This window comes from Neltuma alba, unplaced genomic scaffold (genome assembly GCF_004799145.2).
Source record: "Neltuma alba isolate B1F8T4 unplaced genomic scaffold, ASM479914v2 tig00012255_pilon, whole genome shotgun sequence".
NCBI classification, from domain to species: Eukaryota; Viridiplantae; Streptophyta; class Magnoliopsida; order Fabales; family Fabaceae; genus Neltuma; species Neltuma alba.
In genome coordinates this window covers 1-102,679 of record NW_021636781.1, presented here as the reverse complement: position 1 = coordinate 102,679, position 102,679 = coordinate 1, and the positions used below count along the sequence as shown (strand labels likewise).

At 33.6% G+C, this 102,679-nt stretch overlaps 12 protein-coding genes, 1 non-coding gene and 4 pseudogenes across 13 annotated transcripts; 10 read left to right on the top strand and 7 right to left on the bottom strand.

Moving 5' to 3' along the window:
• Positions 1-11,534: 11,534 nt before the first annotated feature.
• On the top strand, positions 11,535-17,531 carry LOC114725522 (probable LRR receptor-like serine/threonine-protein kinase At2g16250). Its single transcript, XM_028912043.1, is given in 7 exon segments — positions 11,535-12,133; positions 12,233-13,352; positions 13,355-13,472; positions 13,474-14,280; positions 15,094-15,222; positions 16,310-16,332; positions 16,751-17,531. Coding segments are annotated over 6 exon segments (2,697 nt in total). The 5' UTR covers positions 11,535-12,133; positions 12,233-12,340; the 3' UTR covers positions 17,359-17,531.
• A 536-nt stretch (positions 17,532-18,067) lies between these two features.
• On the bottom strand, positions 18,068-18,139 carry TRNAQ-CUG (transfer RNA glutamine (anticodon CUG)). Its single transcript has one exon. It is a non-coding gene; the product is annotated as a tRNA-Gln (tRNA).
• Positions 18,140-18,282: 143 nt separating this feature from the next.
• Positions 18,283-20,104, top strand: LOC114725565 (uncharacterized; annotated as a pseudogene).
• Positions 20,105-21,094: 990 nt separating this feature from the next.
• LOC114725563 (BTB/POZ domain-containing protein At3g05675-like) lies at positions 21,095-25,046 on the bottom strand (annotated as a pseudogene).
• A 1,957-nt stretch (positions 25,047-27,003) lies between these two features.
• LOC114725564 (probable receptor-like serine/threonine-protein kinase At4g34500) lies at positions 27,004-30,218 on the top strand. The gene is made up of 7 exons (XM_028912090.1): positions 27,004-27,705; positions 28,459-28,563; positions 28,699-28,821; positions 28,935-29,105; positions 29,189-29,318; positions 29,401-29,610; positions 29,807-30,218. Exons 1-7 carry the CDS (start codon positions 27,155-27,157, stop codon positions 29,921-29,923), a joined length of 1,407 nt encoding a protein of 468 aa, XP_028767923.1. The 5' UTR covers positions 27,004-27,154; the 3' UTR covers positions 29,924-30,218.
• Positions 30,219-31,308: 1,090 nt separating this feature from the next.
• Positions 31,309-35,974, top strand: LOC114725576 (cyclase-associated protein 1-like; annotated as a pseudogene).
• Positions 35,975-36,876: 902 nt separating this feature from the next.
• LOC114725585 (glucan endo-1,3-beta-D-glucosidase) lies at positions 36,877-40,735 on the top strand. Its single transcript, XM_028912112.1, has 6 exons — positions 36,877-36,948; positions 37,050-37,155; positions 37,813-38,480; positions 39,560-39,886; positions 39,985-40,270; positions 40,386-40,735. Exons 1-6 carry the CDS (start codon positions 36,910-36,912, stop codon positions 40,421-40,423), a joined length of 1,464 nt encoding a protein of 487 aa, XP_028767945.1. The 5' UTR covers positions 36,877-36,909; the 3' UTR covers positions 40,424-40,735.
• A 1,799-nt stretch (positions 40,736-42,534) lies between these two features.
• LOC114725543 (coatomer subunit gamma) lies at positions 42,535-50,357 on the bottom strand. Its single transcript, XM_028912066.1, has 18 exons — positions 50,147-50,357; positions 49,524-49,621; positions 49,377-49,427; positions 49,117-49,230; positions 48,812-49,012; positions 48,627-48,728; positions 47,712-47,819; positions 47,399-47,632; positions 45,919-46,169; positions 45,643-45,814; positions 45,405-45,560; positions 45,248-45,298; positions 44,775-44,927; positions 44,507-44,704; positions 44,288-44,419; positions 44,032-44,205; positions 43,595-43,834; positions 42,535-43,073 (listed from the first exon to the last, which is right to left on the bottom strand). The coding sequence occupies exons 1-18, from the start codon at positions 50,190-50,192 to the stop codon at positions 42,879-42,881; spliced, it is 2,676 nt and encodes an 891-aa protein (XP_028767899.1). The 5' UTR covers positions 50,193-50,357; the 3' UTR covers positions 42,535-42,878.
• A 3,135-nt stretch (positions 50,358-53,492) lies between these two features.
• On the top strand, positions 53,493-57,414 carry LOC114725520 (ras-related protein RABG3f). The gene is made up of 7 exons (XM_028912042.1): positions 53,493-53,691; positions 54,347-54,373; positions 54,522-54,621; positions 55,851-55,997; positions 56,103-56,183; positions 56,349-56,494; positions 57,092-57,414. The coding sequence occupies exons 1-7, from the start codon at positions 53,639-53,641 to the stop codon at positions 57,156-57,158; spliced, it is 621 nt and encodes a 206-aa protein (XP_028767875.1). The 5' UTR covers positions 53,493-53,638; the 3' UTR covers positions 57,159-57,414.
• A 2,782-nt stretch (positions 57,415-60,196) lies between these two features.
• LOC114725574 (organ-specific protein S2-like) lies at positions 60,197-62,196 on the bottom strand. The gene is made up of 2 exons (XM_028912104.1): positions 62,117-62,196; positions 60,197-61,040 (listed from the first exon to the last, which is right to left on the bottom strand). Exons 1-2 carry the CDS (start codon positions 62,159-62,161, stop codon positions 60,351-60,353), a joined length of 735 nt encoding a protein of 244 aa, XP_028767937.1. The 5' UTR covers positions 62,162-62,196; the 3' UTR covers positions 60,197-60,350.
• Positions 62,197-66,197: 4,001 nt separating this feature from the next.
• Positions 66,198-67,518, top strand: LOC114725573 (BURP domain-containing protein BNM2A-like). Its single transcript, XM_028912103.1, has 3 exons — positions 66,198-66,348; positions 66,455-66,847; positions 66,943-67,518. Exons 1-3 carry the CDS (start codon positions 66,295-66,297, stop codon positions 67,312-67,314), a joined length of 819 nt encoding a protein of 272 aa, XP_028767936.1. The 5' UTR covers positions 66,198-66,294; the 3' UTR covers positions 67,315-67,518.
• Positions 67,519-74,890: 7,372 nt separating this feature from the next.
• LOC114725575 (uncharacterized) lies at positions 74,891-76,704 on the top strand (annotated as a pseudogene).
• Positions 76,705-78,029: 1,325 nt separating this feature from the next.
• Positions 78,030-78,840, bottom strand: LOC114725550 (organ-specific protein P4-like). Its single transcript, XM_028912078.1, has 4 exons — positions 78,790-78,840; positions 78,545-78,633; positions 78,324-78,509; positions 78,030-78,277 (listed from the first exon to the last, which is right to left on the bottom strand). The coding sequence occupies exons 1-3, from the start codon at positions 78,838-78,840 to the stop codon at positions 78,368-78,370; spliced, it is 282 nt and encodes a 93-aa protein (XP_028767911.1). The 3' UTR covers positions 78,030-78,277; positions 78,324-78,367.
• A 3,234-nt stretch (positions 78,841-82,074) lies between these two features.
• Positions 82,075-82,807, bottom strand: LOC114725584 (organ-specific protein P4-like). The gene is made up of 2 exons (XM_028912110.1): positions 82,687-82,807; positions 82,075-82,531 (listed from the first exon to the last, which is right to left on the bottom strand). The coding sequence occupies exons 1-2, from the start codon at positions 82,735-82,737 to the stop codon at positions 82,265-82,267; spliced, it is 318 nt and encodes a 105-aa protein (XP_028767943.1). The 5' UTR covers positions 82,738-82,807; the 3' UTR covers positions 82,075-82,264.
• Positions 82,808-92,112: 9,305 nt separating this feature from the next.
• LOC114725549 (shematrin-like protein 1) lies at positions 92,113-93,912 on the top strand. Its single transcript, XM_028912077.1, has 3 exons — positions 92,113-92,193; positions 92,555-93,766; positions 93,892-93,912. Exons 1-3 carry the CDS (start codon positions 92,128-92,130, stop codon positions 93,910-93,912), a joined length of 1,299 nt encoding a protein of 432 aa, XP_028767910.1. The 5' UTR covers positions 92,113-92,127.
• LOC114725529 (BURP domain-containing protein BNM2C-like) lies at positions 93,544-94,811 on the top strand. The gene has a single exon (XM_028912050.1). It carries the CDS (start codon positions 93,971-93,973, stop codon positions 94,625-94,627), a length of 657 nt encoding a protein of 218 aa, XP_028767883.1. The 5' UTR covers positions 93,544-93,970; the 3' UTR covers positions 94,628-94,811.
• A 331-nt stretch (positions 94,812-95,142) lies between these two features.
• Positions 95,143-97,212, bottom strand: LOC114725571 (mediator of RNA polymerase II transcription subunit 32-like). The gene is made up of 2 exons (XM_028912100.1): positions 97,085-97,212; positions 95,143-96,111 (listed from the first exon to the last, which is right to left on the bottom strand). Exon 2 carries the CDS (start codon positions 96,072-96,074, stop codon positions 95,634-95,636), a length of 441 nt encoding a protein of 146 aa, XP_028767933.1. The 5' UTR covers positions 96,075-96,111; positions 97,085-97,212; the 3' UTR covers positions 95,143-95,633.
• Between the last annotated feature and the right edge of the window lie 5,467 nt (positions 97,213-102,679).

The window sequence follows — 102,679 nt, the reverse complement described above, 5'->3', positions numbered from 1 at the left end:
CCTTCAGTTTTTACTGTTTACTTCCGTCTCCTTTCACTTCCTAATTCCTTTCTTTTTCAATAGCAGAGGGAGGGAAATATAAAATAATTGTGTTCAGTTGAAGACAAAACAGCATTCTATCTTATTCATCAACTATTTGCCACTTTATATGCTACTTTTCGTGATTAATATAAAAGTTAATTAATAAGAAAGTTTGTTAAGTTAGTTGTTTATAATAAATAAGTACTCCTCCAGTCCTTAATATAAAACCCATTTAACTAATTTGATTAGATTAAGGAAGTTAGGTAAGTTAGTTAATTATAAAAAAAGTGTCACATTTTTCCTAAAACACCATAATCATTTTTCTTAATATCCCATCTCCCTCTTTTACTTGATTATGGTTGAGGGAATATCTATAGGGATAATTTAGAGAAAATTGATAAATATGAAAAATGGGTCTTATATTCAGGACCAAAACTAACTCAACAATTGGGTCATATATTAAAGATCGGAGGAGTATTATTTTTTTAAAAATATCCTTGTTAATCATATGTATTAATTAGGATTATCATTTGATTGAATTTTTAACATATGTAACTACTATAATAATTATTTTGGAAAAAAATAGATAAATGTAAGAAACAAAATATATTACAGTCTTATATTTAAAACAAAAATATCAAATCAGTTCTTATATTAAGTACAGAAGGTAATATTATATTTGATATTTTACGTTATATTTGGTGATTGCTGAGCTCAGAATTCACCTTAACTTTTTTAATGGATCAATGTGATTATGCCATTGCCATTTACTATAAAATAATAATAATAATAATAATAATATAATTATAATAATAATCATCTCGCTTTGTGTAATAGTAGTATTCCATAGCTGAACACTATAGGTTGGTCATTTTTCAAACACTTCTTTTTCAATTACCTAAGCAGTTTTATCATTATTTTGAACCCAAGAAAAAAAAAAACAGAAGAAAAAAGAAATTCCCGCACTTACCCCAATGAGTAAATGCCACTTTATGATTGATGAAATGATTAGGAAGGACTACCAAAGAATCATTTTTGAAACACGAATTTGATTTCACCCCACTTCTTTCTCATTTACCCGAATAGCTTTATTGTTAATCCATGACGTAAAAAGTTATAAATCTGCCAAAAAATATAGTTAAAAACATGAATTTGTCATAAAATTTAAATTATTTTTAAAAATAACTTTAATTAATCACAATAAATTTTACGATCATATCACCCTTTTTATTAAATATTGTATATATGACAAAATATTTAGTGTTTATTGAAACTATCAAAATGTTTCAGTCCCAAAAAAAAAACTATCAAAATGTCTTGTAAAATGGATCAAGGTATATTTTGGAAGGCTTCTTATAATATGGATCAAGAGTACGGTTAAAACTTAAAAGCCATTTTTCTTTTATAATTACATTACGTTGGAAAAATAAAATCTTTTATCCTGCTTAAGATTCCGATACTTCCAATAGAAACTTCCTAGCCTTGCTGTCTATCTCTTTTGTTTATATATGTTATTTTTACTAAACATTGGTATTTGAAGTCATATTTTTAATTTTAAGTAATTATATTTGAGTTCAGCCAAGCTCTAGACGAAGATATTAAGACATGGTTTAAAAAAGAGAGAGAGAGAGAGAGAGACAAAGATATTAAGATAACTCTCCTAAAAATATCTTTTATACTCATATCAATTATCAATCAATCATCAATCATCAATCATCAAATTTCAATATGAAATCTTGTAATTCTAATATAAATGTGAGTCATTAAAATATAATTCACAAATAAAGTTTTTATGTCTGTTTTCTCAATTTAGGTGACTACTAAAAGGAACATTTGTCTGATAGGATTGTTTATCTTTTATAATTTTTATTCTTTTTTTATTTTGTGACAGGATTCCCCTCTGTTTTATAGAAAATGAGTTATGCTGGTGGTGAAAAGAAAAGAAAGGATTTCTATACGGGGGCCAAAATTATGGGGTGGACTTTTTGTACATCTTAATTTATGAATATGAACAACACACATTGATTTAAACGATTTAAATTACTTATTGACATTTAGAAGTTTATTCAGTTTTTATTTTAATATTTTTTTCATTTGAAATATAGTATTATAATAAACGATCTAATCTGCATTTACAAATTAAGGAAATTAAAATCAATTATTTACATTTTTTTTTAGACTCAGACGAATTAAACACGGATATTGATTCCTTTCCCCAACATTACTCCCTCCAGTCTATTTATAAAATTCCAAAATTCGAATTTGTTTGATCATTTTCATAAGATTCTACTAAGGATTGTCTAAACATTAAAAGCTCTTTTACTAATTTTATCCCTAATTAATTTTTATTCTTTTTTATCCCTCATATTATAACCATATTTCTTTTTCTCTCTTATTTGTTTCTTCATTAAATAATGATATACTTGAAAAAAAAGAAATTGAAATTTTATAGATTTATTATTTTTAAATAATTTTAACTGTTTTCTAAACCGTGTAATTTAATTAATATGATCTTATACAGAGAACTCACTAATCATATTTATCTCATCCAATCAAACCTGTCCGGCGGTCTCTATTTACTATGTTAGAAATATGCTTTATCGTCACAAAATAATTACGGGCTTAGGGGGAAAAAACACGCAACCATTTTTATTTTTCGTGGGCCCATCTCAAATTAACTAGTGGGGCTTTATAACTCAAGTAACACCAAACATCTTTCTTAAAAAAAATTTAAAACGTGAAGGTATGAGTTTGAATTTTTCTCATTAAAGCGTAGTATAATGGCATGAGCTGTAATGAGAAAAATCTCAAATCAATTAATTAAAGAGTGAAATAAAATCTGATGTGATGAAATTCATGGTGAATAAGATAAATTAAACAAGATAAGAACTCAATTTTTTTTTTTTTTGGAGAATAGAACAGTGTGAGTCTTACGTCCATAGTTATTAGAGCGCTTGGGGAAGCTGGGCAAAGATACGGTTTTGTGACGATTACTTTTACTTTCACCGGTACTGACTATTCTTTGGGAGCTTCGCCACTTGGTGATGTATCAGTCAGTTGATCAAAGAGGTGTTTGGATAACCAGAGAAATATTTTTTCGCAAATCGAAATAAACTCCTCTACATATTTATCTCGTAGACCGTAAAATCACTTCTAAAATTATGATTTGATTTCCATCCAAACATCTCCTAAGTCTTTGTTTTCCTTCCTGAAAGAATTATAATCGTAAAAAAAAAAAAATCATGAGAACAATTTAAACCGTTTATAATAATAAGTTTTAGAATAAAAAATAACAATTTTTAAAATTTATTTTGTAATGATTTTTTTGGAACCTTATTATAATTTTTTTTCTTTTCATTAATTCATAACTTGTGGAATACTAAAGTTATCTCAAAATTCATACTTTTTTAAATTTTTTTAAAATATTTATCCGCGCAATGCTTTAGGAGTGGGAAGGATTAAAATTATCACAATCTGAAAAAGATGCTTTATTTAAATTACACCCCGTTCAATCTTAAATAACCACGTGTGTGCGTGAGGGAGAGAGAGTACAAAATAATGGCTACAACGATAAAACCCACAAAATAATGGTCCACCATAAGCAACAGTACATTAGTTTAAGTTAGCGACACCAAAGCAAATTACAACCAACAAAGCCTACAATAGCAACTATCATAAATATGCTGCTTAACTATCCCCTGTCTCTATGTTTGCTGCTGCTTGCTACGTTGCCCTTGGAATCCTTCTTCATTCCTCATCCCCCCCCCCCCAAAAAAAAAGCCAACCACCATAGTACGATTTACTCATCACTTCTTTATTTTTAAATGCTTCGTGCACTAATGACATGTAACTATGCGTTATTTTCTGTCCTTAATATAAGATATACCAAACAAATTATTCAAAGTATTATATTTATTATTTTTCTCAAAACTAATTTGCTTGATTTGTAACAAAGAGATATATAATTTAACAATTTACTTAAGTATTTTAAAGAGATCATGTAATATACGATAATTAAATAATTTATTTAATTCTATTAATCTTTTAAAATTAGTAAGGTGTTCTTAAAAATTTGAAACATATGAGGAAGATGATGATACATATACATTTGGTATTGTTTGAATTTTGGGATTTGGTCAAAGCTTCCAGGAATTCACTTCAGAGTTCAGAGTTCGGTTTTTTGTTCTCTTCTCCCTTCAGCTAATGTTCCGATGCACTGACAAGCGAGTCACATCAGGAAGCCGCCCAAGTGCACATTAATTAATATATCATAAAATTACAACAGATTAACAATATCATTCATAAATAAGTAACAGTGTGATTTATTTTGGACTCCACATAACGTATCATTTGCAAGTCCTGTATAATATATTATATATTCAATATATATTCCTCAAAAAGAGAAAAGTTTTTGTCATGCTTGTAGATTATATCGTTAAATTTTTAATATAAAGATACTATTTTATATTTATTTATAATTGTGGAGACCTTTTTTAAATAAAAAAATTAACAGGGGGTATTCATTATATATTAGTAATGTGATACTCCATTCAGTTTAATTTATAAGATTTTTAGAATAAATTGCACATACCAATAAGTCTTAATAAATACAATTAAAAGACATTTTTTTTTTAAAGTTCAAACTTTCAAGAGCTCCTTCATTTTAATGCCAGCTCTCATTAACGAAAGGTATTTTTATTTCCTAGAATAAGGTTATTGATAAATTACTATTTTCTTCAAAATATAGTTTTTATTAGAAATGAAACAACTATAAAGAAAATGTTTCATAAATCGAAACGGATGGATGGACTAGATCCATATCATCTCAATTTTATAGTATTATATACTTTTGTCATGCCGGGAATATATATTAATAATTTATTTAATAATTTTTTATTAAATATAAGTATCCTCCTATTAGAGGCAATCCTATTTGAGACACTGTTAGACATTAAATGTGAGCACTTATTTCAGTGGAGACTCAAACCTTGATTCGTCATCTGCTAGACCAACACTTGTTGGTCGATTTATTTAATTATTATTTAAAGCACTTTAGTTAATAAACTTCAGAGCATTTGCCCAAATAAAAAAAAATCAGAGCTTTTGTTTTCGGTTCTGGGCAAGCCGTTGAACATGGCGGCCACGGGTTCAGAAAATGACTTGGCAGCCGACATTCATAGAACTTATTAAAAATATGTCAACATTTAAAAAAAAATTCTTTTTTTTGTTTGGTGAACAATAAAAGTTCTAAATTTATATCAAACACTGAGGGGGTGTTTGACAAAACCAAAACCTAGGTTTCAGAAGTACTTTTCCGCAAAACGAGGATTACCCTCCCCCATATATTTACTTCGTAATCCGTAAAAAGCACTTCTGAAACCATGGTTTGGTTTCTATCCAAACACCCCTGAATGAAGAAGGGTAGGGAAGACAAACGCAGTGGTTTGACTGACCCGGTAATAATTGCTAGGTAATCATTTCGCTCCCCCTTTTTTTTTTATTTTTTTATTTCTTCTGTCTTTTTTAAAATTAAAACTACTCACTTGCATTTTCGGCTGGTTATAAACCAGGTGGGCATGGCCATAGAACACGTGTAAGATGTAATTGTTTGAAAGTACCGTCCTTGCCATAAATTATTGTTTTCTAATTTTATTACTATTTAATTTTTATTAGAAAGAGAGAAATAAGAAAAAAATGGTTAATATAATTTTTGACTATTCTAATTTGCTTTTTTTGATTTTAGTTTTTCAAATTTTAAATCATAAGTTTGATCTTTCAAATTTATTTTCATTTATAATATTGGTCCCTGTAAATCAATAAAAGCATGAACCATTTTTCTTTTAGGATCAAAACTTATAGTTTGAAATTTAAAAGACTAAAATAAAAATGAAGACAAATCTAACGGGTAAAAAATTATATTAGCCCAAAAAATATGAGAATGATATTTTTTAAATAAAGATGAAATGAAAAATCTTATCCATTAAACTATTTTTGGTGAAGTAGACAATTCTTAGACCTTAGCCATAGTTAATATGAAGAGTTTGACATGCGTGGCATAAAAATCTAAAGAAAAAAAAAGGGATGAAAAAAAGAATAAAAAACAAGAAAAAATTTGCAGCAAGTAAAATTATAATTATTCAATTAATCACTCCAATAAGCTGTTCAATAACGTGTGTATCAGGAAAAAAAACAAAAAAAGCTGTTCAACAACTTGAGAGGAAGAAATTGGTTGGTAGTTGCAAATTGCAGCATTCTTCTTGTGGCTGAAAAGTAAGAAAGCTTCTCTTTTTTATTATTATTAAGAAAAAACAAAGCTATCCAAAAGATTGATACTTGCAAAATTGCGTTAAGTTTGAAAGGGAAATAATTAGTCTCTATTAGCCCAGTCGCAGCTCTTTTATAGTTGCTTTTATAAATTCATTTTTTGGAGATAACTGTCAAATGTTCAATGGTTTGACCCAATACTGTTTTAATAATGAAAGCAACAACAAATATATGTTTGATGGCAAAAAAAAAAACAACAATATATATATTTATGCTGGCACAAAAAAACAAAAATAAAATTTGTCATAAAATTTTTTACTGAGGAGCGCTTGGTATCCAAAAATTATTTTAAAAAAAAATTTAATTTATAAGCTTAAAATCATAGCCGTAGCCATACTGTCCCATATCATTAATTTTAAAATCATATTAAAATCAACGGACCAATATAACTATGATTTTAAATTTTTAAGGCAAATTTGTTTTAAAAAAATTCTGAATACCCAGTGCTACTAAGTAAAAACTTTCAGAACAAATTTATATCTTAACTCAAAAAAAAAAACAGCAAACACATTTATAATTGCGGATCCCATTTGCTTTACAAAATTCGCATCGTTCCTGGATTATTAATTTTACGACTTTCTACAAATTTTAATAAAAGATATATGTTTTAAAAGGGGCAAGTGAAAACTATCAATAAATTGACATATTATTGATATTTATGATTATGATTGTGTGTGTATATTGTGGGACATTTAAATATTCGATGATTGCTTCAAAAGTAATAAATGGTCTTCATTATAGTTTAATTAAATTAATATTGTAACCACTAAATATTTTTGTTGCCGGACACTAAATTATTATTATTATTAATTTATTATTAAACATGCACATATTTTTTTTTAACAAAATAACAACATCCGTTTGCTACTTGGCATTTTAAAAAAAATAAAATTATGTAAAAATAAGGGGAAAACGACATAAAAATGAGAGGGTTCGTGAAATTCCTTTGTCTTCTTCAATGGTTAATTTTAGGAAAAATAATAGAAAAATGATAAATGAACTTCATAATGTCAAAAATATCTGTTGAATTTGAAAAATTCTAATTTAGTCTCAAGAGACTAATTTGACATTTATAAATTTGCAGAAATGACCACATTGCTCTTCTTTTTATTTTTATTTTTTTAAATATTAAAGCCTTTATAGGGCTGTTGGTTGCCGGAACTCTGGTAGTGGCAGTCATCGGAGTTTTGATGGCCAATTGTCATTTAGTTTATGTAATCAATTTATAAATATAATTAGCCAAATTTAAAAATTAAAAATCAACATCCTTCCAAGTTTGGTCAACCAAAAAAAACTGTGAACATATTTAGCTTTTCTAAGACCAAGTCGCAAGCTCCTCGGGAAAGGAAGGGAAATCCGTGCACGAATAGTGTTTTTTTTAAAGAAAATTATTTTTTCAGTTTTTTTAATGATTGGTCAGCCGAACAAATTGGGTTTTGACTGCTAAACTTGGGTTGACTCTCAAGTTGTTATTGGTTTGATAATTTAAAAATTAATAATCAGTAATTAATAATTTTCTATATTTTGCTTTGTCAATGATTGTGCCCTCACTTGAAAAAGAAAATTATCTTGAAAGACCATAGCACTGAAATCATTAAAATTTATCATACTGAAATCATCAGTATAAAATATGATTACTACTCGCAATTCTGCTATTTATATAAATTATAAATAATGTGATTTATTTTTAAATATGTACGACACATGAGAATCATGTTAGTACTGTTATGAATGGATTAGGATTTCTATATATTAAACATTTTAAAATTTGATGATCATATGACTTTCACTATGATTTTAAGAAGATTTTTGAAATTTTTTTTAATGCTATAGCTGTCTTAATTGTTTTATAACTTGAGCAAATTCATGCTCTGGAAAAAAAATTATGCTATATATTATAAATTTTAAGTTGTAATTTAGATCTCAGAAACATCATTTACTAACTAAATTTGTTTCATAAACAAAAGTCAAATAGCGATACCCTCAAACCAATTGATATTATATGCAATGATTTTTTTAAAAGATTGTTAAGTATTATTATAAGGCATATGAAGCCTAATAAAATAAATTTTTATTATACAAATATTCTTATTTTTAATTTATTTTTTCAAGGTAAGAAAATAAGGATATTTTTACAACAATAGTTTGAGATATTTTTCGTCCAATTATAACAAAATTCAGAGGAATCGAATCTTTTTAATAATCTAGATTTTAAAATGAAGGCCCTCCTTTTTTAATTTTGTAAAGGTATTTAAACATGTTTTTCCCCGTCATCTTATAATGAATAAGAAAACACAAATATATCGGGAATAAATTTTTGATTAAGATGATAAACAGTTTCATCTTTTTAAGAAAGAAAACACAAACCTAAATCTCCAAAGACATACTTGCTACTCCTCCGGTCATTATTATAAGACCCAATTTGACTTTTTATTTGGTCCTAATTATAAGACCCAATCCATTTTGTCTCTTATATTTATGCATTTTTTTCCAAGATAATCCTTCTAATAATGATAGTTTTAGCCAATATACTCCTCCGGTCCTAATTATAAGACCCAATTGACTTATTTGAGGAGATTAAGGAAGTAAGTTAAGTTGGTTATTTATAATAAATAAGTGTTGTTATTCTTAAAATATCCTTGCTAATTAAGTATATTGGCTAAAACTATCATTATTAGAAGGATTATCTTGGAAAAAAATGCATAAATATAAGAGAGAAAATGGATTGGGTCTTATAATTAGGACCAAATAAAAAGTCAAATTGGGTCTTATAATAAGGACCGGAGGAGTACTTAATTAGTAAGGATATTTTAGGAATGACAACACTTATTTATTATAAATAACCAACTTAACTTACTTCCTTAATCTCCTCAAATAAGTCAATTGGGTCTTATAATTAGGACCGGAGGAGTATAATATTAAATTCAAAATGACCTGAAGAGCCTCTACCTGCACACACACACACAAAAGAAAGCATAGACATATCAAAATCTCAGTTATTGTTTTGGATACGAAAAGCATGTCATTATTTGACCAGAAACTTCGATGTTCGCACGTCTTGTTTGATTATGAAATTAATGAAACCTAAAGTTAGCTTTCATCAACCCTTTGATCGCACAAAAGCAACTTGAACGAAAAATAAATCAAAAGTCAACAAAAGCAAGATAAAAGATTGCGATATTTTACATATACTGGATCACATGTGGCCCCCCAAAAAAATGCAAATTGAATTATATCTCACGTAATTTTACAGTTATTATTTATAGACGACAACAAAAGAGAGTTACGTCTTGAAACTTTCTAGCTTATTAACATTTTTGCCTTTTGGACAAACCATTGATCATGTTGTACTAGTTCTGATTCTTAATATAAGATCTTGTTTGGTTTTTATTTTGGTTCTAAATATAAAATTCTAATCTACTTTATCTTTTATATTTATACATTTTCTTTTAAAGTAGTCATTTTAATAATGATAGTTATAGTCAATACACTTGATTAATAAGGATATTTTAGAAAAGACAATATCTATCTATTACAAATAACTAACTTAACTTATTTTCTTAATCTCCTCAAATTAGTTAACTAGCTCTTATAATTAGAACCGGAGGTAGTATCTAACAAATAAGATCATGATTAAAATTGTACATTCACCCATTATTATAACCGCCACTGTCATATTCTAAGTGGAACTTTAATTATTTGAAGCAAAATAAGATGATGACCACTGTTTTCTGTTTTGGTGGATCGAAGCTCTTTTTGTTTACTTATTATATTTTGTTTCATGTCCTTAGAGCCATAATTTGTATTATTCTGTTTTGAAATTAATAAACAAGCTTTTCTTAGCCAACTAAAATTAACACGCCACATATTAAAATAAAAAGAATACTCGCGTCAACTGTATCTTTTTTTGTCTTTAATACTACCTCCGGTCATAATTATAAGAGCCAGTTGACTAATCTGAGGAGATTAAGAAAGTAAGTTGAGTTAGTTATTTGTCCTAAATAAGTGTTGTCTTTCCTAAAATATCCTTACTAATCAAGTGTATTAACTAGAACTATAATTATTAGAAGGATTATCTTGGAAAAAATTGAGTAAATATGATAGACAAAGTGGATTGGGGTCTTATATTTAGGACCAAAATAAAAGTCAAACAGGATCTTATATTAAGGACCGGAGGTAGTATAATACTCCTTCGGTCCTTATTATAAGACCCAATTTGACTTTTTATTTGGTCCTAATTATAAGACCCCAATCCATTTTGTCTCTTATATTTATGCATTTTTTTCCAAGATAATCCTTCTAATAATGATAGTTTTAGCCAATATACTTAATTAGCAAGGATATTTTAGGAATGACAACACTTATTTATTATAAATAACCAACTTAACTTACTTCCTTAATCTTCTCAAATAAGTCAATTGGGTCTTATAATTAGGACCGGAGGAGTAGTTAATTAGAAAGTTGTTGTTGGTCCTATATATAAACCCTAATTCATATGTTTATCAATTGTTTTTTAGATTAACCCTGTTAATATTTTTTTAATAATAATTAAGTAGGAGAGGGAGGGAGGCAGAGAGAATTAAAGAAGATACTTACAGTATTATTTTAAAGAAAAAAATATCATAAACTAATTTAACTAACATTTCTAATCTACCCAAACAATTGCACCCATATCTTTACATTCATGAATTGCAATTTTGTTTGGCTGGTTTTTATTATAAAAACTTTTAGAAGGAACTGATAATTTTTATTATAAATTACTAAACGAGTCATTAATTATTTTTTTAAAAACCAGTCCTCACAAAGTTTAATAGAAGTTTTTTGTTCATTTCATTACTTTCCTCTAATCCCAATTTTTTTATATGATTTTAAATATGAGTAAAATGGTTCTTTTTTTTTTAAAATGAAATTATGCCTTATGCTCAATCTTTTCATGTTTCTAACCCAACAATTTTTAGAATATATATTTTGTGCCGAACCTTCATGAAATTGAAATCTGCTGGGGCCGTACCTATAATGTAACCTAGCGAACTCGTGCGCCCACAGCCCCACACAATACCCAGCAATCAGCACAGCAACAAAATAGCAGAGAGAAAAGTTTGTGTGCGTATAACTTATGGAAACTGGACAGAGAAAAAAGGGGGGGGGGGTTTTAATGTTTTAATTTAATGGTTGAGAGTACATGGGTAAATATAGAGAGAGAAAGGAAGAGAAAATTAAAAAAAGAAGTGAGAGGGTAGGATCAATAGTAGGAGTGTTGCGGGCTTAGCTGGACTGGGCGGGATAACCGGAGGTCAAACCCACCTTAGGACCCAACCGGAGCCGGATTCACTGTTACACTCTGCTGCTCTCCCATTTCTGCTTCTTCCTCGTTGATCGCTCTCCCATCTTCAATTTTTATTATGATTTACAGATTATGGTATAGGATTTTCAACTTTTCACCACTTCAAGTTTCTTCCTTTTTTTTTGGCCTTTTGTTTTTCCCCCTCTGGGTTGGTGAGTCTTCTGGGCGCGGGTGGTTGTTGGAGGGGTTTGAGAAGAAGTAGAAGCAAGCTGCCTGCGAGTGATAGTTCGCAGATAATCCATTGTTTTCACATTTCACTTTTCTCCCTCAAATTGTAATTTTCATTGCTACTATAGTATTGTCTCAGTTTTCTCAAAATTTGAAATTTCCCTTTCCCTCTGTCTTCCGTCCACTGAAGAAAGAGAAAAGAGACGAGGCCCAGAAAGCGATACCCATTTGTTTTTTCTTTATCAGAGATTTGAAGAATCAAAGCTTCTGATTGAGGTAAGAGTTGTTTATTTTTTTTAATGGGTTATTTTTCTCATTAGAATAAAATGTTAAAGCAAGTATTTTTAAGAGGGAGATAAACGTGTTCTTTTGCAGTGGGTGTCTCTAATTGTGATTATTACAGAAATATATATGCATTAACACACGCATATTTGAGAGGAAGATGGGAATGCTTGGATCTTCGGGTCAGCCCTCATAAGAGACATGGTGGATCGGCGAAGCCTAGTGTCTGTTGGGTTCTTATTCTCGTTGCTGTTTCAGTTCACATTTGAACAGATTGTGCCATTGAGTTCAAACATAGAGCAAGCTGCACTCTTTGACCTTAGATCGTCTCTGGGCTTGAGGAGCAAGGAATGGCCGAGAAAAGTCGACCCTTGCTCTCTCTGGAAGGGCATCACGTGCGAGAATGGTCGAGTCATTGGGATCAATATTTCTGGCTTTAGAAGAACCCGTCTTGGGAAGCTAAACCCGCAATTTTCAGTCCAAGCCTTAGCCAATTTCACTCTCTTGCAGTCTTTCAATGCCTCCAATTTTCTGCTTCCTGGTTCTATTCCTGACTGGTTTGGCCTACAGCTCTCATCTCTGAAAGTGCTTGATCTTCGGTCTTGCTCTGTTAATGGTGCTATTCCTTCCAGTCTAGGGAATTTAACGAACCTCACTAGTCTGTATTTATCTGATAATAGTATTACTGGGATAATCCCTGATAGTCTGGGTCAACTACTAAGCCTTTCAGTTCTTAACTTTTCGAGAAATCGTATTTCTGGAACCATTCCAGCATCGTTTGTCTCTCTTGGGAATCTTTCCTCTATTGACATTTCCACCAATTCTTTGTCTGGTTCAATTCCTCCTGGCATTGGGGCCCTCACAAGGTTACAGTACTTGAATCTTTCCGGTAACAGTTTAATGGCTTCGATACCCTCTCAGCTGGGAAATTTAAGTAGCCTGGTTGACCTTGATCTTAGTTTTAATTATTTGACCGGTGGGGTGCCTCCAGAATTAAGAGGGCTGAGGAGCTTGCAGAGAATGATACTAAGCAACAACACGCTTGATGGACCTTTGTCAGAGAACTTGTTTCCTACTTTGTCACAGTTGCAGGTTGTTGTGCTGAGACAAAACAATTTCACTGGTGATCTGCCTGCTGCACTGTGGTCTCTGCCGAGATTGAGCTATCTCGATCTGTCTGGTAACAATTTCACTGGTATGCTTCCAAATTCTAGTTCAATCAGAACACGACTGCTGCTATGCTTAACATTTCCAATAATATGTTTTATGGAAGCCTTAATCCTAATATCAGAAGGTTCAGAGTCATTGACCTGTCAAGCAATTATTTTGAGGGAAGATTCTAGATTTCATGCTAATGTATCTCTAAACACCAACTGCCTCCAAAACGTTTCAAATCAGAGGACGGCTGGAGAATGTGCGTTGTTTTATGCTAAGAGGGGCCTCACTTTTGACAATTTTGGACGCCCAAATTCAACTGGACCTCCTGCAACAGAAAGCTCTCGGAAGAGCAATAGATATAAGATTATATTGGCTGGAGTCTTGGGTGGATTTGGTTTGCTTGTTATTTTGTTGTTGCTATTGTTCTTGTTCCTTCTTTGTACTCGTAAGAGGCGTAATTCAAATCAAAGAGGAAATGGTGTGGGCCCTGCTCCTCCTGGGAGCAGTCCTCCAGCTCCTGGCATGTCAATCAATTTCATAAATGTGGGAGATTCATTTACAATACAGCAGCTGCTTCAGGCTACAGGTGATTTCAATGATGCAAATCTTATCAAACATGGCCACTCTGGGGATCTCTTCAATGGTGTTTTGGAAAGTGGCATACCTGTAGTCATTAAAAGGGTTGATGCGCGTGCAACTAAAAAAGATACTTTCCTAGTGGAATTGGACTTTTTCAGTAAGATTTCTCATACTAGATTTGTTCCTCTGCTGGGTCATTGCTTAGAAAATGAGAATGAGAAGTTCCTTGTTTATAAACATATGCCAAATGGGGACTTGTCAAATAGTCTCTATTACAAGAAATCTACATCTGAAGATGGTACTTTGCAGTCATTGGACTGGATAACAAGGTTGAAAATTGCTATTGGAGCTGCGGAGGCCCTATCTTATCTTCATCATGAGTGTAATCCACCCTTTGTTCATAGGTATTTCTGACCTGCCTCTTGCTTGATTCTGAAAACATTTCTTCTTTACAACTTCTTTTTCAACATGATTGTTTTTCCCCCCTTCTATTTACTGTTTGCTGTGACGGCATAATTTGTGTCATGACTCTGGAACTGGCAACTCTCAAAAGCTGCAGTTATTAGGAGTAGGCCTTAAATTGTTTCAGTCTCTGACACACTCTTTTATGTGAACACCCTTTGAACTTGGAGCGTGGGCAAAATATTCAACCACCATATTTAATACTCCAATTTAATTGTGAATAATGGAGGCAGCTGGGATTGAATCTTGACATTTTTGTCATAGGGCTTTGATAATTTGTTATAAATTAATTTATCTGAAAAGGTTTAGTTGTTAGGTACTTAGGTGTAATTCCTGGAATGGATTTTACATCCAACAGAAGTCCTTGTTGGGATCATATTGAAGAATAACAACAATGAAGTTACTGATAGGTAGGGAGTTTTTGGTCATATCACAAATTGGCAAAAAATTGGTTTTTTGGTTTCCAATGATGCTATCGCGCATCTGATTAATTATTACTAAATATGCTATGTTCTGTAGTGAAAATGTTGCCTTGTAAATGGATTGCACCACTAAAATTATGTGTCCTTCAACTTTAAATGATTGGACCAAATGAGAGGGAAATCGGAAACAAGTTCACAGTGGGTACATTCTTTGCAACTTGTTTATTTTCAACCATCAAGACCCTGCTTGTCATGACTTTTTCATGCCTTTACATGTTAAAATAAGCTGAATGGTGTGCTGGCAGTAACAGTTCTATCCTTTTGTTATTGCAGAGATATTCAAGCAAGCAGTATACTTCTAGATGATAAATATGAAGTTCGGTTGGGTAGTCTAAGTGAAGTCTGCACCCAAGAAGGGGATAGTCATCAAAGCAAAATTACGAGGTTGCTAAGGTTGCCCCAGTAAGTACTCCTCGTTCTATTCAATGAATCTCATGAACATTATGTCTGACTAGTATCAATTTAAAATATGTATGCACTGTATTTCCTTTGTTTTATATTTTCGCCTTTTTGGCTTTTTACGTGGAAATATTGATGCATCTGATTGAAGTTATTATCCACTTTTGATCTTATTTAGAAATGTCATTGTGTCTTTTGAATTTTCTGATAATGGATGTTGCTAAATTTTGGTTGGGAGTGATGGATTTATTACAATTTTCTGAACTACTTTTTTACTGTATGCTATGAATTACTTATTGATTCTGTTATGTAATTATAATTATAAATAAGAAATACTTAAATATGATATAAATAGGGTTTAAATAAATATTATTAGGATTTAGATAGTATTTAATTATATTAGTAGGATTTGGATAGATTAGGATATCTAGATAATATTTAGATAATATTAGGATATTTTATCTATTAGGGCTTTTGCTTATAAATAAGTATTTGCCATTCTTTGTATCTCAGTTTTGCGCTGTGATTAGAAAATTATTCAGTTTCTCTTGATCCTCTACTCTTCTCTAATTCTTCTCTTTTTCTATTACTCCTTTTCCTTTCTCTTTCCTCTTTCTCTCTCCTATTTCTTTACTTTTCATAACAGATTCCAATAGTTAGATTTATACCTGGTCATCGTAACTCCCTTAGTGACATGGTTTCCTTGACATTTTGGGTTTAAACTTTGAACCATCTGTATGAGGTGAAGTTCCTTGTTTTGGGACATGAGAAGGTGAATCCTTCAAAACCTCCAAGATCTATGCTAACTGCTGTCAGTTAACCCTAAAACTTGTGCAAAGTGCTATTTGTGTTCTGTCTTGCCCTGGAATATAATTGGAAAGACGTTTTCCTGCCAAATAGTACTTAACCCTTGCTGAGTTTATATCTTTTGTCTTCTTTCTCATTTTCCACATGTAATTTATTTTTTCCTGGTGCTGTTGCACACGAGTTTTTAACAAGTTTCGTTACAATACTTGCTGGTGCTTTCCAGTTTTGTTTTTTCTTGGTAAATTCATTTATCTCATTTGTGATTTGTCATTTTAATTTGCAGGTCCTCTGATCCAGGCACATCTGGTAAGTAGAAATTCACAAGTTTATTTGGTGATGTAGATTCGTAGCCAATTCTTTGCCTTGATCGGATGCCTGATTATTTACCTGATTAGAACTTATATTAATTCACTTTGCTTTGTTTTATTTGTCCAGTTTCTCATTTTACTTCTGACTTAAGTAAAAACAGCTATATTGTTGTGCTTAACTGTCCCATATTTAATTCACACTGTCCTGCTTTAAAGACATCAGGTTGTGCTTTTGAAGTCAGCAACGAAACAAACAAACAATTTGACGTAGCAGATGAAACATTCGTTTAAGAATTACTTGAGAGCTATAAATTTATCATTTTATACCATTTGAAATTTGTTTCTGTTGCTTCTCCACTGACAGAAATTTTCCAATCTGTCTTTTGTTACAAAAGTCTTGTTTACTTTGTAAACAGGTTCATCTACATCAAATTGTGCCTATGATGTTTATTGCTTTGGTAAAATATTGCTTGAGTTGGTGACTGGGAAGATGGGAATCAGTGCGTCCAGTGATGCTGAATTTAAGGAATGGTTGGATCAGATGCTGCCGTACATTAGTATTTATGACAAGGAGCTTGTCGCAAAAATCGTGGATCCTTCTCTGGTTGTAGATGAGGATTTCTTAGAGGAAGTGTGGGCTATTGCTATTGTTGCAAGGTCTTGCCTAAATCCTAAACCTTCAAGACGACCCCCCATGCGATATGTTCTCAAGGCTTTAGAAAACCCCTTTAAAGTTGTGAGGGAAGAAGGTGCCGGTTCTTCACGGCTTAGAACAACCTCTTCTAGAGGCTCTTGGAATGCTGCTTTGTTTGGTAGTTGGCGTCAGAGTTCATCTGATGTAACGGCAATCCCAGCAGCTTCTGGTACCAAAGTGGAAGGAGGGAGTAGTTTGAAGCATTCTGGAACTACCGGCTCACAGGGTAGTGGCCACAATGGCGGTGGTTCATCATCCCGGAGGCGACATTCAAACGAAATATTCCCAGAGCCATCTAACATACAGGACATAGAGAGGCCAGATCAGTAATAGCTGAAGGGTCAAAGACTCATGACTCAGCAGGGTTTCTGGTCTGGTTTGCTGGTCCAAGGATGCCTGTCTGCCATCTCATTCTTTTTTGTTGGAATCGGCACATGTTGTAAATTTCTGCGGATAAAGTGAGGTTTAAATTACTTTAACATGATGTCTTTTGAGGCGGGGGGGTTGTCTTGTTTTCTTTCAGTGGGTCAGGTGCAAAAGTAGGGAGAGCAAGAAGGCCAAGTGCAGTTGGATTCTCTTTAACTGCTTATTCTGGGTAGAGGAGTTCACAACCCCCCCCCCCCCCGGGGGGTAATTGATTCTTTCTTTTTCTTAGTTTTTTCTTATTTTTTCCCCAAAGCTTCTTACTTTGTGCCCCAGTTCTCTCATGGAGTGTAAATTTGAATGATCAGATTTCTTCATTCAGATCAGATTTGTCATTGTGGGAGGCAAAGAAAAGGAAAGCATGATGAGAAATGAGAAAGAAAATAATTTATACTGATTGTTTTGGCCCTGGATCCATTAGTTGGCTAAATGTTATTAAGAGCAATGACTATTTACTTATTTCTGAATTCTGACATCTCAAAGCGTTTAACTGGTCTTTAACGTTTCAACTGCCATTTAGTGGGAGAACACGTAGACTAATGAATCGTGGTGGTAACGGAGGGAAAAAAAACTATTCTGGCAGTTTGGCAGTTAAAAAACAAAAGGCATACACAGAAGGTCCCACCGAGATTTGAACTCGGGTTACTGGATTCAGAGTCCAATGTCCTAACCACTAGACCATGGGACCATTACTGGGAGGTGCGGCGTTATTTAAAATAATTAACAATATTCACTAACCAGAAACTATGTTTTCCCTTGGCGAACGACGTCGTATGTGTTCAGTGGAAGTTTATGGTAGGGTTTAAGCCGCGCTTTCGATCCCTCACTGACGACGGACCAGACCTTTCCCGAAGCAGCAATGGCTTCTTTGTGTAGATCAGCATCGAGGCTGACCTCAAGGTCCATCATAAGTCGTTCCAAAATCCTCACCCAGAACCCCTCTCTCCTTTGTCTCATTCGTCTCTCTTCTCTTCGTCTTTAACATCGGCCGTTCCCCGCGCTTCTAGGTACACCCACCTCAAATTGAACCTCAAACTTGAGCTTGCTTCTGCATTCCACTTTATCTGCTCCTCTCTATTATTAGTTTTCGAAGAGAACGGTGCATAGTGTGTTTGTGTGAGCGTGTGTGTGTGTCTATATATATATATCTTCCATTTTGAAATTAACGAGTGCAAAACGATAGCAACACTGTAACAGTGCGATGTATTCACGCTGCACGTAGATTTTCATTTTTGCGGCAACAATTTTCGTTTCTTCTTTTGAATTTGGAATAATGGATTTTGAAGGATTTTGTCCGTAATGGGAAGCGTCGAGTCGATGATGCCTCTTCACAGTGCCATTGCAAATGCTAGACTTACTTCCAGCATCGCCGTCGATTCCAGCTGCTGGAGTTGGCTTTCTCGAGGTACTTCTTTCTTTCCTATGTGTTTTCTTGTTCTTTCTCCTGATTTTAATGTAATTTGACTCAATGCATGATTTCTCTTTCCATGATTTCTTATGCATTTATAAACACAATCTGTTCCTTTCATTCCATACATTTCATCCAAGCACACCTTAACCAGCCTTTTTTTTCCTTTTTTGAAAGCGGGTTGGTCCACACTAGTACTTTTTAGTTATCCATATACTAATCGACATGGGGCTATAACATTTTGATATGAGGACTTGGGAATCCAATTAAACAAATTTGCCATTACTTGTTTCCTGGTGAAATTGCCACCATCATCCTGCCTGCCGGTGTTATGCAGAGACCCATGCTTCTTTGCTGGTTTACATGAATCTCTCGTGGTGCATGGTACTTTCTAGGTGTAATATCATAACATCTGCGTATTCACCAGAGTCTAACCCTTCATATGTAGGAGTGAGCTACTTTGCTTACTTGTTCCCTGAACTAAAATAGGTATGCTTTGAGTGTTTTGATTGGATGTCTGGGTTATCAAGATTTTAAATTCAAGGATGCTTCTGTGTTGTGTTTTGAAGACTTTGTTTTGGCCCTGGAGACATCATCGAATCTGATCATCCGCTGCTCCATGATAATTACCCTTCTGATTTTTCTGTTTAGTCAAAACTCCCTTCTGCTTGTCTTCAATTTTGCTTCGGAAAGCGCTTCTTTAAAGCTTAGCACCTTAATCTTTTATCTTTACTTCTTCTGGTGATTGTAATGCATTTGTTCTATTGATTTATCTAGACTTTGCAGTTCCTCGGTGACAAAGATTAAAGGATTCGGTAATTTCAATCGTTTAGTTGGGTTGCATCTGAGTTTATGTTGGCTTACACGTTCACCTTCGCCCTCTTATCCAAAAGGCTCACATAATTGGGGTTCCCCACATGGCCTGGAGCATCACATCAGATTCAAATGTTTTGTTTTTCCTCCCATTCTGTGAACCTCTTATTGACCATCAAGGCATTATGATATAAAGTTAGGATCGCTGGCAGAACATATGTCCTGCAAAACAATGAGGAACTCCTTTTTTTCTATACGAGTTCATCTTTCAATGCATGACCCGTAAAGCTCTTCGAATTCTCTATTATGTGAATCGGTGGGCCAAGATATTAAGAAACGCCTCCATTTATTCAATTATTCATAGGTGTGTGATTTATTTTTCTTGGACGATATCATATAATGTGAATCAGTTGGTTTTGCTCGTATTTGATATATCACTGACAACTTTGCTGGGAAGTTGATATGGCTACTGAGAGTTGTCTGTTTGCTTTGGCAATTACATGTATGATGACGGCAGGCCGGGACGGTCAATTTTTGTGTGCAAAAACTTGGTGATAAAGTTTAACTCCGTAAAGAAAAATAAATCCGGTGAAGTATGCGACTCATGATTCGGAAGCAGAAATGGGAAAGGGTAGTATTGATACGGGGATGATCCTCTCTTTGCTTAAGCATTTCTTGCACTTGGTAATAATAATAAGACTAAAGTATATATTTGGTCCTTTAATTTTGTACAAATTTTAATTTAGTCTTTTAATTTTAAAAAATATATATTTGGTTCTTTAACACTAAAATCATTAGACTTTAATGATTATTTTTTGTAACAATAATAGATATTTTGAAAATTAAATTTAATATGTAGTATTCGAGAATATTTTATTAACATTTAAAATTTTAATGTTACATTTTTAAAAAAAAAATTAAGGATTAAAGAACTAAGAGTATATTTTTAAAATTAAGAGATCAAATTGAAACTTTGTATAAAGTTCAAGGACCAAATATATACTTTAGCCTAATAATAATTAACAAAGAAGATGAATTAGCAGCTTGAACACTTATAAAAGCTTTACCTCGTGTTTTTTTTTTTTTTTGGCAAACAATCATAAGTTTATACTAAAGAGAAAAATTAATCTTGTAATCCTTTAAACATTAACTCAGTTACGGTTTAGTTTCTCATTATTATTCCGTGTGACATAGTCACATCACTAATTACCGTTAGCAAGCCATGGTAAGTTATATATAACAAGGATTAATTTATTAATGAAAAAAATTTAATTTAATTTTTTTTTTGGATTAAGTCGAGAGACTAATAAGCTTTACATAGTCACCGAATGACGGAGAGAGAATAATACAAGGGCAACGTCAAAGGGCGACAAAGTCAAAGTTCTGGAGCTTGCTTATCACCTAAAAGATTGTTACTTCCCAATATGCACATCTTAAACTTCATGAACATTGATATACATGTGAAAAATGTTTGGCTAGAAGCGAAACAACAAAAAACCGTAAACATTTGCCTCATTTATGAGTGATCTGTTTCAAGGGTTGGGCTGCACGTCGAAACCAGGTGTTGAATGCAGTCACCAAGTGAGGGCAATCTTCAACATTTCGGGTTGAGAAGCTGAGGCATTGCTGCAACAGTTCTTGAGCATCTGACATAGGCAATGTAGAGATTATCCTCAAAAATGTTTCTTCCAGCTCCAGATACAATGATTTGTTAATGGGTAACATTGGTGCAACATTATCTTTGCATGTAACTAGAACAGGTAGCCAATCTTCAACTAGTTTTCTTCTCACCTGAGCCGAACAATCAAGTATACATAAGCAAGTTTTTTAGTAATGCCTAAATGAAAAATTGACCTGTAAAACAGTAATTCCTTTGGACATTGAAACACGTGAATGTGCAACAAAATATACAAGGCCAAAAACTATAATGGTCGATTTTGCACAATAACCTTTAATGGTAGAAGTCTCATAAGAATGGTCCTATAGAAACTAGAAATGCAAGTGAAACAAATGGTTAACATTCTCAATATTTAATTGCCCAATACTGTTACTTGAAATTGATTTCCAGCATTTCCAATTACTTCAAGAGTTACGTGCTAAGAATGTATACTTTTACGGGTTTTTCCCATTAAATACTAACAAAAATAAAGAGAGACATCCAATGCACTGCTTAGATAATAGTCAAGTTAATTCAAAACCAGAAGTAGATCCAGATCAGGAAGAACTCCCTTCATCCCATAGTCCTCTCAAGTCTCAATATGTGCAGAAGGTGATGCAAAGAACTACACAATCTTCACAACTCTGGACTTATCAACCATTCAGCTCAAAAACACATTGATAACAAAATATGAAATAAAAAAGACTCAAAGTAGCCCCACAAAGTTGTAGTGCATCTATGGCAGCTAAGTAAATCACATTAATAGCAATACTCATGTTCTTCCAATGACCAAGGAAGTGGAGACCTAAAGCGTAATGATCTCAGGCAGTTTTGACATCAAATGAACAGAGTTTAGGGCCTTTCACTCATTTACACAAGATCAAAAATTAAAGATATGTGTTTCTTCAACGAAATAAAACACATTAATAGTTAGGAAACCATGCCTACAGATTAACTTGCGTTTTTGAACTATTCATCTTTAGTCTCAGATATATCTCTGCATCACACGCATCAGTCTCCATCCTTTGATTTTTCACCAAAATTTTAAGTAAACTAAGCAATATTAAGAGTACCAATCCATTGATCGATGCCACCCGCAGTTGCAAGTTTATCATACATCCCAATGACGCCGCATAATAGATTGCGTTCAAAAGTAACTATATGTACTACCATCGGTAAACGAACCCATCATCTCTTTCAATTTTACTCAAGCGAAAATTCTACAAGCTCAGGATAGAGTGTGCTGAGCAAAATCTTCGAAAGTCTTCTTAAATTTGAAAAATGACAAGTCGGTACATGAGCATGTGATTCAACTATCAACATGTAGGGAGAAACTCAGAGGATCATTCGTTTAACCATTAACAAGTATCTGCTCGGATACACAGGTCTAATAACGAAAGGAAAAGCCCCACAAAGTTGTAGTGCATCTATGGCAGCTAAGTAATCACATTAATAGCAATACTCATGTTCTTCCAATGACCAAGGAAGTGGAGACCTAAAGCGTAATGATCTCAGGCAGTTTTGACATCAAATGAACAGAGTTTAGGGCCTTTCACTCATTTACACAAGATCAAAAATTAAAGATATGTGTTTCTTCAACGAAATAAAACACATTAATAGTTAGGAAACCATGCCTACAGATTAACTTGCGTTTTTGAACTATTCATCTTTAGTCTCAGATATATCTCTGCATCACACGCATCAGTCTCCATCCTTTGATTTTTCACCAAAAATTTTAAGTAAACTAAGCAATATTAAGAGTACCAATCCATTGATCGATGCCACCCGCAGTTGCAAGTTTATCATACATCCCAATGACGCCGCATAATAGATTGCGTTCAAAAGTAACTATATGTACTACCATCGGTAAACGAACCCATCATCTCTTTCAATTTTACTCAAGCGAAAATTCTACAAGCTCAGGATAGAGTGTGCTGAGCAAAATCTTCGAAAGTCTTCTTAAATTTGAAAAATGACAAGTCGGTACATGAGCATGTGATTCAACTATCAACATGTAGGGAGAAACTCAGAGGATCATTCGTTTAACCATTAAATAAGTATCTGCTCGGATACACAGGTCTAATAACGAAAGGAAAAGCACAGAATGGCGCTTAAAAAACATAAGGTCGCTAAAAATTGGCGACTTCCTATGGATGTTGGTTGCTCAATCTTAAAAATGGAGCACTTTGGCAGCACAGCCTTATGGCAGCGCATAAGCTAATAAGGTCAGGGAGTCATGTCAGTCAAAGACACAAAAACAAAGAATGGACCTAAATATAAAATATAAACAAGTTAATAAAAATCCTTGAAGCGAACACAATGATGAGATGCAGTGAGGTTCTTATTCCTGAAACTCTGCCGTGCAATAGATTCTTAGAATAGAGCAAGAGAGAAAATGTTAAAAGGTCGGGAAAAAAATATACCGGTCTAGTAGCCAAGATAGTGCCAGCGGCAACTGCATTTGCTAACTTGCAAGTGCACCGAAGCATGACAGCAGGGAGACCCGGCGCAATATTTCTCCAGGCATCATCCCGAAAAGCCCTCTGCAAATCAGCAGTGAACGCTGCCTGCTCACTCCATTCTTTGACGGCCGTATCAGCCACTCTCAGCTCGATCATTCTCTCCACCAACCACAGAAGATGCTTTCCATTTGTCATGGCTTTGTGCAAATTCAACCGCTGAATCGCCTCCGTTTCATTATGGTCCCCTCTAAAATCCGGACTGGAATACTCCTCCAAGGACTCTTTCACTGTCTTCAAGCTCATGTTAAATGCCTTCTCCAGCACCCGCTTGGCCGATTCCCTCGAAGAAAAATCCCTCAAAATCTTAGCAACAAAAGCCTTGACATAGGCCATGTTCTGATAATTGTGAATGGCCGAAAGTATCAAACCTTCAAGCATAACTTCACACGAATCCTCCCTTAACGGGGAAACCCTGGCAAGAAGCTCCTTTGATTCCTCCTCACTCAGAAAAGGGATCAAGTTCAAGACTCTCTCTCTTCCTCTTCCGTCCAAGGGACTGCCTCCAGGAAAGTAACGCATGAACGAATGCAATCCTCGAACAACAATTCGAGGGCAACTGCGAGGAGATCGAGAGCAGTGGATGCACTATCAATGGTATTAGCAAAATCATTAGTATAGAGCAATTCAAGCACCGTGAGATGGGACTGAATTGAACCAGGAGTAGAAGGAACACTAAGATTAAGTCTAAACAAGTTATCGGAGTCATCTGGTTTGGACTGGCCCATCCATCGGTCAGATAAGAGAGCAGAGAAGTAATTCGAACGGCGGAGTATGTCAGAGTGGAGGTAGACGGAGGTGGAGGGGGAATGGTCGACGGAGCGAGAATCGGAGGAAGATTCAGTCGACGAGGCGGTATCGACAAAGAGGCGCAGGATCACGTCGGCGGTAGAAGAGTCGTTAAAGAAGCTGTCACTGCCGCCGCCGGCACCAGTGGTGGTTGGGCTACGGCGTCGGGTTTGGGTAACTTCGGCGACGCTAATGTCGGAGAGCGATGTGTCGATGACTGCGATCGTGGACAAATGGCGGCTGCTGGAGGGCCCGGTGGCGCGGTGGCGCTTCTTGGGGCCGCCGATTGTCATTGTGCGGGTGAGACGAGAGATTCAAAGGCGAAGTAAATTAAATAAGGAAGAGAAATCTGGAAGGAAAAAAGATCAAGTGGGAAGGTTTCCTGGATTAAGGCCGGTATGAGATCAATGTTTGAGGGATAGGTAAGGCAGGGAAAGAGGTGAGCGAGAGTCGGATTCGGAGAGAAACGGGGACCGCGCTGTTTTTTGGTTTATATAATTTAAAAGACAAACTAACTAACGAAAACACGCATGTCCTTATTAATTATAATATAATTAACAAAATGTTTTGCAGTAAATAGCACTTCCTCCATCTCACTTTTAAGGAATTAAAAACAATATCATTGGACAATATATAAACGAAAAGAAAGTACGAACTTATGATCTATATCATACATAAAAATTGCTAAGTTGTATCTAAAAAATGTGAAATTATCTTAATCATTAAATGAGTATACAATTTTTTTTTTTAAAAAAGAAAAGTTCTGCTCATTAGTTACGTGGGTTGGCCTCTTCTTTTTTGTTGGGCCGGCTATATTAGCCTACCCTGAATGGGCCTGGCCCAGCCCTTCATTTGCGCCCTAAATGATCATTAGTCATGCCATTTTTTTTGGGGGGGTTACAATGTTATTCTTGTATTTAAACACATCAAAAGAATATAAAGTATCTGGACTAGATCTTTTTTGGACTAGGATTCAATTAATGCCTTGTTTTTCTTAAATGCATATCTTAATAAAAAAAATTTACATTGTACTTTTTAAAAATATTTATTCGGAAATAATTTTATGTTTAGAGTATTTCTCCTTCTCCTTCAAATTTCAACATGCCTTAGTTTTTTTTTTGTAAACAAAAATTTAGGTGAGTTGAGCCCTGAAAGTTTATTAAGAAAATTCGAGACCTTATGAATTGGGTATCAACTCTTTACTAATTAGATCATCTTTTATTGGCATGCTCTATTAGTATTTGCTTAAATGTTGCATGACTAAATATTATTTTAATAGGTTTTTTCAATTATAATCTTAACCCCAATCTCTTATTTTTAATACTTCCTATCAAACATAACTTATATGTTCCGTTTGTAAGTGTCCTGGGAAAAAAAAAAGTGCGATGAGCTAAGTGAGAATTACTGAAAAAGACTATTTAAAGTTAACTTAGCATAGCATTTGACCAGGAGCGCTTGCATATGATGTAAGTCACGCAACTCTTTCAACCCTTCAACATCAAAATTTGACTTGTTCTCAGTCATTTTAGAGTTAAGGATCGAGAATATGTAAAAAGAATTTTCAAATAACTACTAACGATTAATGATTAAAAATAAGAATTTTTTATGACGTTTTTTTTTTGAAAAATCAAATAACTATAAAATCACAAAACATGAGGTCTTGCTTTCTTCCAAAATAAAAGGACAAATAAAGTGCCAACCATGAAACTAAATCAAGGATGTTTCAAGAAACTTGCTTCTCTCGCCACTGAAAATGCGTACAATACATTTAACGTTACTATCCAAATCGTAGTTGGGTGTCACTTACATTTCAACCTCCAGTTTGGTCTTTGCCATCTTTTTACTTTTATACATTTAACGTTACTATCCAATGCGTACAATACATTATTTTCCTTCCCAAAAATCTTCCTTATGCCTCATGCAATATCAATACGCATACAATTAAATACACGTAAAGACATACTCCTCCGGTCCTAAATCACTATAAGGGTATTATATTTAGGGCCAGAAAAGTATTATTGATATTCCATAATTATAAATAGAATAATTCATTTAAAACTCAGTATATTCTTCTATAGATCTTATATTTTCACGTTGATCTTTATATACTGATATGATAACAAAAATAAGTATATATTTATATATGTAAATTAATTTTATTATTAAACAATATATTATAAAATTTAAGTGTAGTTTTTAGTATCATCTTCTGGTACCAAACCCGGAAAAGGACAACCCAACTCTCGCTTTTGTTTTATTGGCAAGGATAAAAAAAAAAAACTCACTTTGATCTCTTTTTCTTTTTCTTTTTCTTTCTTTTTTTTATTTTTTCCGTCGAAACGATGACACCCACCGGCGCTCTTTCTCCCTCACTTGGCTCTCTTCTTTCAGAATTCAGACGTCCTTTCTCTCCCATGCTTCGCTCTTCCAAACTCCAAACATTTTCTTACCATTTTCTCATCAACCAAACACTCCCCATGCCACTTTTCTAGCTCTCTTCTCCACTAGTCTCAACCCATGTCAACCATCTCCGACCATTCCTCCACCAACTTTGTTCTGCATGAACTGAACAAGACCACTCCTTTTCTGGGTTTACAACTTTACATCGTTATTTGTGTTTTTCTCTTCATCTTCGTCTTTCTGGTGCTTCTGATCTTCCTCTGCATTCGCCGGGATCGAAGCTCCACCAAACCCAGTACGCTAGCCAGCCAAAGCTCCGGCGTGATTCCGTTGGTGTCGAAGGAGATCGTGGAGGTCGAAGCCTTGGATCTTCTTGGTATTGAAGAAGAGAAAAAGCTCAAGCCAGGTCGTGATCTAAGGAGGAAGCAGGCGGAAGACGAGGAGATCAATGTTGGATTTCGGAGAGGGAAACAGAGGAACGATGAGACTGATGCCGTGGACGGCCTGAAGATGGGGTGGGGCCGTTGGTACAGCTTAGAGGAGCTTAACCTTGCGACACGTGGATTTTCCGACGAGAATGTGATCGGAGAAGGAGGCTATGGAATTGTGTACAGAGGAGTTCTACAAGATGGCTCTGTTGTTGCTGTGAAGAAACTTCTAAACAACAAGTAGGTGAAATGTCAAATTTTTCTTCCCCCAGAAAATTATTTAGTATATTCCTATCGTTATATCGATCCAACAACTAAATTTTCAATTTTCCTCATCAAAATCCTTCTCTAAATTTGACAGTTTAAGCCTTTTTGGTCATAAATATGTTTGTGCATGTTTGTTTGTTTGGACTTTGCTGATATAAATACACAATTTTTAAGAGAAAATTTCAGATGATCCCGCTGTGTGTGTCACCTTCAGATTATGAAATAGGCTCTTGTTTTTGAAATTTAATTACAAGATTTTTAGTCTCCAACTGGAAAAGAAGATGGATTGACCAGTTGTGGATCTGGAATCTGCTTTGAGGGGTATAAGGAAAAGTGAAATTGGCCCCTTTGTTCTTCGTTTTGGCCTGCCTGTAGTTACTTTTCCATTTTTTACTTTCAACTTTGGTTTATTTTATTATACCATTTATAATTATAATTGCTTTATCCCAACTTTTGCTTTTTATGTGAAGTATCATCTTGATGTCTATGAAACTGATTAGTTCACTAAAAGAGGAAAAACTATTACTTTGGCCTTATTTGAATTTCATAGACTAATAACTTCATAACTTCATTTTCTTTTTAACAGAACAGTAAAGTGTAATAACTAATAAGTTGAGCATTGGATTATCTATCAAACACTGAAAGCCTTATAAGAATTCCTAAATGCAAAAGGATTGCTTCAAATTTGGAAATAAGGTTCTTTCCTCTCTATTTTCCTGTAAATAGGGGTCAAGCTGAGAAGGAGTTTAAGGTGGAGGTTGAAGCTATTGGAAAAGTAAAGCATAAGAATTTGGTGGGTTTAATAGGATATTGTGCAGAAGGTGCTCAAAGGTATTATTCTGTCCACTTTTTATTGATAAACTAAGTAGACCCAGTTTACAAAATATGAAACTAATTATTAACAGAACCTACTCCTAATTAAACATACTTATTTGTTCGTTCATAATTGGTTTGTCTACCATTTAGGATTCTTGTTTATGAATATGTTGAGAATGGAACCTTGGAGCAGTGGTTGCATGGTGAGGTAGGGCCTACCAGCCCATTAACATGGGATATACGTATGAGGATCGCCATAGGGACGGCAAAAGGGTTTGTGTTCTTTGAGGTTCTTGTCTCTAGAATTAAAATGCCCATCTTAACAGAATTGTTATCATGCCTCCCTGATTGTTCACTTTGGTGTCTGCTTTTACATAACGCGACAGGCTTGCCTATTTGCATGAGGGGTTAGAACCCAAAGTTGTGCACCGAGATGTGAAATCTAGTAACATTCTTCTGGATAAAAGATGGAATGCCAAGGTATCAGACTTTGGACTGGCCAAACTCTTGGGATCCGAGAAAAGCTACGTGTCTACACGCGTAATGGGGACATTTGGGTTGGTTATTTATTCAACTGAGTCATGAAGAAACCTGTAAGCATGTCAAATTAGGCTTATTCAGGCATGCATTATTTTCGCAGATATGTTTCGCCCGAGTATGCGAGCACGGGTATGCTTAATGAAGGTAATGATGTGTATAGTTTTGGAGTTCTGCTGATGGAGATAATCACCGGAAGAAGTCCCATTGATTATTCTAGATCGCCAGCTGAGGTGATTTCCAAATTTCTTTTGTTGAGTTCTTAGAGAAGCACTATGGAATTTTTAAACTCATTTTCATTTGATGTGCTTTCAGATGAACTTGGTCGACTGGTTCAAGGGAATGGTGGCGAGTCGTCGTGGCGATGAGCTAGTAGATCCTTCGATTGAGATTAAGCCCCCTCCGAGATCACTGAAGCGAGCTTTGCTGGTTTGTCTGCGCTGCATAGATATGGATGTCTGTAAGCGGCCAAAGATGAGTCAAATAGTTCATATGCTTGAGGCAGATGATTTTCCCTTCCGTTCTGTAAGTACTGAGCATTAATCTGCAATTTAGGAAGCAGATTTAAAGTATTACAACGAACTAGGTTCTTTTTCTGAAGCCAAGTACTGAAGTAATATTATAAGGAATCTTGATCATGTTATGGCAAGATTTGAGACTGACAGATTGTATTAACTTCAACTTCCTCAAATACTTAATTAGGTTCTTACTTGTTCTATAGGAACTTCGGACTGCTAGGGAGAGAGATCCTATGGCTTCTCATGCAGGTGTTTGCAGCAAAATTTCATATCCACTAAAGCATGGAGTGGAAGCGGTTGAGAGATCAAGATGGCGATGATTGCTGCTTGTAATATTTGCTGATATTATGCAGATTCTGAACATCTAAATTTCATAGCTTGCTTTAGAACTTTTAACACCATTTTGTGTTTGCTTTTGTATGGCCATCATCATGTGAAGATTTACTAGGTTCTGTAAAAAATGTAATGTACCTTCCATGTCATATAACTTGGATCTCCCCCTAAAATGATTTCAGATAAATTGATGAGAGAGATAAGCATATAATAGTGGGCCATTTTTTTGTTTGATGTTATCATTCAGCTAATCCGGTTTAGGTTCGTGGCTTTTCCTCCCGACAGAAGTGTCTCCTCTAGGACTTGAACTCGAGACCCAAAAGGATCACGTGAGCCTTACGTCATTAGACCACTTGACATATGGGTCCTACAAAATTGGAACTTGCTTCTTTTTTTTTTTGTATTTATCTCTCCCATCTCTTTATCTAAAAATTACTCAAGGGATCCAAATTGCGATATATACCCATTTGCATTTGAAGAAATTACAGTCATATTAATATTGTTAATGGATTAATATAGTGTTTAAGTATCTCATTTAATTGGACTTTAATATAGTTCATTTTTAATTTCTTATCTATGTACTCTTGTCGGTCGTAAATATAAGAGTTAATTGACTAATTTGAGTAGATTAAGGAAATAAGTTAAGTTATTTATTTGTAATAAATATGTGTTTTTTTCTAATAATATTCTTGCTAATCAAGTGTATTGGTTAAAACTACTATTACTAGAAAGATTACTTTGAAAAAATAGATAAATATAATAGATAAAGTGGATTGAAGTTTTATATTTATGACCAAAATAAAAGTCGAACAAGGTCTTATATTAAAGACTGAATGTAGTATTATACGGAATCCACCTAGTTTATTTATTTAAGAAATATTATTACTTTCGATCTTAAATATAAGAACTAATTTGTAGTACAAATTACCAAATTGCACATATTCACCGTACCTATACATAACTTCAGTTATTTTCCTTTTCTTTATTGGTAAAATAATTTCTCATCTATCTACTAACTTATTTTTTCTCAACATACTTTCTATTCTCCAATTACAATCCAGACAAAATAAAAATTTAATCACATCTTTGGTCACTTTTACTTTCACTAATTTTAACCTCATGTTTATTGACAATGTCCGGAACTGATCGCACAAGGAGAGCCAATATTCAATCGCAAAGTGACACGTGCATGTACACGCCGGCGCGCAAAGGGAGATTGAAAGCGCCAAAACCAACGGCTTTTCAATTTTCATCTTCACGCGACGTCGTCTCACCCAAATTTTTAATTATTAATTAATCTCAAAAAACGTAGTGCCTTAACGGCCAGCCAGGCCTCCCACCAGATTCAATTCCATTCTCATTTCACAGAAAGAGCGTGATAGAGGGATTTACCGGCTCTGAATCATGGAGGCGAAGCTCATAGGGAGGTTGGAATCTGCTGTGACGCGCTTAGAGTCTCTATTATCATCCCGAGCCGCTGCCCGACGGCGACGGCGACGCTGCTCTTTCTGATGATGGTGCGACAGCGGATTCGTCAATTGTTGCTTTCGATGATCTAATGACCCAGTATGTTGGTGGTTTAATCACAACCGCGGAGAAGATCGGTGGACAAGTCTTGGAGGTCGCAATGATTTTGCGGGAGGCTTTTGTTGTTCAGAAAGAACTTCTGATCAAGGTCAAGAGAATTCAGGTTGGCGCTTCCAGGACATTTCTATTCCCTTTTTTTTTTTTGGCCCCTCAATGGATTTATTCTTTCGTCGAAGTTATTGCCATATATTCTGCTTCTTCCGGCTTGGGTGAGGAAATATTATTAAGAGTTTGTTGATTTTGGTACGTAATAGCTGATTTATATGTCATTTGATGAATATGCAAGGCTTATTGCATCCTTAAGGACAACATTATTGTGATGAATATTATGGTAGTTCTTGCTAAGTACTTTGTTGGTAGTAGGTGTCTGTTTGAAATGAATAGCTTGGTAGCAAGCAAACTGATTGTAATGACGTGCTTAATCGGCATGGAATTCTTATGTGGATCCAAATATCATTGTTTCTATGATTTTTTCAAATTATGTAACATTTCTGCATGTTGGAGATGGAGATGCCATTCTTGTGGGACAAAAGAGAGCGGTCACGTAATTTGTGCGATTTTTATATCAGAACTTTAGTAAGTCCAATTGATAATCAATGCCCGGAATAATAATGAGGATCAATAGAGGGTGAAGCTAATTGTTGAAAGTAGTCAGAGAAACGTAGAATGACCTTTCGTAGACGCAGCCTCTGATTAAATGAATAATGTTTTCAGGTAGCTAAAATTCTGTAAAATGTAATTCCAAGACGTATTATGATCGACAGAAAAATTGAATTTCATAGTTCGTGCTTTGAGGGCATATATTCTTTGCAGTATAATCTCTTGCATATCTTAATTATGCAGAAACCAGACCCTGCTGGGTTGGCCGAATTTCTGAAACCGTTGAATGAAGTTATCTCAAAGGCTAGTGCAATGACAGAAGGAAAGAGATCTGATTTTTTTAACCATTTGAAGGCTGCTGTTGACAGTCTCTCAGCCCTAGCATGGATTGCATTTACTGGGAAGGGTTGTGGTTAGTGATGCCTCTTTTTTTCCTACATTGAGTTATTATTTTCCTTTTTATTATTGTTGTTGTTTGTTTTTTCAAGGTATGAGCATGCCCACTGCACACGTGGAGGAAAGTTGGCAAATGGCTGAGTTTTACAGCAACAAGGTACTCTTTTTTTTTTTTGACAGAACAAGGTACTTTCTATGCATGGCAGAAGCCCGGTGATTTATGTTCGTCGAAGTGCTGGTCCTCTCTTTTTATATAGAGGGGAAATGATAAAGGAGTTCATTTAAGTGAAATAGGTTTTGTTCTTTGATAATTTTAATGACCTTTTTCTTAATTTCTCATTGAAGGTTAATATATGCATGTTTATTGACTTGAAGAGCCAACAATTTATGTCAGCGTAATGCCTGAGAATGTAAATAAAAAGGATCAGCTGGGTCAGTGTTTAGTTGCATAGACAAATTAGGAGGGATTAAAATTCTGCAATTCCACTTACTTATGGTAATATCTACGGTACAGAATAAAGTGCGATGATTTTGCATGAATCTCCCGGGCTTTACATGCACTGTATATCTTCATGTTGCTGTTTCAAAAGCCATGAATACCTTATCCTCTTTTATTGTAAATCAGGTACTTGTAGAATATAGAAACAAAGACTCAAATCATGTTGAGTGGATCAAAGCTCTTAAAGAGCTATATCTTCCTGGTTTGAGGGATTACGTCAAGAGTTATTATCCTTTAGGTCCAGTATGGAGCCCAGCAGGACAAATGATTGCTCCATCAAAAGCTCCCGCACCTTGTGCGCCTGGACCCCCAAATCCACCTCCTGCTTCTCTCATTAGTTCTGAATCTTTTCAGGCTTCATCCTCTAAGCCAAAAGAGGGGATGTCTGCTGTTTTCCAAGAAATAAGCTCTGGGAATGTTACTGCGGGTGGGTTATTCTTCCTCTTCTAATTCCTGAATACCTTTTACAGCATAAAAACCAGAATATTTGTCTAATAGGTCTGAGAAAGGTAACGGATGATATGAAGACAAAGAATCGTGCAGATAGAACTGGAATTGTTGGTAGTTGTACTAGTGAAAAAGAAAATCGTGCGGTTTCAAATGCAACTTCTAAAACAAGTCCTCCGAAGTTTGAACTTCAAATGGGTCGCAAGTAGGTTTTTATATTATACATGCAATTGGATTTGAGTCTGTATGAAATGCAAGGTCATCAGGTTTTCAGTTGTCTAAGCCAACCATTCTCTTCTGCTGTAGGTGGGTTGTTGAAAATCAAATCGAAAAAAAAGACTTGGTAATTGGGGATTGTGATGCAAAACAGTCTGTGTACATTTATGGATGCAAAAATTCTGTTTTGCAGATCCAAGGTAGCAATAATCTTGTTACAAGCTTCTTTTCCTCCCCGGTTGGGAACTTGGTTTATAGAAATATGGTCTGTGGCTTTTAAACTTATCACTTGATAGAAAGGGTGCAAGTGGCTTGATGACTTCTAAACAATTTGCAGGGAAGATCAACAATATAACTGTTGACAAATGCACAAAGATGGGAGTTCTATTTAAGGTTAGTGCAAAGTAACAGTTGTTAGAATTTATTCACACTGAGGAAAACGGAAGCTCTTTTTTCTGTGTCTACAATGTAGGATGTGGTTGCAGCCTGTGAGATCGTAAATTGTAATGGGGTTGAGGTGCAGTGTCAGGTACCCCTACTCCCCCTTCATCTTCCTTTTCCTTCCATATCTTTCATTTATTCTGATCCGATATGCTGTATATGTATGATATGACATTACAATGCTTTCTACTACGATAGCTTTATTAGATGCAGAGGAGGGCTTGATCCTCAACGTTAATGAATAAAGAGGTGCACCCAATATCCCTTTTGTTGTAATTATGCTTGCTTTCACCTATATAGGGTTCAGCACCAACAATATCGGTGGACAACACTTCTGGCTGCCAGCTTTATCTGAGCAAAGATTCGTTAGAAGCATCCATATCTACAGCCAAGTCAAGTGAAATCAATGTGTTGGTACCTGGTTCCTCATCTGATGGTGATTGGGTATGTTTTTACTTTGCTGTTCTATTATTTGCTTGAAAGCAAGTGATTTTGAGTTTTCTGATGTTTAAATCGCATATCATGCTACTTGCAATTGCTAAAATCAAATCAATCATGCCCCCAAAGTTTTCGCTGCCACAAAGGCATAGAATAATTGAAGCACTAAAAAAAGGGATGTTGAAGAAAGGAAACTTTTTGAGGCGGGGTCACATAAGGGGCAGAGGCACAAATGCATGCACAAATTTAAATTGCATATCCACCGGAATGAGAGGAATGCAAGCGTTCCGATAAAAGGGACACGCTCAAGCTGTCCATTAGCATATGGTGGGTCTCAAAGAAACTAATTTGATTCTCTTATGATGAAAAGTAGTTCTAATGGTACGGGTTATTTAATCGATTTAATGAAAATGTAGCACAAATTATGGTTTTGTTGGAAGAAATGGTGTTAATTAAAAGCTTATGCTGCCACAATTAGCACTTAGCAATCTAATCGGCTTAGGTTAAATCGTCAAAATATTAAATCACTTAGGGGTCAATTAAAAGGAAAAAAAAATCCTTCAACGAAAACGTTCAAATTCATCAAGTCTATAGATTTTCTTAATTTCATTTATTTGTTTGCTTGCTTGCTTTTAATTTTAAAAAATAGAATGCAATATTGAAATGGGAATCTTATCATGATCTTTCAAATATTTGATAAAGATCAAGAATATTTATATCAAATTTAGGCACTTCAATTCAAGTTATCTTTTATCTTACTTGAGGCTCAAAATGCAAGATTCTCTCCATAGAGAGGATCCAAATTGGAAGCTTGACAAGCCTTGCCTTCCTATAAGCTAGAACTGTTGAACGGGGGATAAATTGTGCTGATGTAGTATTTTAGTGGAACAGTTTACCAAAAAGAAGATACTATTAGCGGAACATGGTATGCCAAGGAACATGAATTACCAATTCCGTTTCAGGTGGAGCATGCTTTGCCCCAACAGTACTTCCACCTGTACAAGGAAGGCCATTTTGTAACCACTCCAGCTTCCCACTCTGGAGCTTAGACAGATTATTCATTGTTTGACAATCTTGGAGTCCCCCGGATCGCTGGCTGTGTGGCTTCATTTAGTGGCCTATGACCCTAATCTTTATGCTTTTGTTTTCTTGGATTTCAATTACTGGAAACCCGAAGGTTTTATTTATGTGTAGGGTTTTTCTGTCAAAGTGGATCAATTCTGTCAACATGGGCACAGCTTCTTCTTTTTTCCTCTTGAGGTGTCTAATCTCTTCTCATGTTTTAAAAATATCTTGGTCCAAAACTTTTGGACGTTCAGTTAGATCTTTCTTTTCAAAAAATGCAACATTTTATAAATTTTGTATGAGTGCATCATATGTTGATTTGCAATGTATAGAATTTAAAGTCTCTTTACTTGCACATTTTCAAACAACATAATTTCCAACTCGTTAAGATTTGGGATGAATGACTTGTATGTTTCATACAGCGATTAAGGTAATTCTCACTTTTACATTTTCCCCCTTACATTTCTCACTTTCACAGTTTTACCATCTCAGAAGAATTGTATGACCAATCGATTGTTTAACTTATTGTTTTTTTAAAATGAAATGGGATTTCACCATGCAATAATAAAATATCTACTCCCAGTCACTCGCACCAATGCCTATGAGCAGCCGAATTTTTGTTGCGGTAGCTGTAGTTGATTTTTCACGTGCTTCTGAAAAAACTGGAATTAATTCACATAATAAATTGATAAAGAACGTAAATCTACCAACTTTGAATTGAGATTTAAAATTATTAAAAACACATTTTAATTACTTATAAATGGGATATTTCTTAGTTTAAATAAAAGGGCACTGTTTATGTGAGTGGGGATGAATGAGAGGATAAAGTAGTTGGACACCACTGTGGTTCGACGCTGAAGAAGGATAACCACTTTCTCATCTTTCCCTCACATTCTTGGAATAAATATTTAGTTTTTTTTTTACCAAAATCGTTTCTTTTGGGTTTCACGCGTAATTATCCATCGTGTTGACTTGACGATGACCACGTATGAAATTGGTGTGAGGTCTCGAGTCGTATTTTTTTACATACTAACGAATACACGTCTAACATTGCCCTTGTCTCTTTGCAACCATACTTCTGAAAACTTGTCTAAAATTCCCTTTTATTATGGTAAATTAGGAACTAGACGGAGTAGTTTCACTAATATATATATATATATATATATATATTATGATGTGTGTGTGTGTGTGTGGGTGGGTGGGTGATTCTTGTGGAATGCAAAAGTGTCTTCCAGCAATCGGACAAATCACACTACAGTCTCTGTCATCGCAAATTCCACTTCTATGGCGTCATCTTCACCGTCCTGGCTCCTAATAGCTCCGGTCTTCTCTTTCACACTATTTTTAATTAATTAATTAATTAATTAATAATCATTCTCTTTTTCTTTACTTTGGTTGGATTCGGTTTTTCGTCTCTTTTTAAGTTCATCTACTTCACAATTCCAATCACTACGGAAGCTCAAGCTCCTCAAGCTATGGCCACCACTCTCCTCTGCCTCTCCCTCTTGCTCCTCGCCTTTTCTTCTGCTGGTTGGTTCTTTCTTTCTTTTTTCTTTTGCTCCCCTTTCTTTCTCGTGTCTTGCCTTTTGAGCTTTCATTGTTTTCCGGGAAAGTTGAGATCAATGCTTTGGCCTCCTCATTGCAGGAAAGTGGTTCTGCTTTCTTGGAACTTTCTTTCTAAAATTTCTCTTGAAAGTGACTGCTTTTAGCTTTCTCATTTGCCAGTTGGAAGAACCGATTCATTCGTTCTGGATTTCTAGTGGATGAAACAAGAACAAATCTTTGTGTTTCTGTTACAAGTAACTCTACAGTTTGAAATATAAAAAAAACCTTTGGCTCTTAGAAAAAAAATATATTGGATTTTGAGCAGTTGTATTATGTGTAACTTCTTGGGTCCCTCTATCTCTGGTCTTGCAGAGTAAGAACTGTTTCCTGTAAATTTTGGGTTTTGAATCGATCCGAACGTTGAATTTAAATTTGTCCCCTCGCTGCTTGTTTCTTTTTCAAGGGTGAAGGGTCTATCTTTCTGAAGTTTACCGGGAAAGTGACAGCTTGCATTCATTCTAGCACATGAAGTTGAGAAACTTCGTTTCTCATGCATGAACTTTGGATTTTGAATCGATTCAATTCTTCCATAGTAGATTTTTAACTTCCTGAATCTTCCTTTGTTTCTTGGCCTTCTCACAGAGTCGCAATCCTTCATCGGCGTGAATTATGGCCAGGTAGCCGACAATCTTCCTCCACCGGAGGCGACGGCGAAGCTACTCCAGACTACCACCATTGGCAAAGTCCGGCTCTACGGTGCCGATCCTGCGATCATCAAAGCCCTCGCAAACTCTGGAATCGGAATCGTCCTCGGCGCCGGCAACGGCGACATTCCTAGCCTCGCCTCCGATCCTAACTCGGCGGCTCAATGGGTCAAGACCAACGTACAGCCCTTCTACCCATCCAGCAACATCACTCTGATCAGCGTCGGCAACGAGGTCATGACCTCCGGCGACCAGGGTTTGATCTCGCAGCTCCTTCCGGCAATGCAAAATATCCAAAACGCCCTCAACTCGGCCGGGCTCGGCGGCGGCAAGATCAAAGTATCGACGGTACATTCGATGGCGGTGTTGACTCAATCGGATCCACCCTCTTCCGGGGCGTTCAACCCGGCTCTCCGAGACACATTGAAGCAGATGCTGGCGTTTCACAGGGACAATAAATCGCCCTTAACGATCAATCCGTACCCGTTTTTCGCGTACCAGAGCGACCCGAGACCGGAAACGCTGGCGTTTTGCCTGTTCCAACCGAACTCGGGTCGGGTTGACTCGGGTAATGGAAAGCGTTACACCAATATGTTTGATGCCCAGGTCCGTGAGATGCTCCTTTTTCCTACGCTTTTCTTCGTCTTATGATATGATTATTTATTTTTAAATTATTTTCTTCGACAAATAAATTAATGTTTTTGGAATGTAGAGTTGACGTGGGAGTCAACAAAAGTAAGTGAAAAAAATAGAGAAGACTCTATTCATGGACAACAACCATGGTCGTCAAATCGTAAGACCCACGTCAACTCGTCAACACCACGTGGTTTCTGTCTTTTTGTTTTTAATCCTTAATTAATTTGAATAGATTTAAAAAGTTTACTAAATTATTTATTTGTAATAAATAGGTGTTATCTTCTCTAAAATATTCTTACTAATTATGTGTATTAATTATTTTTGTACTAGTTTTTATATTAAGAACAGAATAACATAAATAACATAAAGTAAGAATTTGGCACTTCAATGTGCAATTTCCGAGTATGATTGTGGCCTGTTTTCGACCTATTCTCTTGTCGGTGTCACTTATATTTCTTTTTCCAAAAAACTACTATGAATCTTACTGAGAACTAGTGGATCATTATGAATCTTACTGTGTTGAACGTGATAATTCTATCAAACGACTTCGTGTTTCACATATGATTGATAGCTAATCATCGATCTGATGGTGGAGTCTTACGTGGGAACAAGTTAAACATTCCAGGAAAAGAATTACGATTGATTATGGAGTCATCATTGATGTCTCTGTTCGTAGTTCATACTAATCTAGTACAGTAACACTGTCCAGTTGCTTCACATAAAAGTTTCAAGTAAAGAGTTTATATCTGAAGTTTCATTTGTATTAGATTTTACCCTTTGAGGTGGGGCTAGTAATAATTGCTCCATGACAGGCTGGTTATTCACTGTGTGCTTTTCAAAGTTACAATAATTGTTGCACATGCCTGTTTGGCCACACCTTATCACTTTCTCAAGCCAAAACAAGCAAGATGAGACCCCATGTCCAATCCTGCCTCTTTGATTGATATTTATAAAAATTCTAGTTACTTCACATTTATTTTGTTATTCCAATCATAGACAAGATCACTTAAAGTAAGTTAACAACTTTCAAACTCCTGTATCTTGAACAGGTTGATGCTATACATTCTGCACTGAGTGGTTTGGGATTTGAGGATGTAGAGATAATGGTGGCGGAGACAGGGTGGCCGTCGCGCGGTGATAGCAACGAGGTGGGGCCAAGTGTGGAGAATGCTAAAGCCTATAATGGCAACCTCATTGCTCACCTGAGATCATTGGTTGGGACCCCATTGATGCCTGGAAAATCAGTGGACACTTTCATTTTCGCACTCTATGATGAAGACCTCAAGCCTGGTCCTACTTCAGAACGCTCCTTTGGCCTTTTCAGAACTGATCTTACCATGACCTATGATGTTTCCCTTACCAAGACCAGCCAGCAGGTCATCACCAATTCTTAAAATCGCATTGTTCTCTTGCTTCACTATAATTTGTTCTTCCACAGCTAGAGCTAACATATATTTCTAATTTGTTTCCATAGACTCCGACTAATCCTAAGGCTCCGGTTACGCCGGCACCTACAAAAGCATCGGGATGGTGCGTGCCGAAAGCTGGCGTCTCAGATGCTCAGCTGCAGGCCAGCTTGGACTATGCGTGCGGCCATGGGATAGATTGTGGACCAATTCAACCAGGAGGGGCTTGTTTTGAGCCAAACACAGTAGCTTCTCATGCTACTTATGCCATGAATCTGTATTACCAAACACAAGGCAAAAATCCTTGGAACTGTGATTTCTCTCAGACAGCAACGCTCACATCCCAAAACCCTAGTAAGTTCTTCTTAGCCTTGCAAATGTTTCCCATAAAGTATATAATGTCATAGGAAATATAAGTAAATAGGGTACATGACCTTAAATTGACTTGATTTTCTTTGTCCATATGTAGGTTACAATGCTTGCACTTACCCTGGCGGGAGTACTTGAGAACACTAAAGCTTGATGTTGTTGATTAGATTGCATTTTGAATGAGTTAAGGAATAAAGGGATGTCGCTTTGCCCTATTCTGTTTGTGTTCAGTATTATATCAGTTAATTGTAAAGGGTTTCCATTTCCAAACTTGGGCTTGTCTATTTAATATTGAATGTAACGTTTTTAGGTCGTGTGTGTGGAAAATGGAATTATGTTGGGGGCGAGGAAAATGTAATGGGAGGCCCCGGTCTTGTTTTTGTCATGCATAAAAATCTTTCTTGTTTGTTTTTTGGAGTGAAAATCAAACTACAAATAGTTAGATACTAATGCTTATCAATAAGTGTAAAGTTAAATCCAACCTTCAAACCTTACCACACCATTAGCTAGTTAGGTTTCCTTGTATCTAAAAAGCTAGGGAAGACGTATTAAAATATCCATTCTCGACATTAAAGGATAATTCTAGTTAAACCGATCATGTTAGCAGACTCTCTCTGTGTTCATACCATAAGTCTTGCTGATGCTCATAACCAAATGCGGTTGGTTTTGACTTTGGAATTTAGGATCGCTCCAAAATTCTCATGACAATAGATAGGGTCTGTTAGCTGATGAAGTGCTTTGTGTTCACAAGTCTTGATACAAATTAAAAAGTAACCTAACAATAAATTTTGGCCTGATTGGCGAGATTCTCTTATATGTTTGCCTTTTGGTATGGTCGAAACCGTCATCGCTTACCACTCACTAGATTACTTGGATGCCAAGTTAGAGGTCTTCTTTAATATCAGCTACCTTTCCTATTAAGAAAGGTCGCAATGTGGTGTTTGTCTGCCTGTCAGCATAAGCTGAGTGCTGATAAACGACTTCTCTTGGTGACTTGCAGCCTCTGATTGTTAGTGCAAGCAAGTCCGAGTTTCGTTTTAATCTCTTCCTTGCAGATGTGGGAATTTGGAAGGCATAGATACTACAAGTGAGCTTTGACTTACCCTGTTGGGGCCACTTATGTTGCACTTTTTTTGATTTAAAGACGAAGCGGACTCGAATGAGAAGACAAAGGCTTTTATCTTTTGAACCAGTGGAGCTCTTTGCTCATGGCGTCACTGTGAAACCCATGTTTTTCATTACAGTAATCACTTAAGGTTCCAGCCTAACCTTGGCTATGGAAAATCAAATTTGTTCGTGTGGTTGTCATCACTCATTCAAGTTGAAGTAAAAACAGTTTGCTTTTCAAACAAATAAACTCGAGCGAGTACTTAAACGTCTTTAAGGGATTTGGATTTGGCATTTCAAAAGTTTAAGCCGCACTGACAAAAAACGAGAGACTTTTGGCACCTATTGGCTATTGGCTTGATGATTAAGGCACCGTTTGGGTGACATCCCAAACCATGGTTTGGGTGATAAGTCACCCAAACACCCACCCAATTTGCACAAACCGTGGTTTTGGGATCAAAACCATGGTTTTGAAAAAACAAAATTTTTTTGTTTTTGGAGAAAAAAAGGAGAGTGTGAGAACCTATAGGATATGTATCTTGTTATTTTTTTTATAAACATATTTTTTATAAACATATTTAATCTTATATTTTATAAATATATATACATATTAATTATTTATTAATTATATTATCTTATGTATTATTAATTATGTTAATAAAAAATATATTATTAACAATTTTATTCCTTCAAATTAAAATATATCATAAAATCTATTTTTTCTATAATTATCATATTAACTTATGTCTTTTTTTTGGTAATTTGTATATATAAAAAGTGCTTCTGATAATAACTATCCAAACACTCTCACTTCTCAAAATCACTTTTTCATAAAATCTATTCTTTCCAGAATCTATTCTCCAGAATTACTTTTCCAAACCACGGTTTGGTTTCATCCAAGCACACCCTAAGTGAGGTGAAAAATAATTTATTTATTTTTTTGGTGAAACCAATAAATAAAATAATTTACTAATAATGTAATAGTTCACTGGAAAGGTGGAACCAACTAATAAAATATGATTAATCCCCGTCGCTGGACTCCTGTCTCGCCAATGAAAGTGACAAGCGCAGGATGTTTATTTGTCAACTCGGTCGAAAAATAGACTTCTAGTGTCACTTGCTGAGTTTGGGGCCAATGTGAGTGAACAAAATGAGATGAATGTTCCAAATTAAATTGGCAATTGACAAATATTCAATTAATTGAGGACACAGAAATCTACTCAAAGCCTCAAAAATTCATAATACATTGGCTACAAGGCAAACAATGAAGTATAATCATGAGGGTGCAAGTCACTTCAATAAGCCGAACCTGTTACTTGCAGTTATCATAGCTCATCTAACAAGCATGCAGCGATGGACAGAGAACTCCATATTGGGCACAGGTGGGTACTATATTGCAATTCTTTACACAAGCCTATCTAGGGGACTGTTTAACACCAGTAGCATTCACTAACCAGAACAAAAAGAATCATCTCTGTAGGATGAACTAGCCGCTCGCCACAATCTCATGAATGGCATCACTGATAGATTCGTCTTCCGATCTAACTGCCAGTTTCATCGCAACATCCTTTGGACCATCAAGTCCAAAGGACAAGCGCACAAGCACCTTTACATTCCCTATAAATACACCAGACAATAGACACGTGTGTGACCTCGCATTGGGTGGGACGGTCTCTGTGCCCTGCAGATAGCGAACAAAAATAATGAGAAAATCACTTCACTATCCAAAATTCCAAATGATAATCATATACTGGGGGGAAAAGGCTCCATTTCTGTGAGTTGTATGCTCGCACACGGGTGCCAAGAGAGGCATGCCGTCTAAAAGGCAGCTACTTCAATACATGAACTTCGTTGCTACTGGATTTATTAGGCAGCGTCAATGTCCAACTTCCCATTCCTTCGAGGGAGCTAAAGATCATTACATCTCTATATGCATCAACCGCATTTGTATTTGTAAGTCAGTGATACTATGACATGGCCAAGTTTTGGTCTATGCTTTTCAACATTCGATTTCTAAAATCTGCCTGTCTAACTTCATACACAATTAACACAACATTGGTCTCTCAGCAGCACCTAACAGGAAGAACCTTTGACATTCCAGAAACATGGGGAGAACTATATGGTATACTTTTTCAACCCAGTCTAATAGAAGCGTCATAAACATAAACATCACCAAAATACCAATTGAAATAATCATCTCACCTCACAGGGCTGCATGCCAAGAAGATTGATGACAGTATTTACAGCTTCAGCCAAACTCTCTCTTGCGCCAAGCCCATATTCATCCACTCGCTCAGCATCAGGATCCATGTTTTCCCATGCATTTCTAAAATTAGACACTCCCACTTTCAACATGTAATCGGCAGCAACAACATCCAAGTCCTCCAGCTGGTATTCATCCTCCACACCGTCATCTTCTGCCTCACCAGTGGATGGGTCAACCTGATGAACATCAACCCACTAGATAAGCATGGCACATATTTAGAGAAAAATTGCTTTTCTCTTCGTGCAGTCCCTACTTAAGATAAACAAGTCTGGATTCTCTTAATTGAAAATTGACAACCCAAAGCATAAATATAAAGTAGGACACTTGGGACAAAAGCCTAACCAAAAAGCTTTACAAAAATAAAGGTAAGAACCTCTTTAACGATGAACTTCAGAATGTTGGAAAATTTTCCAACTGTAGGCAATCCTTCCGGCTTCTCAAAAGCCACAAATGTCTGCCCCGGTGAGTCATAAGGAAGAGATCTGAGAGGCTTGGAGAAAACCTCAGAAAATTCCTCAGCGTCTGAGGCATCTACAATTACAGTAACCTGGAAAAGGGCCAAGGCATTATATACAGAACTTAGGGTAAAATTGTATTATGAAGTTAACAGTGTTTAGATCAGTCATTACATCTTCCAGCAATTGCTCTGGTATAGTGTTTGTGCAGTTGTACTGGAACACAACATGCCGATCAAAAATGTGCTTAACAACATTGACTGCATATTCTGTTTCAGCTTCAGTAAGTTCCACAGGTGGCGAGGACTGTTGAGAAGTAGAACATTATAATATATTTAGAAAGAGATGAAGAAACAGAAAATAAGATTGTGAAAGAAAAATCAAGTAAAAAACCTTGAAGAGCTTCCCAAAGCTTGCAAACTCAGGAATGGAGGCCAGCAGCCTTTCATATGCATCTGCAGTCGATGGAGGACCACTTGGAGGAGCACCCAAACCAGCTGGCTTTTTGCCTGGTGCTTTTTTCTCTGCAAGTGGCTGAGACTTAACCTCCCTAGGAACGGAGTTGATGTCAAAAGGTTCTCCCGAAGGCTCCTGGAATTTATATTATACATGTAAGGGGATGGCCTTGATAAACAAATAGCAAGAAATAGAGGGGTCTTACATAATTTTTCAAACTATTCTCCAGATTCACAAGGGGGATATCAAAATAACCAAAGAGGAAGTCCTTGACGTCTTTATCAGTCTCAAAAACTGTACCATCTCCTGTACCACCTCCTCCAAGTGTATTAAGATAAAGTGTTGCCCTATCACGAACCTGCAATGGAAGCCGAACTACCAACATATAAATCAAAAGATATATAACATGCCCACACAGACATGAATCCACAGTAGCAAAAGGCACGATAAAAGAGCAAGATGAAATCGTAATTTCAACAAACAATGTAGTCATTTTCTTACACACATGAATAACTGCACATACAATGAAAGGCATTGAGATTTCAGATGATATTATTATTGTCAGATGTAAAAGCGACAATTAGAAAACAGTAAGAAGTTCCAAAGCCCAAACAATTGCATGCATGTTATAAACAACATAACTACAGAGATGCATCAGAAGATGACACATATAATTACCTCATCATCACTATCAAAAAGACATCGCCTCAGCAGAACAAATATCCGTGGCTGAAAAAGTGAAGTATGACATCTCAAATTAAGTTAGAAACAAGTAAAAAAATCTAAGAGCAAATCATAATAAACGACAAAATTGATAAAAAGAAGTGAATGATACCTTTAATGACTCAACTGCGGCACCAAACTTCGCCAAAGTGCTGACAGCGCTGGCCCTGACAGTTGCATTCTCAAGATGTACTCTATTATATATGTAACGTATATATTTGCTGGGGTCAGATGTTTTCGGTCCTTCAACTCCGAGGAAGTGCAGTATCTAATGAAGAAGAGAAAAAAATGAACGGAGTAGATCACCTAAACTATGAACCATCAAAGAACAGGGATGAACCAAAATGAACCTGTGTAGACAAATAGGTGAATTCGCAATCTTCAATGAACTCACAAAGATGAAGCAACCCACTCTCCTTTGCATCTGGGATATCTCTTATGAGAATCACAATTGAATCTACAATTGCCTTCTTGTACTCAAAGCCGCCTTCTTCCCGAAGAATGTTACTCAAGAAGTTCATTCTGAGAATGATAAAAGAATACCAACATTTAATTGGGATCATTTATTTAGAATAATTGATCAACAGAAGATGCAAAACTTAGGAAAAGAAACACATAATACTCACAGAGATCGATATTTCAAGGGAAACTTTAAACACAATGATCTTATGGCATCAACAACCACAATTTTGAACTCATCAGCAATATCTGACATAAAATTTGTAATCTGCTTCATAAGACGGTCCACACTGGATTCATTTCCTGTCTTCAACAATGTAGTTATTGCAAGTGTGGCAATGCTTCTGTTTTGGTCAGAGATTAAACTTTCCATATCAATGTTGCAGTTAGTCACAGCCATGGGATGCGTCATTGCCACCTGCCAAATCGAAATCAATACTTCACAATTAAAACAACAATGATGGTTGAGGTTTAACCCAATAAATATTGTCAGATTGACTACATTAGATAATCGTTTAACGACAGCATATGATTTTAAAAAGTTCCATCAATTTCCCCAGAATCATAGAAAGTAAAAATTTCAACCAACAAAGTCAAAAGGTACTGAGGTCTTCTAAATAAGTCCATTGATGAGTAAGCACAAGCAATTCTTGTGGTATTTAAGTGACATTGTTCTTTCCCCTGCAAGGAGGCTGTCAAGGGTAGGTTCCCTGTGCTTGCTTACTCTAGCCGATAAAGAAGCAAGTTTGACTGCTACATAGCGCAGCTAATAACCCAACTGAGCACTGCGTAGTGCAGCTGCCAAAATCAGCTCTTCAAGAGTGGTGCCATTATAGTCTCACAGAAGGTAGCCACATGTTATTCTTGCGTATTTTTAAGTTCTATGGTTCTTTCTCCTAACAAGATGGATTTTATGGGTAGTTTCCCATGTGTGCTTAGGTCATCATCATCTTCCAACGTGCTACAGTGAAATAATAGATAGGATTCCTAAATCCTTGATATTCCAGGGCAGGAGCTTGCCTCGGGACCTAGTTGAGCACCTTGAATGGAAAAGGAGCGATGTGTTTCCCTCAGTTAAATTCCTTTCTCCCAGTACTAAATACAACTTTTCTGGTATTTTTGCCATCCCATTCAAAGCCCTAAACTTCTAATGTCATAAGGTCCATTCTGTCTCACATATTTCAACCATTTTAATTTCTCCCCTCTTCCAAGCAAAGCTTCCCAGTACAAGCTTCATTGATTTTTCAAATGTTAAAAAACTACTTTTTGTCCCCCCCGGTTCTGTATCTTACCAGCATTTATTTCTTTTTTCTCCCTTTATTTTCTCCAATTTTTTACAACCTTGCCTGATTGGTTTCTTAAAGATTTGTCATCAACTCACTTTATTGCTTTGATTAATAATGTCAAGGTTTGACTATCCGAGTAGTTAATTTATGTTGATAATTCAACTTGCAATAGTAAAAAGACAGTTACTTATAGTTTGTTCCCTTCCTATTTTTCTCGTTTGAAGCCCCTAGGCTGTCTTTCACAGTTGACTTATTAGCATACACTCACTGACTATTTGGGGCCTGCCATATACACTTTCCAGTCTAAAGGGCCTATGATAAAACTTATATCAAAATTTAAGTATTTCTGCAAAAGCTTGACCTTATTCAAAGTGCGGACAGCAGCAAATCTCAAGACTGGCTTAGAAGAACTCAAGAAGAGCTGAAGAACAGTAATTGCTGGAGTTAATTCCCGATTTGTTACACCATTGAGCTCAGTAATTGCTCTGGCTGCTTCAAAAATCACCATCTCTGATTTGTGGCGAAGGCAGCTCTCAAGATAATCATAAAATGGACGGTCCCCTGTTTGTGTATTATTGCTGGACTCACGAATAACCTGCAAATATGATGCTCGATGAATATGATTCAAATAAAAATCATCCCACCAATAATGTATGTACAAGAGGAAAACATACCTGACTGGTGTAACGGATCAAAAGGCATTGGGCCAAAGGTGAGCGAACAGTTCCCCTTGTCAAGCTGGTAACCAACTTGTTTACAGCTAGGCGATCATTCTGCCTTATCTGCAACATTAAGATCATCATGCATATTAGCACTTTCCAGAATCTAATTGTGTATTCTACATGATGACAAAAGTCGGCACCTGAAAATGGAAATTTTACAAGAGAGCTTGAGAGGAATAGAAGTAATCAAAAGAATTAACATCACGGTCCTGCTCAACACTTATTCAAGAAGATTAATGAAATATGAATCTGCTAAAAGAGAAGAAAGAGGCAGATTGTGCCCCCATTCATAGTTATATATAATCAATTCAGACAGAGTCAGCTTTTTCTTTTTTAATATAACAAAGAGGGTTACAAGAGACTAGACGAGTCTAACAGACACAGTCAGCTTATTTACCACAATAGGTTGAAAGCATCTTGAGTTTTCACCAGTGGCAAAAAAAAAAAAAAGAACATGTAGCAAATACTTTATGCGAGTCACTCATAAATTACTTTTAAGCCAGGTGTAAGGTTAGAGTACACCAAAACTCTACACCAGTTGAAAGAAGGCATAATACCATAACACCGACAGGAAATAAAAGAAGCAAATACAAAAGTCAAATCATTTAAAGCATGTTTTTCTGGTAGAAGATCTAAAACGAAATAATCAGCTTATCCTGAACATTCATTGTTGAGGATTAGAAACTATAATAACTTATAGCTAAAAAGTTGTAGTTCATGCAGTCCTCTTAAATTCCTAGATCAAGAAGTTGAAAACCAAACATTATTTCAGTAAATGATCTAAAGTGATAAGAAGTTTTAATCAACAGCATTAGTTAATTTACAGCACCAGAACTCTGCACTAAAAAAACTAATAATGCAGCTCACCTGATGTAGCAAAGCAAGTGCATGGAACTGCACAAGAGCTGCTCTTGATTGAACAGCTTCTTGAACCTCATTGCTCCACCTTTTCACAATCTCAGGATTTGTCTGAAAAGGGGTTACATAAAATAAACAAGCAGCATACATGAACAATCAAATGCAAAGAATCTACGAGAGAAAATTAACAATACCTGGAGTAGATGAATGCCACTAACAAGGGCCGCACTTGCAACAACTGGATTCTTATCTACGATTGCTTGTTTCAAATATCTCTCAATTTGAGCAAGGAGGGTTCCATCTGTGATACGACAAAGTACACGAATAGCATTTGCCCTGTACATATCAGTCTTGCTATTCATGTCCTTCATGAGAGAGCTTGTCACAATTATAACCTGGAAAAATATATGAGTAGAGGATCAGTCAGCAAACATGACAAACAGACTGTTCAAGCGAGTCTGACTAGCAATGTTGAATTGAATGCAGAAAAACATGTAACCTCATCTGCTGAGGGAGAAAGCTCCTTTATCATCAGGTAGACCATCCTCCTCAACCCAATATCTCTAGACTGGAAAAGCTTAGTCACAGCGAAGAAAACTTCTGTGGCTTCGATCTATAACATGAACCAAGAACAAATCATCCAAAGAGGATGAATAATTACTATAGTTACTATAGTACAATAATCCAAATGCAATATGCAAATAGGCGTGGATCTTACGAAAAATGAAAAATTAAAACCACTGGGAATAAACTCCTGACCTTGGTAAATGTCTCTCCTTGATTCAGTAGATATAAAAGTTTTGTGATAACCTGGAAAGAAGATAATCATACATATTTCCAAAATAAATACCTGAAACGTGGTAGGAACAAGATGGGAAAAGATGATTCAACGATTCAAAATCAAACCTGTGAACATCTCCTAGCATCAAGCTGTGGGTCATTGAAAACCCTGGCTTCCTGAAGAACAGCACCCTTCTCAATTCCCAGAAAAGGAGAATACTCAGCTGTTAGACAAGCAAAAACCCAATTAATATTAACGAGCATCATGCTATATCAGCATCATGAAATGTAACGCCAGTAGGATAGAAACATCACCCGGGTAAGACCACATGTTTATAAAGAAGCTATAAGATCAAAGGAAACAACTTGCCGCCATAAACTTATTAAATTAAGCAGATACGAAAATCCAATTATCTACATTGGGAATTACGTATTAAGATCAATCCGGATTTCCATGCACCTTAACCTGATCAGATCAAACATGAGGTGACAAGGCAAGCCTAAGTTCAACACTAATATAACAATACAAGTATAATGATCTACACGAACCTGCTACATTCATAATTCTAAAATGCAAAATAAACATAGATCTAGAAGCGAGAAGAGTGATCCAGTTGGGGCAACCTAAAGCAGCGAATTTTAAATACAAAAAGCATAGAAGACAGATCGAATTATGAATAGTGGGAACAAATAGCGGTTGTTCATTGATGAACAATGCGGAGTCAGAGAGAACATGACGGAGGAAGCACCTTCATCGTCCCGGTCGTCGTCCTTCTTCACGAGCGGCTGCGCCATCTCCGGAGCAGGTGAATCTCTGAGATCTGGTCGCTACAAAGTCTCGCTGGATCTTTGTCTCTCTCGATAGGTGCCTTTGCGAGCACAGAGTGAAGTTGAGAAATCAGGAGTATGGGAGGTGAACGAAGGGGGAAATGGCCTCTCTAAACGCACAAAGAGGGCTCGGAGCACAGGATGGGCAAGATCAGGTGCGGTGCGGTTTATTTTATCATTTGTAATTTGTAATTTATACTACCGTTCAAATTCGCAGTAGTTTTGGTTGGGGGCAATGGTTATGGGGCGTGTTTTAATTTTTGATTATTCAAAATTAATGATTCAAATCATTTTTTAAGAGAATTGTTCCAAAAAAAAAATCATTTTTAAGAGAAATAAATAAGAGTGATAATTTTTAGGACAGTCCGTCTTTTAAAATTAGTCATCACCTGGATGTTTGGTAAAAGCAAGGTAAAACGTGAGTATGTGTTGACACACTCTTTTAATATTACAAAAAAATTATTTCTCAAAATAAAAATACTTTTGTTGAATTGCATTTTGGATGGATTTTTTTTTTAAATTTTTTCAGATTCTATCGATCTTCTCGTTTCTATAAAACTGTCAACCACTTAAAACAATTTTTCTAGTTCGTGCAATCTTTTTCAATTGCATGCTGGTATAAAAAAAAAAAAAACTTTTTCCATCATGTATAAGAATAGATAGAAAGTAAAAATATTTAATTATGCATAAGTCAATCTAAATTAAAGGCGCTCCCCCCGGCACACGGGCGGGGCACAGAATCAAAACATTTGAGGCTTCTCGGGTTATGTGATCTGGGCCTTGTCTTTGGGCCATGTTAGCTGGAGTCATATGTTAGCCCAATAAAGCCGTTGCTTGGGTAGCTGGCTAATCCAGTCCAAGTTTTTTATTCATCATGTCTTTTTTTTTTTGGGCCACGGATGATGCCGTCTTGAGTTTGTGAAAAGCAACCCCGGGTCACCTCTCACAAAAAAACTAATTTCATTGATAACTTACAAAATTATGAGTTTGAATCTCGATATTTATGTAAAAACTTTGTTAATAAATAATTTATAAATACCTTTGTAAGTACTATCTAAACCTAGTACTGGTAAATCTTCGGAACCTAATTCATTTAAATTTTTCTGTTCAGAACCTAATTCAGTTAGGTGGACAAATATACTTTGGCTTCAAAGTTGTTCTTGATGAAAACATTTGCACCTTTTTTATGTGGCGGTGAATAATTTGTCACAGCAAGAATTTTATAACTAAGCAGAAATGGTTTTTCGTCTATACTGCTCAATTTTCAATATGCGTTGGGTTGTTATGAGAAAATTAAAACACTCAACGTTTTGTCGCTGCTTGCTGGAAATTGCAGGGTCTTCGGAGTCTCCGCCTGAAAAATGAAATTATTGATATGAACAGTTATTTAAAATTAATTTTGTCACATATGTTTTTCAAGTTATAATAAAATTAATCAGAAAGGCAACATGATAAAAATGTCAATCCAAAAAAATACACGTGCTGGATGTATCATTTTATAAGAAAGGCCCAAAAAAGGAGAGCGACCACCATCATTCATTGACAAGATCATGAACCTGGGCATGAAGAAATTTAGGCCATTCATCCATTTACACGCGTTGAAAAGATTTAGGGGAGAAGCTTGCATCCTGGTAGCCACGGGCCAATTATTTTAGCGATACGTTTCAGGTTTGTTTTTTTTTAAGCGCAGGAACCGAACGACTTTTATATCATTGTTTTTAAATTTTTAGTTGAATGCCCAAAAAAACCCTGCATTCCTCCGTACTATTTGTGGAAAAAAATTAATTAAGATTAGTTTTTTTCGGAAGAATCTCAAATAAATCTAGTCCAAATATCTAAATTCAAATTTAGACTTAAACTTTTTATAAATTTTTAATCAGATTGTGAGGCTTAATAAAAGATTTCTGAATGTTGTTAAATAATCAGAATGTCCCTCTTTAATTAAATAATAATAATTATTCTACCCTCTTAAGTGATCTCTCATCTTTTATGATTATCTTTTAAGACAAAAAATATATAAATTAATTTTACAGTATTTAAAATTTGTATATATAACTAAAACTATTAAAAGAATTAAAATAAAGAATGTTAAATTAGAAATATAAGTAGCATGTTAGTAAATATTTTTTATTTTCAGTTCTTATGATCTATATTAGTTTTATTTATTAGTAATGTTGAATTCAAAGGAAACATAAATTATAGCAACTTAATATTAAATATTTCTTGTAATTAAATATTTTAAAATCTTGAAAAAATATTTGCAACCTAAAAACAAAAAATATTTATTTAAAAAGCATTTGTATTATAACTTAAAATGTTTTATTAAATCTTACCCAAAAAAGTTTTATTAAAATACTTTGAAGGTTTTAGTTATATATACAAAATTTCAAACATTGGTAAATTATTTATATGTTTTTTTTTGTCTAAATATCAATAATAAGAGATGACGAACCATTTAAGAGATAAAATAATCAATTTTTATTTTTAATTTAAGATGAGCATTTTTGTCATTTAACAAGATTTGAAAATTTCTAATTAGGTCTCATATCCTAATTAAAAATTTATTAAAAATATAGGCCTGAATTTAGATATAGATATTTGGGATGGATTTAATGGGATTCTCTCTCGTTTTTTTTTGTTTACCTGAATTAATATTAGATTAAATTTTAGTAAAGGAGGAATAAATCTAATGCATAATTGCATTTTTTTTGTTGGCCAGCAGCATAATTGCATGGTATTGGTCTACTGGATTATTGGTGATGAACAGATGTTGTTGGTCATGGACGCTTGAGTTACACCTGTCAACGAAAATATTACCAGACATAAGTATATAAGGTCAAAATATTTATTAATGTTACCGAAAGTAATATATAATAATTGAGCTTAATACTACCTGATATCCTAATTATAAAAAGCTAGTTGATTAATTTAAAAAAATTAAAAAAATAAGTTAAATTAGTTATTTATAATACAGAAGTATTGTTTTTCTTAAAATATCCTTAGTAATTAAGTGTATTGGTTAAAATTACCTTTATTAAAAGGATTACCTTGACAAAAAACACATAATATGAGAGATAAAATAGATTAAGATCTTATATTTATGATTAAAATAAAAATCAAATAAGGTTTTGTATTAAGGAACGGAGGTAGTACTAATAATAATCATAATAAAGCATATTAATATTATCAATTAATAGTTTGGCAAACAAAAAAAATAACAATTAATAATAGGGAGAATTTGGAATTTAGATGCAGAGTGACAGATCAGACCAGGTCGGTCCAGGATTTGATTAGAGAGAGAAGACTGGAAAGATCGAAGCAGTTTGGGAAGAGGAAGGCGTCACACACAGTAATTGCGACTCTCTGAAGTCTGAATCCGCTTTGACCAATAATCACGCCCTCTTCGATCCACGATGCCTTCTCGAAGAAGAACCCTCTTGAAGGTCATCATTCTCGGTGATAGCGGGTCCGCCTCCCTCTCTGTTTCTATTTTCATGCAATTATGCACATCTGATTGTTCCTTCTGTGCTGCTTTGCTTTTCGATCCTAGGGTTTCTCTGTTGCAAGGGTTGGTGGGTTCTTCGGGTTTGTTGTTTTCCTCACTTTAGCAGCACTATAACTAATCCAGCCAAAGAATTTGATCTGTTTCTTCTGATTTTTCCGTTGATTTAGGTCTAGTGGAATTTTTTTTTTTTTTGGTTTTCTTTAAAAATCGTTTGAGTTCCTGCTGCGAATAACTATATATCTAGACATTGGAGGGTGTGGGACAGGAAGAGTTGAGTTATATTGCAATTTCGGATGCAATTCTCTATTTCTATATTTTAGTCATTCCGAATGGCGAGCTTATTACTCACTGGACATACGAATTTGAGATTTGCTTTTCCAAAACGTGACGAGAGATGATTCTTTCTTCTTCTTTTTTCTATTTTTTTCCCTCTTTAATACGTTAAACTTGATATTGGACTGGTCTGTGTATGTTGTTTTGTTTGTAATAGAATAAAGAGAGCTGCGATAACTCAAGCCTAATCGGATATCTTGCATTCATGTGAAGTTGATGATGCTTTACGAAAATAAAAAGATTTTACTTTTGTTTTTGACACAATTTATTTTGTGCTTTGCAGAGTGGGGAAGACATCTTTGATGAATCAGTATCCTTTGGTGCTCTGGAGCTGAAAGTTGAAACATTTTTACTTTACACATTTAAGCTCTCTATTTCGCACTACTCTGTGCAATGCTATCTTACTCTAAAGTGTGAACATCTTTATTTAGTGTATATCCTTAACATATGTAATACAGATATGTAAATAAGAAGTTTAGTAATCAGTACAAGGCAACCATTGGTGCAGACTTTTTAACCAAAGAAGTGCAGTTTGAAGATAGGCTTTTCACCTTACAGGTTTGTGAGTATAACTCTGTTTTATGGTTACATTGATTTTGTAATGCTTGAAGGTGACTGCATGCTTGAGCCATAAGGTGGTTTATATTGGGCTTAGTAGGGAGGGTGGTAAAAACCACAAACCAGGGAGTAGATTATTGCAATTGGTAGAGATCCTGTTGAACTCTTGTCTTCTTTATAATAAATAGAGGCCTCCGTCTTATGTGCTGTATTATCGTTATATACCAATTTATTATAAGACTATCAGTGGGATCGAACTTGTTAATGTGGGGTGTTATTAGTCGATACAGCTATGCATGTAAATAATTGATCATTTTATGTTTATATTAATTAATGTTGTTAGTGGCTGATTATTATTTGCATGCTTCTAGAACAGCTATAGTCAGTGTGTTCCCATTTTGTAGTATAGATATGTAAATAAGGTTAGCAATCAGGGCAAGGCGACGTTGGTCGTGGACCTCTTTTAACCAAAGAATTAGACAACCCCCCCCCCCCCCCCCCCAAAAAAAAAAAAAAAGATATAAAGGCGGAAACAAGTAGAAAGAATATGTGAGACTAGTTTCTTGTGATGACGAATGCTAAGATTTGATGTGGTTAATTTTCCACAGTGCCTATGTCTATCAAACTTACCGCACCAAGTGCAGTTGTCTCTGTGTTTGAGCTTTTTAGTCTTTGTTCCATTGTTCGATGCCTGAAATGTCTTCATGCCTATCAGTTCGTTGCTGTTTCTTAAAATAGGATGGGGTTTTGCATGACCTGTATGCTAAAGATGATTATTTTCTTACTTCTAGGCGATTGTTTGCTCCCCTGTCTATTTCTTATGTTGATATTAGGTCTTGAACATTCTGCAACCCTGCTAAGCGCTTCTAGCAGTGCTGATTTTAACCAGGATGTAATGATATTTATGAGAGAAAAATTATGTTGGCTTGCCCTGGTTTTTATGTTGAGCATCATGGATAGGGACTACAGAGATTAATTTAATAGGACAGAAGTATATTCTGTAATGGTAACTATCCTGTTAATTAGGTCTGAATCTTTAACCTGCTGTCTAAAGAGAAGCAATGGAATCTTTTTGGTGAAAGGGTGTGATTTAGCCTGTAAGAATCTCTGTAAATCACTATTAGTGGGGTACATCTGTATATGGTGTTAGCTTCTGTTTGTTGTAGAAATGATATTTGGACCGCTAAGTCAGTTTATCTTTTCTTGTGTTGATATTCTTAATTTTTCAGATTTGGGATACAGCTGGTCAGGAAAGATTCCAAAGCCTAGGAGTTGCTTTTTATCGTGGTGCTGATTGCTGTGTTCTTGTATATGATGTAAATTCAATGAAATCGTTTGAAAACCTCAACAACTGGAGAGAGGAATTTCTGATTCAGGTGTCTGCTTTCATCTATGTAGACAGATTTCTCAGTTTTTTTATTAGTTATAAATCAATGTTTTAGTGATGTTGTAACTTGGAAGATCTGGGATCACCTTGGCAGGCAAGCCCCTCGGATCCTGAGAATTTCCCATTTGTTGTTATAGGAAACAAGATAGATGTGGAAGGAGGAAACAATAGAGTGGTATGTGCTTTTCTTGACTTTGTTTTCCTTCCCTAACACACAAAACCCCCCCCCCCCAAAAAAAAAAAAACCCCCCTGACATACACAACGGACTCATTTATGCAGATGCAAAGCTTATGTCTATTGCTAAATAGATGAACAATGCTAAGAAGTTCTTGCATGCAGGTTTCAGAGAAGAAAGCTCGAGCTTGGTGTGCATCAAAAGGAAATATCCCGTATTTCGAGACATCAGCCAAGGAAGGCATTAATGTAGAAGAAGCATTCCAATGCATAGCGAAGGATGCCTTGAAAAATGGTGAAGAGGAAGAAATGTAAGTTGCTAAACATGCACTAGTATTTGGACATGCTTTGAGGTACAAGCATACAATGATGTCGCCCTTGCTCTGATATTATAATGGTGTTATGTTGGGTAGCATGCTTTGGTCTTATTGATGTTTGACTTTATTATATTCAGTTGTCTCTTGGAATCAAAAGATAAATTCATGATTGATGTATGATTTTATGGTTAAAAATGAAAGCCACAGGGCTACATCATAGTCAAGGAAACAAAATGCTGTGAGAACAAGCGAACAACCATTATTAGCTGCAAGTTAATAGTATCTACTAGATAGCATTATTAATGCAATAACTAATGCATCCTAAACACCATCAGCAGTAGTAAGAAAATTATGTTGAATGGGTTAGGCTGGTAGCATCTCTTAATCATAATCAGCCAGTGCTTATTGGTGTATGTCTCCAAGTCTGCTTATTGGTTGGAACATCTTAGCATTATTTGATATTTTGATGTGCAATGAACGATTATAGTTATTTATTTATTTATTTTTTTTGGCCAGAGGAGATAGAAATATTTTACTATGATACTGATGTCTCTTTATCATTTTTTTCTCTGTAATTTGTGGTTGCTGAAGATATCTGCCAGACACAATTGATGTTGCAACCAACACTCAGCAGCGTTCGACAGGATGTGAGTGCTAAACATATTGCTTTTTCTTGACCATAAAAATAAAGTACATTACTTGAAACTGGTCTGTTCAGCCATTGCTGGCCATGAGGCTTCATTGTACACTAGTGTCTGCTTAAAGTTTAAATTCTCTAGTGGTATTCGTTGGGTGCTTGTCTTCTTTACGTTCCCGTTAGATGAGCTTGTTCATGCTGTCTTTGGTATTCGAATATTGTCAAATAAAAGCTATGAGATAATTCTGAAGTCACTTGTTCTGCTAAGTTTTTAAAATATATTCGAATGCTGCCAGGTTTTTTTTTTTAATTAATTCCCCACTGCTTGCAGAAGGAACTTCTGAGCAATTATAGTGGCCTTTTTGTTTTCCTCAACCCATGGGATGGAATAATGGTTTCATTGAATAACAATAATAAGAAGGACGGAAACATTCATCTGAAATTAAATTATACAAATATCTGCATTCTTAAAATATGTATATTTCTACACACACCAGTGAACTTTATAAATTGAAAATGGCACATTCTGCTCGCTTACAGAGAGGGTCCTACTTTTCTTAAAAAACAGAAGAAAAGAAAATATTTACATGGAGATGGATTTTGTATATTTAGATGGAGGTATTTTCTCTCTTCTCTTTTTTTTTTCCCTGCCCTTTTCGGTTGCAATTGGAGAATGGATTTACCTTGACATTGAATTATTCGTTTTGCCAAACTGAAGATGTAACTACTTGTGGTCTGAAAAGGATGCCCTTTTCCTTTATGGTTTATATAGAATTAGGGTTTTCAAAGTCATCAAATCCTCGATTGTATCAAAAAGTTTTACAATAAAGTCAAGCATAGGTTAGGGAGTTGTTAAAGTTGACAGAAAGTTGCTAAAATGTGTCTTCGACCCAGTACTTGTTAATTTTATGTTAGGCATTCATAAAACATGCATGACTATATTTGATCGGCTTGCAAAGATTTTGGGAAATCAGTGGTGCTAAATTTGTTGGAGCAGAACCAGATGGTTCAAACAGGATGCCCGGCCTGATGTTTCAACCCGGTTAGTTGGACCTGTCTTTATGGGTTGACGTGGCCCACATTGTTGGGCCTACCTAGGTTTTAAAAAAAAAATTCTCTCTGAAAAAGAGGCATCTCCATTGAATATCCAACAGAATCCTAAACAGTGCATTAATGTTCCACTAACTCTGCTAATAATTTGTTTGATTAAAATAAAAAAAAGAACGTGATAAAATTATTTTAGCTAATTGCATTTAATTGATAGTGGCAAGTGTTTATTCAGCGTCAAGTTGGCAAAATAAATGCTACTCCGATCCTAATTATAAGACCCAATTGACTTATTTGAGGAGATTAAGGAAGTAAGTTAAGTTGGTTATTTATAATAAATAAGTGTTGTCATTCCTAAAATATCCTTGCTAATTAAGTATATTGGCTAAAACTATCATTATTAGAAGGATTATCTTGGAAAAAAATACATAAATATAAGAGAGAAAATGGATTGGGTCTTATAATTAGGACCAAATAAAAAGTCAAATTGGGTCTTATAATAAGGACCGGAGGAGTATAATTTTTTCTTTTGTTTTAACCTGCATATAGTTTTTCACTTCGCTGGTCTTGCATTCGGAGGTCAAAAAGTTTGTCGTATTACCAACCATTTTCGGGAGTTTTTAAGCAAAAATTTTTATATGCTGGTATTACCGACCATTTTTTGGAAGTTTTTAACAAAAATTTTATATATGCTGTGTCTATAGAGTAGCTTTTTAATCTGGTGCAACATGCAAATCGATTACTAACACACGTTGCTTGGAAAATCAAAAGTCATCTCGAGAATATTTCAATGGTTAAAAGCAGTTTGCAATGCTCAAAATTCATTTGCCAAAATTTAATCTGAGTCAGTCCTCTACTGCTTTATATGAAGCTCGTTTTATAATGTAAATTGTATTATAAAATAAGTCTTATATTAAAAATCATATAAGTGTTTTTCAAAAGTTACAAACAATTTTAACTCTTTAAGTTGCTTTCTGATGATATAAACTTGTTTGTGTTATTTTTCAAACAACTTTCAGCTTATATTTATTTTTATGTACGATTTTTATTCTTTTTTCACTAGATCAAATAAAATCTTTGTTTTTTTTAAATACCAAATTTAAATAAAATTTTTATGATAATTAACTTGAAACATTCAATTAAGTGATAATCAAGAGTTTTGAGACTCACCCTCTTCGAATTGTGATCTGTCAAAATTTACTTGGAAGGGTTTAAAAAATAAGGCAAGTATATTCTGTAAAGGGATATTCACAGTGTTTAGGTATCATTAATTAAATATAGCAGCAAAATTAGCAGACGATGATTATAACAAGATTAGATTAAATTAATATAATTAACAATCATTTAAGCATATTTTGCTTCCAAAACAAGTTGGGATGGATGAAGCATCAATGAAAGAAGGCAGTGAGAGTTGTAAAGATGATGATAAGAGAGGAAAGATCCATCTTTGAACCTCTTTTGAAGTTACTCTGAACTTTAACAGATAGTTATTGTTCTTGCAAATTATATTATTATATGATTTGGGCCAATTTACCGAAACAAAAACATTTTTCCAAGCACCTTGATTGTGTCAATAATATGTAAATAGAGAAATCTTTTTCCCTTTATTAATTGAGAATGAAAGAAACCAATAGGGTTGAGTCTAGTAGAAGGGGCTAGTCTCCCACAACGTGGTGAACCAAGGTTCGAATTCCCGTTAGGAGAGGTGTCCATATTTAGTGCCCAACAGTGTCTTGAATAGGATTACCTCCAATAGGAGGATACCTATGTTTTAGCAAAAAAAATTGAGAATGAAAGAAGGATCATGTAAAGTATGGCAGAAACAAGACGAGAAAAAGACAGTAATAATGATAACAATGAGAAAGTCGCTCTGGGATTAGTTTTAATTTCACTCGATGGATCTAAATTGTAAGATTCATATAAGGAGCAGAAGAAGAAAAAGAGAATAATACACATAGAAGCTTGCAGAATAACACTCAATAGCTTTATTTAATATATAATAACTCATGATTTTATTCTGACACATTTTTCAAACACTTTCTAGAAAACATGACAAACCATGAGGTTACACATACAGCCTCCTTAACCTTCATGCTTGAGGACTATTCTTAATATTCACTGATTTCATAAACCAACACACATTCAACCAAGGGTCGAGGCCATTTTTCACGTCATCATTGCAAGCAAAGATGGCAGGTCTTTGATAAGTTTTTTCTCTTCATGGCCAACATCATCATTGATGTATGATGTAATACTAGGTCTGGGCTCAAAATCTTCAATAAAATTTTTCTCTTGGGCATCAAGTTTGCCATTGTTGTATGATGTCACGCTAGGCCTAGGCTCAAAGTCTTCAGTAAATCTATTCTCCTGGGCATCAAGATTGCCGTTGTTGTATGATGTTGTGCTCGGTCTGGGATTCAAATCTTTGGTAAATCTTTTTTCACGAGCACCAAGATTGCCGTTGTTGTACGATGTTATACTAGGTCTGGGCTCAAAATCTTCATTAAATTTTTTTTTATGGACGCCAAGATTGCCGTTGTTGTATGATGTTACACTAGGTCTGGGCTCAAAATCTTTGATGAATGCTTTTCCTTGTGCGCTAAGATCGCCATTGTTGTAAGATGTAACACTAGGCCTTGGCTCAAAGTCGCTGTGATGAGTAGCAGTAGCAGGGTGTTTGGCTTCAAGAGCCTCAGCTTCATCACATTTGTGATTCAATCCTTCAACATGGTCGTGGGATTGGACCGAAAGATTATGATGAAGAAGGCCTTGTATTGCTTCAGGCATGGCCTCATCTTTCATCACCATTCTCCAGTATTCGCCACCGTCTTTTCTTGAAGCTGCTGGATCTGCCAACTACTCCACAACAAAGAGTTGGACTATCATATAAACATACATGATTTAATCCAAAAAATTGGCTGATATATGTGTGTGACATATTACAAAATCGTATAAATAGAAGTCCAAACTTGCGTTTCAGAAACAAGTTAATCAAACAAGATAAGTATGTGCCCCCGCAGACAAAAGCGTTTAGGTTAAAATTTGTGTGGTAATCAGAAGAAGTTAGGCCCAAGCAAAAAAAAAAAAAGGGTTAATATCTGAGGCTTTTTCGTGCCAGTTAAGATCTGAGCTGTTGAACTGAAGAAGATGATAAGATGCAACTCCCGTCGTTGGCCAAAAAAAAAAAAGATGCAACTCCTGTCCTAAATGTAGGAGCTAGACAAGAAGTTAGTTTTACTCCTAAATGTGATATCTTAATCTATTTTATTTCTTATATCTATTTTTTTAAACTAATCAATCTAACTTATAATCTGATGTATAGTCAAATGTTACATATGTATATTTTAAGGAGATCACATTTGTTAGAATTAAGTAATTTATTTAGTTTTCGATTCTTAATCTACTCAAATCAGTTAAGTAGTTCTTATTAAAGACCAAATGAGTATTATCTAATTAATACATGCCAAGAAGATTTGATTAATACTCCCTTAAGTCCGTAATATAGGAACTAATTAATTAGGAGTTTGATTTAATTTTAAATATAAGACCTCATTTTACTTTGTCTTTCATATTTAGTATGATTTTTTTCAAAACTAATTTACCTAACTTATGAACTAATATATAATTTATTATTATATAGAAGCATTTTAATTAGTAAAGTTATAAATTTATCCTACAAAAGAGTGATTATTTATTTTATCGTAAATAAAAGTATGTGTCTATGTGATCTGGCTCTACATAAGAAGTATTACAACAATATGTGTGTGTGAGAGATCTGGCTTTACTAAGCAGGGCTTTGATAAGATAGTAATAACAAAATTAACGTGAAATGATTATGAAGTAAATTGAAATTACTGCATTAATTAAATATAAAGAGGGGGATGAATTAAAAGAAGAGTTATTAAGATCATAGGAAGAGTAGGAAAACATACCAAGAAAAAGAAGAGAGGAAGGAAGGCAAAAGCTGAAGCTTTCATGTTTTCAAAAACTTAAGAGAGTGTGCAACTTTTTTCTGTGGCTCTTCAAGTCGTGCGGCTCCATTGTATTTATGGGCAACGAGGCGTGTTGATGAATTATTAGCTTGCATATTTTATGTATAAATTAGTGGAAAATATCGACAATAATATAATTGATAAAGTTGGTCTGCAATATACTGTCACATTTTTCTTATTACTTGTGCCGCGCAATTTTTCAAGTCAATTGATATGAGTTGGTTGAATTATTGATTAGAATTGATAAGACTTACAAAGTAAAATAAATCCTAAAATTATCTTCTAGGATTTGTTGTTTTAGTGATCTGATCTCTACTCGATTCTTAATCATATGTAATGCAGGTAATTGGAACTCAAGGTCGATTAACGTAAATAACAATAAAGTATTTTTTTAATTTTAACCACTCTTTCAGCTTCTTTTAAAATGTATTCAAGTCCTCGTTTTTATTTTTTTTTCTAGCATAATTTCTTCTTCATATTACCAATTATTGGTCATTATATGTTCCGCTTAATATGTCATTTCTCATTTGAAAGCTCAAAGAGAACGTTGATATAAAAATGAACTCGATGGTCAGAAATTATTATAGTGTAGCACGTTGGCTTAACCCTAGGAAAATATTTTTTCATTGCTTCTAGCTAGGTGAGACTGTAATATATAGTTATGGAATCTCTATGCCTTTAAAAAAATAAAAATATTATTGCTCCCTTCCCTTTTAAACGAAGTGCTATATAGATAATTAATTTAATTATCTAAATTAAACTAGTTCACTGTGAAAAAAATACGGTGATTTTTCTAAAATATCCTGCTATGAAAACTATCCCTATTGATTGTACCATTTTCAATCCTTAATATAAAAGTTAACTAACAAATTTGGAGACATTAAAGAAATCAAATAAATAAGCTAATTATAACAAATGTGATGTTATCCCTCTAAAATACGCTTGTACAACACTAATATTAATAAGTTTATAATTAAATTAAGTAAATTAGTTTAAAATAATAATAAATATCATAAACAAAGTTGATTAACATCTTATATTAAGAACCAAATTCAATACTCAATTAGTTGTTATATTAGAAGCTAGAAGCAATAATTTGAAATAAAACTAAAAAATAAAACTTGAACGTGATGATACTCTTGAGTCATGCATATCAGTTATATCTTGCTGTTGGAAAATAATTGACAATACGTTGATATTGTCGATTCATCATTTCACTACTTTACATAGGATCACTGTGAATGTCACTTGACAAAAACAACTTTGGTAATTAATAATTACTGGCTCTGATCCTCAATACTACTTTCGGTTTTAAATATAATAGTTAGTTAAAAATTTATTTTAGTCTTAATTATAAAATCTTAATCAATTTTATCTCTCATATTTATTTATTTTTTTTCAAAACAGCCCCATAGCAATTACACATATTAATTAAAAATTTTATTCTAATGCAAATGATTAACAAATATTTTAAGAAAGACAACACCTATTTATGATAAATAATTAATTTAACTAACTTTTTTAATACTAGTTATCTAGCTGTTATTTTAAGGACCAGAAGTAGTACTACAACATCCACTTAAATATTTTAATAAATCAAAAAATTAGTTAAATTAATTATTTGTTGAAAATTTGTGTTGGTTTGGTTTTGTTAAAATACATTCTTAAATCGTTGGCGTCGAAATAACTTTTTTATGCAAACCTTTTTAACATATGCAATTAACAGAGATAACTTAAAAAATGGTGAGGTGGTAACAAAATAAATTAATATCTTATATTTAAGATAAAACCCAACTCTTTAACTAGCTCTTATATTAGAAATTAGGAATAATTAAATCACACATGTTCAAGCAAAATAACAAATTTTTCATGTGTTCCGGCCCTGATCCAGGTGATAATTAAATTAATAAATTTCTCTTTCAACTTTATATGTTCATTCACAAGGAAACAACTTTGGGTAAACAAATGAGAATTGAATCTCATAAAATCTCATATATTATTATTAAAAGCTAAGTTGCGTCTATAATTTGGATTACCCCTTTGGCAGGCCACCATCTCCCACTTATTTGCTTTCCTCATTTGAAAGCTCAAAGTAATATAAATGAATTCGATGAGGAAAAAGTACTTAAGCATGTTTAACACAATGAAAATATCGGCCGTAAATCACGCCATTCTGAAAAGATTCTTGGACATGGCAGCTCTTAAAATATTTGTTCTGAGATTATTCAGAATAAATTATAATAACAGAGGTATAAGAAACACATTTTGTTTATAAAAGATGTAACTATAACATTGTGATTAATTTTCCATTTTAAAACATATCATTGTACTCAAAAAGAATTATATAATGTAGTTCACAAAAAAAAAAGAATTATATAATGTAACTAAATGGTTTTTTTAAATCTTTGCACTAATATCTTATATTATACTTGTTTTTGAACCCGGTTATTAGTTCATTTGTTTCAATAATGTCGGCCTGTGATTTTAATTTAATCAATTCTTAATCTATCTTAACTACTCCATGCTGAGCAAAATTGGAGGGTATTCTAGTCCATTTCATTGATTTAATTACTTTATGTTAACAAGCTTTGATTTCTAGTAGCCAATTAAATGAGCTCCATATCAATTTAAATAGTATTTTCTTTTCTTTTATAATCAAGATGATGTGGATACGCACTTTGATCAAATTAGCTGAATAAATTTTAAATTTAAGAAATATGAGTGTGGTGATAACATATAATAATGAAGATGTGTAAGTCCAAAGAATTCATGCCCTACCATTCATTAATCTGCACAAACACAACCATACGTATTCACGTGGTGGGCAAAACCACATAATCATACATAGGGCTAGTAATATGGATCAATCTGCGGGTTGTGAGTTGGCCCGTAATGGGTTGAGTCTATGGCGGGCTAAGCTGAAAAGAATCGTTTGAAGGCAGGTTGGCTTCTAGCCAACCCTAACCCCTTAGCAAACCGTCAACATTTATTTATTTATTTATTTTGAAATTTTTATTTTATTTTTTAATATTTTTTTCTTATACAAGATCCAAAAAAAATAATAAATTTTTTGCTTTTTCTTTGAAATATTTAATTGAAAGTACTAGATAAATTATATAAGTATTTTTTTAAATTTTTTAGATAGGATATAATATATAATAATATAATTATAATAATTAAGAAACTTTAAAAAATAAAAAAATAAATGTGGGTTAGCCCTCAAGTTGGCCCAGGTTACGGATTTGGTAGTGTAGATTAAAAAGGCTCATTTAGTGGAAAAGCCAACCCTAACCAACCATTTTTTACGGGTTAGACTTGCGCATGCAACCCATATTACCAATTCTAATCATGCATAATCTTCATCATTGACATAAACGAAAATGGTCCATAAATAAATTATATTTTCAATCGCAAAAAGAATTAAAAATACAATTAGATAATTTCATAGACCCAAATTTTGTTGTCAATAGAGGAACTTTTTTAACAGGTTTTACAAAATTAACCTAAACCTTTTAGTTTTTACTTTTAAAAGGAATTGAGAAGGTTTGCTATAAACTTTGAAGGCCGTCAAATCAAATTATTTGTAGATAAGCCAAGACATAGAGCAACAGTTTTTTCCAAAAAAAAAATTATCAGATATAAAATTAAACGAATCGCATTATTTATAAACCATGAACAATATGATATATCTCAAATTTTAAGCAAAACACCGATAACTTGTCTAGTAGTTAATTATTAGTAGTAGAAATGCTATTTGCTGATATCATAATAATCTCATTTAGATGTCTCCCATCTTACATGGATTGGTTCCGTAAATTGAACAGAGACTTAATTTAAATCAAATTAAATGCTCATTGAAAACATGAGTGACAGCAACTCATGTGCTAATTGGAATTACTGTAACTACTCTTTAATTTTTGAATGTCTCTCCAAGATTGATTTATTAGTTGACTTGCAAGTTGCAACTTCTTTCCTATTGGGGGAAAAATATATTTATTTAAAATCAGATTGCAACCTAGCTAACCTGCATAGGAAAACTGATTAGAGTCTCTTTCTTGAGGTCTTTTCAGAAGAAGTTGAACAGAAGAGCAAAGATTCATTTTGATTCCAGAAGAATTATGGGTGTGAAGTTTATATCTTGGACCCTCTTTCTTAATCTTCTACTTGAGATGGTAAAGTTATTCATTTTACTTGAAACTCTGAAAGCTTCTCTGCTGTATGGTTTCTGAGAAAATTAGTAATACTTTTCCTTTCCTTTTCTTTCAAATCATTTAACAGAGTTGTTATGGAAGTGAAGGAGCCATGGAAATGGGTGGAGGGCATATGGATCATCATCATATGGACCCTTCAGTAATGGTGTTCTTCACATTAAAAGACTTAAAGATTGGGAAAACAATGCCCATTCATTTCCCCAAGAGAGATCCTTCAGCCTCACCAAAGTTTTGGCCCAGAGAGGAAGCTGATTCAATTCCTTTCTCATTAAATCAACTGCCAAATCTTCTGAAACACTTCTTTTTCTCCAAAGATTCTCCTCAAGCTGCGGCCATGGAAAACACTCTCAGAGAGTGTGAGAGCAAGACCATCAAAGGAGAGATCAAGCTCTGTGCTACTTCTTTAGAATCCATGCTTGACTTCGCTCAGGAAATGATTGGTTCAGGATCTGGAATCCAGGTGATGTCTATATATATAAATCTTCAATAACACAGTCAAATTATAGTAATCACATAGCACAGTGTTAATAATTTTCTTTTGTTCTGGGTCCGCAGGCATTCAGTACTTCTCACAAAACCAAGTCAAGTGTGAATTTCCAGAACTACACAATCTTGGAAATCCTAGCGGAGATCCCAGCACCAAAGATGGTGGCTTGCCACACAATGCCATACCCTTATGCAGTTTTCTACTGCCATAGCCAGAAAAGTGAGAATAGGGTTTATAAGATATCATTGGTTGGTGAAAATGGTGATAAGGTTGAAGCTATGGTTGTTTGTCACTTGGACACATCCCAGTGGAGCCCTACACATATTTCCTTTAGGGTTCTTAAAGTTGTTCCTGGAAGCTCTTCTGTGTGCCATTTCTTCCCAGCAGATCATCTCATCTTTGTCCCTAAACTGCAAACCCAGGGCTTTTCAAGCATGTGACTTAGCTTCTGCAATTTTACCCTCTTCTAATTAATTATATATCTATGTATTTGAATAATGTCAAGTTTTAAATAAAAAAGGAGGTAATTCTAAGCTACTTGATGTGTTATGATAGTGAGGAGTGTGGACTTGCTTTAGCAGGGTGTCTTTAAGTTGATCATGTATCTCTCCTTTCATGTATGACAAGTAAAATATTATTGTTAATAATGTTCTAAATTATGAGAGGGATATCTATTATGGTAGCTAATTTCTAATATTAAATAAATTAATTAAATTAGTTATTAGTAACAAACAAGTGTTAGTTTTCCCAAACTATTCTTTAATCATGTGCATTAAATATAATTAACTATAATGAAAACCCTATATATTAGAATACAAAATTAATTGAGGTCTTGTATTTAGAATTAAAGCAAAACCTCTTGTCTAACTCCTATATATTTTGGGTCCATAGATAGTAATAATATAGTTTCTTCCTTGTTTGGGACACTTTTATACTTTACCGGACAGGCAGACAATACTCCTCTTACATATTTATTTTGTATAATGTAAAATCATTTAAAATAAGTTAAACCAATTATCCAGTCTCTTGATAATCGTTGGTTTAGTTCGCCGTATTCATGTAGGTTCCTTCCTTGTTCATTTCTGTCGCTATGGCTATTCACTTACAAGATATATTTTTAACATTTTAATTTTGTTTTGGTGATAATTTTTAACATTTTAATTTCCACGTTGGTTCTGCGTAAAACCAACATAGATTCAAATTTTGCAACCAAAAAAAAAATCAATACTTTGTCAAAGTAGATCACTTAATTTACACATTAAGAAAGAAAAAAAAATGGCCATAGATGAAATCCATTGTCGTCAAGTACTCATTTGATTAAGAATTTATTTGGTTTCACGTGTTGAAATCCACCAAAACCATAGTTTGATTGTTTTAACACACTCTTATTTATAAATTCTCTCGGTGCTGATATGAAGAGGTATTGAAATTAATTGTCTAAATTAAAAGCTAAAATGATACTAATATATGTATATTGGCAGATCGACCGGTAAAAACCTAACACATCGTCTGTCACTTTCGAATAATGAATGAATTTTACCGGGGCCCTTGTGAATAAAGTTTTATTAATATATTTCTTTTTAATGATATCATGGAATTGGAGATAAGTATGCTGCAACAAAAAATCAATTCAGTAGGTATCATTGATCATTCCATTATTCCTATTATAAAGAGTACAAATTAAACTGGTGATCGGTCACCATCTCCCATTCTTATTTTTTTGATTAGATCATAATTAAAGATTCCATTATGACTAATTATGTTTTTGTTAGAAAACAGTGAAAGTAATAAACATGGATAACGTGGCCAGTTATCAGACTAATAAAGTAATTGGCCAACATGCACGTTATATATGTGTATATAACCAATAAGCAATTAATGTTATATACTTCTTCATTAAAGGATGGACATTATTTCATCTTTTGATGTTCATGAGATCTTTATAAAATCTAGTTGATTAATATAAGGAGATTAGGAAAGTTACTATAAATTATTTTAAAATATTTATATTTATCGTATTTCTCCAAACTGATTTGACTCGCTTATAAATTAATATATAATTTAGTACTCCTCTTATCCTTAATATAAAAGCTATTTAACTAATTTGATTAGATTAAAAAAATTAGGTAAGTTAGTTAATTATAAGAAATGTGACACATTTTTTTTAAAAAACACCATAGTCATTTTTCTTAATACCCCCCTCTTTTTTCTACTTGATTATGGTTGAGGGAGTATCCATAGGGATAATTTAGAGAAAATTGATAAATATGATAAATGGGTCTTATATTTAGGACCAAAACCAACTCAACAATTAAGTCCTATATTAAGGACCGGAGGAGTAATATACATAAATATTTTAGAGAGATTACATAACATATATTATAATTAAGTAATTTAGTATCTTCTTTAATTTTTTTTAAATTAGTCAATTAGGTTTTATGTTTAAGATCAAGGTTGTATAAAACATGCAATAAAGTGAATTATTACTACCATTTTCTTTATGAATATATCAATCACAAAACATGGAGTTAATGAATTATGGAAGATGATGTCAGTTTGATCATATCCGTCGACACAAAAATTTAGCAAAATATAATGAGAACCTTATATAGGGAACTTTTTTTTTTTTTAAATTATCACCTGATGAATAATTCATCGATTAATACTCAAAATTGTTATTATTTTTATAGGAAAATTGGCATCCTTTCTATTCACGACTCCTTTCCCGTGTTTAGTTTATGCCTATGACAAATAACAATGGGCAATCATGCAATATTATGCACACACATACGTATGTGAGTGTGTGTCTATATATATATATATATATGCTTGTTTATTCAGGCAAGATCAGCTTTATGGTTGCTTATTCAGACAAGAACTTCATGCTGTTGTTTTTATCCGATTTTAAAGAACGCGACATTCATAATGTGCCAAGATCATCAATCAACGCATATTACGATTACCCCACTTGGATTCTTCTTTCTCTTTTTCTCTACCTCTTTCCTTTTTGTAAGAAGAGAGAAAAAATATACTCATCCGGTCCTAAATATAAAACTTATTTTGTAGTGTAATATTCTACATTAGAAAGCCTATCAAGAGAAGTGGGGATAAGTCCAAAGAGCTTTCCCACGTAATAGGCCAAATTTTTTTAGAACGAGCTCTTCCTTTAAATTTAGCTTTGTAAAGTGCACTCTTATTGAGATGCCAATATTCACAAAGAAGGCTATACATGGAGGGTTCTCAACGCCAAAAAGTCAAGTGAAGTTTTTTATTGGGTTTATAAGGTTTATAAGTTCAACAGACTCTTCGCCTAATAAGTTAATTTTTTGAGATGAGCTCCTCCTTTATATTTGTACTTGTAACATCTACTTAATAATTATCTCTAATACTTAATATAATAACTAATTAACTAATTTTTATAGATTAAAAAAGTTAAATAAATAAATTATAATAAATATGACATATCTTTCTAAAATATGTTGTACAATATTAGATTATATACATCAATTTGAGTTAAACAAATTAATTTTGAAAAAAATTATAAATACAAGAAATAAAATGAATTAATATCCTGTGCTCTGTATTAGGGAGTAGAGGAATATATACTTGTATAAAAATAGACAAAAAGAAAAAAGAGAATAAAATTGTGCAAGAAATGCTGATATTAAAAAATGACATTAATTAAGACAAATCAATTTTCAGAGGTGCCACAGTCATGCAGCCACAACTCTTCATCTTTTTTTCCCGTCGGCAACTCATTATTGACATGGGTCAATTATTATGTTCTTAATTATTAGCCATCTGAGTAGGCTTCATTTGTCGGTTTTCGTTTGTCACCTTCAGCATTAAAGCATTCTGGAAAACTTTCAATAATTATGAGTTTGAACTTGCCATAATAAAAATCTTCGATTGCCTTTCTTTTTTTTTTTTTTTTTGGTGTTGAATTCCTATATATCTCTATAACTACCACATAATTGATCAATTTTTAAGTAGAAATTACGAAATTTGAATGAAATTAGAGAGGCGGAAAGTACTTCTCTGGTCCTTAATATAGGACCTAATTATTAGGTTAATTTTGGTCCTAAATATAAGACTTATTTATCATATTTATCAATTTTTTCTAAATTATTCTCATAGATACTTTCTCAACCATAATCAAGTAAGTGAGGGAGGAAAGATATTAAAAAAATGATTATGCTTTTTATGAAAAATATGTCATACTCCTCCGGTCCTTAAGACCCAATTATTGAGTTGGTTTTAGTCCTAAATATAAGATTCATTTATAATTTTTATCAATTTTATCTAAATCACCCCTATGGATATTTCTTCAACCATAATCAAGTAGAAAAGAAAGAGAAGGTATTAAAAAAGATGATTATGGTGTTTTAGGAAAAATGTGTTATTTTTCTTAAAATGAATTAACTTGCCTAACTTCCTTAATCTAATCAAATTAGTTAAATGGATATTATCTTAAAGACCTGAGAAGAATTTCTTATAATTAATTAACTTATCTAATTTTTTAATCGAATAAAATTAGTTAAATATGTCTTATATTAAGAATTAGAGGAGTATTGCTTTTTTTCCCCTTAATCTTAAATTGATTAAGAAGGGGCGGAATTTTAAATTTTGAGACAAAAAAGCCGCTTAAATGAGAATATAATGCAAGCTACGGCTTGTGAATGAATTAGAGAATACAAAAAGGCCCCCATTAATAAGGAGAGAGAGCATGAGAGAGAATAATGGTAAATTATTCAAAGAAAGAGAAGTAGAAAGGAGAGAGAGTGAGTTGGAGACAATAAATATGGGTAAAATAGGAAATCAATACAAAAAAATAGAGACAGCTTTTAAGTGTCTTTTATATATAGGCACGTGCTATAAGCATCAAATGTCTCTTATAATAAGGAACGGAGGGAGTATTAATATATTAACACTATTAGTTAAAAATTATGGGAGGCCAGATCTTCATATTAAATTAATTAACCAAACCATGATCAGATACTCCACCAAGTCGTTTTCAACGGGATCGTTCTGTGTTTCTTCAATTGGCAATGACTTCAGTCAATGAATCAATTAATTACATTCTTATCTTCTTTTTTGTTTGGGGTACCTACTTCAACCAATTAAACTACTCGCTCGTATCTTTTTTTTATTTGTACCTGCAGAAGATCTCTTGCGTATATGCGATGCTGACTCCCAGAAAAAATATGGTTTTTGAATGGAACTCCCAGAAATTTTTTATTTAAAAATAAATGTTACTTTGGGGTTTACATATCAATAAAAATTATTAAATAATATAAATTACTGTAAAATTTGATTTATATACTTTTTTTTAAAAATGAAGTAGATTATAATATTAGAAAAAAGGATAAAATTGTCAGAAATAATTAATAACCGCTTAAATTCTGAAACAAGTATTTTGAACGATTGCAAAAATTCTAAAGTAACAATTATTTTGAAAAAGTGAGGTAACGTTTTAGGTCACTCAAAATTTAAATATTTTATGAGTATACAAATTCAGCCATTTGTTAGACGAAATAGCAGAAGCGAAATACAATAATTTGAGAAAAGTTATTCGGCTAGCACTTGGGAGTTGTGATATTCTGCCGCCTGCCTGAAAATTATATTATGCATGCGAATTGAAAAATAATTTAAATAGCGTTAAGATTGAATTAAATTAACTAAAACATGCTTACATTAAAATTAAAATGGTAAAAAATTATTATGCATGGCAGGCACTTGAGATTCAGAACCTCCCGTTATTTGAAAATGGGATAATTAATCTGAAAATCCTTATAGTTTCAACCAATTTTGAATCAGATCCTTATAATTTTTTTTCTTTCTATCAGATCCTTATACTTTTACCTGTTTTTAATTAAATCCTTGTATTTATTTTTTTATCAAGTCCTTATAAGTTCACCTTATTTTTAATTGAGTCCCTAAATTTTTTATTCTTTATTTTATAAATTCTAATAGTACTATTCTATAAACATAAAATAGTATTTGTTATTTAATATTAGTTTATAAAGAATAATATTCTAAAAATAATAAATTATTATAATAATTTTTTCAAAAAAATAATTGTTCTAAAAAATTTTCCTGAATTAATGAATTATATTAATTATCTTTTATTATATAGTTATTAATTTAATTTAATTATTAATATTTTATATTTCAGTATTAATTTATTTAATTAAGTTTATATTTAATTAATAAATAAAAATTAAAACTAGATGGACCTGATTAAAAATTTAGTGAAATTATAAGGACTTAATAAAAAGAAAAATAAATGCGAGGACTTAATTAAAAACAAATGAAAGTATAAGGACCTGATAAAAAGAAAAAAAACTATAAAGACCTCATTTAAAATTGGTTGAAACTATAAGGACTTGCAGATTAATTAACCCTTTTGAAATAAGGAAATATTAACAATTTATCCCAAGTAAGCTATATCAACCTTTCTCCTTTCATTTAAGTAGTATGCGGAGCGAAACAAAACTAAAAGAACTATAAATGAGAATTTTTCTCATACTCAGTGACTTGAAAAGATAAAAAAAAATAGTTATAGCTAAATAATAATAAATATCATATCTCTAATTTCTTTGCATAAAAAATTAATTTTCTGCTACTTTGGATTCTTAATATAAGAGCTAGTTGACTAATTTAAATAAATTAAGAAAATTAGTTAAATCAGTTATTGTAATAAGTAGGTGTTATCTTTTCTAAAATATCCTTACTAATTATATATATTAGCTAGAACTATTATGTGATGAAATTTTTAACTTGTGCAATTATTATGAGAATTATTTTGAAAAAATATGAATAAAATGATAGACAAAATGAATTAGAATCTTTTATTTATAACCAAATTAAATATCAAACTAGCTTTTATATTAAGTATAAGAGGTAATATTATACTACCTCCGGTCCTAATTATAAGAGCCAGTTGACTAATTTGAGGAGATTAAGGAAAGACGTTAAGTTAGTTATTTGTAATAAATAGGTGTTGTCTTTCCTAAAATATCTTTGTTAATCAAGTGTGTTGGTTAGAATTACTATTGTTAGAATGACTATCTTGAAAAATGCATAAATATGAGAGACAAAGTAGATTATAATCTTATATTTAGGACCAAAATAAAAATCAAATAAGATTTTATATTAAGGAGCAGAGGTAGTATATAATACGGAATGGGATCCTCGTTTAGCATGTGATTTTGTGATTTTATAAATATAATATATACGTATGCATACATATGTGGACAGCATAATGGCAAATGATGCCACCCAATAGATCTTTGCCTTTATCTGTGTCTCTTTTTCGCATTAATATTAATGTATCTATTCAGCCTAAAAAATCGTGCTTAATAGGTGTGTGAGGCTCTGTTAAATTTTTTTAGGTCTCAAGTTCGAGTTTTAGACACTTATGTTGAGAGGGGCAATCATGAACTCGTTTAGTCGGTTATTCAAATATCTGATAATAAAATTCATAAAAAAGGTTGAGTACCGAATATAATAATAGTATAAAAATGGTCAGAAACGAGCTATTTACGATTTATAATAAGCAAGGTGACTTATCTAATTAAGACTCAGTATAAATATAGAGGCAGACCTCTAATTTCTAATAATTTGATGCCATTTATAAATAATAAACAATAAAAAAGGCATTATTTTAACTTCTCTTAATTGTTCTCTTCTTGTGTGTGTATTCTCCCATTAATTTCATCTTTAAACTGCCCTGATTACTAGTTCGATCCTTCCTAATCCTCTACCTACCCCATTTCTATCTGAAAATAAAATAATTTGTACGCTTCTTAATTACTCTTAGTAATACCAAAAAAAGCCCCTTAAGTCCTTGAAATATTTATATATATATTTATACACATATATGTCAATAGTACGGATGCGAATTTCTTATGTTGCCGCCAATTTCAATATACAGTAAGCAAATTAAAGAAACTATCATGTGTGATATTTGGCCTATAAATAGACAGAGATTGGAGAGTCCCTTCACTCACAAATCAACTTCAAATTAAACTTAGAACTTTCTGGTTTCTTGATTGATCATCATGAGACTTTCAGGTTCTGTTCTGGTTCCTCTCCTCTTCCTCATCCTGGTGCGTTTTCCTTCCCTTCATTCTAACTTGTTTTAAGTTCCCTTTAATTATATATCATAGCCTCTTATTCCGTGAATAATTATTGCTTATTGGGTTCTTAATTTGTTCATCATAGCTATTTCCATTATCTTAAACTACGTGTTTTTATATTCTGAGACAAAATTTCATGCAGTGAAAGAATCACTTCTCCTCAACTAATCGGAAGAGGCACTTGAACTGCTCATCATAACTATTTCCATCATCTTAATATCTATTTTCTGTCTCAGTATAATGAGTAGTTTTAATTTGCATCAGTAAATTAACTTGTCTCTTTGTTTTTTGTGTGGAATAGTTGGCTGACACAGCAACCTCAAGAAAAGATCCAGGAGAATACTGGAGAATGATTATGAAAGATGAGGCCATGCCTAGAGAAATCCAAGGCCTTATTCATCGTAGTCCTTCGATTCACTCCCACAATCATCTTGTTGAAGGATCGAAGAACCACAAATGTGATGACGAATATGATCAGAATCAGCCTCCTGTTACCACACAAAAGATGATCATACGAGAAGAGATCGATTTGCCCAGGCCTGGTACTTCGTCTTACAATAATGGCCATCCTGCCGCCACAGAAAAAAGATTCATGAAAGATTTTGAACCGAGGCCTAATGTCTCGGCTTACAGCGACGATAAGATTGGAGCTCAGCAAAAGAAGAGATTTGCAGAGGATTTTGAACCTAGGCCTAATGTCTCAGCCTACAACGATGATGATGTTGGAGTGGAGGAAAAAGATGAATTCATGAAAGATTTTGAGCCAAGACCCAATGTCTCAGCATACGGTAAGAATGAGGAAAAAAAGTTCGTCAAAGATTTTGAGCCCAAACGGAACGTCTCAGCATATGGTAAGGACGAGAAAAAGAAGTTCGCAAAAGATTTTGAGCCAAGACCAAACGTCTCATCATATGACAAGGATGAGAAAACAAAGGTCACGAAAGATTTTGAACCAAGACCAAATGTCTCAGCGTATAGTAAGAACGATGAAAAGAAGTTTGCAAAGGATTTTGAGCCAAGACCGAATGTCTCAATATATGGCAAGGACAAGACAAAGTTTGAGAAAGATTTTGAGCCAAGACCAAATGTCTCAGCATATGACAAGGACGAAGAAAAGAAGTTCGCGAAAGATTTTGAACCAAGACCAAACGTCTCAGCATATGGCAAGGATGAGGAAAAGAAGTTCACAGACGATTTTGAGCCAAGACCGAACGTCTCAGTATATAGCAAGGACGAGGAAAAGAAGTTCACAGAAGATTTTGAGCCAAGACCAAACGTCTCAGCATATGGCAAGGTCGAGGAAAAAAATGTTTGTGAAAGATGTTGAGCCAAGACCAAATGTCTCAGCATATGGCAAGGACGAGAAAAAGAAGTTCACGAAAGATTTTGAACCAAGACCGAACGTATCTGCATATGGCAAGGATGAGGAAAAAAAAATTTGTGAAAGATTTTGAACCAAGGCCCAATGTGTCAGCTTATGGGGAAGATGAAGTCAAAAATGACTTTGAACCCAGGCCTAATGTGTCTGCCTATTCTGATGAATGAACCAGAATAAGGTTATAGACACGTGTGGTGCATCGTTATGTGTATTATTTATATATGGTGTGGTGTGTTACTAGAATTGATAAGAATATTAACTGAACTTGTGGGTTACTCGTATTTCATAAATAAAAAGTTTGAATGGATTAATTCCTTCGTTTTCCCTCCTTCATAATAAGACTTGGTTGTGATTAAATTTTTTGTGAGATGACACAAAAGTCTTTAAACTCGCTTACCGTTTGACTAGCGTTGACCGGGGTTAACTGACTGTCATTGATCGTTGACTAGTCACCTACCACTCTGTTAGCGTTGATCATTGTCCAAAGACTATTTACCGGCCCAAGAAAGTTTTTTTTTTGAATTGAAATATTAATATTTTAATAATTATAAGTCAAACATCCCAAATTTACAAGTAAATTTTCAAAAAAAATAAATACATTAATATTTGCAAAAAAAGTCTCTTGGATTTACATTTAGCCAAAACTCTCGTAGATTTACAAGTGAATTTACATAATATTTTCTTCGGTTTTTCAAATGATTTCTCTGTCAACTTTTGATATCTATAAGTTATCTTTTAAACTCATAAACCATACTTTAAAATTGATAACTTAACATGGTAAAGAAGACTTCCTCTCGTAGTTGAATTGGAAATCAATTGAGACAAATAAATCATAATTTTTCTTATTTCCAAACCCATATATATGTGTGTCTAATTAATACGCTCTGCCTCAATAATAGTACTTCTCTGGTCCTAAATATAAGACTCGTATACATCTATGATGTATACGAGTCTTATATTTAGGACCAGAGGAGTAATTAGTACATCATATTCTTCTCTATCGAAGGAACCGAACAAAAGATTTGAATTAAAGATGCTGATATAATTGAAGAGTTAATTAAGTGTTTGATATTATATGAGTTTGTCCAATTTTGATCACTTGGGTTCAGAGTAACAGAGGGGGGAGGGGAGGAAAACAAGTAGAGAAGGAACCAAGATGAAACAGAGTATGGGCTTTGTGTGTGTATAACAGAAATGATTTATATGCCCATGTCATCATATTTGATACGAAGTTATAAAAAAATTATCAATCTAACAGGTTGATAAAATTTTTAAAGTCATAATTAACCGATACAAGTTACGTTGACTTGTTAAAACAGAATGAAGGAACAATAATAAACAAAAGAAACAAGTTGCTCAGACATCATCCAAAAACAGTGCCAACAATAACGTAAGTGGCATGAAAACTCTTCTACACAAGTAGGAGGTTGTGGTTTCGATTCTATTTATAACCTTAGACTTTTAGGCTATGTTTGGATGGTGAGAAAAGTAGGAGGAGGGAATACTAGGAAGGAAAACTTCCAGGAATAATTTTAAAAAATTACTATTTTTGGGAGTTTTCCCTCCTAATATTCTTTCCTCTTTAATTTTCTCCCCATCCAAACATAGGCTTAGGGTCTGTCCTGGGGGAATAAAATCAACAAGGCACAACATGATTTTATAGATCATGAGAATTCTGCAGAAAAAAGACACTGACTGATGCAGCATACGACTAATAACAACCTAGAAGATTTCTACGATGAATATATATGCAAGAGAGATTCTGAATCCCTTATTTATGACATTAATATATTTGTTACATCTCATTTTCAATACAGGACACTCAATATACTCCATCTCTCAGCGATACAAACGTCATCATCTAGCTGAGATATTATCATACTTGTCCTAAATGTAAGATATACACACTAGTATAGTCTTACATTTATATAGCATATATATATATATATATATAGTGTTTCTTTTTGCCCCAAATCAACCCTTGTTGCCAGTTAAGTCAAGGTTCTTGACAGAGGGCTTAGTCTTTTCAGGCACATCATGGGAGTGATATATTATAACATTTGGTTTTATATCAAAGTCCCTAACGAAGCGATCCTTCTTGTTATTTTCTGCTTCTGAGAATTCTGATGATGGAGAATCCTTTACAACCGGTCTTTAATGGCTTCCGGCACAGGTTGATTCTGCATCACGTTCTTCCAATAATCTCCCACGTCTTTTCTTGCATAGCTGAGGCTGACGAACTGTACTTCACAGAGTTTAATAACAATAAGTTATTATAGTGTGTGTGTGTGTGTGTGCGTCCAAAAACTGAAAGCTTAATTATGCATGAATAATAATGAGTAGAATGTTAGAGATCGAAGAATAGTGATAGAGGACGAGGTTGAGGAAAAGCTTACCAGGAGAAGAGAGAAGAAGATGATGCAGAATATTGCAGAGATAGATCTCATGATGCTTTTTCTTTTCTTGGGGTTAGATTTCTGAGTTTAAGGGTTGATGTGTGAGGTTAAGGATATGAGTCTATACCTTTTATAATAGGCGAAAAGTTTATTTGAAATGATAAATGTGGTTGAAAAAGTTTTATGGTGCGGGCATTGTGCTGTTGGTTTTCAAAGGCGAAAATGGAAGGCAAAGATAAGGTGTGACTATAGCTAGGTAGCATATGACATCAAATTCGGGAGTCAAGGTTTTCCATTTGCTGTGTCTCCTTTCCTATTCATATGATTAAGGTCCTACCCATTGCTTCTTAACACGAGATCCTCTGAAAAATTATGACACATCCATCACTAATTTCAAAAAAAAAAAAAAGCAGATAGAGTTGACTGATAGAGGTTTAGGATTCAAACTCGATCTTGTAATATAAAGTCAAAGAAATTAAAGATCGAATACATTAAATTGAGGGCATTGAGATGATTACTGTGGATTCATGCATGTAGGCAGCTTTCAAACGGCTATGAGATAAAGTTATATGACATTGACTATAAAAGTTCTCCGAAATGATCGCTTGCCATTTTTTCTTTAATTAAAGTCAACTGGAATTATGAGTCTGATGGACCATTATGATATATATGTTTTTAAGAAATACTGTCCCCCCGTACCTAATATAAAAGTTAAAAAACTAATTTGTAAATATTAAAAAAATTAGTTAAATTAATTATTTATAATAAAGAGGTGTTGTTTTACTGAAATATTCCTGTTAATTATGCAAAACAACTGGAAAAAAAAAAGAAGAAGAAAATATCAAGACGGTGGAGGAGGAGGATTCTTATTAGTGAGCTATTATATTCAACTGTTCATATGTCTAAAGCATCATTAGGAGAAAAGGAAGTCCATTGCTACAATAGAAAACGTCTATGCAAGCGGAAAAAGTAAACATATTCCTAGATCCCAGTGCTCAGGCTTTTTAATGAGCAGTCATTGAGGATAACAGTTTCAATGTCGAAATTGGGTTGTCTTCTCCGGGAACTACCTTTTCTTTGGAATCGATAATTGCCAGGTGTTTCGCCCTTTTTTCCTTATGCTCTGTGGCTGTTATATGGCAGCTTATTCATGCCACGTTGAATAACTCAGTTTGACTTATAGATAATAAAGATACAATTTTTAATTGGCGTAAATTTGAAGCCCTGAGTTTTAAACGAGTCAAAAGTTTAGAGATTGAGTTACATCAAGTCATAGTTGAAGAACTAAGTCACAACTGAGTTAAAACTTGAAGGACTAAAAAATTAATTTTTCCTTTTTTTTTAATTGAAATATTAATATTTTAATAATTATAAGTCAAACATCCCAAATTTACAAGTAAATTTTCAAAAAAATAAATACATTAATATTTGCACAAAAAAAAAGGGTCTCTTAGATTTACATTTAGCCAAAACTCTTGTAGATTTAGAAGTGAATTTACATAATAATTTCATCGGTTTTTTATATTTTTAAAAAAATGATTTCTCTGTCGACTGTGCATATCTATAAGTTATCTTTTAAATTTATAAACCATACTTTAAAATTGATAACTCAACACGGTAAAGAAGACTTATATCCTCTTGTAGTTGAATTGGAAATCAATTGAGACATATAAATCAATAATAGAAATCAGTAGACCATATTCTTGCCCGTCGAAGGAGCCGAACACAAGATTTGAATTAAAACTTAAATGCTGATACAATTGAAGAGTTAATTAAGTGTTTGATATTATGTGAGTTTGTCCAATTTTGATCACTTGTGTTCAGAGTAACCGGGGGGGGGGGGGAAGAAGTAGAGAAGGAACCAAGATGAAACAGAGTATGGGCTTTGTGTGTGTATTAACAGAAATGATTTATATGCCCACGTCATCATATTTAATTGTTACGAAATAAAAAAAACTAATCCAACAGGTTGATAAAAATTTTTAAAGTCATAATTAACTGATACAAGTTACGTTGACGTGTTAAAACAGAGTGAAGGAACAATAATAAAAAAAAGAAACAAGTTGCTGAGACATCGTCCAAAAACAATACCAACAATAACGTAAGTGGCATGAAAACTCTTCTACATAAATAGGAGGTTGCAGTTTCGATTCTGCTCAAAACCTTAGGCTCTTAGGCTATGTTTGGATGGTGAGAAAAGTAGGAGGAGGGAATACTAGGAAGAAAAACTTCCAGGAATAATAAAAAAAAAATTACTATTTTTGAGAGTTTCCCTCCTAATATTCTTTCCTCCCTAATTTTCTTCCCATCCAAACATACTTTTATGCTGTATTTGGCTCAACTAAGGGAAGGGAAAGGGAGGGATTTTAATGAAGAAAAAGAGAGAGGATCGGAAGAAAAGGCAAGGTAGCTACAGAGGGGAGGGTAGGAAAAGGGAAGTGAGGGAAGAAATTTTAATGATCTCTTGTTTGGATTTATTAGAGGGGAGGGAATGGGAGGAATTTTAACGATATCTTATTTTGTTCTAATAAAAAATTAACTATTTTAATCTTATAAAATTTAAATGAATTTTTTCACTTTTTTATTTTATCAAGGTATAAACATATATATAATACAACTCACCAACTTTAACTTGCAAGATACCGTCACATGTAAGAAACAGTAGGTGATGGGTTTCAATCGAAGAAGAGGCATTGAAGGTAAAAGAAAATATGGCATAAAATAATGACAATAGAAGAAGAGAAAAGAGGTCTAACAACGTTTACAAACTTTGGAGACAACTATCTCGACGGCCTCTAGCTAGTTATTCAAGGGAACTTTCTTGCTTGAAAATGTTTAAGGCTGATTAAGGGTTAACAAACTGAAAGGGCATATAAGATATTAAAGTGTTTTAGTTAGGCTAATTTTGAAATTAAATGACTTTGAAACTTAAAATTTTATCTCTCGTCTTCCCTCCAAAAAACCCTACTTTTGGAGGGGAGGCTAGAAGGAAAAAGGAGGAGAGAAGAGCCCGTCCCCTCTTTAAAAAATATCTCAACCAAACAAATGGAGGGGAGCAACTCCCCTCCCTTCCTAAAAAAATGCATCAACCAAATGAGGAGAGAGGACTAACTCCCTCCCTCAAAAACCCTGTACAAAACATAGTGTTAGGCTCTACCTTGGGAGGGGGGAATCAACAAGGCACAACATGATTTCATAGATTATGAGAATTCTGCAGAAAAAAGACACTAACTGATGCAGCATACGACTAATAACAGCCAAGAAGATTTCTACGATGAATATATATGCAAGAGAGATTCTGAATCACAGATTTATAACATTAATATGCTTGTTACATCTCATTTTCAATACAAGACACTCAATATACTTCATCTCTCAGCGATACAAACGTCATCATCCAGCTGAGATATTATCAAATTACTTAGCATATAATATATATATATATATATATATAGTGTTTCTTTTTGCCCTCAAATCAACCCTTGTTGCCAGTTAAGTCAAGGTTCTTGACAGAGGGCTTAGTCTTTTCAGGCACATCATGGGAGTGATATATTATAACATTTGGTTTTATATCAAAGTCCCTAACGAAGCGATCCTTCTTGTTATTTTCTGCTTCTGAGAGTTCTGATGATGGAGAATCCTTTACAACCAGGTCTTTAATGGCTTCCGGCACAGGTTGATTCTGCATCACGTTCTTCCAATAATCTCCCACGTCTTTTCTTGCATAGCTGAGGCTGACGAACTGTACTTCACAGAGTTTAATAACAGTAAGTTATTATAGTGTGTGCGTGTGTATCCAAAAACTGAAAGCTTAATTATGCATGAATAATAATGAGTAGAAAGTTGGAGATCGAAGAATATTGATAGCAGATCAGACGAGGTTGAGGAAAAGCTTACCAGGAGAAAAGAGAAGAAGATGATGCTGAATATTGCAGAGATAGATCTCATGGTGCTTTTTCTTCTTTTGGGGCTAGACTTGTGAGTTTAAGGATTGATGTGTGAGGTTAAGGATCTGAGACCATATCCTTTTATAATAGGCGAAAAGTGTATTAAGTTTATTGAAATGATAAATGTGGTTGAAAAAGTTTGTGGTGCGGGCATTGTGCTGTTGGCTTTCAAAGGGAAAATGGAAGGCAAAGATAAGGTGTGACTATAGCTAGGCAGCATATGACATCAAATTCGGGAGTCAAAGGTTTTCCATTTGCTGTGTCTCCCTTCCTATTCATATAATTAAGTTCCTACCCATTGCTTCTTAACACGAGATCCCTTACAAAATTATGACACGTCCATAACTAATTTCAAAAAATGCCCTTGTCTCTTTATTTATTTATAATGGCATTTTCACCCCCCTCTCTCACACGCACACACAATGGCCATCTAGAAGGTCCTACTTACACACACACACACACACACACACACGCATATACATACATATATAATAACAAAGGGGTATACAAGGTCCTGCTTTATCCTTTCGCACAAAAGCAGAGACGTTCTTCTTTTTCTTCTTCTTCTAAGGATAGGTTCACACACACAATGGCCATCTAGAAGGTCCTACTTACACACACACACACATAACAACAGGGGGGTATATAAGGTCCTACTTTATCCTTTCGCACAAAAGCAGATACGTTCTTCTTTTTCTTCTTCTTCTTTTTAAAGATAGGTTCTTATTTTTCTCCTTGCACATAAAGAGGCGTAAGTGGGACTTCAAGTAGACAAATAAAATAGATAAAACCAACTAGTTACGTGAATTCATATAATAAAGTTGACTGATAGAGGTTTAGGATTTAAACACGATCTTGTATTATAAAGTCAAAGAAAGATCGAATAGATTAAATTGAGGGCATTGATATGATTATTGTGGATTCATGCATGTAGGCAACTTTCAAACGGCTATGAGATAAAGTTATATGACATTGACAGAGTTATACTGCACAAATTGTAAAAGTTCTCCAAAAGGATCGATTGCCATTTTTTCTTTAATTAAAGTCAACTAGAATTGTGAGTCTGATGGATCATTATGATATATGTGTTTTTAAAGAAAAAAATTAGTTAAATTAGTTATTTATAATAAATAGGTATTGTTTTTACTAAAATATTCTTATTAATTATGTATACTGAAATAATTTTTACAATTACCATAGAGATTATGTGAGGTAAAAGAGATAAATATAATAAAAAAAAGTAGATTGAGCATTATATTTAAAATTAAATTAAACCTCCAACTAGCTCTTATATTTAAGGTAAGAGGTAGTATACTATTCACAAGTTCCAATTTCATGCGTGTCATATTATCATGTAGTTGCCAATTCGCTATTTTTTTTTTCTTTTTTCAAGTGTGAAGGAAAATATCTTTGATGGCTAGAGGTTTTAGTATATAAGAGAGACAAGTATATAAAATTACCTTTTATTCTTATCCTTTCACTAAATATATATCGTGTATCCCTATATTACTAAATATAAAGAATTTTGATCTAATAATTTTATTTGTTTTCTTGATCATGGGAGAGGAAAAACTGCGATGCCACTCAAGCTCCAATAATTAAAAATATATATTAATGACAATTGAAAATGTGGCCATTAGAAGTAATAAACCTAGAAATTAAATCGGAAGTCATCAAATAGTGAGATTTATAAGTTGCTTCATTGTAATGAAATAGTATTCAACCCATTAAAGAGAGAAATAGCTCAACTTTTGAGAAAAGCCATTGGCTCTCATAGATTAGGTTCTGCACATATTCAACATCATCAAACTATTAAGGGAAGGTATAAAGAAAAGAAAGCTTAGCTACCTCCACTTCTTCCTCTTGAAGGAATCATCAGCTAGCACGTTAATTTGTTGGGTTGGTATTAAGCCATAAATAGTTTGGTTATCAGCACCAAAAGGGGTTGCTGTTTTTCTTAATATTATTATCGCTTTATAAAAGGTTTCAAAGCAATTATATATGTATATATATGATGTAATATATGTTAGAATCGACAGCGTTTAGAGAAAGAAAAAAACTGAACAAACACAAAAGAAGTAGATGAAGAAGCAAAATAATTCAGACTTGAGAATAAATAATACTCCTCCGGTCCTTAATGTAAGACCCATTTAACTAATTTGATTAGATTAAGGAAGTTAGGTAAGTTAGTTAATTATAAGAAAATTGACACATTTTTCCTAAAACACCATAATCATCTTTCTTAATGCCCCATCTCCCTCTTTTACTTAATTATGGTTGAGGGAGTATTTATAAGGGTAATTTAGATAAAATTGATAAATATGAGAAATTGGTCTTATATTTGGGACCAAAATCAACTCAAGAATTGGGTCCTATATTAAGGATCGGAGGAGTATCATATTTTATTTATGTGGCATATGAGTTTGTGTTTAATAAGAAGAGGGGCCTTAATGAATACAAAATCAATCTATAATTAATGTCAATATGAAGCTTGTGGAAAGGTCTCATATATGCTATGAGAAAGCCAAGCATATTCTTGTGGATGATCTGTGCGAAATATGTTTGTATGGTACTCGTAATGATGATAAAAGAAGTTTGACTAAACCTGTAAGGGTCACTTTGCTTGGCTTCAAAGGGCTTTATGTGTTGCATTCAGACACATAAAGGAATGCCATTAGTTGAGAATAATGACAGCCTTTAATAAAGGGCTTGTGAAACCTACTATCCATGGTTGACTTGTATGGATAGATGACCCTATATGTGATGAGTACAGAAGCACAATATATACTCCTCTTATTCTATTTATAAGGCAGAGAGAAAAACAATTTCTTAGTCATATTTATAGGGTAGAGAGAGAAAACTTTCACATGAATATACAATTTTACCCTTCATTTAATATTGTGTCGATTTTTTCATTCAAATAAGATATAATATATATTAAATAAGGATAAAATTAAAAAGTTATTAAATTTTAAATGAGAGTTATGTGAAACATATTGTAAGTAACTTACAAATAGAACCAGAGAATGATACTATTATTATTCTATTTATAAGTCATTTTCAACATATTTTAAGCAAACTAAGAAAATTTTTTAAATTTCATTATCTCTGTCCTAAAATTCAACAACATAAGAACAAATTAAAGTTAACACAATAATAAATAAAAAACAAAAGTGTATACTCATATAAAAAATTTAATAGTATGATTTATAAATAGGACAAAAAAACCTTTATCTCTTTTTGCTTTATAAATAGAAGCAAATTACATGTGTTTATATATATACATATATATATATATACACACATATATATGGGTGACCAGTGGAGGACATTCTTTTCCTTGTCACTTCACTTGGTTTCGAGCATGTTAGGTGTGTTCCATTTCACATGCAACATTTAATAAAGGTATTATATATACAGTGACTTGTCAGAGTTGAAAACTTTTGAGATGACCACCTTCAGCCCTATGACGAATGCTGCATATTCAACAGTTTTCCCCTTTTTTCATTCTTGCTATGTGCACTACTTGGCTACTCAAATAATGATGAGGTTTGGCCGACGATCGATTGGCCTTTCTTTGGAGTTGGATCCAACAGTATCTTTCTGAGGACATATACTATGAGGTCTCAAGGGAAGGGTTTACCCGGAAAATATGCAATATAATGACAATTTCTAGTGGACAAAAAATTTATGTTCTTCAATTGTTTTAAAGATTTTTTAGTTATTAAATTCCTTCCTTAAGATATTGTAGTAATTCTTTTTGTATCTTTTTGTCTTGGTGTTTTGTTAAAGTTCAACTCATATGGTTTGCACTTTGTAGTTGATTATTGTATTCTTTTATTTTTGAATATGATGGCAATTTTTTTTTAAGCCTAGAATATCTACTGCCAGTAAAAATAATCAATTTCTTCATATCATAAATTTCTTGAAGAGACTCTATTGTAGGTCATAAAACCCTTTCCATACACATCGCCAGGAACCCAACCCTTACTAGATGCCTAGCACACAGAATTTTTGTTTGGATGGTTTATTAGTAATTGTTTCCAAATTCCTATTTTCCTACATACTCTCATGTGAATTTTTTTTTTAATGAATTGTTGTCTAGTTTATGTGTGGCTATATTTATGTACTAATCCTTTTTCATATAATATAATTAATTCCATTGTAAAAAAAAAATCATGGGGGTGTTAAGCCTCGTAAACTATATTCAATTTCACAGTCCACTGACAGGCGTGTTTAATTAATTCATCAATTTGATTATTTTTTATGCTTCATTTTCAATTTTCTTTTGGTATGATTGAACAGATCTAACTCCTTTAATCTATTAATTAAATAAGCTAAATTGTGTATCAAATTAATTGTCCCATTTAAACTAATTAACATGGTTTTGAAAAAGTCAACAAACAAATGTAAAATCTCTCAATGTTTTGTCCTTGTTTCATCCATCAATTATATGGCCTTTCTTTATCCTGTGATGTAGAGAAGATGTTGACTCACTCCGTGGGGATGCGCATATATGGGGTTGATGATAAATCTACTACTACAAGACAGACACATTATTAAAATTTATTTTAATAATTATGTTGTGTTGTATTATTAAAAGCTGGAGCTTATGTGTTTTTCTTCAAAAGTTTTTCCTAGTAATTTGAATGGGTCAACCCATTAAGTTTCGATTTTTAATGAACCTAATTAAGATGGCATAAATGAATTGACCAATTTAACCTACCATTCTTAGAGATTAATTAAAAAAATTCTGGCTATTAATAAAATTGTCTTTTATGAAGAATTTAAAAATACTTTGAAATACTTAATCGTAGTAGAAGCACCAATTTCTTCAAGACTTGCGGAAATTAAGTTATTTAATGTAAGAACAAGCAATTAATTGTTTGAAATTATAAGCATGATTATATTTGCAACCTCTTGCTTACAAAAAAAAAAAGCCTTTATTTATACTGTTAGGTCACAAAATCATTGGCCTAAAATAAGCAGTTGACACATGCATAACATAACAATAACTTTTTGTTATTTTTTTTTCCTACCAACTAGTGGAAGGAAGTAGTTACTCATAACATGATAAATCAAAGTTCAAATATTTGTTAGAAGACGTCGCTCATATTTACTGCTCAAATAGGATTGTCTCCAATTAGAAGATATATGTGCCTAGTAAAAAAAAAAAAAGCTTCCTGTTTTTCGTACAGAGGGACAAACGACTGGGTTGTGTGTGTGTGAGTAGCTAATTTTCCTGCCATTGACTTGTGAGTGATCTCAATTCTGTGTCTAGAATTTGTGTAGAAAAAAAGTTTATTTTTGGTACAAGTGTAGGAAAAAAGTGAATATATCAGGAGTGGATTAAAAAAGGCCCAATGGGCTTTCATGCATTTGATTAGTCATGGAATTTTCATGGCCCGATTTGATTAGTCATGCGTTGTCCGTTTAGTAGATAGCGCGATATAACAAAAAAATATACTAAAACGAAAAATGAGAGAGGTTCTTAGGACAAAATGAAACTGAAAATTCACATAGTGCCCTAAATCAATTTCCATAGATCGTAAAATAGGATTGAAATACTACCTCCAGTCCTTAATATAGGACCTTGTTTAACTTTTATTTTTATTTTAGTCTTAAATATAAGATCCTAATCTATTTTATTTCTAATATTCATGAATTTTTTCAAGATAGTCCTTCTAACAATAGTAGTTCTAGCTAATACACTTGATTAGTAAAGATATTTTAGGAAAGACAATACCTATTTATGACAAATAACTAATTTAACTTCTTTTCTTAATTTTTTCAAATTAATTAACTAGCTCTTATAATTAGGACCAGAGATAGTATATAAAAATTGAAGCCCATGTGAAGCCAAGCTAATGTTTTATCACCAAAAAAAAAAAACAAAGAGAGAGAGACAGTTCGTCGGCAAAACATGAGTTTAGTTATAATTTAGGACCACAAGGTTTTAAAACTTTAGTATTAATAATCCTAATTAAAATAACGCGTGTGAAAAGACTCAAATGTCCTTGTACCTAAGTGTCTTTCTTTCAAGTGTGACCCATCGTTAATTTACAATTTTCCATGCAAGCTGTTATCTTGATCCTATTCAAGTTATTCTTTTTGGCTAGAGATCCTATTCATGGGAAGTTATATTTAATAAAAAGAATAACAAATTAATATTCAAATTCTTATTAAAAAATATGTTTATATTTAATGCTTGATAGTACCTCAAATAAAATTATCTATAATAAAAATATGCATGTGCTTAAAAAAAACTACTCTTCATCTTTAATAAGTTTTAAAAAAAACCAATTTGCATATAATAAAAAATAGATTAAATTAGTTAAAAATAATAAATAAGTAAGAAATATACTTATTTTTTAAATATTAATACATGTTAAAAACAATAAACAACAAAGAATGGGGTAAAAAAAAAAGAAAATAAATAATCAAGGATGGAAGAGAAATATAAATGAAAGCTAATAAATTAGATCACATTATTTTCAAATTTAAATACGATAAATAGGACCAGACGACTGAATAAATACTATCACTTAGACTATATATTTACTCATTCGAATAAAAATTTTATTTTAATACAGAAATTTTATTTACAGTTAATTTGAAAAATATTCACTTCATATATATACACTAGTTAAGTAATTTTGTGATTAAGTTATATACTCCTCCGTTCCTTAATATATGACTCAATTGTTGAGTTAGTTTTGGTTCTAAATATAAGACTCATTTTTCATATTTATCAGTTTTATCTAAATTACCCTTATAGATACTCCCTTAACCATAATCAAGTAGAAGAGGGAGGGGATATTAAGAAAGATGATTATGGTATTTTAGGAAAAATGTGTCACATTTCTTATAATTAACTAACTTACCTAACTTCTTTAATATAATCAAATTAGTTAAATGGGTCTTATATTAAGGATCGGAGGAATATCTCTAAAAGATTTATAAATCTCAAATAAAATCACATTTAGGAGTAAATTCCTCTCTCTTCAACTCGTCTCACTCTATATGATTTTGTAACTTATTAAGTTATATTTCTCGCAGATCTCAATGCTTCCATACTTATCCAATCTTCTGCTTTGTCTTTTTATAGATTTTGTGTGTATATGCGTGTACAAATTTTAATGTTTAACTATAATAAACTAAATTATGAATGCAGTTATTGCCTTTGGGGAAACAAATTCCCACTAAAATATGATGCCCACTCACTGAACTGAACATTTTAAAATACATTTGGACTTGACTTCCATCTTCTTGGCTTAGTTAAAAATGACTTGGAGCCACTTCGAAAGTAAACTCTGCATAGGAAAACCCAAAAATAATTTTGTAATGAACACGAGATATTCTGATACATCGTCACACGAAAACTTTTGAAATTCCCAATTGCACTAGGAAAATTACTTCCAAACATGTCAGGATTTAATGCTGGTAAAGGAAGCCAAAATTTAATAACTATTTAACAATAAAAGTTTTATTATTCAATTCTTATTGTTTATCTTTTTGTTTTTAAAGGTTTACTTGAGAACATTTACGTTGCTTATACAACGCATGCCTTCGTTTCTTGAAAATTTCCAGTTTTCGAATTGCAAAATTTTGCGTGTTTACAAAGTCTGAATTTTGTTGTGGGTGTTACACTCACAAATTAAGTATAGTTCATAAGTTTACCAAGTTATCCTACTAAATAATTTAGTCTTTTAAGATAGACTATCTCTTTAATTAATACCTCATTATTAAAAGATGCTTTCATTGAAAGTGTGATTCACGAAAAGGGTGGTTATCCATAGAGTCTAAAGCAAGAAGCCGAGTAAAGTGTCATGGTGTGGAGCTGTGGAATACATGAGCTCTCAAATTAAAACTGAGATGCATTGTTATAAGTCTCATATTAAGAAACATAGTCAATAATGGTTTATAAGCTCAAAGTCCTCTCCACCGAACATGCTAATTTTTTGAATGTACTCTCCCTTTAAATTAGTTATCATTTCAAATTTACCAATATTTATTATTATAAAAATATAAAAATAACGAAAAAGGCTCATATACATTTTTTTATAAACAAGTTGTATTATAAATTTATAATTGGAGATCTCTCTTGTTATTTTTTGGGGTGAGAATTGTCATTTTCATTTTGAATATGATGTTTTTTTTAAACAAAGACAAAATGACATTCATAGCAAATATGATATTGAATAGCCAATGAATTAGAGAGTTCGAAATTTTAAAACATTTTTGGAAAAAAAAAATTAAAATTAAAAAAATTGCAAAAAGAAAAAAAGATTAAAAAAAAACTAGTTGATTTGATGTTCAACGATCAGTCACAAATTAAAAATACAGAGACTGCTTAAATAATTAAAACCTCTAATCAATATTACTTGTTGCTTGCATCTCTTTCGAACTGTTTAAAGGTTGAAAATAATAACTTGTGAGTTCACATTTTTGGGCTCCCCGGAATTTGTAAACAATCATCACTTTCAATTTATTTTAGTTTTGCTGATCCTGAGGTAAGTAGCTCTTGCAATGAAACCTTATCTTCTCATTACAAATCATTGACTTGTTAATTCATATGTATTTATTACCAAAAATATGCTCAAATAGGGCAAAGTCGGATTTTTATTATAATGTAATTGATAACGACAGCAATTTAAATAACTGATATCTTGTTAGTCCAATTTTTTTAACGCACTCCTACCATAATTCTCAACCATTCACATCAAATTTTAATGGTACAGATTAATTTATACTATTAAAAAAAATTAAGTCTATATCATCAAATATAATTGAAAAATCAATCAAATAAGCTATTCGCAATTCTTCCTCAACCAGGGTAGGCACCAAAAAATAAAAAGAAGAAGCAGAAGAGTAAGAGGTGTTTGGTTTTGGATTCAAAATTGATTTTGGCGTGTACAAGAGTATTTGGATTTTTTTTTTTTTTAAGAAAACCTTAATTTTAGCTCTCACAACCAAACCAGCCCTTAGTACATATTATTTCCGATCCTAAATATAAGAACTAGTTGACGAATTTGAATAAATTAAAAAAAGAAGTTAAGTTAGTTATTTGTAATAAATACGAGTTATTTTCCCTAAAATATCCTCGCTAATCAAGTGTATTGGCTAGAACTACCATTATTAGAAGGACTATTTAGGGAAAAAAAGCATAAACATGATAGACAAAATGGATTGGGGTCTTTTATTTAGGACTAAACTAAAAGTCAAACAAGATCTTATATTAAGAACCGGAGGTAGTACCAAAAAATATAAAATAATAAGTAAAAAAAAGAAAAAGAAAAGGCTTAGGAGGTTGTCTAGCGCTTATAAAAGGCCGGGTTTTCTTCAAACTTGACACACACCTCCCATAGAGCTTTTCCTTGGCCATAGGAAGATGGCTCCTTCTCTGAATACCAAAACACTTTCACTTTGCTCCTTCTTTTCTCTCCTTCTCTTTTTGGTATGTAATATGTGCGCGCGCGCGCGTGCCCCACACCCAGCCACCCCATGCCTTTTAAGCATATTCTTTCTTTGCTAGTTTTATTTTTCTGCAGCATATATCCACTTTGTTCTATTGCAGATTAAGCTTTTTGTGGGAGCACGTCATATAAATATTGTCACATATCACTAAAATCTGCTTATAAGAAGTTACGCACTATTCATTAGACTAATGAATAGTGCGAACCGTATCATCTTTTAGTACATAATAGTTAAACATTAAATAGTTTGTTATATATGTGAGCACCCAGTGATCTATTATGTTGTGTTATGTGTTTGTATATGGTAAATTTTCTGTTTTTAATTGAACTGCCTTTTTGCAGCATGTGTGTGCAAGAGAGATGAAGGTAGAGGAAGAGCTTACAAAACAAACTGAAGCCTCAGCTGAAGCAGGTAACCCTTATATTACTGGATATATCAAACACAAAAAGGTGAATCAGCCTTATCTTGCTGGTTATATTCACTCTCAAAATGATAAAAAAGAAAAAAGCAAACCCTATATAACTGCCTATGGTGGGATTAAGGGGGACAACCAGCCTTACATAACTCAATATATTAATGGCAACAAGATAAATCAGCCTTACCCCACTGGTTACCGTCACTCCCGCAATGATAAGAGAGAAGAAAATGAACCTTATATAACTACTTACGGTGGGAGCAAAAAGGAAAATCGGCCTTATATAACTGGATATATCAAAGGCAAAAAAGTAGATCAGTCTTACCTTACTGGCTACCTTCACTCCGAAAAAGATCAAAAAGAAAAGGGTGGATCTTATATAACTGGTTATGGTGAGAGTGAAAGAGAAAATAAGCCTTATATAACTGGATATATCAAAGGAAAAAAAGTAGATCAGTCTTACCTTACTGGCTACCTTCACTCCGAAAAAGATCAAAAAGAAAAGGGTGGATCTTATATAACTGGTTATGGTGAGAGTGAAAGAGAAAATAAGCCTTATATAACTGGATATATCAAAGGCAAAAAAGTCGATCAGTCTTACCTTACTGGCTACCTTCACTCCGAAAAAGATCAAAAAGAAATGGGTGGATCTTATATAACTGGTTATGGTGAGAGTGAAAGAGAAAATAAGCCTTACATAACTGGATATATCAAAGGCAAAAAAGTAGATCAGTCTTACCTTACTGGCTACCTTCACTCCGAAAAAGATCAAAAAGAAAAGGGTGGATCTTATATAACTGGTTATGGTGAGAGTGAAAGAGAAAATAAGCCTTACATAACTGGATATATCAAAGGCAAAAAAGCAGATCAGTCTTACCTTACTGGCTACCTTCACTCCGAAAAAGATCAAAAAGAAAGGGGTGGATCTTATATAACTGGTTATGGTGAGAGTGAAAGAGAAAATAAGCCTTATATAACTGGATATATCAAAGGTAGAAAAGGAGATCAGTCTTACCTTACCGGCTACCTTCAATCTCAAAAAGATCAAAAAGAAAAAGGCAAACCCTATATAACTTCTTATGGTGGGAGCAAAAGAGAAAATCAAGCTTACATAACTGGCTACATCAAAGAGAAAAAGGTGAATCAGCCTTACATAACTGCATATGGTGGTAGCAAGAAAGATTCACAAGGAGAGAATCCTACAGAGTCTTATGCAGCCACCTATGCAAGAGACTTCAAAGATTCTTATGCAGCTACATATAGAAAGGAAGAATCAGGGAGTAATGATGCAGCCATCAACAAAGGAGATCATACGGAGGCATTCAAGACAGGCTTTTTCGCTATGGATGATCTTTACGTAGGCAGTAGGATGACCCTCCAATTCCCTATTGAAGAGTTTCCTCACTTCCTCACAAGGAAAGAAGCTGACTCCATTCCTTTCTCAACATCACAACTTCCAAGTGTCCTTCAACTTTTCTCAGTCCCTCAAGATTCACCAGAGGCTCAAGCAATGGGAGGCACACTCGAACAATGCGAGCTTCAACCCCTAACAGCAGAAACCAAGGTCTGTGTTTCTTCCTCAGAGTCCATGATTGACTTCGTTCGCTCCATCATCGGTTCTGATTCTCAACTAGACATCCTCACAACCACATTGCCTGCAACATCAAATGTCCCTTTACAGAACTTCACTGTTCTGGAAATCTCTCCAGATATCTATGCTCCTAAATGGGTGGCTTGCCATCCATTGCCTTACCCTTATGCTGTTTTCTACTGTCACTTCATAAGCTCAGGGACCAAGGTCTTCAAGGTTAAATTGGGTTCTGAGAATGGAGAACAAATGGAGGCTTTAGGAGTTTGTCACTTGGACACATCTGAGTGGAGTCCTGATCATATTTTATTTGAGCAACTCGGATTCAGGCCAGGGGAAGCTCCCGTGTGTCATTTCTTCCCAATGAAGCATCTCATGTGGGTTCCTCTTCCCTCAAAAGCCACCATGTGAAAGTGAAGTTAATGTTGTGTCCTTGTTATGTGTGTGTCCAACAATAAATGAACAAGGCCGGCTAGCTGGACTCAGTGTTGTACAATACGCAGTAGATCTCAGTTGCCCTGCTTCTGTTGTTCATTATCCCCCGGTGATTTTTTGTGTTGTTTCTAAGTTATGATCCTGAAGCTTCTCTTGTTGACTCATCTGTTTTCACTTTTCGTTCGTGACATTAGCCTAGTTCAAATCAATAACTCACTTTATTTTTACCTTGCTCTGAACGATTGATTGAACATATAAACATTTAAGTGCATATAAAAAATTACATGCACACCAGGTAATAAACTGATTTAAAATTTTACTAGAATTAAAATATCAATGTAATCCTCAAATAATAATTTTCTAATATAACATTTGTTTTGGCTTCTCATCTAACTTAAAAACAAAAAGTTTACGTGATAAAGTGATTATCGATGAGAAGGGTAGCAACTAACAACGGAGCCTCTATGGCCTTTCTCAAGCTACAAACAGGATGTTCAGCGTTGCACTCGTCTATTTAGCTAGGAACACATGCAGTGATTATCCCAATAAACACCGAAGGACTATAAATTTATGAATTTATAAAGAAGGACCCGAGTTTCTAAAGGGAAAAAAATACGAGCAAGGGGATAATAAAAAATGGCTAATCCTATGAAGTATATGCTTTCTTCATTTAAAGCCTAATCCTATGAAGTAACTGCAGAAACCAGGGACATGCCAACATGTAAAGCCTAATCCTTTTGTTTGTTGTTCCTTCTAGGTTCCTCTCACTCCCCTCGTAACTTCGATGCTCAAATACATTCCACTTTGATTTGCAATTTAAAAGATCACAGTTCCTTTTGATTTGGGCGGAACTGAAATTCTAATTAAGGATTTTAACTTGGCTGATGCAAAGAGCTATACATACAAGTCACATCCGTCAATATATAACTCGTACGCAAATGGGAAAACAAAACGCTCAGAATAATTGGCAGTTGTATTTCAGTCACTGTGCGGGATCTTCAGTAAACCTAGCATCAAAAGGAGCCGAGGGATGAGAATGAGCTGAATTAGCAGCAGCAGATCCAGAACCATGCTGCAATTCAATCACAAGCCAGCGAACTGCTTTACTCATCTGTTCCAACCGAACTGCACTGATGGGTGGAAGTCCAGTTGTGGTAGATTGTCCAGACTTTCCTGCCACGGACCCTGTTGCCTCATCCACCAAACACTCTGATCCTATTCTCTGCTTCACAGACTCCACAAACTCTTCGGCTTGATCACATGCCACTCGAAACAATTCCCATTTCTGCTTAAAGTTTTCTAGAGCAGTGTCGGTTGCCATTGCTTTCTGGGCACCGGCATTTTCCTTAACTTCTAGCACATTTGCTGCTGCAGCAACAAAATCTTGATAGGCACTATTGAGCGAATCCACAAGGTTGTCCATTGAAATGCACTGGATAAAGATCTTGTGATTGCACAAACTGAGGCAAATTAGGATTCCAAAGTTAGGGCTCGAGAAAATCATATGCATTCAAGGCTCACCAACTAATTACCAAAGTTCCCAGACAATGACAAAGTAGAACATCTAAATAGTTTACATAAGCAGCCTTCAAATCAAGATAGAACAAACACGCTTTAGAAACCATTTTTTTCTTCTTAATTCCCCCCCCCCCCCGGGGTTTTAGTTACTTCACCATTTCAGGCCCTACTAAATTCGCTCTTTCAACATAGAAACCTAGCAATCAAGATTAAACACAATCAAACAGAAATAATCTTGCTCCAAAGTTTCCTTCGCATAAGGAGAGGAATATTACGGCGCACTGTGGAATAATGAAAAACCAAAATTGCCAGGAATGTCCGGGATTTAATAATGATGATAGGCCAAAATTAAGAGGCGCCATGGGCCGGAAATACATAATATTTATCTCTGTCCGCCCTTGAATGTCAGAAGCTTTCGCTCAACATTATCTCTTGCCAATGCAACAATTATCCCAGTTAAGCGAAGAAAACTCCCTTCCCAACCACGAAGAACGGAAGCGCATTTTTGGTAACGTAAGGAATTGCAGTTAATGAAAATTTTATAGAAAATACGCAATTACACCAGCCGACCAATTATGCGCAAAATTTCTTTCTTCAAATAAGATACAAAAACGAGTCAATCTGCAAAAGTAATTGATGCTTGCTGCTATCGACATGGTGGGTGCTAATTCAAAACCAAGGACAAAACTATTCAACCAACAGAATAGGAGGAACAAGGAGCCAAGCATGCGAAGTAGAAAGAGAGTAAGTAATGGACAAAAGCGAGATGCAGATGAAAAAAAAAACGCAAAAAAATGTGTGCATCAATATCCAAAAGCCAAGGAAGGGAGAGAGAAGAGCTTTAAAGGCGAAAAGAAAAGGAAAGAAGGAAGGAAGCAACAAATTCGTCAAAATCCAAGATCCACAGAGCCTTACCGTATTCTGCAACAATCAAAACGGAACTCGAACTCGTGGATCTCCTCCTCGCCGCTGTTCTTGGTCCACTTCACGAAGTCACGTGTGTCGTTGTCGTCTCGTCGAGGGGCTTCGGAAGCACCTCCGTCGCGGATGGAAGGGAAGGAAAGTGAATGAAAGCGGCGTACAAACATGGACTAAGGCCCATAATGTTGAAAGCGATCGGTTGCTTTGAATGGCCCAATAGTGTGAATTTTATATGGGACCGGCTTCAGGCCCAAGCGAGTGACCCAATTGTGTTGCTTTTTTTTTTGGTTAACTTAATTGTGTTGCTTTTGTTTTTGGTAACTTAATTGTGTTGCTTTAATTTTTCGGGAAATTGCTTGTAAATGCCTATTTAAAAAATAAAAAAATAATTTCCCAATGCTATATGATATGTTTTTATACAAAGAAATTATCGGTACATACTCTAAATGATTTCATACACAAAAAGTACTCAGGCAGTACCGAACAATTTAATTCCCCAAACAATTATTTATAGGCAATTTTTCTTTGATTTTTTTAATTATTTTGTAAGAAATTGATTCATGATTGGTAATAATTCAGTCAAAATAATTTCTTATAATAAAATGTAATAAGTCCACCTCTTAACATAAGTTGTTTCAAAAAGATCGAATGCCAGTTTTTGTGGCTATGTTTTTCATTTTGTAGGTTTACTTGTGTCGTTTTCACTCTATTGGGTGTTTATAATTGTTTTTTTTTAATCTTTACGTGATTTATGTCTAATGGAAGAGATGAAAAAGACTATTTTGGCGGAAAAAAAATGATTCCCCATTGTCAAAGATGGATAAATAAGAGGGTATTATTGCCCCATTACCAACATTGTGCTTGGATGAAATTCTATGTTCAAACATGCCGTTGATATGTTTTGTGTGTGTATGTTTTAAATTTTATAAAATGAAAAAAAAAGAAGAAGAAAGGTATCAGATATGGATTTCCTATACCTCTTTACATATCTCCTCAGAAATGTCATCAAAATTAATGAGTCAAATAAGTATTATGATTCACTTCATCTATCATACCTACTCTCCGATCTTTACTGTTAATTTGACCCATTTAACTAATTTGATAGATTAAGGAAGTTAGTTAATTATAAGAAATTGACATATTTTCCTAAAAAACTATAATCATCTTTGTTAATACCCATCTCCTCTTCTACTTGATTATAGTTAAGTGAGTATCACATGAGTAATTTAGAGAAAATTGAATAAATATGAGAAATGAATATTATATTTAGGACCAAAACCAACTCAAGAATTGGGTTCTATGTTAAAGACCGGAGGAGATAATTTTTATCTAGAATAATATGTAAACTAACTCATTAGCTAATCTAATTTTTGGTGTTAGATATATATAATCTTGTATGGCTACATGACACAGTCAAATTCGAGCATTGTCAAACAATATACTCCTCCAATCCTTAATATAGACTCATTTAACTAATTTGATTAGATTAAGGAAGTTAGTAAGTTAGTTAATTATAAGAAATTGACACATTTTTCCTAAAACACCATAATCATTTTTTTTAAATACCCCCCTCTCTCTTTAACTTTAATTATAGTTGAGGGAGTATCTATAGGGTAATTTAGAGAAATTGATAATATGAAAAAGGGTCTTTTATATTTAGGACCAAAACCAACTCAAAGAATTGGGTCCTATATAAAGGACCGGAGGAGTATAATCTAATATTTCACAAAAGTATTTCAAGAAAATCATGTTATGTTTGTGATTATTAACAAAGTTATTTAACTTATTTAATCTATTTAAATTAGTTTTATACTAAAAGTCGAATTGAGTAATCTTCTGGCAAAAATATTGATTAATTCTTATTCTTATTGTTTGCAAGACTAGAAAGATTACCTAAACAATAATGGCCATCGGGCCTTAATTTCTTGATCTTGAACTTATTAAAATTCAAACAGATCTTTGTAACATATTATGATGGTAAAAAATAGGGCATTCATTAAATGATCAAGATCTAAATAAGTCGATTTTCTCCTGGTACTAAGGTCTTATCACTAATAGCATGTCCTGCACGAAACTAATTGTCAGTATTTAATTATCTCTTGGATACCATAATGAATGAGTCATGACTCTTCGATCTGTTGCCCATAGAAACGGTGTAAGAATAGTCTTGCTCTTCATACAATCTTATTTATAGGATATAATAGCATGTAATTAATGCAAAATGCCATACAAAGATCAGAATATAGCACTGATATAAAGGATATGAATGGCCTCCTCGATATTCTCCAACAACTTTAATAATATCTATTATCTCTCCCTTTTGATATATATATATATATATATATATATCTATATGTATCTCCACATCCTCATCTACCAAATAGTACATGCTTTGAGTCCAAGCTAATTAAGAGACACCTGGTTACACTTGCTTTAATTTCTCATCTTTATAAGAATTTGATTGATCTGGTCCAAAAAAAAAAAATTTGATTGACGATTGATAAATAATATGTCAAAATAATTTATTATAATAAAGAATAATAAGTCTAGCTGTAAAAATCTTTTAAACATGGAATATATACCCAATTGGTTGGCTATGTTTTCTACTCCCCTCTGTTTATATGGAGTCTCTATTCAATGATTAGAGACCCACAAGAAGCCATGTGGCGGCCTGGCTGAGCGACATTTGGAGCTGTGCCAGCTTGACACATTGCGCCGTGGTCTTATGCAGTTTACCCACATGTTTGAATGTGTGCCAATGGAATTAACTACACAATGCTTTATAGTTACTTCGAGCATCATAGTGCTTCATGTCTTCCCCACTTTAGCGCTCCCCCCCCCTTTTGTTTTTGCGCTGCAGATTATGATCATTGACGTTAAATTGACATATAGTATATCCAAGTGGAACTGCAACTATGCTTATCTAATCAACGCCTTCCACACTCCTCAAGAAGCCAAACTAGCAACGTACAGCGCACTGCAAAAACAAAAAAAAGCTACAAATTAAATATTGAGCAGAAGAAGTTCAACATCTGAACTAACTGATATTTCTTTTGTGCTCCTTCCAGGAAGCAACTGAAATTGTCATTTACAGAAGGAGGACAAAAATAAAGTCTGGCGTTTGTCCCCCGGCCCCCCCGAACATATCTGTGATAACCCACATGCTGGGGATGTATAAAAGTTTATAATTTATATGACAAGATGAAATTTTACAGAGGGTGTGGCCAGAACTTTAAGGGATGTGGCAAAAGCTTGTTTCTGGCTTCCCTTGCAAGACTCAATCAATGAATTAAACATATGTACAATATGCTTACTACTACTTCCAGTCCTAAATATAAGAACTTGTATGTAGTGAAAATTACACTATATAACTTAGCTCTTATATTCAGGATTAAAAGTTACACTACAAACTAGTTTTTATATTTAGGATCGGTAGTGACATCTTATGTGTGGACAACAAACATGATTATGTAGTTCTTGCTCCTAATACATCAATACTATTGCATTTTTTATAGCACTATTTTGAAAAACATTATAGTATGTTGATACACATCTGGCACCAAATCTTATGTGTACCTCATACTCCCAGTATAAGAAATAATAGAGCATGCGAAGAGCTATTTTGCAATTTGAGATGTCATTCCTACGCCATATGAATTTATTTTCGTTGTAATTGTTTTTGAGCAAATATTTTCGTTGTAATTTAACCTGTTATCTGCACATCAACAGGATTGGCTATTACTGTCTTATTATTATAATAACACCTCTGATTCTTAATATAAAAATTAGTTTGACATTCAATTTAGTTCTAAATATAAGACACAAATCTATTTTATCTTTTATATTTATTCATTTTTTCTAAAGTAGTCTTTGTAGCAGTTATATATATATGTTAAAGATTCTATCAAATAATAATTCTAATCTGGCTAATGCACATAATTAGTTAAAGTATTTTAGAAAAAACAACACCTATTTATTATAAATAAGTAACTTAACAAATTTTTTTAATCTACTTAAATTAGTCAACTAACTCTTATATTACTATCTCCAATCATAATTATAAGACCAATGATGTCTTATAATTAGGGCCGAGAGTAGTACTATTTGAAAGGTTTTTATAAGGCAAAAATATAACATATTTCCGCACATTGCGCAGGTACTCGACTATTCCATTACAAAGTGTTCATCGAAAAAATATCGAAATATGATGGTTTTAGTGTTGACTACACACCATTATCCAGATGCTATTCATTTTAAATATCAGGCATTTTATTTGGAATTTCTAAATAATTGAAATTACTATTTTATAAAATGCTTTACATTTTGAGACAAACATATAAAAAATGTCTTCATATTTGATATGGAGATAATAATAAATACAGGTAGTGTATGTTCTATTTGCTTACATCATTAATAAAAATACTAAATAGCAAAGATGCAACAAAAAAGTGTATTCACTGAATAATTGAAGAAAACAATTCCTATTCTTATTCTTATTATTTAAATTTACAAAGCCCGATCGGATTTACATGTGGAAATAGTAGTTAATAATATAATGTTCTATAACAGTTACAGGTCTTCTTCCTTTTTGGTTTTTTTTTTTAATTAAACCTGAACGATACTCTGAATATGAGGACAGAAAATTTAGCAAATTAAAATCATTAAATGATCAAAGAGATTCAAATAATACTAATACGACTCCTTTCTCACTAAGTTCCTATCGCTTGATTAGTTATCTCATTTTCCGCACAATCATTAATGCAAATACTTTATACCTTTGACTTACCGGTCTGTCCATTATCATTCTCAAATCCCATTGGCTTCCCCTTGAGTTCAACTGGACACCCGGTATGCAATTAGAGATAATCCTAACCATCAAGCTTCGTGAAGATCCAAAAATCAGGGTTAGGGTTTTCTCATTTTCTTCTTTTATCTTTTCCTTTTACAATTTCATATCCACCTTTAATTTACATAAAAACATAGTAGATGGTTTAGATTCAATATTTTATAAAATTATTATTTTAAATAAAATAAATAAATAACTTTAAGCGGTTGATATTTAACCAATACAGTTCAAAACTGTAGTATAAAGAGTAAAAAAAAATTAAAAATATTATAATAATAGTTTTATATATGCTATTAAATTTAAATTATCCATTTTTTGGGTAGATACTGAAAGAAATGAGGGGAGAGAGAGAGAGAGAGGAGAGAGAGAGAGAGAGAATTTATTCCCAGAAAAATCAGTGCTAATATCTGGAATTTGAATGGGCTCCTCTATATTCTCTTCAGACTTGAACTAATATCTTCCCTGTTCTCTCCATCTGTTATATATACCCACACGTCTTCATGATCTACCGCTACTCAGCGAAAATATATATCCGTATCATTTCCTTGCCTTTCGCTTCCTTTCAACTATGAAGAGACATGAATTCAAAGGTGCAGAGAAGAAGATCATGATTTGCTCGAACTTTCACTTTCTTCATCTTCATCGTCGAAACCTAATCTCTACCATCACCTCCATTGTCATTATCATCACAATGCCCTTCGTTTCCTCGTTACCCCATCCAAATTTTCCATCTGCTTCCTCTT

Coding starts and splice junctions, on each gene's coding strand:
- LOC114725520 (XM_028912042.1), top strand. CDS start 53,639: ATGCCTTCTCGAAGAAGAACCCTCTTGAAGGTCATCATTCTCGGTGAT. Junction 54,622..55,850: donor ATAGGCTTTTCACCTTACAG/GTTTGTGAGTAT, acceptor TTAATTTTTCAG/ATTTGGGATACAGCTGGTCA. Junction 56,184..56,348: donor AAGGAGGAAACAATAGAGTG/GTATGTGCTTTT, acceptor TCTTGCATGCAG/GTTTCAGAGAAGAAAGCTCG.
- LOC114725564 (XM_028912090.1), top strand. CDS start 27,155: ATGTCAACCATCTCCGACCATTCCTCCACCAACTTTGTTCTGCATGAA. Junction 28,564..28,698: donor TGTGCAGAAGGTGCTCAAAG/GTATTATTCTGT, acceptor TCTACCATTTAG/GATTCTTGTTTATGAATATG. Junction 28,822..28,934: donor GCCATAGGGACGGCAAAAGG/GTTTGTGTTCTT, acceptor ATAACGCGACAG/GCTTGCCTATTTGCATGAGG.
- LOC114725549 (XM_028912077.1), top strand. CDS start 92,128: ATGGCTCCTTCTCTGAATACCAAAACACTTTCACTTTGCTCCTTCTTT. Junction 92,194..92,554: donor TTTCTCTCCTTCTCTTTTTG/GTATGTAATATG, acceptor GCCTTTTTGCAG/CATGTGTGTGCAAGAGAGAT. Junction 93,767..93,891: donor GCTACATCAAAGAGAAAAAG/GTGAATCAGCCT, acceptor AGCTACATATAG/AAAGGAAGAATCAGGGAGTA.
- LOC114725571 (XM_028912100.1), bottom strand. CDS start 96,074: ATGGACAACCTTGTGGATTCGCTCAATAGTGCCTATCAAGATTTTGTT.
- LOC114725585 (XM_028912112.1), top strand. CDS start 36,910: ATGGCGTCATCTTCACCGTCCTGGCTCCTAATAGCTCCG. Junction 37,156..37,812: donor CCTCGCCTTTTCTTCTGCTG/GTTGGTTCTTTC, acceptor GCCTTCTCACAG/AGTCGCAATCCTTCATCGGC. Junction 38,481..39,559: donor CCAATATGTTTGATGCCCAG/GTCCGTGAGATG, acceptor TATCTTGAACAG/GTTGATGCTATACATTCTGC.
- LOC114725529 (XM_028912050.1), top strand. CDS start 93,971: ATGGATGATCTTTACGTAGGCAGTAGGATGACCCTCCAATTCCCTATT.
- LOC114725573 (XM_028912103.1), top strand. CDS start 66,295: ATGGGTGTGAAGTTTATATCTTGGACCCTCTTTCTTAATCTTCTACTT. Junction 66,349..66,454: donor TTAATCTTCTACTTGAGATG/GTAAAGTTATTC, acceptor ATCATTTAACAG/AGTTGTTATGGAAGTGAAGG. Junction 66,848..66,942: donor GTTCAGGATCTGGAATCCAG/GTGATGTCTATA, acceptor CTGGGTCCGCAG/GCATTCAGTACTTCTCACAA.
- LOC114725574 (XM_028912104.1), bottom strand. CDS start 62,161: ATGAAAGCTTCAGCTTTTGCCTTCCTTCCTCTCTTCTTTTTCTTG. Junction 61,041..62,116: donor TTCCTCTCTTCTTTTTCTTG/GTATGTTTTCCT, acceptor GTTGTGGAGTAG/TTGGCAGATCCAGCAGCTTC.
- LOC114725584 (XM_028912110.1), bottom strand. CDS start 82,737: ATGAGATCTATCTCTGCAATATTCAGCATCATCTTCTTCTCTTTTCTC. Junction 82,532..82,686: donor TCTTCTTCTCTTTTCTCCTG/GTAAGCTTTTCC, acceptor TGTGAAGTACAG/TTCGTCAGCCTCAGCTATGC.
- LOC114725550 (XM_028912078.1), bottom strand. CDS start 78,840: ATGAGATCTATCTCTGCAATATTCTGCATCATCTTCTTCTCTCTTCTC. Junction 78,634..78,789: donor TCTTCTTCTCTCTTCTCCTG/GTAAGCTTTTCC, acceptor TGTGAAGTACAG/TTCGTCAGCCTCAGCTATGC. Junction 78,510..78,544: donor GTGCCGGAAGCCATTAAAGA/CCGGTTGTAAAG, acceptor ATCAGAATTCTC/AGAAGCAGAAAATAACAAGA.
- LOC114725543 (XM_028912066.1), bottom strand. CDS start 50,192: ATGGCGCAGCCGCTCGTGAAGAAGGACGACGACCGGGACGATGAAG. Junction 49,013..49,116: donor TTTCTCCCTCAGCAGATGAG/GTTACATGTTTT, acceptor ATATTTTTCCAG/GTTATAATTGTGACAAGCTC. Junction 44,206..44,287: donor CAGAGCAATTGCTGGAAGAT/GTAATGACTGAT, acceptor GCCCTTTTCCAG/GTTACTGTAATTGTAGATGC.